This window comes from Cloeon dipterum, chromosome 1, assembly GCF_949628265.1.
Source record: "Cloeon dipterum chromosome 1, ieCloDipt1.1, whole genome shotgun sequence".
Classification (NCBI taxonomy): domain Eukaryota; kingdom Metazoa; phylum Arthropoda; class Insecta; order Ephemeroptera; family Baetidae; genus Cloeon; species Cloeon dipterum.
This window is the reverse complement of record NC_088786.1, coordinates 42,181,333-42,290,648: the sequence shown is the minus strand read 5'-3', so window position 1 is coordinate 42,290,648 and position 109,316 is coordinate 42,181,333. Positions and strand designations below refer to the sequence as shown.

The 109,316-nt window shown below is 39.9% G+C and overlaps 10 protein-coding genes and 6 long non-coding RNA genes across 20 annotated transcripts in view; 7 read left to right on the top strand and 9 right to left on the bottom strand.

Moving 5' to 3' along the window:
* Positions 1–22,189: 22,189 nt before the first annotated feature.
* On the bottom strand, positions 22,190–28,762 carry LOC135943562 (phospholipid-transporting ATPase ABCA1-like). The gene is made up of 24 exons (XM_065490160.1): positions 28,705–28,762; positions 28,345–28,645; positions 28,077–28,283; positions 27,741–28,006; positions 27,451–27,685; positions 27,231–27,395; positions 26,973–27,180; positions 26,518–26,941; positions 26,305–26,460; positions 26,181–26,252; positions 25,993–26,131; positions 25,665–25,938; positions 25,411–25,609; positions 25,139–25,357; positions 24,833–25,090; positions 24,645–24,773; positions 24,449–24,593; positions 24,274–24,399; positions 23,986–24,213; positions 23,632–23,931; positions 23,212–23,571; positions 22,837–23,074; positions 22,535–22,781; positions 22,190–22,481 (listed from the first exon to the last, which is right to left on the bottom strand). The coding sequence occupies exons 2-24, from the start codon at positions 28,643–28,645 to the stop codon at positions 22,308–22,310; spliced, it is 5,070 nt and encodes a 1,689-aa protein (XP_065346232.1). The 5' UTR covers positions 28,705–28,762; the 3' UTR covers positions 22,190–22,307.
* Positions 28,763–32,082: 3,320 nt separating this feature from the next.
* LOC135947819 (uncharacterized) lies at positions 32,083–32,633 on the bottom strand. Its single transcript, XR_010575724.1, has 4 exons — positions 32,560–32,633; positions 32,479–32,509; positions 32,203–32,424; positions 32,083–32,148 (listed from the first exon to the last, which is right to left on the bottom strand). It is a non-coding gene; the product is annotated as an uncharacterized LOC135947819 (long non-coding RNA).
* A 40-nt stretch (positions 32,634–32,673) lies between these two features.
* LOC135934213 (uncharacterized) lies at positions 32,674–33,141 on the bottom strand. The gene is made up of 3 exons (XR_010574085.1): positions 33,026–33,141; positions 32,826–32,967; positions 32,674–32,765 (listed from the first exon to the last, which is right to left on the bottom strand). It is a non-coding gene; the product is annotated as an uncharacterized LOC135934213 (long non-coding RNA).
* A 700-nt stretch (positions 33,142–33,841) lies between these two features.
* LOC135943555 (uncharacterized) lies at positions 33,842–34,239 on the bottom strand. The gene is made up of 2 exons (XM_065490147.1): positions 34,128–34,239; positions 33,842–34,077 (listed from the first exon to the last, which is right to left on the bottom strand). The coding sequence occupies exons 1-2, from the start codon at positions 34,237–34,239 to the stop codon at positions 33,842–33,844; spliced, it is 348 nt and encodes a 115-aa protein (XP_065346219.1).
* A 2,747-nt stretch (positions 34,240–36,986) lies between these two features.
* c12.2 (von Willebrand factor A domain-containing protein c12.2) lies at positions 36,987–53,952 on the top strand. 2 transcript variants are annotated; one of them, XM_065496591.1, is made up of 28 exons: positions 36,987–37,192; positions 37,256–37,336; positions 37,840–38,249; positions 38,542–38,706; positions 43,424–43,582; positions 43,771–43,966; positions 44,017–44,404; positions 44,864–45,039; positions 45,088–45,194; positions 45,254–45,444; positions 45,496–45,697; positions 46,149–46,297; positions 47,547–47,703; positions 47,768–47,942; positions 48,002–48,207; positions 48,264–48,415; positions 48,526–48,622; positions 48,670–48,808; positions 48,863–49,071; positions 49,123–49,284; positions 49,342–49,484; positions 50,150–50,459; positions 50,512–50,693; positions 51,939–52,323; positions 52,456–52,720; positions 52,775–53,085; positions 53,429–53,667; positions 53,772–53,952. In XM_065496591.1, the coding sequence occupies exons 1-28, from the start codon at positions 37,099–37,101 to the stop codon at positions 53,878–53,880; spliced, it is 5,559 nt and encodes a 1,852-aa protein (XP_065352663.1). In that variant the 5' UTR covers positions 36,987–37,098; the 3' UTR covers positions 53,881–53,952. The 2 variants fall into 2 exon arrangements, with proteins under 2 accessions (XP_065352663.1, XP_065352655.1); XM_065496583.1 differs by having other exon boundaries at positions 44,864–45,194.
* On the top strand, positions 38,722–40,394 carry LOC135947708 (diacylglycerol kinase kappa-like). Of its 2 annotated transcripts, none has more exons than XM_065496638.1 (3): positions 38,722–39,405; positions 39,461–39,782; positions 40,198–40,394. In XM_065496638.1, the coding sequence occupies exons 1-3, from the start codon at positions 39,118–39,120 to the stop codon at positions 40,329–40,331; spliced, it is 744 nt and encodes a 247-aa protein (XP_065352710.1). In that variant the 5' UTR covers positions 38,722–39,117; the 3' UTR covers positions 40,332–40,394. The 2 variants fall into 2 exon arrangements, with proteins under 2 accessions (XP_065352710.1, XP_065352701.1); XM_065496629.1 differs by having other exon boundaries at positions 40,195–40,394.
* On the bottom strand, positions 46,105–47,414 carry LOC135947730 (uncharacterized). Its single transcript, XM_065496661.1, has 5 exons — positions 47,290–47,414; positions 47,194–47,229; positions 47,059–47,135; positions 46,902–47,004; positions 46,105–46,532 (listed from the first exon to the last, which is right to left on the bottom strand). Exons 1-5 carry the CDS (start codon positions 47,330–47,332, stop codon positions 46,303–46,305), a joined length of 489 nt encoding a protein of 162 aa, XP_065352733.1. The 5' UTR covers positions 47,333–47,414; the 3' UTR covers positions 46,105–46,302.
* A 458-nt stretch (positions 53,953–54,410) lies between the features above and the next one.
* On the top strand, positions 54,411–55,243 carry LOC135947722 (C-type lectin domain family 4 member F-like). The gene is made up of 6 exons (XM_065496648.1): positions 54,411–54,418; positions 54,472–54,553; positions 54,615–54,645; positions 54,704–54,759; positions 54,817–54,931; positions 54,984–55,243. The coding sequence occupies exons 2-6, from the start codon at positions 54,479–54,481 to the stop codon at positions 55,229–55,231; spliced, it is 525 nt and encodes a 174-aa protein (XP_065352720.1). The 5' UTR covers positions 54,411–54,418; positions 54,472–54,478; the 3' UTR covers positions 55,232–55,243.
* Positions 55,244–55,647: 404 nt separating this feature from the next.
* On the bottom strand, positions 55,648–60,105 carry LOC135947700 (protein yellow-like). 2 transcript variants are annotated; one of them, XM_065496606.1, is made up of 5 exons: positions 59,573–60,105; positions 57,786–58,131; positions 57,016–57,594; positions 56,365–56,527; positions 55,648–55,974 (listed from the first exon to the last, which is right to left on the bottom strand). In XM_065496606.1, the coding sequence occupies exons 1-5, from the start codon at positions 59,869–59,871 to the stop codon at positions 55,964–55,966; spliced, it is 1,398 nt and encodes a 465-aa protein (XP_065352678.1). In that variant the 5' UTR covers positions 59,872–60,105; the 3' UTR covers positions 55,648–55,963. The 2 variants fall into 2 exon arrangements, with proteins under 2 accessions (XP_065352678.1, XP_065352688.1); XM_065496616.1 differs by lacking the exon at positions 59,573–60,105 and having other exon boundaries at positions 57,786–59,312.
* A 522-nt stretch (positions 60,106–60,627) lies between these two features.
* On the top strand, positions 60,628–64,395 carry LOC135943549 (uncharacterized). The gene is made up of 8 exons (XM_065490134.1): positions 60,628–60,693; positions 61,879–61,978; positions 62,022–62,125; positions 62,935–63,049; positions 63,099–63,343; positions 63,725–63,827; positions 63,877–64,037; positions 64,351–64,395. Exons 1-8 carry the CDS (start codon positions 60,628–60,630, stop codon positions 64,393–64,395), a joined length of 939 nt encoding a protein of 312 aa, XP_065346206.1.
* A 49-nt stretch (positions 64,396–64,444) lies between these two features.
* LOC135947739 (uncharacterized) lies at positions 64,445–64,926 on the top strand. The gene is made up of 4 exons (XR_010575708.1): positions 64,445–64,554; positions 64,606–64,712; positions 64,762–64,836; positions 64,887–64,926. It is a non-coding gene; the product is annotated as an uncharacterized LOC135947739 (long non-coding RNA).
* A 52-nt stretch (positions 64,927–64,978) lies between these two features.
* Positions 64,979–65,877, top strand: LOC135947746 (uncharacterized). Its single transcript, XR_010575709.1, has 3 exons — positions 64,979–65,046; positions 65,102–65,198; positions 65,597–65,877. It is a non-coding gene; the product is annotated as an uncharacterized LOC135947746 (long non-coding RNA).
* A 567-nt stretch (positions 65,878–66,444) lies between these two features.
* Positions 66,445–67,372, bottom strand: LOC135948033 (uncharacterized). The gene is made up of 2 exons (XR_010575750.1): positions 67,058–67,372; positions 66,445–66,614 (listed from the first exon to the last, which is right to left on the bottom strand). It is a non-coding gene; the product is annotated as an uncharacterized LOC135948033 (long non-coding RNA).
* Positions 67,373–70,996: 3,624 nt separating this feature from the next.
* On the bottom strand, positions 70,997–94,235 carry LOC135948375 (uncharacterized). 2 transcript variants are annotated; one of them, XM_065497605.1, is made up of 13 exons: positions 94,101–94,235; positions 79,836–80,314; positions 79,595–79,706; positions 79,445–79,537; positions 79,254–79,344; positions 78,996–79,201; positions 78,760–78,941; positions 78,540–78,675; positions 78,254–78,479; positions 77,887–78,143; positions 77,613–77,830; positions 77,477–77,555; positions 70,997–77,415 (listed from the first exon to the last, which is right to left on the bottom strand). In XM_065497605.1, exons 2-13 carry the CDS (start codon positions 80,250–80,252, stop codon positions 72,296–72,298), a joined length of 7,137 nt encoding a protein of 2,378 aa, XP_065353677.1. In that variant the 5' UTR covers positions 80,253–80,314; positions 94,101–94,235; the 3' UTR covers positions 70,997–72,295. The 2 variants fall into 2 exon arrangements, with proteins under 2 accessions (XP_065353677.1, XP_065353676.1); XM_065497604.1 differs by lacking the exon at positions 94,101–94,235 and adding an exon at positions 83,644–83,782.
* An 863-nt stretch (positions 94,236–95,098) lies between these two features.
* LOC135948582 (uncharacterized) lies at positions 95,099–97,000 on the top strand. Its single transcript, XR_010575835.1, has 5 exons — positions 95,099–95,331; positions 95,642–95,734; positions 95,790–95,888; positions 96,333–96,573; positions 96,784–97,000. It is a non-coding gene; the product is annotated as an uncharacterized LOC135948582 (long non-coding RNA).
* Positions 97,001–108,467: 11,467 nt separating this feature from the next.
* The window catches only part of LOC135943543 (uncharacterized), a 1,339-nt gene continuing 490 nt past the window's right edge, over positions 108,468–109,316 (bottom strand). The window contains exons 3-5 of the mRNA XM_065490119.1: positions 109,151–109,286; positions 108,868–109,090; positions 108,468–108,756 (exon numbers count right to left, since the gene is read on the bottom strand). Coding sequence (XP_065346191.1) covers positions 108,468–108,756; positions 108,868–109,090; positions 109,151–109,274 — 636 coding nt within the window. The 5' untranslated portion in view covers positions 109,275–109,286. The remainder of the gene's footprint in view (positions 108,757–108,867; positions 109,091–109,150; positions 109,287–109,316) is intronic.

The window sequence follows — 109,316 nt, the reverse complement described above, 5'->3', positions numbered from 1 at the left end:
TTCCTCCTCAGAAAGCATTTTATCACTCAAATAAAAACGTGAATCTATATTTTTATGAAATTAAATTCAAATAATTAGAAAATTTTGAAAATAAATCTGCGCTTTCGAAACATCTGCTTCGGCAAACTGCTTCTCGAAATATTCACTCAAGCTACAAAGGTGCACTTACGAAGCGGAATATTGTCTTAAATCAAATATTCCGGAAAAAATCGAAAATTCACGAAGATATGTTGAGAAGAATCGGATGCGACGGTGAGTTTGACGTCGGCAATGTCTTCTTTTACCAGGAGGTCTATAGCCTGCTCCTCTCAAAATCGCTCATTTTTCTATGATAAAATTTACGGAAGAGCCGGACACAAGTGAGTGATGAGCAACAGAGAGGATTCTTCGAAATGACAGGAAAGACGCGGTGTAAAAATTTGGAGGATGCGAGAAATGGAGAAGGATTTACGTCATTTCTCTAATTCTTGAGATTTCCAAGATAGAAGAAGTAAAGGCATTTCAGTGATCCCAAGACAAAATTCTTGTCAGCTGCTGTGAATGCTGAGAATGAGTCGCGGCGGGTGGCAATCGAGATTTATTTCGAACTGCCGTGCATCTTTCGAGAATAAGGCCACGCCGATGTTAAACGTAAAAGACCGACAGCGCCAAAGAATAAGGGTCTTTGATTTAAAAAATTTATTTAAGCCTTATGAATTTATTGCTGGATTTTTCAAGTATTTAATGGTAATTTGCTAATCCTAAAAAAGCACGCAGTTTTTTCTAAAGGGGAAATTTCCTATCAATAAATTTCTTAAACATAGATGTTTTTCCAGATAATATTTGGCTTGTGACGATCATGGCGATGAATAAATAATAAAATAAAAATAGAGGTTTGGCAGAGAGACATGAGCATTTTCTTGTTCTCTTTATCAGGAAAAAGGTTTTTATTTGAATTTGAAGCCCCTATAGAATTGAGTTCTGTGCAACATCACGAAAGGTTGAATATTAAAAAATATAACCATCAGTGGCCAAGGTTCGTGAGAACAAATTTTGAACTGAACTATCTAATTTCAATTCCAAAAACATTTTTGGCATTTTTCGCGACAATTCTTGTTCATTTTAAAAAAGGAAACGCCAAGAAAATGAATCAATTAGGTTTTTGTTCATTAAACTGGGGGTTCATTTATGATATATTATTTCATCACAACGAATTTTTTCAAATCAAAAAATTAGATTAAATATTCTTAAGCATTTATCCTGTAAGTGACGAAATAAACCCATGATGGTTCTTGTGCACTTTCTCGTCGTGCTGCCTCTTTTCCTCTGCTTTTCCGAAGTACATATTTTTAGGATGTAATTCACAAATCAAGACATCCTGACCCATGGGACGAGAACGACAGCTTCTGGTGTGTTTAAAGATTCCGATACCATCATTCCAAAGTTTTTTACAGAACGGGCAGAACGTCTTGCCTTTCGGAGGTGTCAGGTCATCAATTTCTTCTTGAGTGTGATCCTTGCGTTTGTGGTCTCTTAGCTGTTGATCAGTAATATAAATATATATATATATATATATATATATATATCGGCATTTACAAAATGTTCATTTGTTAAACTTTTGCATCCATTGGGCTTCTTAAACCTAAAGTTTGAGCTCGTTAAAAAGGAACCGCAGACTCTATGGACCCCTAATGGTTCTTGTGCACTGTCCCGTCGTGTTGTTCCTTCTCCTCCGCGTTTCTGAAGTACATATTTTTTGGATGTAATTGACACTTTATGACATCCCGCCCCTTAGGACGAGAATGACATCTGTAGACGTGGCCATATTGGTTTTTACCAACAGGCTGAAACGATTCACAGAATGGGCAGTAAATCTTATCAAACTGAGTTGTCAGTTTCTTGATTTCATCTAGAGTGTGATCCTTGCGTTTGTGGTCTCTCAGCTTTTCATCAGTATCGAATTCTCGTCCACAAGGGTACACATCACAAAACTTCAATTGAAAGTGTACAGATGATTTTAGATGATCATTACGCCAAATGTATATATTAGACAATACATGCGGACAGTAAGGACACTGTACCTCCGTGGAACGTTTTGGTTCACCTGGAAAAGTGAAATGACGAAACTTATTATGCCACTCGATTTTTGAAGACAGAATTAAAACTTCTGGGACGATTTGTACCTTGTTCATCAGCCCCGTGGGAAAGTCCGACATTTTCTGCGGAAGGTGTACCTCTTGGAATTGCTGCAAATAGATTGAAATTCGAACTTTTTAATTAACTTTAAATGATAATTTTGTTATTCTATCATCTTTGTTAAACTATAGACTTTAACAAATTTCAGAAAATATTAAATTTTAATTTTACCTTCGTCGACAGCGTTTCCAGCAAAATTATGCGAGGAAGTTGATGGAACTTGCTGGAGCGGCTTCTGCAGAAGCATTTGCTGGATGCTTCCTGCTCTTGGAATTGAATTTTGAGTCAGTTGAAGAAGACCTTCGATCGGGGATTGACTCGAACCGCTCGAAGGTCCAGGCAGGTAATAAGTCACTTTTAACAAAATTATTCAGTTAACAGAAATTATAAGAATGAATGTTCTTCTTACAAGGAGCAGTACTTGTTGATGGGTCAAGAATTTTGTCTTCTTGATCCTCATCCATCCATGGTCTTTTCGGCGGCTGCGTATCTCCAAAATTAGAAGAGGTGTCTCGAGCTGATCGTCCATCTTGACGACTTTTAGACTCTTTTGAAACATCGGGAACATTCGTCAAGGATTGGGTCTGGCCTCTTCGGACTGCAATATCAATTTTCGGCACGAAAAAATGATTTAACATGACTTTTAAATTATGAGTGCCAATTTTTGCAATTAATATTGACGTGGACAGCGTTTAAATGTAAAAATAGGCTGGTTGAATAAAAAAACATACCCGTCAGATCAAGTGGGGTTTCACTTAGCTGTGACGCTGGTGTTTCTTGAATTTGCCTCACTTCCCCAGCTTCTGACTCTGAACTGAAAGTTTGAGGATTAAATAAATGAAAATTTAAGGCTCGTTTAAGAATTTACCTTTGATGGTCAGTGTCGAAGGTTGTGGTTTTCCTCGGTATTCCATTTTTCCGACCCATTCTCTCAGACTAAAATCTTCCACGGACGAGAGTAATCGCAACGCTTGTGTTGCCCGGAGAATTTGCCTCACTGACAACGAGTACAGCAGAAAAAATTCGAACGATTCTCGGTCATCGACCTTTTCCAGCCCATCAAAGTGCATATTTCGAATTGCTTTCTGAGAGATATTCAGCTCTTCACGATATTGATTTATTTTATAAAGGGTATTAAAAGGGAGATGATTTTTAAATGAGGCGCGAGAGCCAGGTGGCACGTTTCATTTTACAACGATCAATGTCATCAATGATGGGTGAAAACTAATAAAATTGCATAACTATACACGCGCATATTTTGTTCCAATTAAAAATCTCATTGGTTGTTTTCACAAATGCTTTCAAACAAAATAAAAAAAAATATTTGGACAAACCTGCTGCAGATTGCAAAGAATAAATAAATTTTTTATTTAAAAAATAATCAGAGAAGCCAGTCAGAAGTAAAATATGGCGTCGAAATAATGCAGGCCAATCAGGAGCGTCAAAAAAGAGGCGTGCTGAACTTAATAATAAGGAAGTTTCCTTCGGTTGGGTTTTTTTTTAGTATTAAAAATTACTATTTTTTGGTATTCCTGAATCCAAAATGTTCGTCATCGAAACACCGAAATTGGCCACCGAAGAGGGGGCGTAACCCAGGGAATACAATCAAGGCAGGCAAGAGTGCACTTCTGAACTACATATTGCATGGGATATGCAATTCACACTTTTTGGTAAAGCTGATAGGGCAACACTTCCAGCACAAGGTTGGATTTGTGCGTTCATTGTTTTGAAGTTTTGCAAAACGGACAGACTGTAGAAGCAAATCGTCCGTCTTTTGGTTTCTTCTGGTTAAATAAATATTACCACCAGCAGATGCTGCCGTGAGATCGAAAAGCATTTTTGGCTTTTTTACATATCATGCCTATTTTAAAAGGGAATCCCTACTAAAAAAATCAATCAAGCTTTTTTCAAAGAACTGTAAGTTCATTCTGATTAATTTTTCTACACCAGTAATATTTTCTATTCAAAAAAGAAGTTTTGGGAATCGTCCTTAGCATTTATCCTGTAGGTGACGAAATAAACCCATGATGGCGGTTCTTGTGCACTTTCTTGTCGTGCTGCGTCTTTTCCGCTGCGCTTCCGAAGTACATATTTTTAGGATGGAATTCACAAATCAAGGCAACCTGCCACTTAGGACGAGAAAGACAGTTTTCGAGGTGACTTGCGATTCCCTGATTGTTCTTGAAATTTTTACAGAACGGGCAGAAGTTGTCGCCATCCCGAGTTGTCAGTTTCTTGATTTCATCTTGAGTGTGATCCTTGCGTTTGTGTTCTCTCAGCTTTTCATCAGTATCGAATTCTCGTCCACAAGGATACACATCACAAAACTTCAAATGAGAGTGTATAGAAGTTTTTAGATGTTTATAACGCCAAATATTTATACTAGACGATACATGCGAACAGTAAGGACACTGTACCTTCTTGGAACGTTTTGGTTCACCTGTAAAAGTAAAATAAAGAAAATTATTCTTTCTTTTCGATTTTCTAAAACTGAATATTCGCCTTGGAACGATTAAAGAAACGCTAGACAATTATTTTTTGTATAACCTTGGGAAAATCTGACATTATCTTACTTGAATTTGGGTTTTTAACAAACCTTTAAAATAAGTATTTTTTTCATTTTTGCCATCTTTCAGCAATTTTTGGCTAAAGAGTTTTCGGATGAAAATATTTGATCACATTAATTTAATTCACCTTCAACAATAGCTGCGTTTGCAGCCACATTTCGGGAGACCTGAGATGAAGAGGTTGACGGAAGCTGCGCTAGAGGGTAACTTAGGCCAAGCAGGGGCGACTGCTGAGCAGCCATTAGCTGCAAATAATTCATGCTTCCCACTGCTTCCTGATTTGGCAAGAAATATTGGGTCGGCGGGACTAGATCTCTGATCGGGTATCGATGCAATACGAGCGGAGATCGAGGCAGGGTTGCCTGATGTTGAGCAGCATCTCTAAAATAGCTCTGAAGAATCCGATTCTGCCGGAAACCTAAGCCCATCTCTTCACCTGGAATTAAACTTTTGATTTGAGCCAGAGAAAACCCTGTACCAAAAACTCTTTGCGAGATTTCCATTTTGGAAATCAAATGCTGAAAATAGAGAAAATCTGACATGCGATTTACCAGGATTTGGAATGAACGGCACGGCATCACATGAAGCGTGAAATCCAGGTTGGCCCCTATTTTCAGCTGGAGGACTTTGATGGGATTCCCTTTCTTCTCCCTGACCCTGGTTCAGGGCTTCCTGGTCAGGTTGCTCTGGTAGATTTGCTGGACACAAAAATCGGAATCCCTTCAAAATAAAATGGACACTCGCTTACCAGCAGCTTGGGAACCTTGAAAAGATGGTCCTGCTTCATCGGTTTCGTCTGCCCAGGGTCGGTAAAATTTTTGTGGAGATGCTTCTTCAGCGGGGGGATCGACCTGGACTGGGTTTTGCAACACTTGCTCTCTTTCTCTAAAAGTTGATGCAATTTTTGATGCAACTTAAAAAAAATCGGATCCTCACCTTTTCAAATTCCTGTTTTCACAAAATTCTTGGTCATCCTTGTGAGTTTCGTTGCATTTTGTGCATTTTTTTGGATCCATTTCAAGAGGAATTCCGATATTACACGGCGAGTGGAGAAAGAAATAATCGACCCAACTGTGAAAAATGTTTGAGATTGCTCAGTAAAATTGTGTGGGACCCAATCCTGAAGAAAAATGCCAGAACAAATTCCTATTCTCCCATTTTGCGAATAGGGATGAATATTCTGTATTTCAGAAATACGAATCATTTTATTCATAAACAAAGTATTTAGAATTCTCTTCGATATATTCACACTTGTGAGATTGGTTTGCTTTTCTTTCTTTCAACGGATTGCACTGAATATTCCTCGGAACCGATGACAAGAGAAAATTCTTAACTCACAAGGAAAACAGCTTAAATAATATGATCCTTTTCCAAATAATCGAACAATAATAATATGAAATTTCTAGCAAATTGTTGATTTCTTTAACGCTTTTTAACTGTGCATTCCGTTTCTCTTGTGAAAGGCCACCAGGGGTGATTTTCTCGAATTCTTTCACCGAACATTTTATCCTCGTCTCCAGAGGGTTTAATTAAAAAATATCTAGATGTTTGAAGGAAATTTCATCGTTAATATCAACTAAATTTTACATTAATAAGGCAAGGTTTCATTGTGAATATTGCACGGCAATGTGACAAATGGTAGAATTTTAGAACTACAGATTGAAATTCATAAAATAATCTTGTTAACAATAAATTTCACATATCACATTTTATGCGGCTGCATTTTTACTTGGAAATTGAGTTAATCCAGGTAGAAATAAAAGTTCTTTAATTATAGACTCATCCAGTCTTGGATTGTACAAAGCTGTAGCGGGGAATTACGATTGCAAAAAAGAGGAAACGGAAGCCAAATAAAATTATTCCTCGTTTCAACTCCATTTGTAGATTAAAAATAGAAAAAATAACTTACCAGCCACGCTGTCAAACACCTTTTGAAAAATTTTCCAGCTGACTTCTGGAGTGAATTCTTTTCTTTCTTGCTTCTGCGCAGTGTGATTCTCCCCCACTACTTTTCTCGAAATGCTTGACTGGCTAAGAATCCAGCAGAGAAAATCCTAAGAATGCAGAGCCAATGGCTTCTTTTCCTGCATTTCCAGCTCTTCAAAAATGTTCTTTGAAAAGCGCGTTCCTGCAATCGATGAAAACTTTTGCCATTTGAGAAAGAGCTAGCGTGCATCCGGCGCAATTCCAGCGGCCAGCAGGTTGCATACTTTTTCTTCAAAGGCAACAGTGCTGTATTTTTTAACAATTTATTTTTAGCAACGTCGTTGAATGTTGTGTCAAATTCTGATTGAATTAATTTCAGCGATAAAATGGTCGTGAGACAAAAAGGGAATTTTCAAATTAAATAGGAAGAGGATCACTGAATTATACTTTTGATCGGTTATTTTGTTCAATTCGAGAAACAAAACATTTTAATCAGACAATGGAACGTTGAAAGCCTGATTAAAAAGAAATAAACGTATTTTTAGCCTCACCTAGTTCCCCCTAAAAATCACCTGATTTTCGTAGCGCCAACAAGAATACTGAAGGTTCATTCGGTTAACTCAGGGAGTGTGAGCCAGGTGGCAAGTGAGTCGCTGACGCGGTTTCTTTTCGACGGTCTACGGCGGGTGAAAGTAATAACAATGCACTATGCACGCATATTGTTTCGCTCAAATTTATAAGACTTTCAGATTTTACAACTGTTTTTAGAATTGCTTGAGCATTAAATGAAACTTTATTGAATCCAAAAAGCTTATATAAATGAGATTCTCCAACCCACTATGATATTTGTGGAACGAAATCAATTTAAATCCCCACGCACTCAGGTTCCCAGGTAAAAATTATTACACGAATTTTCCTACGGAATACGCTTACAATAATTAATTCCGTCTCCATTTCTAGCAAAATTTTATTGTGATGATGGAAATGTGAGGTACTCTTGGCCACAGTTTTTCCTTTTGGAAAGTTAGTGTAACCCTAATTGACCAGTTGTATAAGCCCTAACTTTAGTGTTTGAAGCTGCCAGCAGATGGCAGCACCGTATTTTTTCGATTTTAATTAACTTTCCGGCGTTCACTTTATTATTTGATTTAAAAATTCCATGATAAATTGAAATTAAAATTTAATAAAAAGCTTATAGAAAAAGGATCGCAGATTTCCTTATTTGATGAGATGTTTTATTGAATTCCAAAAGTCACACAATTAAATATGATAATATTGCGTTAAGAGTGTGATTAAAATTAAATGCTTTTCCGCTCACTTTTTCTATCACTCGTTGAGTTCCCTTTAAAATCACCTTATTTTAGTTGCGCCAACCAGAAACTGAAGGCTGGTTTGGTAAATTCAGGTGTGAGGGCCAGGTGGCAGGTTTAGTCGATGATGCGATTTTTAACGTCAAATGGCGGAAAAAAAATTTAAATTGATCAATCATTATTCTCTGGTTCGCTAACTGAATTAATTTTTTTAATTTAGATTTTAACCACGATTACTTTTAAACATCTCCGTCCTGCACGAAACAGTGAAATAATTATATTTTATGTCTAATATATTAATTTCCACCGGCACCCACATTCTTCTAATCGAATTCTAAAACCTTTCCGGATTTGATTTTGAATTTCTTCCGGAATAAATTTTTAAAATGAAACTGCGTACTCATTTTATGTATCGTTGACGTAGCTAATGGAAATACATTAAGATTATTATTTGCTAAATTAGTACATGACCGGGACTCTTGTTAATCAAAGAATGTTTCCAGAGAGCTTTCAGCATTTTGTTTAAAAGTTTGCTAGGAGCTAGACTTTTCAAATCCCTTATGGTTCTTGTGCACTGTCTCATCGTGCTTCTTCTTATCATCCGCGTTTCTGAAGTACATATTGCAGGGGAGATGCAATTCACAAATTTGAATGTCCTCTAACTCTAATGCTGATTCACGGCGTGCTTTACAATATGGGAAGTGGTGCCGATCAATATTATTCACTGAAAATGAATATTTGCAGAACGGACAGATGGTAGAAGGCCGTCCTCTTTCAGTTCCTCCCTTCTTTAACACTTTCCCTCTGTCTTCTTCCTTGTGATCCTTCTCTAAGTGATCCTTCAGCTCTTCCAGTGTTCCGAATTCTCGTCCGCAATAGTAAACCATGCAAAAATGTAAATCTTTGTGCAGGTTAGAAATATGTGTACGCAAATATTGAGCAGAGGACAATTTAACTACACAGTGAGGGCACTGCAACTTATTCTCATCCTTCGATGCATCTGGAAAGGGAAAATAAAGAGAAACGTTATGATTTAGATTTCGATATACCGCCACTAAAATCGTTCATCGGAAATTGTTCATAATTTAATTACTAAAAAGTATGAAAATACCTAGTGTACGCGTCGTTTGGGACGCTCTGGGAGTTTCAGTTGCAGGGTTTTCTAAATATACTAGATAGAGAAAAATTGATATTTTTAGAATATTTCATAATTTCCTATTGTTTTCTATTTACCGCTCGGAGCTTGAGAGGGCATGAGATGATTTTGATTTGTTTCAGGTTTGTGCGGAGTCCACAGCGCAGGATTAAGATCATATCGTTTTACAGATTCTTGGTTTGCAAAATTGTCAGCCTTAAAGCCCGCCTGTCCTCCCGAAGCAGTTACTATAGGCTGGAATGGAGCAACCTTTTGGTCTTGGCGTCTCTGTTCGGGTCGATTTACACCAGGCGCATTTCCAGGCATGCCACTGACCCCTGTTTTTAGAAATAATCATATGTTTACGATAGATTGTTCTTAATTCTTCTTACATTGGGTTGCACTGGTTGAAGCATGTGCTTGACCGACCCCAAACCTCGTTGGAATCAACCCTCCAGAACGATTAGATGTTTCTCGTCGATTTTGAGTATCGTAGGAAAAATAAGATCTTTTGGGGTATTTATCAACTGCAATTGTTAATGACGTAAATATATCCTTCCTCGTATAAAATTTAGATACTTCTAATTTTTAAAATCGAAAAATTCAAGTGAATATCATATATTTTTAAGCGCAAAAACTGTTTTGGTCGTAAAATGAATCTTAAATTACTATATTAAATTATTACAAAAAAAACTTTAATAATTTTTTTAAAACAAAATTGAAATCTTTCTATACTATAGTCTTATGCACGGATCATTACTATAATTATACCGCATTTCAAACAGTTTGTTATTTTTTAAAAATAAATATTCCATAAACAGTTTAAAATATTCAGTTGGATGTTTTTTCAAAATTTTAACTTTATGATTGAAATTGAAAGAAATAAAAATTATTAGAGTGGAAAATCCCTCCAATCATCTCATAACTTGTTCTAGACATTTTAACAAAATAAAATTATGAATCGATCTACCATTTTGGGAAGCATTTGCCGCATTATATGGCAATTCTTGATGTGACCTTGCTTCAGGGTAAGGTGCATTCAGTGGTGGATGATGAAAGGAGCTTTGGCCGTAGTCCTGAGACAGCTGACTCTGTTGGAATGCAATGCTTTCTGCACCTGGAAATATATTTTTAAATGTTGCCAAAGAAAACAAAATGAAATGTCATCATTGCAGTTATTGAGTGGTTTAAAGAATTAAAAAGTTTTCAGCAAGAGCACCTTGAACTGCTGGTGTTGCTGAATATTCCGAAGTATATTGTTGAGTGTTCCACAACAACTGTCCATCTGAATAGGCAGATGGGGGTTGTTGGGTGCTTTTATAAAAGTTGGAATTGTCTAGAAAAAATTAAAGTTAAGTATTTTTAGAGGTATTCATTTCTTTTTTAATGACCTGTGTAATTCCAGGAGTTGCTTTGTTGTCCCTCAACTTGGAAACCAGAAGAATTTTCTGAAAATTTGTACACTTAATTTGAAACAAAAAATCTATGTCGCGAGAGATCTACCTGAATTGGAATAAACGAGATTTTCCGTACGCATTTCCTGATAATAAGGACGTTCAATAGAATCCTGACTTCCATGTGGAAGGCCTTGCTGCTGCTGCTGCTGCCACGCTGCTCCCTGACCCTGAGGCCAATAAGTCTGCTCGTGTTGATTCACTAAACACAATGAGGAATCCCAAAAAGCTTTTCAAGTAAATATCTCTTTAATTAATATGGAATTTAAATCAATGTATCTCAAACAAATTAAAAGTGCATATTTAAGGAGCTTTAAACCAATCCGTGTTTTTATCGCGACACGTGTTTTATTTTTAAGGTGCCGTGTAAATGGGAGAACTTTAGAGGAAGATTTCAAAAACTAAATAGATTTTAAAATATGTTCTCACTTGTTCCGTAATGAGGATACGGTTGTGAATCATTGCCGTATTGATCCACCTGTTGCATCTGGTTGCTTTGATCCGAAAACTGCTGCCGATTTGGTCCATCTGCGGTATAAAGATAATGAACCATAAATTGACCAAAAATTGGTTTTCAAATTTACCATTGTATTGATTTTGGATTCCATAGACAGGGTTCGCATGCACGTTTCCACTGTAATTTGAATTCGAAGGAACTGTGACGTCGTATTGACTGGAGGAAGCTGAAATCGTATTCATTAAACACATCAAATATTCACAGGAAAGAAGCCAGAAATAGCTACCTGCTGGATATAGCTGCGGTTGCGAGAAGTGAGGCTGTCGAATTGGTTCTATTGATTGTAACCCGATTTGAGGTGGAACTAATGAATCATCGAATGGCGTCTGACCTTGCCTTGGATTGAAAGGCATCGCATACTGCTCAGCTGAAAGAAAATAAGATAAATGATTTTTCTGCTTCCTCCACTAATTTTATTTGGCAATCTGTACCAGGATATGGTGGTAATAGTGGTGGGTTTTCGAAATTCCTGAAAATATTCTTTGTTTAAAATTCATCCCAAAACTAACAAAAGAAAAAATTCCATACCACGCGTGTGAGCAATCTGGACAGGAATATCTTCCCGCTAGTAAAGGGTTTTTATTACACGTTTTGCAAATGGCCGCCATCAAACATTCGCCTGGACGACAACTCAACTCTTAAAATACAGTTCTGAAATAATATTTTTGTTTAGTTTTGTGGTTGTACTAATCATGTCATAAAGCCGTTTAATTTCTTATTCTATGGTCATTAAAATATCATAAAAATCTTTGAAAATCTACAATAAATTTTGTTTCATCAATTGGAAAAATTAATACTTTAAAAAGAATTTAAAATTACACAGACAAAAGGATCACCGAATTATACTTTTGGTCGGGTATTTTGTTCAATTCGTGAAATAAAACATTTCAATCAGATCATAGAACGGTAATAGCCTGATTAAAGTTCAATTAATTACGTTTTTGGACTCACCAATTCGATCGCTCAGAGTTCCCTCTCAAAAACACCTGATTTTCGTAGCGTCACCAGGAATACTGAAGGTTCATTCGGTTAACTCAGGGCGTGTGAGCCAGGTGGCAGGTTAGGTGGTGACGCGTTTTTTTAACGGCCAATGGCGGGCAAATATTAATAACCATTGCATAACTATTGCACGAAATTAAACTTCTTCCGATATTTCCAGTAAAAACACAGAATTTCCAGGTGTCATAAAATGACAAATTCACTATGGTAGCTGTTGACTCGTTATTAAAATTCCAATGATTAAGAAAATAAATTTAAAAATGGCACAAAAGTTTTCGGCAGGTCGTGTTGCGAGCCCGCTTGGTCCAGCATTTTTACCCAAAGTTCTTACTTTTTGCATCACCTGAAAATTCTGAAAGATTTTAACCTGAACATTAAATGTCTTCGTGTATATTTTGGTGGCTAGCTGGAGGCTAACTGTCAGCAAAAAACTGAACAATCATATAATTTTCTGGTTTGCAAACTCAACTAAATTTTTTAATTTAGATTTTGGCTACGATTACCTTTAAACATTTTAGTTCTTCACGAAACAGTTTATATTTTATGTCTAATGAATATGTAACGTATTTTAACAATTTTTGAACAATTTTCCAGTTGACTTCTGGAGTCAAATCTTTTCTTTCTTGCTTCTGCGCAGTGTGATTCTCCCCCACTACTTTTCTCGAAATGCTTGACTGGCTAAGAATCCAGCAGAGAAAATCCTAAGAATGCAGAGCCAATGGCTTCTTTTGCTGCATTTCCAGCTCTTCAAAAATGTTCTTTGAAAAGCGCGTTCCTGCAATCGATGAAAACTTTTGCCATTTGAGAAAGAGCTAGCGTGCATCCGGCACAATTCCAGCGGCCAGCAGGTTGCATACTTTTTCTTCAAAGGCAAGAAACGGCTTATTGCTGAAATGTTTCAATTTTCAGAGTGGACGTGAGAAAAGAAAAAATTTTAGAGCAATTATTTAACAGTGCTGTATTTTTTAACAATTTATTTTTAGCAACGTCGTGAATGTTGTGTCAAATTCTGATTGAATTTATTTCAGCGATAAAATGGTCGTGAGACAAAAAGGGAATTTTCAAATTAAAAAGGAAGAGGATCACTGATTTATACTTTTGATCGGGTATTTTGTTCAAATCGAGAAATAAAACATTTTAGTCAGACAATGGAACGTTGAAAGCCTGATTAAAAGGAAATAAATTTATTTTTAGCCTCACCTAGTTCCCTCTCAAAATCACATGATTTTAGTAGCGCCAACAAGAAAACTGAAGGTTCATTCGGTTAACTCAGGGAGTGTGAGCCAGGTGGCAAGTGAGTCGCTGACGCGTTTTCTTTTCAACGGTCTACGGCGGGTAAAAGTAATAACAATGCACTATGCACGCATATTATTTCGCTCGAATTTAAGACTTTCAGATTTTTCAATTGTTGGAAGAATTGCTTGAGCATTAAATGAAACTTTATTGAATCCAAAAAGCTGATATAAATGTGATTCTCAAACCCACTATGATATTTGTGGACACGAAATCAATTTAAATCCCCACGCACTCAGGTTCCCAGGTAAAAATTATTACACGAATTTTCCTATGGAATACGCTTACAAGAATTAATTCCGTCTCCATTTCTAGCAAAATTTTATTGTTATTATGGAATTATATGAGGTACTCAGGGTCACAGTTATTCCCCTTGGAAAGTTAGTGTAGAGAGCCAGATGGCAGGTTAGTCGATGATGCGATTTTTTTAACGTCAAATTTAATGGAAGAAAAAAATAAATTTAAAATTGATCAATCGTTATTCTCTGGTTCGCTAACTGAATTATTTTTTTTAATTTAGATTTTGATTACGTTTACTTTTAAACATCTCCGTCCTACACGAAACAGTTAAATAATTAAATTTTATTTCTAATATATTAATTTCCACCGGCGCCCACATTCCTCTAATTGAATTCTAAAACGTTTCCGGATTTTATTTTGAATATCTTTCGGGATAAATTTTTAAAATGAAACTGCACTCATTTTATGTTAAATTCTGTCCATTACCTGTACATTCTGTTCTGTACCACAAGGAAATGTGAATTGTTCACGTGGCTCATTTCTTTGCTATAAGATTCTCTTTTGCTAAATTTGTACATGACCGGGACTTGTTAATGAAAGAATGTTTCCAGAGAGCTTTCAGCATTTTGCTTAAAAGTGGGCTAGGAGCTAGACTTTTTAAATCCACGATGGTTCTTGTGCACTTTCTCGTCGTGCTTCTTCTTATCATCCGCGTTTCTGAAGTATATATTGCAGGGGAGATGCAATTCGCACATTTGAATGTCATTTAATGGTGAACCACGTCGTGCTTCACAAGACGAGAAGTGGCTGTGAATGCCATTTACTTTTAGTGATTTTTCGCAGAACGGACAGACTGTAGAAGGATTTTCTTTTGTAGTTCCCTTCTTCAACACTTTCCCTCTGTCTCCTTCCTTGTGATCCTTCTCTATGTGATGCTCCAGCTCTTCCGCTGTTCCGAAATCTCGTCCGCAATAGTAAACCATGCAAAAGTGCAAATTGTTGTGCCGGGTAGAAATATGTGTTCGCAAATTTTTAGCAGAACATTTAACTACACAGTAAGGGCACTGCAACTTATAATCATCCTTCGATGCATCTGGAAAGGGAAAATAAAGAGAAACGTTAATGATTTAGCTGTCGATGTACCACTAAAATCATAAAACGGAAATTATTCATCCATTATTTACTTACTTTGGGAAGATCTTGCAGTTTGAGCAGCAGGATTTCCTAAAAATGTGTTGGAAATTCAATAATTTTAGAATTTACAAGAATTCCGATTTATACCGCTTTTGCAACTTGAGGAGAGAGCAGATAATTTTGATTTGTTGCAACTTGGTTCTGTGTTTGTTGTTGGTAATAATATGCTTGGTTCGGAAAATATGTATTAGCTGATAAGTACAGAAAAGATAGACAAACGTGTTTTGTGTCTCGCACATCAATCCCTTGGAAAAAATTGACTTTATCTGCTGAAACGGGGGCTTGAATTTGAGTTTTTAATAACTTTTAAAGGAATAGTTTGATAATTCTGCCATCTTTTCAGCCATTTTGACTCAAGAGATTTCGATTGAAAATATTTGTTCATTAATGCTATTAATTTAATCTACCATCGATGATTGGAGCGATTCCAGCCACATTTAGGAAGGCCTGAGAAAAGGAAGTGGATGGAGGCTGCGCTGGAAAGAAACCTCGTGGACCATGCAGGGGCGACTGCTGAGCAGCCATTTGCTGGAAATAATTCATGCTCCCTACTGCTCCCTGATTTGGCGAGAAATATTGGGTAGGTTGGGAGGGTCCTTTCCAAACGAGAGAAGTTCCACGCTTGTCAGAGGCCACTAGACAAAAACGTTTATTGGTCATTCAATAAACCAAACTGAAGAATATATTAGAAGAAAAATTCCTCCACATATAACTTATTTTGTATACAAATTATAATCATAGTTTTCAAAGCTTTCTAGTACATACCATTTACTAGACTGTGTCGAAAAACCTTTAACTTTATCTCAAGCATTCCATTATAATAAATTAATTTGTAATTAATTGATTGTTAGTTGTACACCGATGGAGTCTAATAAAATGAATAATAATATTTTTCAAAGCAAGTTTAAATAATAAAAATGTACCATTTTGGAATTCACAAGACGCGTAATGTTTGCGAACTTGAGATCCCCTTGCTTGAGCGACGTAAGGTGCTTGTTGTGGCAGAAGAAATGACCTTTGGTCGTACTGCTGAGAAATCTGACTTTGCTGGAAAGCAATGCTTGCGGCACATGGAATTTTATTTTTAAATGGTGCACGAGATACAAATTATTAAAATTGTTCACTCCATTTTTTGAGTAATTTGACGAAATCGATAATGTTTATTGAGATAAAAATGAACTATTCTACCTTCTTGGACAGCATTTGGGGGAACATTTTGCGAATGCGCTGGAGAATAAGGAAGCTGGATCGGCTGGTGGAAATTCCTTTGGTGAAATCTCTGAGGGACCTGGTGCATGCTTCTTGTGTCTGGAAAAATAATTTTAATGTTGATCTAGAGAGGTGCGATTCTTCACAAATAACATCAAACAAATTGTTAAACAAATTTAAAAAGCAATTTTAAATGCAATCCTTTGGAAAAAATTGACTTTATCTGCTGAAACGGGGGCTTGAATTTGAGTTTTTAATAACTTTTAAAGGAATATTTTGATAATTCTGCCATCTTTTCAGCCATTTTGACTCAAGAGATTTCGATTGAAAATATTTGTTCATTAATGCTATTAATTTAATCTACCATCAATGGTAGCAGCGTTTCCAACCACATTTTGCAAGGCCTGAAAAAAGGAAATGGATGGGAGCTGCGCTAGAGGGAAACCTCGTGGACCATGCAGGGGTGACTGCTGAGCAGCCATTTGCTGCAGATTCATGCTTCCTACTGCTCCCTGATTTGGAGAGAAATATTGGGTAGGTTGGGAGGGTCCTTTCCAAACGAGAGAAGTTCCACGCTTGTCAGAGGCCGCTAGACAAAACATTTATTATTCATTCAGGAATCAAAACTGAAGAAAATATAAAAAGAAAATTTCTCCAAATAACACTTGATTTTATTATCATATTTTTCAAAGCTTCCTAGTATGTACCATTTGCTAAAATGTGTCAAAAAACCTTTAACTTTATCTCAAGCATTCCATTATAATAAATAAATTTGTAATTAATTGACTGTTAGTTGTAAACCGATGGAGTCTAATAAAATGAATAATAATATTTTTCAAAGCAAGTTTAAATAATAAAAATGTACCATTTTGGAATTCACAAGACGCGTAATGTTGCGGAACTTGAGATCCCCTAGCTTGAGCGACGTAAGGTGCTTGTTGTGGCAGATGAAATGAACTTTGGTCGTAGTGCTTAGAAATCTGACTTTGCTGGAAAGCAATGCTTGCGGCACCTGGAATTTTATTTTGAAATGGTGCACGAGATACAAATTATTAAAATTGTTCACTCCATTTTTTGAGTTATTTGACGAAATCGATTATGTTTATTGAGATAAAAATGAACTATTCTACCTTCTTGGACAGCATTTGGGGGAACATTTTGCGAATGCGCTGGAGGATAAGGATGCTCGATCGGCTGGTGGATAATCCTTTGGCTAAAGCTCTGAGGGACCTGCATGCTTCTTGTGTCTGGAAAAGTAATTTTAATGCTGATCTAGAGAGGTGCGATTCTTCACAAATAACATCAAACAAATTGTTAAACAAATTTAAACAGCAATTTTCGTCGGCCTTTATCTCTCTGCCGCTGATGTCTTTTCAGAAATATAATTACTCAAAAAATACACACCTTGGTTTGCATGACTATGATGGACATTTGCATAATTTCGGATGGTAGGATTAGGCACAAATTCTGATGGATTTGAAGGGGAACATTGTCCAACTGAATATATTTGCTCGAAACCTTGACTCTGGCCACTCGAGTTATTCTGCAATTTCTTTGGTTCAGCTGTGCCTGGTAGTTGAACTTCGTCCATATAATGCAGGTCAAGCGATACTTCATGAATCGATTTTCCTAGAAAAGCAGAAAGAGAGTGAACGTGGTTCTATAGATTTTTGTAGACATTTTAATCCAGAAAGTTGCAGTATTCTAGAAGAAATCTCTATTATTCAATATTAATCATCTTTGTACAAATATAATGACAGACTAGGTTTGGCAACTAGATTAAGTTGAGTAAATTAAGATTATTTCTTAATTCCGTAGTCTTTCAAAACAAGTTTTTAAATATTTTCTTTTTAGTCTAGACCAATAAATATATATGGATGTTCAGCGGGGTCCAGATGTGCGATAAAATACGTTCGCACTGCGCAAATGCAAGATGGCGTCTGAATATGGGAAACGAAAAGCTCTATTTGGGTTGCCGTACGAGTGTCAAGAGTTAGTTTTTATAACTAATTTACCATAGTATTGATTTTGGTTTTCATAGATTGGATTCGCAATCAAACTTCCACTGTAATTCGCATTCGAAGAAGATGTGACGTCATAATGACTGGAGGAAGCTGAAATCGGATTCATATTATACACATTAAAAAATCAGAGGAAAAGAAGAAAAACATTTGCCTGTTTGATATTGCTGCGGTTGCAAGATGTGGGGCTGTCTAATTGGTTCCATTGATCGGGAAGCAGATTGAGGTGGAACGAATTGATTATTGAATGGCATCTGACCTTGCCTTGGATTGAATGGCACCTCATGCTGCTCAGCTGAAAGAAAATAAAATAAATGATTTTTCTGCTTCCTGCACTAATTTTATTTGGTAATCTGTACCAGGATATGGTGGTGGTGGGTTTTCGTTATTCCTGCAAACATATTTGTTTAAAATTCATTCCAAAACTAACAAAAGAAAAAATTCCATACCACGGGTATGAGCAATCCGCGCAGGAATTTCCACCCGCTTGCAAAGGGTTTCTATTACACGTTTTGCAAATGGCCGCCATCAAACATTCGCCTGGACGACAACTCGGCTCTTAAAATACAGTTCTGAAATAATATTTTTGTTTAGTTTTGTGGTTGCACTAATAATCGTGTATCATGCGCCGTTCAATTTCTTATTCGAATTATTAAAATATCATTAAAAGGAATTTATCAATAATAAATCTTTTTAAAAATTGGAAATCAATAGTTTTATAAAGCGTCTAAAATTACAGAGAAAAATGGATCCCTGAATTATACTTTTGATTGGGTATTTTGTTCAATTCGAGAAATCTAACATTTTAATCAGATAATGGAACGTTTAAAGCCTGATTAAAACGAAATAAATGTGGATTTATAGCCTCACCAATTCTATCGCTCAGAGTTCCCTCTCAAAATCACCTGACTTTCGTAGCGTCAGCCACAATACTCAAGGTTCTTTCGGTTAACTCAGGGCGCGTGAGCCAGGTGGCAGGATAGTCGGTGACGCCTTTTCTTCTTTAACGGTCTTTGGCGCGTAAAAATAAAAAATGCTCAACTACTGCACGTGTAGGTTATGTTTTTCCAAGTCAAAATATTTCGCTTAAAATAATTAATTCGGTCCTCACTCTTAGCTAAAATAAACTTACGATGCTGGTAACTCAATGATTGTAGACACGAGTTACTATCAGGGTCGCAGATATTCCCATTTGAAAATTCGTGTAACCTATATTTTTGCTGATTTTTTCGATTTTTTTCCCATAGGGTCCGAATACTTGGAGAATTGAATTCTTTTTATTTCCGCGTATGAATATAATTTCCAGGCATAGGTTGATAAAATTAATTTTTATAAACAGATTCCTGCAGAGAAGGTAATGTAACCTTTTTCAGTGAATCTTTACTGTATCTGAGTGCCCGAAGTTCCAAATTAATTTTTTTACTCACAAATGGGACTTAAAAAATTCTCTTAAAATGGATTATCACCATTTTCAACTAAATATTTGTTTTAACAACAAAATTATTTTAATTTAATCAGATAATGGAACGGTGAAAGCCTAATTAAAATCAAATAAAAATGCTTTTTAGCCTCACCAATTTGATCGCTCAGAGTTCCCTCTCAAAATCACCTGATTTTCGTAGCGACACCCAGAATACTGAAGGTTCTTTCGATTAACTCAGGGCGTGGAGCCAGGTGGCAGGTAAGTCGGTGACGCGTTGATTTCTTTAACGGTCTTTGGCGCGTAAAAATAAAAAACGAACACTGCTGGTAGGTTATGTTTCCCCGATTAAAATATTGCAGAATTTTCAGATGATGTAAAAGAAAATGAAACTTTCTTCAAATCACAGCTTGAAAGTGATTCTCAAACTCACTAAATATAATAGCTACTCTATGGACTCGAAAAACTTTTATGATTAAATCTAAACACCAGATCCTCCAGGGTCCTCCAAATGTTAAAATTTGCTTATTAATATGCATTTTTGCTTTAAATTTGTGTTTTCATTAATCAAAAGGAAGATTTTAGTTGGGATTAATTTATATCAAATTTTATATTTTATTGTATATGAGTGTACCGCACAAGTTAATAAATCGATCATAAATATATATCGGCATTTACAAAAGATTCATTTTTCAAACTTTTGCATCTACATTGGGATTCTTAAACCTAAAGTTTGAGCTCGTTAAAAAGGAACCGCAGACTCTTTGAACCCCTAATGGTTCTTGTGCACTGTCTCGTCGTGCTGCTCCTTCTCCTCCGCGTTTCTGAAGTACATATTTTTTGAATGTAATTGACACATTATGACATCTCGCCCCTTAGGACGAGAATGATAGCTGTAGACGTGGCCATATTGGTTTATATCAACAGGCTGAAACGTTTGACAGAACGGGCAGTAAATCATATCAACCGGAATTGTCAGATTCTTGATTTCTGCATCAGTGTGATCTTCACTTTTGTGTTTTTCCAACTCTTGATCAGTATCGAACTCTCGTCCACAAGGATACACATCACAAAACTTCAAATGATCATGATCATAAGATTTTAGATGCTTACGCCAACCATATATATTAGACGATACATGCGAACAGTATGGACACTGTACCTCCTTGGAACGCTTTGGTTCACCTGGAAAAGTGAAATGACGAAACTTATTGTGCCATTCGATTTTTGAGGACAAAATTAAAACCTCAGGAACGATTTGTACCTTGTTCATAAGCCCCGTGGGAAAGTCCGACATTCTCTGCTGAAGGTTTACCTCTTGGAATCGCTGCAAATAAATGGAAATTCGCATCTTTTATTTAACTTTAAATGATAATTTTGTTATTCTATCATCTTTGTTAAACTATTGACTTTAAAAAATGCTAGAAAATAATAAATTTTAATTTTACCTTCATCGCCAGCGTTTCCAGCAAAATTATGCGAGGAAGTTGATGGAACCTGCTGGAGCGGCTTCTGCAGAAGCATTTGCTGGATGCTTCCTGCTCTTGGAATTGAATTTTGAGTCAGTTGAAAAACACCCTCAATCCGGGATTGATTCGAACCGCTCGAAGGTCCAGGCAGGTTATAAGACACTTTTAACCAAATTATTTAGTTAACCGAAATTATAAGAATGAATGTTCTTCTTACAATGAGCAGTACTTGTTGATGGGTCAAGAATTTTGTCTTCTTGATCCTCCATCCTTGGTCTTTTCGGCAGCTGCATTTCTCCAAAATTAGAAGAGGTGTCTCGGGCTGATCGTCTATCTTGACGACTTTTAGACTCTTTTGAAACATCGGGAACATTCCTCAAGAATTGGGTCTGGCCTGTTCGGACTGCAATAATAATTTTCGGTTCGACAAAGTGATTTAATACGACTTTTAAAATAGTAGTGCAAATATTTGCAATTAATATTGACGTGGACAGCGTTTAAATGTAAAAATAGGCTGGTTGAATAAAAAAACATACCCGTCAGATCAAGTGGGGTTTCACCAAGCTGTGACGCTGGTGTTTCTTGAATTTGCCTCACTTCCCCAGCTTCTGACTCTGAACTGAAAGTTTGAGGATTAAATAAATAAAAATTTAAAGCTCGTTTAAGAATTTACCTTTGATGGTCAGTGTCGAAGGTTGTGGTTTTCCTCGGTATTCCTTTCTTCCGACCCATTCTCTCAGACTAAAATCTTCCACGGACGAGAGAAGTCGCAACGCTTGTGTTGCCCGGAGAAGAGAATTTGCCTCACTGACAACGAGTACAGCAGAAAAAATTCGAACGATTCTTTGTCATCGACGTTTTCCAGCCCATCAAAGCGCATATTTCGAATTGCTTTCTGAGAGACATTCAGCTCTTCACGATATTGATTTATTTTATAAAGAGTAGCAAAAGGGAGATGCTTTTTAAATGAGGCGCGAGAGCCAGGTGGCACACGTTTCATTTTACAACGGTCAATGACGGGTGAAATCTATTAAATTTGCATAACTATGCACGCGCATATTTTGTTCAGATTTAAATCTGTTGATTAGTTGAAAGACAGGAAATAAATAGGGAATCATTTTTTAAATGAAAGATTTATTAATTTAAAATTAAAAATCGCATATGTTCTTTTGACAAATGTCTGGGAACAAAATAAAAACAAAAGATTTGGACAAACCTGCTGCAGATTGCACAGAATAAAGAAATTTTTCTCAATGATCAGAGAAGCCGAGAAAATCAGACCTTGAAGAAAGACAGGCTTTTGAAGATATTATGACGACGCTATCAATCACTTTTAACCATTACAGAAAATACCACAAATTTTAATCAAATGAAAGCCCTAATTAATAATTGGGTCTCTCTGCTGTGCAAACGACAGGAACAACTGCTCCAAAGTTGTCTCACTCAAAGTGTAGTCCTCCAAGATGGTGTGCATGTTCTTCAAACTCTGCATTTCCTTGAACATTTCAGCCCACTTCCTTCCGGTTCCCTTGAGTTGGTAGTGCAGAAAACCCTAGAAAATCAAGAGTTTGAAGCATATCATTCGATTAAAAAAATGTGACTCACGATATGCTCGTCGATCAATTCGCACGGTGCGAATTTCATCTGGATGTCGTTCTTCAGATTGGACAGCTGCGTGACTGCAAGGGACGTTGCCTCGTCGTCGTTATTTGAGACCACCATCTGGACCTTCACCATCAGGGTGTAGCCCTGTCCGAATTTGTTCTTCAGGTGGCCGATCGGCCCGAGACAAACCAGCTTTCCGGCGACCATGATGGCAAGTCTCGAGCAAAGAGCTTCACACTCGTCCATGCTGAATTCGATATTCGATTTTATTTAATAGCTAAGATTTGGTTATTATTTTTTACTTGTGGGACGTGAGGACAATCGACTGTCCGGCCTTTTGGCACGAGGCCAGCACCTGCCAAAGCTGTCTCCTGGCAGCCGGATCGACGCCGCTTGTCGGCTCGTCGAGGAGCACGACTGGAGACTCGCCAATCAGGGCAATTCCGGCGCTCAATTTGCGCTGGTTGCCTCCGCTGTAGGTCCCAGCCGGTCTGTTCGCGTACTCCATCAAACCGAGAGCCACCAACCACTTGTTCACCACTGAAATTTTATTTTTTAATTCTTAGTGTTCGGATCTGTCAACAGGAGGCGCCTCTTTCTGGTTTCTTGCTGCTACTTGAGCACACTTGGTGGGTAAATTATTTTAATCCTGCGGTGCCATCCTCTAAATTCATTACCTTCTTTAATTTGGTCTCTGGGCATTCCGCGGAGTCGAGCGAACAAGTGCAGAGTTTCCCTGCCAGTCAGGACTCCAAGCTGTGCGTTGGTTTGAGGACAGTAGCCGATTCCTGTCAAAAATTTGCGTAGTTCACTCTTGAGTGTGAATTGTCTGAGCGAAGCATCGCCATTGGTGGGACGAACAGCCCCTGTGAGCATTTTGAACGTGGTCGACTTTCCAGCGCCGTTGACGCCGAGCAGGCCGAAACACTCGCCACGCTCCACCCTGAAACTCACGCCTTTCACTGCAAAGAAGCGATCTTTCTGCCCGAACCGTTTTTGTAGCGATTTTACAGCAAGGACTGAATCTGCAATTGGACCTACCAGAAAGACAGAAACAATGTTGTTAATGTACTTTGATACATTAATTTGTGACTCACTTTCGAAATTTTTGTCCACTCGTTTCCTCTCCTCGCGCACGTCTTCGTCTTCTTGATTGCCGTCAGCCTCGACTGTTGGCCTTATTTGTTCAGTATTGTTGTGAACCGTTTCAAAAATACGATTGGAGTAGCCGGAGTCGAGCATGAGGACTATAGTGCCCCAAAAGACAATTGCAATTGTGAAACAGATAAGTTCTTGGCCGATTCCTCCAGCTTTAACAGGCCAATAGGGTCCTTCATAATTTTTGTCGCGCCAGATGTACGAAGCAGGTTGGTAGCACATATTTTCACATAGCCTCTCTGGAATTATTTAATTTAAATTAGGAATTAACATATTTTTATTTCGGCACTAACCACAGCACATGAAAAAAGGCGACCCAAAATCACAAATTGATTTTTTTTCCGATTCAGGTATAATTTTGCAAATCGAGTTGTAAGCGGCCGTTCCAGAGAAGTGAAAGAGGCTTGAAATCAGGGTAGAATGTGGCAGAATCAGGCCGGAAATCGTTTTGACAGCTACTGTGTATTTTATTGGTGTTATCGCAGATTCCAAATCCAAAATGACAAAGTTGATGATTATACCTATACAATTAATCGATGTATAATATTGCAAGCAAGATAGAACTAATAAATAAAACTTGCCAATAAAAATGGATAGAATAGTAATGAGGCTGAATGCAGAGGGGACACTATCCGACACCATGCTGATGAAGTAAGCGAACATCGTTCCACACAGTCCATTCAACAACCAAATGCTTAACAAAACTCCTGCAAAATTTAGGTTAGTTGAGAGCAAAACTTGAGAAAACCGAAATACCCAGTGCAGGTCCGGAGGTAAAAATGTGCAACGTGTCAACCAGGTATACCACAACAAGGACGAGAATGGCCACGACCGAGCTGATCAACGCGTCAATCACAAAATAACTCAGCCAAATCAGATACGCAGGACAGCCGGTCATCATCTATATAGAAACAGTTTTGAATCTAGTTCACCTAAGATTTTAATTCATTACCTGTAACTGCTTTGATTCGAGAACCCTTTCCTGAAGAGGCAGAATCAGATTGATAGAGGTGGCGAAAATCCAGCCAAGATGTGCAAGCCCCAGCCATGTTGCGGCGACTAAACTATAATAACTGATTTTCTTCCCCTTTTGAAACACAAAAATTCAAGATGAATTTTAAAGTAAATTTAAAGTTGTACCTCAAATTCTTTTTTGAGTGGGATTGGCTGGTTTCCGGTTGAGATTTGGTACTCTGATGGAAGGTGGTAGTTCAGTAATGCGTTTGACATCAAATTCAAAGAAATTGGTGCGGAATGTGAAGTGGAAAAACTATAGAAGCCGGTGACTTTCAGGGCCTCATTTTCAGAAGTGATTTTCGCTGCAACGATGTAGTTTAATAGGTAATCCGTAAGGCTTTTGGTTCCAATATCAATTAATTTTTCTTGAAGCTCATCAACCTGACAGAAAATTAATTATCTAATAGAAATTATAAATGAAGGAAATACTTTAATTGCATTGGCTTTCCCTCGCAAGTTCTCTTCGAAGGTTTTCGCGAATAGTTCTGTCTGATTAGAAGAATCACTTTCGTATAGCACCTTCAAAGTGCCATCTGAGCTATAATATCCCAGATTTAAGGGCATCGTAGAGTTGGAGTCATGGACCACCTCCTCGCCAGGATATGACAACAAAACCGCAGTCACAGATAACAAAATAGGTAGAAGAACCTGCAAGCAACTATCAGTAGTTTTGTAGACGAATACTTAAACTCAGGACGTACCTGAAGAAGCAGGAGGAACCAGTGTTTCTTGGAGAAGGTAACTTTTTTCACTAAGAGCGCACGGAACTGCTCGAAAAAGAGGGCAATTCCGGTTAATTTGATCGTCTGGGTAATTAACGGGTTGTCCATCCCTCTGTTCGTAATGTCAAAATCACTCAAACTCTTGTTATCATATTTTCTTGCTGACAAATCTCCAACCCTATATATTAAAAAGAATTAACCCACGTAAATAAGATATTTTTAAATATGTTTACTTCAAAAACACTTCTTCCATGGTTGTGATAGAGACTCCAATACTAGAAATTCCAAGATCGTCTTTTAAAGTTTCAAGTACTTCAAATAGCCTAGGGAATTGGTCCACCTTTTCCGTTGGCAGGGTGAATGTGATAGGACCTCTATTTGCCGAGTCTGTCGTATCTTGCGAAGACTTTTCAACTATTGCTTCCGGAAGAACATTTTTGACTGCGTTCTGCAGCGAGTTTTGGTCGCAGTTATTCGTTGTCAATAGGTTCAGGCGATATCCAGCACCTTTTAAACATTTTTTTATTTAGACCGAATGTAAGGTTTTTTAAGGTGGGTTACCAAAGAGTCTCTTCAAGTACATGGTCGAGCCGCAACAGTCCATCCTTCCATGCGACATAATCGCTATTGTGTCACCCAACACGTCTGCTTCCTCCATAAAATGCGTGCTCAACAGTATGGTTTTGTTTTCCCTGAAACTCTGTTAATATTTTTTTAGGAGGGATTGTATTAAAAGGTAAAGTTAATACCAGCAGAATGTCCCAGATCTCTCGCCTTGCTTCAGGATCAAGGCCGGAAGTGGGCTCGTCCAATATCGCAACCTGCAGTTTATGGATTGAAATATATCTTCATGCCAAAATAATAAAGTTGTACCTTTGATCCTCCGACGAGGGCTATAGCCAACTGCAGTTTCCTCTTCATGCCCCCAGACAGCTCGGACACCAACGCGTCCATCTTAGAATCCAAACGAAAAGTGCGCAAAAGTTCTTTGGCTTCTATCTCTGCGTCCTTCATTGATTTTCCTTTCAACTTTTTTAAAAATTAAATTCCTATCCAAAATGCACATAGTGGTCCTGTATTTATTACCACGGCGAAGAAGACGAGGTGTTGTTTAACTGTGAGCTCTCCAAAGAGCAAGTTGTGCTGCGGACACAGCCCAATGGACTTTCTCAAAAGCGGGAGGTTGTTATTCAGATCGAGTCCCAAAACCTTCACCAAGCCATCGGAAGGAGAAATCATTCCAGTTAGAATGGACATCGTGGTCGTTTTTCCAGCGCCGTTGTGACCGAGAAGGGCCGTGATTTCGCCCTTGTAGATGTCCAGCGAGACGCCACGCACCGCCTTGACAGGTGGACCGCCCAGTTTGCCAGGATATGATTTTGTCAGGTTCCTGACGGAGATTCCAATCCTGTCATCAGCCATGTTATTCGTCAGGGGCCGTTCGTAGTTCTCTTTACTCAGGATGTCAGGGTCTTCGACTAAACGTAAAACCTTCGTTAAATTTATTTTTGTTAATTTTGTGTTACTTACTGAATTCTGATTTATTTGTTCCTCCAAACCAGTACGACTTTGTGGCAAAGAACAGATACGGCTGTTTGTAGCCGTACTCGCCAGGATTCACTTCGCTGACGTACCAGGTAATGATGGAGTAGAGGACGATGTCAATTAGATACATGATAAACACTTGTAAAATAGACACGTCTTGTGCTGATTGAGACGTGTAAAAGTTGCTCCACTGGGCACCAACGCCTATGTGGACAAGTTTACAATCGTTGGATTATTAATACAGGAAAATATACCCCTTTCCTCGAGTTTAATAACCGAATCAAAGCTGAAGAAAAGGCCCATATTAGGAAACAGCATGTAGAGACACTTGGTGAAGAATCCAGAGTTTAAGTATTTTTCAGAAGAGATGGCAAACGGCAGCATCCAGACCAACAGACTCACAATCATTGCGAAGACGGCTGAAAATATTAATTTTTAATTCATATCTCGTTCTAAATGGAAGAAAATACTTACGGCCAGAGAAGAATGTGCTGAGGGCGAAGAGGAAGACAATGGCGCTGGCACAATAAATGAAAAACATGACGAACAAAAGAGATGGACTCGTCTCGGTCAAAATGACATGTTCGTTAATTGTAGTTTTCAGAATATAAACGATGAAGGCGATGGTCAAGGCTTTGACGAGCAGAGCGTCGATGAACCAGCCAACCCAGAAAGTCCACTTTTCCATGCCCATCAGCATCATGAGTTCCTTAAGACAATTAGGATTTATTTCCCATATTTTGTAATTAATGAATTGTGAAAACCTTAGCGCCAGTTTGTTTCTCCTCGACAATTCGTTTGGTTACAGTGACACATAGGATCAAGAAACTAAACATGCAAAGATAGGGAAATATGTTGATAGGATTTTGGTCGTATGAATATGGCGGGCAAGGCATATTTTGAAGAAGAATCTGGTCGTGGATGTTTTCAGGTGGTTTCTGCTCTTCTTGGGATTGGGCGAGCTCAATGAATGCTTTGTTAGTGACCATTTGGACTCCAAGGAAGCCAGTCGATACGTATGGATTTTGAACTAAAATTATGAGTCCACTCAGAAAGCATGTTTTTTCATATAACAATAATAAATTTAAAAATACGCTTACCTAGTTCAAAATATCCTGGACATTTCGATCGGATATTAATTTGTGTATCTGTTTCAAAATTTTGCCTAATTCTGATCTTATAGTCGAGTTTCTTCGGCACCTGGCCGTTCACAGACGAGGCAGCATCTCCCTCAAAGATCAAGCCAACGATCTGTTCTGTCTTGTTGAACATCAGTAATTCTTCCTCAGTGTCAAACCCTTTAATGCCTAAAAGTTTGTATCAATCATTATAAACTGAATGAGCGATATTTAGTGCGCAAAATCCTACCATGGAATTTTCCATAATTGCTTGCTCTGGAGACCAAAGTGTCTGTGAAATTGTTTCTCGGTGCGTAGAAGACATCCCTGTCAAATAGAAGTTTGACCAAAGCTGATGGGACAAGAGGCTTGAAATAAAAGGGCTTGTTCGTTTCGCCGTCGTTATTAGACGGAAGATCATCTTTTGCAAAGAAAACAGCGTAGACTGTGAAAAGGAGGAGAGGCAGGGCGAATTCCAGCAGAGTGACGAACCACTTCCGACGCCGCACCAGGATGCTGTTCTTCCAAAACAAGACGCCCAACTGACGCATCTATAAATTCAAATTGTAAATTCAACATCTCAGGGTTTTTACGAACAAATGCAGCTCACCTTTGTCTGGAAAACGGCCCGCTAGTGTTGAAGAATTCAAATGGACTGATACACTAATCGGAAAACCAGAACTACAAATAGTGACGATTGACGTCTTTTAAAATGATTCGCCGCAACTAATTTAGTGTTTGTTTACGGCTTTTACGCATTTGGTGTTTTATTAAAAAAACAATGACGCATTTAGTCGTGTAATATTATTAAAAAATACTTTTAAAATAATCATAAGGTAATCGTGCGGTCATTTCCTTTACGTCATAAGTATGTACTAACGGCTATTTTCGAAACTTTAAATTAAAAAGTCATAAACATAACAGTCCGCAAGCCGTTTTAATAATCTCGTTTGCTGATTAATAGAATAATTCAATTTTATATAATAGGACGAGGCACAAATTTTCCATATTAGATTAACCAACACATACCTTCCAGGATCTTTAACGCATGCTCAAAAAAAAACGAAAACTTCATCCACGAAATTCATGTCAGCTGCTGATTAATACGTGCTTTCAAAGTTTTTCCATTCTTTGGCAAGGCGTAAATATTTCTAATTTATCAACTGAACTGCTTATGTTTTATTTATTTATAGAGGCCATGAAACTTTTTCTTGCAATTATTCTTTCCGTCTCCAGTCAAACTTGATGTTACGAATTTAAAACCTGCCGAATCTATTCAACTCACAATCATTCCAGACTCGAAACAAATTCCTTCCATTTAAGAATTAATTAAAAGCAAGGGAAGTTCCAGACTTTTAAGAACACTCTCTGGATTTCATAAAACATCATCTCGTCCCTTCAGAACCTTTTCTTTTTGCGGTTTTTGTGTTCGGATGGACATTTTTGGCCAAAAACATCGGATTTTAAATAAAACCAACCCCTTTAAAATTATTTAAAAATTGCTTCGCTTGTTTTTGATTTAGGGAATGCGAAAAATATTTATAAAATAAGAATAATAATTTTTGTTATTAATCATGAACGCCTTAAAAAGTTTGTTGCATGCAACCTGCGCTGCACAAATGCTTCTACAGCCGCATACTTCTTGCATTCTCCCAATAAAAGCTTTTGATTAAAACTTCATTAGCTGAAAATGTATCGTTTATTTGTAAAATTAGTAGCAGTCTGAATGCGCAGGCACTTCGCACACGAAGTACAATCGATCGACGCACATTTGCTCGCCCAGCAGAGTAATTCCAGTGTGAACGCAGAATTCTTCTCCGAAATGGGCGCCGTAACTGTAAGGTCCGTCGCCCCACAGCGGACTCTCTGCCGGCAATTCTTCTCCGTCGTGCCCCTGCAAGAAAAATGATGTCAGTGACGTGAAAATGACGAAAAATTTTGTATTTTCAATAGGCTTTAAATTTTGATTTTGAACAACTAAAAACAAGTTTTGTTGGTTTTCCATTGAATTTTGAGCAAATTTGGAAAATTTTCACATTCCTTCAATGACGTCACTGAGACATCACTGTGATATCACTCACGTCACGGTTGCACTCCCGAAGAGACGAGGAATGAAAATGATGTCAAAATGATATCATATTGACATACCCACGGTGACCAAACGTTTTAATATTTTTCCGTTGATATACCAAAGAAATCAATATAATATCTCTAAAATTTTCCAATTTTGGAAAAAATTTAAAAAATTTAAAAAAAAATGTCATTTTTTCATACTTTTTTAAATTATATTATTGCAAATGGGGCCTACAATTCAGGTGTGCCGGGTCACGATTCGATGTGATGTCAAAGTGATGTCAAAGTGACGTCAAAGTGACGTCAAAGTGACGTCAAAGTGATATCAATATGACATGCTCAGCGTGATGATTTTTTGAAATTCTGGGGATGCGCGTGATATCAATGTGACATCAATGTGATGTCCCAAAAGAATTTGAAACAAAAAAATTTGAAATCTTTGCTGATCATTAACATTTAAATTAATTAATTAATTTCATAATTTTTTTGTTTCAAATTCTTTTGGGACATCACATTGATGTCACATTGATATCACGCGCATCCTCAGAATTTCAAAAAATCATCACGCTGAGCATGTCATATTGATATCATATTGATGTCATATTGATATCACTTTGACGTCACTTTGACATCACATCGAATCGTGACCCGGCACACCTGAATTGTAGGCCCCATTTGCAATAATAATTTAAAAAAGTATGAAAAAATGACAAAATTTTTTTTTTAATTTTTAAATTTTTTGAATTTTTCCAAAATTGGAAAATTTTAGAGATATTATATTGATTTCTTTGGTATATCAACGAAAAAATATTAAAACGTTTGGTCACCGTGGGTATGTCAATAGGATATCATTTTGACATCATTTTCATTCCTCGTCTCTTCGGAAGTGCAATCGTGACGTGAGTGATATCACAGTGATGTCTCAGTGACGTCATTGAAGGAATGGGAAATTTTCCAAATTTGCTCAAAATTCAATGGAAAACCAACAAAACTTGTTTTTAGTGGTTCAAAATAAAAATTTAAAGCCTTTTGGAAATACAAAATTTTTCGTCATTTTCACGTCACTGACATCATTTTTCTTGCACTTAAGTGCAATTGTGACGCGAGTGATATCAAAGTGATGTCACAGTGACGTCATTGCAGGGATGGAAAATTTAATGCTTGAATAAGGAAATCAGTAAATATTTTTATTTTATAAAATGGAAAAAACTCCATGTTTTCGATTGGTTGGAAACGCAAATAATTTGCGATGGCTGGGAGATTAAGATTATTAAAATAAAAGTGATAAGCGTGACGGGGCTACTTTTTCCGCTGATGCTCTTAACGGTGGAGATTCCTTACACTCAGAATTATATTGTATGCGATGTATGTGACAATAAAATATAATTCATATGTGTGTTCTTCGTTCCTAATCAAAAAATTAATTGAATTTTCCAGGAAAAAATATAACTGTGATGTCATATTGATATCACCAGGGTGACGTCAAATTGACGTCACTTAATGTCCGTCACAATGGGATCATAATGACATCATTATGATATCACGACCAAAAAATTTTTCCCAGAAAATTATTTTTATTGCATTTTTAAAACTTGAGGTTGAAAATGCTATTAAAATGATTTAAAGAGAATTTTCTGGGGAAAATTTTTTGGTCAAGATATCACCTCAAGTGACGTCAATATGACGTCATATTGACGTCACTCCAGGTTGGAGCTCGGAATACGGATCCAAAAACTGTCAGTTTTGAAAATGCTATTAAAATAATAGAATTTGGGGAAAATTTTTTGGTCGTGATATCATAATGATATCAATATGATCCAATTATGACGGACATTAAGTGACGTCAATATGACGTCACCCGGGTGATATCATGTGACATCAATATGACGTCACAGTGATATTTTTTTTCTTGCAGGGCGCCACACGAAACCCTTTCCCATCCGGCCCACGTCCGACCCTGAGAGCCACTTCGAATCAAAGACTGAAATTTTATTTGTTTTAGGTTGGGTCTGGAAATTGATCATTTTAATTTTACTTTCTTTGTCCATCAAATGGTCCCGAAGAGTTTTAAATTCTTCCATGGTTTTCGGGGAGGCCAAATGCATTGTGTTATTTTCGCAGATTTCTTTTGCTGTGTACCAGTCGACCTAGAGATCATTTTTTTTTTAGTCTTTAAAGATTTAAAAATATAAAGAACTCGCCTGTCGTCTGGAGAAATGATACTTCTTTCCATTTTTCAGGGTTGTCACGTTTAGTTCTGAAATTTACGCCATAACTAAATTATTTTATTTATTAATAAAAGAGAAATTACGGTTTTGTCCGCACAGATTTCCCTCAGGTACCTGAAATATTAAATATGAGAATACTTTTTCACATTTTCTGGTTGTTTGACCTGTGGAGGAGTGATCAGGGTATCGTTTCTTTCTTCTGAACGGGTAGATTTTCCAATTTCTGGAATCCTAGTATTTTTTATCAATTTAGAAATTTTAAACAAACAAAAAAATACCTTGAATTGTTCTCCTTAATTTCGTGAAGGTCCTTTCTCAGATCAGCAACGTCGTTTTCGAGATCTCTAATTTCGGCTATCAAAGTGGTTAACTATACATCAAACTGAATGAATATAAAATATGTGTTAAAATCGAAATCAGATGTAATAACCATTTCTTTCGTTTCCATTCGCCCGTCATCAACCGGGCATTTCACTTCCTCCTCAACCTTTTCCGTCTCTTTGACCGAACTTCTGGCCTGCTCAAAGAATCTCTCATCTCCTCCTATTGTATTGAAAATGTTGCTCTTTGCTCTGAATAAAAAATATGAAATTATTTGTTTATGAATTTTTCTGATTGATCTATACTCACGTTTGCACTAGCAAAATCAGGGAGAGACAAAATAGCGGCAGAGCCAATTCCATCTTTCAACCCCGAGTCGAGAAATGTTAATTTTCAGAAGTTCGATGAAAGTGATTCCAATCTGGTAGGAGCACAAATGAGAAAGACAGTGGAGAGAAAGTGGTTTATAAAGAAAACGACGGAAGAATTAAATAAATGGGCAGTCGTCATGATAATTGTTTTGAAACTGGAGTAAATATTATCATTTTATAGAACCTTGAACCTTCAACTCTGTCTTTGATTATCAAAACGACCTACTATATTTATCAGCAAACATATTAATCAATTCATTGACCTCAATGACGGGTTCAAGTTGATGTATAGAAAAGATAAAAATCTTTTTAGCGTGTTCGAGGAATTTGTGAAAATAAAAATTGCATGTATTTTTGTTTCAGAATAAGATATTTAATTGATAAAATCGCTACATAAATCACTATAATTTTGGTGGTGCTAATCAATTCCCAAATTAATGGTTATTACGATATTCTCAAAATGTTGACAGAATTCTGCTGCTTCACTCGATCGATTATAAAAGTGTCATAAATACTTTATCCGGCTGCAGTCGCAAAGCAAATAATATTTGAGCCGTGTTTTTAGATAAAATCAAGACCAGAGAGTTGATTAAAAAATTCTAGGAAGTGACCGCTGAGCGCATTCATCTAATCAAACCCTTTCCATTTCTCTTTTTGATAAGTTTTAATCAATATTTTGCAGTACGAAATAATAAAAAGCAACGAATAATATTTCCAAGTGAATATTTATTGTCCAACTAACAATTAGAGTCGATCAATAGCATTCGGCGGGCAATTCGCAGACAAAGAACTTTTCGTCGACGCACATCTGCTCCCTGAGTTTTCTTCCGGTGGTCACGCAGAATTCCTCTCCAAAATCTGCGCCCATGCTGTAGGGGCTGTCAGTGTCCCACAACGGACTGTCCTTGGCCAATTCTTCTCCGTCGTGCCAGACGAAACCCTGTCCCATGCGTCCCACGTCCGACGCCGACAACCACAGCGAATCGAAAACTATTTAAGAGGAATAAATAATTTTAAAGGGTTGGTGAATTATGTCTGACTTTTTAGGCTCTTCAAATGTTCATAAATAGCAGAGTTTTCTGCTTCAGTTTTCGGAGATGCTAGGTGCATTTTGTTGCTTTCACAGAGCACTTTTGCTTTGTACCAGTCCATCTGGAAAAATTTTAATACGAGAAAAATATAAATTAAATTATATTCACTTTTCCTTCGGAGAAGAAGTACTTTTTTCCGTTCTCCAAGGTAGACGTGGACAGACCTAAAGTGAATAATTTTTAATAATGAGGGAAAATCGTAAATAATTAAAACCCTTACGATTTGGTTCACAGCGGGTTTCTCGGGGCAGCTGTCAAAAAAATTTTAATTGAAGTTCGTGAGTAAAATTATTTGTTTTACCGTAGGAGAGGTCAAGAGAGAGTTTTCATCTTCCACGGCAGAAGAGTTGGAGTTCTCCCAATTCCTGATTTTTAATTTTCAACTTAATAAATTTTTTCTATAGAAAAAACTCACGAGGAATTATCCAGTCTTGAACCTTGGAGGTCGTTTCGCAGGTCAGCAACCTCTTTTTTCAGGTCTCCTATTTCAGTCAGCAAGGTGTTAAACTGAAAATAAAATAAAAATCACAGGAAGGTAATTTTAAACACTGACTTCTCACCATTTCTTTAATTTCTTTACGCTCATTATCATCCACTGGGCATTTCAATTCACTCTCGGCATCCTATTAAAAATATTTTAAATTTTAAAAATTGCAAATTAAGTTAAAACAATTAATATACCACCGTTTCTGTTTGGTTAGTCAGTTCATTATTTTTTTCATCCCATTTTTGGTTCCCTCCAAGGTCTTTGGAAATTCTATCGGAATTTTGAATTTTATTAATTGAGAGTCTCCATATATTTCCACTTACGCGGGGGTGAAGAGCTTCGGCAAAAACGCATTCGCAGTTGCGGAAAATAAAGCGATTGAAATTATCAAAAGCAGCGTCCGTGCCATTTTGCTAAAAAAAAAATACATCAGTTAAATAGTTTGTTTCGAAAAATATATATTACTGACCTGAGAACCGGAATAGACGTCGGATTATGATGCGACTGCAGCTAAAAGCAGTTGAGGTTTGTTTATATAGAGAGAGGTGAGCCGAGAAGAAAACGTTGAACTTTCGGACTCGCGATGTTTACCCGCACGTAACTCGGATCGCTGAGTTATCGGAATTCATGACCTACTTGCATTTCGTCACAGTTAAATAATGCGTTAATTATGATAATATTTGTAGCAAAAAATACAAATATGCAAAATTATATACTTTTAGGGCTTTTAAAATTAAAACTTGTTACGCAATAATTAAATTAAGATAAAAAAGACGAGAAAAGAAATCGATAAAGTTATTATTTCTCCCCGCTGTGCAAAATGTTTTCTTTCGATTCAAATTTTCGAGTAAAAAATATTGAGGAAAGAATTCGCTTGGTCGACATGTACAAAGTTGTATTTTACGTAATTTATAATCAGCATGTATGACGTTCTCAAATTCAAACAACTCGGCCTTGGCGTGTGTCACTGCCTTTTTGCTCCCCAAGCATCGACATCAACTGCTCGAACTCTGACATTTCAAGCGATTAAACATTTAATTCAGTAGTAAAAGCAGCTGATTGCATTACAAACGGGAAAATGAGAGCATTTCTTCACGGTCTAATTAATCCATGCCTTTCTAATCTGGAACAAAATGATTTGCTTTTATTTTAAAATCCCCGGGGAGCGGTTTAAGATTTGTGCTGTTTCCCACCGGTCAGAATGGCGTCAAAATTTAAAGTTGTTTAAATATTCACCGATTTTGAAGCTGCGCAGTAATCTTGTGCGCATATTACTGTTCAAATCACTTTTAAATCTCACAGGGAAGCTAAAACTTATCACTGCGCATGCGTGACCCAAATTAAAACCTTCTGCGCAGTCGTAATTCTCACCGGGGTCCAGGTTGCGATCTGTGTTTGGTTCCCGCCTGTCAGAATTCAAAATGGCGTCGAAATAATGGCGGCAAATCAGGAGACAGTCCAGCGGCCAATCAGAAGCGTCAAAAAAGGGGCGTGCCGACCTAATAATTTCATTCCCACGCATTTTGTTACTTTTCTATCAGCCTGATGTGCCATTTAACGGTCGTTTCGCCAATTACCGGGCTAATTAGCTGTTAGTAAAGAAATAACAACAAAAATATAAATCCTGCTGAAGCTATTTCCATCTCATTTTTTATGTTTGCAACTTTCCTGCCGTACTCTACCAAATGCCATGTCTGCACGTCGCGTGAATCCGGCCCCTGATGATAACAATTTGTCACAAATTAAAGATTAAAGGATTTTCAACGCAAGATTCGGTCTTTAAAAAACAATATCCGTGGTTTTAGACACATAAAATGCGTATTTAAATTTTTGGCGGTGAGTCTATCACGTGACTGCGAACCAAAGCTCGAAATAGTACAGCTCGCGAACAAGAGAGGCTGCTGCAAGCATGGTCTGGGTGATTAACGCGGCTCCTTAAAAAACCGGTATAATTTAAAAAATTAAAAGATGAATTTACTGAATAAAATTAATCAATTCTCAAAAGCTTTCTCTAAAATTAAATACGAGCTTAAATAAAATCACTTGCAATTATAATTACGCTTTTCTGAAATAAATTTCCATTCAATTATACCGGTTTGCTAAAACGAACAAAACCGAGCTTTCTCTTTATCAAACCGGTAATTTTAAAATTAAAATCCCAACATGTTCAAATGTAAAATGTCCCATAGTCAGAAAAAGCCCAATTTTTCTCCTTCTTCAAACCTTCAAAGAAACCAAAATCTCTCCAAACACAAATTTTTTGAAATAAAAAACAACCGGTTTAATAATTTGACAACCGGTTCTCCCAAATTAATCTTATCACCATATGATTCGGCTGAAAACATGTTGTTGCTCTCTTGAACCTTTTTATTTTGCCGATGTTTGGACGATGTGATTCGGGACGAGGGACGAGAAAAGACTGAAATTGCCGAAATGTCGACGGCGCGCAGGATTTCGGTGCTGCGGCGCATCCTGAGCGGCCACAAACTGCTGCTGCACAAAACCGTCGGCCTCCGCCACTACAGCAGTAAATATTTTTAATTGTCAGCTGGGCCGAATAATGCACCTAATGCCACTTTGTTCGGCACAGGCGCCGGAAAAATCACCATCGGGGACGTGTCCAAGGAGCTCAAGGTGCCCAAACAGCCGGCCTACGTCCCTGCCAACTACGGTAAGGTCGCAAAAATCGCAACCTTCGGCTTGAAAATGAGATTGACTGCGAAAATTGTGGTTAATATTACATAACGAAAACTCGTCATAATATCTGTTTAAAAAATTGGAGGACGGAAAATAGTGTTTTTAACACAGTTGACCTGAGCTCAGGGTACTCGATGAGTAACCTGTTATATTTTTTAATATTTCATCCAGAATAGAGGCAAATTCTAGCCTAATTTTGTATCCTCAGGGCAAACCCTGAGGTCAGGGTATGTTGCACCTGCCAGTTAAATTTCAATTTAATTCATCAACTCAAACACTAATAGTTATTAAAGGTTATAATTTGAGAAATCAGTTATCTACCCTGAATTCAGGGTGAATTATTCCTGATTCAACCTTCAATTAAATTTAAACAATCGAAAGCTCCTAAGCATTAGCAATATCTTCCTACTCCCAATCTTAACCTGAAATCAGGGTGTACCCTAGTATGCCACCCTGAGTAAATTTATTTGCAAACAGTGGGTGAAAACCTGAGCGAGGAGACGCTGAGCCACCTGCGATGGATGCTGCAGAAAGACTTGCTGCAGCAGGACATGTTCCTGATCGGCAGGCCAGGGCCCCTGAGACGCACCCTGGCCATGCAGTTCCTGGAATTGACCCGGCGAGAACTCGAGTACGTGTCCCTGTCGCGAGACACGACCGAGTCAGACCTGAAGCAGCGACGAGAGATCGCCGGTGGCACAGCCTCCTACCTCGACCAGAGCGCCGTCAGGGCAGCCACTCAGGGTCGCGTCCTGCTGCTTGAAGGAATAGAGAAGGTGGAGCGGAATGTCCTGCCGGTGCTGAATAATTTGCTGGAGAATCGCGAGATGCAGTTGGAGGATGGCCGCTTCCTCATGGCTGCACCGAGATATGATCAGCTGCTCAGGGTGAGTACCTTTCTCAGGGTCACGTTGGGAAATGGTGGAATGGAGGTGCGGGGACTAATAGAGATTAATTTTGATAACTGCGCAGGCGTGAGGGACGTGGAATTCTACTGCGCATGCGCTTTTTGAAATTTCAGTTTAAGGCTGCGCAGTAGATTTCCACGCATTCTGCGCATGCGCAATGGATGTGAGGACAAAAAATTGGGGTTTATACATAGTATTTGACCATGAATTTTACCCTGAGGGCATTTAGGTCATGAAATTCATGTACAAATTTCTTATTTCGTGTCCTCAGGAGCATTCTCAGGAAGAAATGGACGCGTGGAAGCTAGTCCGAGTGGACGAGGACTTCAGGGTCATCGCTCTAGGACTGCCGGTGCCCAGGTACACAGGCAACCCTCTCGATCCGCCGCTCAGGTCCAGGTTCCAGGCAAGGGACGTGACCGGCCTCACCTATCAGGTAGGATAGAGACTTTATTTTTCTCCATTTTTCTTCGGGAAGAGCGCGAGAGGCAATTACGCCGTCCAAGCGTCACTCAAAGTCGCTTTGTTTACCCTGCAATTTGAGGGTTGAAACGCTGAACTCTCACGACCCCTCGCGTGGACGTCCGCAGCCTTCAGCATGCGAATTTTTTGACGAGACATCAATTTAAATGAAGCTGAGCAAACAAAAACATTGGGGGTTGAAATTATCATCCCTTAAAATGTTAAGGGATGATGAGAAAAAAATTTAAACAAAGAGGAGGCGACGAATGATGCGTGTGCTGTCACGTGAAGGCGAGTGCGTCGGTCCGGCTGGAGCGAGGGGGAGGGGGTAGCAGTGGCACAGTCGGGGGTTGTTTTGAGAGAGAGTGATTCAGTGTGCGGCGAGATGCTGGCGCAGCGGCCGCGGTGGGAGGCGTCGCAGCGGCCGCTGTTCGTGCGGACGGTGGTGCGGAACGGCGTGCGCCACGCCATCCTCTGGGCCGACGACCCCCTGGCCGCCCCCAGGCCCCGACCGCCTCCGCTGCCCCCGGGGGACGAGCCGCCGGCGCCGCCTCCGCGTCCTTCGGAGCTCGAGCGCTGCCTCATGAAGCTGCAACTCGTGCTGGCCGCCGCCGAGCCCAAACCCAAGCAGCAAACCCAGGAAACCACCCCTGAGGCCACCCCTTGTGCTCAGGTATTGTGACCTTTTTCGTCATTTCGAAGTAAAAGACCTGAGTTTCGGTGCAAAGGTGTCGGAGGTGGAGGCCGCAGAGGCTGTGGCGGCACCGGAACCAAGTTGCTCCTCAGGGTCATCCTCGGAAGACGAACAGGAGGACAAAGAGAACCTGAGCGACGAGCCGGCGGGCGACCTGTGGCTGCCCGACCTGAATCCGCTCTCGGAACGGGTGCTGCAGTGGCTGGAGCGCGAGGCGAGCAGAAACCGGCCCCGTCTCGTCGACCTTCGCACCCTGAGGAGAGCCCAGCGGTCGCCAGCGCGGCAGGTTGCACCTGTCAAAGCTCCGAGACTCAGGGTGCGACGCAAGGTTGCTGCCAGGTGGTGTCCCAAGCTCAGTGAGTGTCAGTAAATAGCTTATTCAAGGGTTGAAGGTGGAATCAGGGTCAGGGTTTCAGGATTTTAACCTTCAGGGTTGATTTTCAGGGGCTCTAAAATAGAGTGAGGCATATTTTATTGGTAACATGGAAAAATGGTGTAAGAATCCTGTAAAAGGGTTTACCCTGGAATCAGGTTCAGGAAGAAAAATATTGAAACTCATTTTAAATTAATATCTGTACTAAATTTCTACTTCTGATGTTTCCCTTTACCCTGACCTGATTTTTCAAAGGTTGGTGCCCTGTCAGGTAGTTATTTAAAAAATTTGAAAAATGGGGTTTTCACCCTTCTTAGTGTCCCTGTTTGATAGAATCCCACTTTCAGCCCTTAAAAATTCGTCAGGGGTAGTTTTAACCCCAAATTTCGATCCAGCAGACGAGGCGCTGTCTGTACACCCAGCACCTCGGAAACCTTCGGGCGGGCTGAAGGTGACGGCGGTCAGGTGCGACCAGGGTCGACCGCAGCTGCACGTCTTCATCCCCAGGGTTGAGGAGCCGACCCTTGACTGATTGTGAGAGGCTGTGACTTTGTTTTGTTACGTGAGAATAAAAATAAAATGAATTATTACGCGATGACCTTTTGTTTTTTCTTTGTGCCGCTCGCGCTTCCCGAGAAAAATGCGCGCTTTCGTCGCGTGTGATCGCACAATTATGCGGCGCTCGCTTTCTCAACCCTAATTAATTGTGAAATTGAATTAAAATTAAAACGAGTAAGTGGTGTGCAGTTTTATAATTCCCACGCAAGACTCGAAGTAAAATAAAAAGTTAAATGGGAACATCTCTATTTATTTGGAGCAAAGACGGCGCGGCAGTCGATAGCTGGCGGCTGTCTGGAGAAAGCAGGGAGGAGAGATCGCCTTTGCTCACTCAGTCAGCAGTCGTGACTGCTTATTCCGTGCTCGCACTTTCCGGATCGATGGGGATGAGCCTGCTGCACCCCCGACAAACTGCTCAAACTCGCAGACTGCGGGAATTGTGTCACAAAATCCTTTCCTCGCCATCTCCGCGACCTCAAAACCTTTCTTCGACTCGAGAAATCACAATTTCAAACGGAGGAGCTAATTTAAATTGTAAAATAAAAAATATTTCTATCATTTAAGATGGACATTTTGAGTGATTTATTTTCTAAGACTCGAACAAATCGAGGAAATTACGCGGCAAACGACGCATTCTCATGCCACTATTTGTAGAAATTCCCATTTTCCGATCGGCAAGCAATTTGCATTTCCAAATCGGAGCATTTATGTTCGCAGATAGAAAATAGGATTTTATGAGCGCGCACGTAAAAGGTGCACGTGCCTCGTAAAACGTCGGAGACGCGGACATAAATCGCGCGCGGCACCGAATTCGCCGATGATCCGAATTTAATTGCGGCCTAATTATCGCTTTGATTTACGGCCCGGAATTCCAAGATGGCCGCGTGTGCATTCACGTGTGTGCGTGTCGGAAAGCAGTAAATCACGAGCCACGCTCGCAAGGTCATTCGATATCACGCCCGTTTTTTACTCAAATTGTCTGTGTTTTGCATCTGAATGTCCGCGTTTTATGTTCTTTCGCACACAGACTTTTCTTTTCCAGATATAAACCTGATTTATTGCTTTTCCATCGATCCGAATTTTTTTATTTTGACCCACGGTGAAAATTTCTTTAATAAATTAAGTTCTAAACAAACTTACAAAGGAGGAAATTACGAAATTCAAAGGTCTGTGGCGAAAAAGTTGCTTCTCAATTAAGTTCGAGCTGGATGATGGAGTCGCGGCACGCGACACGAGTGCCGCTCGTCCAAAACTCGGTCGTCTTTCGTTTAATTAGCCTTTTTGTCGAAGCGTCGCGTTCGTGCCTCAAACGACACACTCCAAAATGAAGCGATATTCCACAAAAATCCCGATTTTTTCGCGGCTCGCTGGAGATTTTCCGGTCGGTGCGGGGCTTGAGAAAAAGCTGCGCGATTTTTCGCCCGATTTCGGTGTCCAGCGCGCAGGCCGCATGGAAAAGCCGACGTTTTTGGGAGTTATCGCAGTTTTTTGTTTCCAGTTTTTTTGCTGCAGCGGCTGCGGACGCGGCGCGCAGCGGCGCCTAGGAGGTAGGCAACCCGCCGTTGCCATGGCGACGCCGATCTCCTGCCGCCGCCGACTCGCCTGGCACCGCACAAATAATTCGGTGCGCTTTTCCGATGAACGGGAAATGCTCTCTCTCACTTTCTCTCTCGCTCTCCCTCCCCCACCAGCCGCCACGCTCGCACCGGAAAATCCGAGCGGCACGACCAGAGCTCGAGAGCCGATCGCGATTGATCGGGAGGTTTTTTTTTTATTAAAAAAAAAGGAAATTCCTTGGAGAGCAGCTTCAACGTGGATTAAATAACTTTTTAAAACCAAACATTAACCATTAGTGTAGAGATTTAAGGAGCACAGATTTTTTTAAGGGGCAAAAAGGTTTAAAAAATTGATTTTAATTTTTTTTTAAATTTCAAAATTTCAAATAATATGATTTTTAATTCCGGCTCGTTCCATAAAACTTGGATTCTATTTCATTCGTGCGGGAAATTTTAGAGAATCGCTCTCTGCAATTTTGCCGCGCTGGAAAATCGTGCTGGGAATTCTCCAACTTTGCAAAGTTTTCCGCCACAACGTGCTCGTGTTCCCAGCGCGTTTGTCAAGCATTGCTAAATAGCTCACTGCGCAAAACGCTCGCATTTTGACGCAAAACAAACGGTATCCAAATGTTAAAAAAATAAATTTAATTAATTTAAAATTTAAAAAAAAACAAAATCTGCAAAATTAAGTCTCCGTTGGAACGAAAAAATCAAGAGCACTTAAAATATATGCAATTAAACCCTTTGGAAGCTTCCAATGTGCTCAAAATCTCGTTCCTGAGATCCCTGATGGCTTCCAAAGGGTCAAATTGGACAAATCGAATAAATACAGAGACCGAAAAAGCGGCAAAATATTGGAATTTAATGATATCGATCTTTTTAGGGCTACCCTGACGCCAAGGTTCGACGATTTATCCCTTCCGAAAGTCTTATTAGACCTCCAAAGAGATTCTCAGTAAAAATCGCCAGATTTTTTAATTTTAAAAATGATTCGAATTTTTTTATTTAATCTCCCTTTCTTTTGGAAATCCCTGCCGTCCCGCACTTGAGTTTATAATTTAATTTGAGAGGCTGTGTGGAGGGCTGCTAGTTTTCGAATGGCGCGTTCGCCTGCTCGACTGCCATTAAGCCGCGTGCGGGGCGTCGGACACGCTGGAAATTGAAATAATTCTCACTGCAAATTGTTTCTCATTGACGCGCGCGCGAGATCGCCACACGCGCGTGTCGACTGATAAGAGAGCCGGCGAATTACCCTTCGAATTCAATTCGCCGTAATGGCTTCATTTCGATCAAATCCCCCGCCGCGTGAATGTGCAGCCCGCCTGTCACTCGCCGATAAGTAAATTACCTTTTTTTTCCTCTAATGTAATTGCTTTTCGCGCTAAACACTTTTCAAAAGAGTCAAGACACCGAGATAAGACATTTTCCCAGCTCGGAAAAAGGCCGAATTGATTTAAATAACAGGATTTAATGGTATAAAACGCTGATAATCTCTTTATTATGATTTCAGGCGCAGGTGTCAGACCTGACAGGTCGTTTTCCGGGGGCGGACCCTTCCAAATTGGCCCAGCTGGTGTCGTGTGCGCACGCACTGCTCTCGGCCGAGTCAGAGGCGCAATCGCTGCCAGATTTTCCGGCCGATAACCTTTCAGCCGCTGCCCAACTCCTGGTGAGTCCTGAAAAAAAAAGAAAAATTTCAAACCCACACACTTGACCCCCCTCATCAGACTGGAGTCGGTTAATGAGACCCCTCGCCCCGCCCACTTTTATATCCATCCGCGGATCGGAGTGAAGTTAGCTCTAGCCAGCTTCACTCCGATCAGAAAAACCACCTGAAACAACCTTCCCCTCTCGCAGGAACTCTTTCCAGGCCTGTCAGTACACGAGGTTTTCCACCGCCTCTACCCCTTCCCGCTGTTTCTCGCGAAGGAAGGCGGCGCCAGCGTCCGCGAGATCTTAGGATCGCTCAGGGTCCGAGCGGACGACGCCCCTAACTCCATTTTAGAGATTCGACCTGACGGTCCCAACTCGGCCAAAGTCTCCATCTCCGCAGGTATGTTAAAAAGTCAACTTCCCCTACTCCGATTTATACCTTCAAATTAGGCGGAGTGTTGAGCGAGGTTGCAGTGCCGCGAGGGGAGGGCGGGGAAGGCCCTGGCTCCTCCTACGTCGAGACCGAGTACCAGGGCGAGCTGTTGGGCCGGCTGGTCCAATCGCACAGCGCGCAGGACGTGTGCCTGGTGGGGCCGAAGGGGTGTGGCAAGAGCGCCACGGTGCGGCGTTTGGCCGAACTGCTCGCTTACCAAACGGAGCCGATCGTGCTCTACCAAGATATGACGTCACGCGACCTGCTGCAGCAGCGAACCACCCTGGCCAATGGCGACACGGTGTGGCGCGATTCGCCGCTCGTGGCCGCCGCCCTCAGCGGCAAGATGGCGCTGCTCGACGGCCTCCACCGCATCCACGCCAGCACCCTTGCCGTCGTCCACAGGTCAGAAAACAAAATGGCGGATCTTATATGACGAAGATTCTGAGCTCACCAATCGATTCCTGAGGGTCCAATTAGGTAGAGTGGATGTTTTTTCCGTTAAAAAGTGTGCCATGACGTGCGAACTTTTTTCCCGCCAAAACAATATGAACGAATTTGCGAGGACTGCGCATGCGTGAGAGCTGGTTTGAGCAATTGCAGAGAAACAGCCTGTACGAATGACTTCTTTGTCACATCCGGCCAGCTCTGACGCATGCGCAGTAGTCATATATACGTTCATATTATTTTGGCGGGAAAAAAGTTCGCACATCGCGCTGCACAATTTTCACGGAAAAAAAATCAATTTTAACTAATTTGACCCTCAGGAATCGATTGGTGGGCTCAAAAACTTCGTTAAAGACGGTCTTAAACGTGTTTTGGGTCTTTATTCGACTGTTTGGTAAGACAATAAGTGCTTTCCAGGTTGGTTCACGACCGAGAACTGCAGCTGTACGACGGGAAACGGCTTTTGAGGCACGACAGGTACGACGCGGTCAAGCAGCAGTCCGGTTTGAACGACGCAGAGCTGCAGGAGGCGGGAGTCCTGCGGATTCACCCTTCTTTCAGGATCGTTGCCCTAGCCGAACCCCCTACAATTGGTGCGTCTCGTCTTCAGCCAATCATCTGTTGTTACAACCTACTTTCAGGTGGCTCTCAGGGTCAGTGGTTGAGTCCAGAGATGCTTAGTCTCTTCCTGTACCATCAGATGCGGCCGCTCAGCATGCCTGAAGAGCTGCACCTGATCCACAACCTGGTAATGAGCTCGGAAGACACGGATTAAATTAAATCAGGGTTAATTTGTGGTTATTGTAGTACGGGGGCGTGCCTGACGCATTGCGAAAGGTGGTTGAAGCTGCCCACTTCCTGCGTGGATCAGCTGACCAGACGGTGCAGTCGCTGGCCGGCTCGCTGTCCACGAGGCAGCTGCTGCGGGTTGCACGCCGCATGAAGGAATTCCCTCAGGAGAACGTCTACGATGCCATGCAAAGGGCATGCCTGGCAAGGTGAATACCTGAACCTCCTTTAAAGAGTTTCTTGGACTGATAGAATTTCAGATTCCTGCCGAGCATGGCGCGGCAAGCGCTGGACAGCGCCCTGGCCGAGGTGGGCGTGGTTCCGGCTGGCGAATCAGAGGCTGCGGACCTTACCTGTCAGGTTGATGAGCGCCAGGTGACCATCGGCAGCACCACGATCCAACGCCATTACACGGAAGCCAAGTCCAAGGTCCCGGACGTCCTCTTCTTTGACGTTCCTCAGGTAAGAAAACTATCACATTCCTCAAGTCATGTTTTGTTGTAAAGCAGCGCCGCGACCAATCAGATGCTCCGGCTCTCTAGGCCCCCCTAGAATAGAGGAGTGTAAGGAAAGGAGTAGAAGAGTATCAGCTCTGATGTCATTGTCGCCTGTTAGTATCTACTCTCCTTTCCTTACACTCCAGTGTGGGAGTGGTCGTCACGGGCAAAGAGCTCCTCTCTGTACCGTGAGGCGTGATGCTCGCTAGGGGGCCTACAGAGCGCATCTGATTGGTCGCCGCGCTGTTTTACCACAAAACACGAATTGACGCATGCGCAGTTTTAATTTAGCCTCAATTACTTGTAACTTTTAAAAATAGGGGATTTTTACCCCGCCAAAATAGGTTCTGATTAAAAAAAGGCGCCGTAAACTCCAATCTGTGAGTGATTTTTATTAAATGTTATTGTTACAACAGCACTTGGCAGTTTTGGAGTGGCTAATGCAGGACTTTGCGCTGGGCGAGCACCTGTTGCTGGTGGGTAACCAGGGCGTGGGCAAGAACAAGCTGGCCGACCGGCTGCTCTTCCTGCTCAACCGGCCGCGTGACTACATCCAGCTGCACAGGTCAGTTAGCACTTCTCCAGCTCGCACACGAAGTAGCGCAGATTGGAGCAGGGCCACGCGTACAGGCCGTCCTTGCTGGCGCCGACGCACTCGCCCGCGTAGTACGATTTGCGGATTTCCAGCTCCACCTTCTTGCCGGTGCCCGCCCACGTGAACGTGTCCGTGATCAGGTCCCGGAATGCGGCGCTCCTCAACGTGTCGCCCTGGGTGTGGTAGCCGCTTGTCCAATAATAGGCTGGAAATCGACAATTTGATAAGTGCGCATGTCCAACTTGCGCACAAAACTACTGCGCAGCCTGTATTGTTTATGACTTGTGTTCATGCGCAGTAGGTTCTTGTGAGAGTAAGACATGCGCAGTGGATTTAATGGGTACACGGAATGCATAAATTGTCAGTAATTAATTTTCCCTGCGCATGCGCACTCTAGTATTCCTGCGCAGTAGGTTCTTATGAAAGTAAGGCATGCGCAGTTGATTTGTAAGCGTACTAGACATGCGTAACTATATTACTATGCATTTTGCCGCGCATGCGTACACTAATAAGCCTGCGCAGTAGCTCTCTGTTCATTGGAAACGTGCGCAAAAGGAAAAATAATGGCACCAACCTCCCATTTGTTCCCTGAGGTACCGCATTTCGTCCTTAGTCTCGAGGGAAGAGAGCTCCATGCCGTGCTCTTTGCACCACGCTTGCGCCGAACTCCAATCCAGCTGCGAAACCCCTCGTAAACTCACCCTTGCAATAAATGAAACTCTTTAAACTACCTGCATGTCCCTTTCGTCCTCGATTCTGCTCAGGTAGTAGGTCTTGCCGTCCCTTTTTATCAAGTCGGCTTGGGCCGCTGCGTAGCACAGAGCTCGATTGAAATAAAGCGCAGCTAATTAGACTCGATTACTTACGTAATTTATTGTTGGTACACGCATCGCCGAGGGAGACTGCAAGGTTTTAATCAAATGAAAATGCAGATGTGCGAGAAATGGTGTTGAAATACGGACCTAAGTGGAAAAGGGCGAAAACGCAAAGGGCGAGCAGGTTCATGGCTGTGGCTGTCGAGAACTGACAAAGAGCCGCGCGCACTGCTGGCTGCTGGCTGCTCGCTGGCTCGCTCGGCGCGCCCAAGGGCAAATCAATCGGTGCTCGTCAACGCACAAATTCGAAAATTAGCCGAGCAGTGCGTCACACACACACACACACACACTCGCACGTCTTTCTAGGTCACCATTTTAATTAATTCGAGTGGCGTGTGTTTTAGGGACACGACCGTGCAGACGCTCACCCTGCAGCCGACCGTCCGCGACGGGGTCGTCGTCTACGAGGACTCGCCCCTCGTGCAGGCGTGCAAATTCGGACACGTTCTGGTCGTGGACGAGGCCGACAAGGCGCCCACCCACGTCACCTGCATTTTGAAGGTATATTTTTCCTGCGCAAATATGGCCGCCAGTAGCGTCTTGACCGGAAAACCCTTTTTTGCAGACTCTGGTGGAGTCGGGAGAGATGATTTTGTGCGACGGCCGGCGGATTGTGCCTCATTCCGACCTCAGGGTAGGCCAACCTGGCGTGATAGGCATGCACCCTGACTTCAGGATGATCGTCCTGGCGAACAGACCCGGTTTCCCGTTCCTCGGCAACGACTTTTTCGGCGCCCTTGGTAAATTTACAATCTCGGGGTCACTCCCGACCTGAGTTAACCTTTGGTTTGGGCTCCAGGTGACCTCTTCAGCTGCCACGCAGTCGACAATCCGAGCCAGGCGTCTGAAATTGCCCTGCTCAAGAACTACGGACCTGACGTACCTGAGCAGGTTGTGCTCAAGCTCGTCAGGGCCTTCTCCGAGCTCAGGGCCATGGCCGATCAGGGCCTTGTTCAGTACCCTTACTCCACCAGGGAGGTCGTCAATGTCGTCAAGCATTTACAGGTGAGAGAAATTTGTTTATTAATTTTTCAAAATTAAAATTAAATTGAAATTTTTAGAAATTCCCTGAGGAGGGCATTGCCAGTGTGGTGCGGAACGTGTTCGACTTCGACTCGTACAGCCAGGAAGCGAAGGAGGTGTTGGTCAACACCCTGCACAAACACGGAATCCCGATCGGAACCAAACCGAGCAACGTCGCCCTCGGAAAAGAGTAAAACTCGCTGCTTTCCTTTAATTGTTGTTTGTTATTTTAAAATTAAAAAATACAGACATTTTTGCGAAATAAACAGAGTTTTATTTACCATTCCCTGTCCTTTGCAGATACCCTTTACCCGCGCTCAAGATGGCCGGACACTGGAAGACGAAATTCGGAGAACCTGACGTGCTCGAGGTCTCGGAACGCAGCGTCAAGCTAAAAGTGAGATTAATTATTGCATAAAATTTGGTTATCAGTGAGTCTTGCAGGGTGGCGTCAGGGTGGAGACGCACTCGCACCTGCTGGACAGGGTGGAGGCCCGCTCGAGCAGCTTCACCGAGCAGCAGTTTTACTTTTCGCTGCCGCTCGTCGAGCCGAACGTCGTTGCCGGCGCCGCCGTCACCATGGGTTGGTCCAAATATTTTAAATTAAATTAAATAAAAATAATTAAATTTTAAATAGACCCTGAGAGCGAGGACCCGAGCAAAGACACTCTGCACGTGCTGGTGGCCAATCCGGCCAGTTTGTTCTCGGTGAACAGCTCCGAGGAGCGGGTGCAGCAGCTAGAATTGAGGAAACTGCTCGAATCGACCAGGGGAATTTTCCCGAATTACAGCATGGCCAGCCTCGGCGGAAAACTGCACGGCTGCCTCCTCATCCATGACGAAAACGTAACATTTTATTCAACAAAAATTATTATTTTATAATTAGTTCAACCCTAGAACAACAAAGTAGTGATCGTGTGTCCGGAGACGAAAGAAGCGAGCCAAATCATGCTCAGGACGAACGTGACCGAGACGGCCGGGAAAATCTCGCAGTCCTTTCTGGGCCGCTCGGCGGTGCGGTGGCGCATGAAGAACGACTTCGCCAACAAAAACTGGACCGTTAGTCCCAATTACTTACCAAAAATAATCGATTCTAAGAAATTGGTGGCTCTGCAGGTTCTTTTTGAGGCCGGCGGCAACAAAATGGAGGTGCTGGACGTCGAAGGACTTGCTGTCCAATCGATGCAGCTGCCCTTTGACCTTCAGGACCTGCACCTTGTCGCTGAGGACAGGTGGCTCCTCGAGGACACCAGGAGAAAGTAAATTAATAATTACTCTACACATAGTTAAATATATATAAATTTTTTTTAAAAAATTAAAAAAATTAAAATTTATGGGGCAGCGGCGGGGGTGGAAAAAGGGCTTAAAGAACGTAGAATTTTACGGGGAGTCAGATAAAGTTTGGTTTTCCACTTTACGACCCATAGCAGTAGAGTTATTAATTTTTAAATTCCAAAAACGCGAATTTTGTGACATTTCAAATTTTTATTTTCGGGGCCCAGGCGGGACCCTATGGGCCGGACGTTTCATATTCGGGCACTAATCGATGCCCCTTGTTAAACCACGTCTGCCCATGTTTGGTTTTCCACAATCGGACCATTTTTAGATTTTTAACGAATTTTTTTCAATCAATTTTTAAAAAAAATGAAATTTTCAAAAAAATCGATTTATTTTTATTAAAATTCAGCCGTATGTCCGATCGTCGACCACGACCCCTCATCAGACAGGTTATAAATTGGGCTTTTACCTGGGATACCCTGACGACCTTTTTTCAGGGTAATCTGACCTGAGATTCACTCCCAGGCCGGTTTTTAATGATCATTTCAGTATTTTCGAGCACATTTGGCGATTTTTCATCCTTGCGTGTCACCGACCTTTCTCAGGTGATTAAATTTCGCCGTCTCATTAAAAAAAATGTTCACAGCAAATACATAATGGAGAAAACTCGCCCTGAAGACGCGTGTCCGAGCCAGTTGCGTCGTCTGGTGGAGGAGGGCGGTGTCGCAGCTCTCGGCCCAATCAGCGGCGTCGCGAGCGTGGAGTTGACGCCTTTTACCCTAGGAAAGGTGCTCGGCAAACAGGTGACGGCGCCCAATCGCCTGCTCGCCTCTCGCGACGCCCACGCCGCTTTGGCCGTCGGTCTTCCGGACCTTGCCGAGACGGAGATTTTCCTTTGGCCCAAAACCAAGTCGAATTACGTGCCACCAGGGGCATCTCGACGCTCCTCTTCAAGGGTAACACATTTTATTTTAATTAATTAATAAAAAATTATTTTGTGGTATTTAGGAGGGTCCGGAGAAGCCAATTTTCTTGCCAAAAAGCGGTCAGGTGGTGCGGCCGGTGGCCAGGTGGCAGGTGCCTGCGGACATCCGCCCTTCTGCCGGCGTCAAGGGTGCTGGAAGCCCTGCTGCCTTCATTGAAGTCGCAGATTTGCTCTTCAAAAAGCTCAGATACATCCCTGTTCCAGAGTAAGTCAGGATGTTCAAGTCATAAATTTAAATCAGCCCGAGGGTGAATTTAAAAAATTAATAGTGCATATTTATAAGGTGGCATTTGGATTCATTCAACGCGAAATTTAACGGCGAGTCTCATTAACTTTGGATTTTTACTCTACGACCCATGGGAGCCGAGTAATTAATTTTTAAAGTCGAAAAATGCAATGTGTGACACTAGCCAATTTTGGTTTTTGGGGCCCAGACGGGGCCCTATGGGCCGCACGGTAAAGATTCAGGTACCAATCGATACCCCTCGGTGGGGCACATTTGCCCATGAACGGTTTTCCAAAATAGGACCATTTTTAGAATTTTAAAATAATTTTTATCTGCCAATATTTTGGAAAAATCAATAATTTTAAAAGTTATATCTGGGAAATGGATTTTCACGGATATGCCGCTTATAGCCGTCTGAGCAAGGCATTAGATAATCCAAGTTGTGTGAAAGTTTTATCCAAATCGTTTAATTAATAGGTTTTAAACAGTCAAAGTATCGGTTCTTACAAAGCCTTCCGCCTTCCGGATACCATATATCTCGCGCTTGGGGAAAAATCCAACAAACCGCTCGGTAAATCGACGCGGAATTTATCTGGAAACATTTTGAGACAAAATTCGAGCCGATCCGATAAAAATTCTAAGAGGAGATCGATTTTGAAGTTTGAAAAACGTGTTTTTTTTTTTAATTCTCCATTAGGATTACGTTGGAAATCTGAAATTAAATATTTTTTTTCCGAACGGAGGAAACTTGAAGGGTCTTACCAACTCCAACGCACGCGCAGGTCCAACGCCAGTCTGGATACCGATTTTCAGATTATTCTCGCCCATAGAAAAATTAAAATTAATTTTTTTTTGCCCTCCTTCTGCCTCGGAAAGTGCACAGCCGAAAATGGTTTTATTTTTATCTAAATTCGACCGTTCGTCCTATTCACGACTACGACCCCTCATCAGATAGGTATTTGGTTCGGCTTGAACGTGCGGTACCCTTGTGACCTTTTTCAGGGTACCTCGCGACCTGAGATCCGCTCCGAGGCCGGTTATTAATTCTTTTTCACTAATTTTAAGCATATTTCGGGTTACTCGCTATCAATTTTTTACCCTCGCGCTTCACCGACCTTCCTCAGGTCACGTGACCTGGCATTCGTCCCCGGACTGATTTATTTATGCGGTCTGCACCGTTCTGCAGGCCTCAAGAAAATATTTTAATAAATCGTTCTTGTGCAGGCCTCGAACGGTGTCGCCGTACACGGCGTGGCTGTTGGACACTCTGGAGGTGCCGGTGCAGGTGTGCGGCACGAGCGGCGAGGGCCTGGCGTCCGTGGACGCCGGCGGCACGGTGCGCTTCTGGGAGACGGGCGTCGCCGGGCTGGAAAGGGCGCTCGGAGAGTGGCGCCGCGCGCTCGGCGGCGATCCGAGCAACCTGCAGCTGACCATCGAGCAGCCGAGCGGCAGGTCCGTCTCAGGGCCCAAATATGGCAAGGTCGACCCCACCAACGACCCGCACGTTGGCGGAAACACCTGGGCCGGCGGCACCGGCGGCAGGGACACCGCCGGGCTCGGCGGAAAGGGCGGACCCTACAGGCTCGACGCAGGGCACAACGTCTACCAGGTAAATTACCCTGAGTTTTATTTAAAAATGTGTAGAATTAAAAATAAAAAAAAAATTATTAGAATTTTGAGCGTATTTGACCCTTTTTACGCTCTCCCCTCTAAATTTTGAACTTTTTAATCGGATTTTCAGGTGAGTCAGGAGGAGAAGGACGCGGTACCTGAGCACGTGAAGCGCGCAGCCCGGGAAATGGGGCGGAAGGCATTCGAGGAGCGTCTCCGGCAAATCCGGATGAGCGAGTACGACGCCCAGCTGTACGCCCAGTACTCGGAGGCGGTGCACCGGGAGGTCAGGGCCCTCAGGGTCATCCTGAGCAGCCTTCAGGCCAAGGCTAAGGAGAGACAGTGGCTCCGCCACCAGACCACAGGCGAACTAGACGACGCCAAGCTCATCGAAGGTCGGTTTTTATTCCTTTGCGTCGTTCGAAGTGAATTATCGAACCTTTTCTCAGGGTTGACTGGTGAGAAGGGCATCTACCGGCGGCGCGCGGAGCGAGAGCCGGAGCTGGGGGCGCCGCAGCTGAAGCCAAAGCGTCTGAAGCTGGTGGTGGACGTGTCCGGAAGCATGTACCGCTTCAACAGCTACGACGGACGCCTCGACAGGGTCATGGAGGCCGCCACGCTCATGATGGAGGCCTTCGAGGGCCACGAGGACAAGTTCCAGTACGACATCGTCGGACACTCGGGCGAGAGCTGCGACCTGCGCTTCGTGGACAAAAGCTCGCCGCCCACCGACAACAAGCAACGCCTCGACCTCATCAAGGTACGTGAATTTCGTTATTTGGTGCTCGGATTCTTTTTTGCGCATGCGTAGGATGTTCGGACGGTACTAGGGCGCATGATTATTACCACTGCGCAGGCGAAGAGTCGGTTTATCCTCACTGCGCATTTAATTTGCTTTTGGAGCCCTTCTGCGCTTGCCTATCTTTTAAAAAACCGTTCTGCGCATGCGTAATGACGATTATCTTCGTTCTGCGCATTTAATTGGCTTTTAAAATTCTTCTGCGTTTGCCTAGTTAAGTCCCATCCCTACTGCGCATGCGCAGTTACAAAGAACCGTTTGATAATACGATTTTAACTCTAAAATTTTCTCTTTTTCCTGTCAGACGATGCACGCGCATGCGCAATTCTGCATGTCGGGCGACCACACGCTGGAGGCGACGAGCGTGGCCGTGGAGGCGCTGGCCAAGGAGGACTGCGACGAGGCGTTCGTCGTCGTGCTGTCGGACGCCAATCTGGAGCGCTACGGCATTCCGCCGGAGCGATTCGCGCGCGTGCTCACCTCCCACCCCAACGTCAACGCCTACGCCATCTTCATCGGGTCGCTCGGCAACCAGGCCGACAGGTAATTATTATTCTAACCGTGCTCATGCGCAGTAATCTTTTTTTAAGCTCTTCGCGCATGCGCACAAAGTTTTTTCCGTCTTTTTTATTGATTTTTGCTCGTAGGTTGACTGAGAAACTGCCGTCAGGTCGAGCCTTCGTGTGCCTGGACCTGAAGAAGATTCCGCAGATCATGCAGCAAATCTTCGCGTCGTCTATTCTCAGCTCGAAATAAATTATAAATTTTCAGGGATATTATATAGTTGAAAGAAATGCTTTATATTGTTAATAAAATGTTGAAATTATTTTTTTATTGATTTTATTTTCGGTGACCTATATTTTCTTATTTACTAAACAACAAAAACAGCGCTGAATTATTTAGGTCGAATGTTATCGTGGATATTCTTTCCAGTTCAAGGTCTGTTGTGTTGTCGAAATAAAATGAAATCGTTCTTTTACCAAAATAGCAAAATTAAAATTGTGGGAAAATTCCTTGGACCGTCTAAATAAAATGCCACGCCCCCTTTTCAAGAGTTGGAACTTCCTAAATTTGTTTTAAGCGAATTGCCAAAGAAAAGCTCGTGAAATTTATTTATTAGGGCTTGTTGGTTAAAGATTGAGATAAATAAACAAGCTCAAAGCGACGAGGATCGCATGGGGAAAAGGTCAAGTTTATTTATAGGCCTTTTATCTTTATTATTTATTCCGACTCAAGCGATAAAAAGGCAGAGACGCCGATACAAATAATCATTTTGTCATCTGCTGCTTTCTTGGTAAGTTCTCCATTGTATTTTTTCTCAGAATATTTAATTTAAAATTTCCACAGTTTAACAATGCGGATTCTCTTCTCTGTTCTGTTTTTGGGAATTGTGTCTGCGTCTGCAGACACGAATCTGAATGTTTCACTGGTAAATTAAATTAAATCACACATTTATTTTTAAATAAAAATAATCGTAATCAATCTTGCAGCTGGTTAAAAGACTGCAATGCGAACCAAATCGTGAGTAAATATTAATTTAAATTGCAATCCTCGCTTAAAATCTATTTTAAAAATTTAGCACTGAATTTGACCTCTTTGGCGAACGGCAAGAAATACTATTTCTCCGCTTTTGAAGTGGGTTTTTATTTTATTAACCTTAAACACGCCTAATATAAATTTTAAATTCCTCAGGTGGATTGGTACGAAGCGAGAAGGTTCTGCGAAACCAACAAAATGCACCTGGCAGCGCCGAAGACCGTGGAAGAACTCGCGCTTTTCTTCGAGGAAACCAGGAAGGTCACGAGCCGTGAGTAAAAAATTCTCAAATTAATTTTTATTTATTAATTTTTTAATTTTAGACGCGAACTGGTGGGTGTGGGCGATGGCGGCGTCGGACGGCGGCCGCTCGTCGGGCAAGTTCTGGTGGGGCGACGGCGAGTTGCTGGCCAAAAACAGCGTCCTCTGGTCCGGCGGAGACCCCAACTTCGTCAACAAGGCGAAAAACGTGTGCGTCCACGTCAACAACCAGGCCAACGAGAAGCTGAGGGACTACAGCTGCTCCGACACCCACCGCTTCATCTGCCAACTGCCTCAATACTGTTATTAAAATAAATGTTTTAATTCAATTGTTTCAATAATCTACAAGATATGCGTATTATTTTTTCTATCAACTTTATTATTTATTTCTCGAGTAAGCATGATTATTCGCTGATTAGATAAGAAATAAAAAAGCTTTGCGCGTGTCTTGCCGGTTGCATAGTTGCAACTTTAGCAGGCGCACCGCTTCTTAACGTGAAAAAATGATTTTTTGGGATTTTTGGAACGAGATTTTCCATTTAAGATTGCGTCAGATTCGTCCTGAATTTTCTGGACTTGATGCCAGGCTAGAGTTCAACATTCCTGAAAATCTTCATCCCTTTAGATGACCTAGGGGCTGTTTTATCAGGGGTTGAAAATGACAGTTTGGTCGATTTGTTGCAAAAAAAAAATGAATTTGTAAATTTGAAAAAATACAAACCAGGAAACTTTGAAGCCTGAACATTTATTAACCATTACAAAAACTCTTGATCGCAATGAATCGAGGAGGTAAGCAATTTTGTAGACGATGTCCTTGACGTCTGACATGACCTTACGGAAGATTTCTTTTCTTTCGTGAATATTAATCGAGAAACTACACATTTCTTAGAAAATCCAAAAATTAACCTCGTCATTTGAACCGAAAATGGTTTTTAACACGCTAGTAAAACTACGAAATAGCCACAGCCATGAGGTAAACGTAGAATATACGCTCGAGTCGATCAGTATTCCGCAACATTTTCCTTTCCGCCGATCGCACCGTCTATTCTGAAACTGACGTGCAAATCGTGAATTAAAATAGGTTTGCGTACGTCTCAATAAAGATGAAAATAAAAAAGAATGAGCGCAGAGAGACGATTATTGGACAATTTTATTGATGTAATTAATAAAAATATGTATACTAGACTGTTAGCAAAAGAGTACAATTGAAAATGGTAACTTTTTATAATAATTAAAATATTTATTTGCTAATTAATACTATAACATTTTGACGTCACTATTGCGCTGTACTCTTTGCTTTTTTAGGACTACAAACGTGAATGAACAGATAAAAATTATATTAAAATTTAAAAAAATATATGCTTACGAGGTGTACTTTATTATGAAGAAAATTGACATTTTTCATTATTTTTAAAATGATTTCAAGGGACAGAGGAAACTTACCTTGTGAGGCCTCGAAGATGTACGATTTTGCGCCGACCGCAGCCTTCAAAAGCCTGTATTTCGGCTGTCTGTTCCAATCTAACACCGTCATCCAAAGAGTTTCACTTTGGTCCAAGGCAAAAGTAAACGCGAATTGATCAAAATCTAATTCCAGTCCGGCGTCCTAAAACCAAGCAAAATGCACCGACTCAATAACTAATAAATTAACCAGATAACCATAGATATACAGCCGAAATTTGGTACTTCATTGGAAAATGCAGGAAAAGTGTTTGAGACCGTGTTAAATTCAAATGAAACAAGCGCGTTTTTTCCTTTCGCAATTAACTGCAACATTAATTGCCCGTTTTTTTTAATTCCTGGCTCCAACTAAGAAATTTCCCTGTTTTTAAAATAAAACAATCCAACAAATTTTATTCAATTGAACGAAAATATGTGATATTTTAAAATTTGAAACAAGAAACTACCATTTCCCATTTTCCCAAATCCATCCCCTCAAACTAGCTCTTTTTGGCTCTCAAATTATTGAAAATATTTATCATTGAACGGTCAGATCGTGAAACATTGCACTGGACAAAATATTAACTTTTGGTCACAATATACCCGAAAAAAGAGATCAATTTTATTTATTCTGCGTCCTCAAATGTTATATACCTCATAAAAACGCTGCACCTCAAACGGTTGGGAAGTATTCCAAGAGTTTATGAAGTTTCTTCCCCAAAAGGTGGCGTATATGGTCCCGCGGTTGTCCATCAGCATTCTGTAAGTCTCTGCACTCCAGTTTCCGATTGCTTTCGGATTTGCAGTTCGAGTTCCTTTGCGGACTTCAGCAACGGAAATCGAATTCAGTTCTTTTGAGAAGGGTTCGTAGAGGTAGAGCGTTCTCGCTTCCTGATTCTTAGGGGACAGGGCAATGGAATTAACCCTTTTTCCTGGCGTGTCCACAATCCAAGACTGGTTTCTCTCCAGACTAAACACGACAATGTTGAAGTCATACCTCCGCGCGATGTAGGCAAAGGTTCCGTTGGGCGTTTCGTCAAGAACCAAGTCATGCAAGGAATGGAGAAAAGAAAACCGGTGAATAAGTTTGGTGTGATGGTCGTTCTTGATCAAGTCGATGGTCCAAATTTTGCAATTGCAATTGTAGCTACCCTCATCGAGCACCCACAGCCTTCCAACAGAATCCACTTCCAGCCCTTTTGCTTCTTCAATTTTGTTGCAGTCTCCTGTTTTCTGCAAATGGAGGAATTGTTTAAAACAGGGTCAACCTCAAAATTTTTTATTTTTACGATTTTTACGCAACCAACCATTGGCATAAATCTGCAACTTATATATTTAAATATATATGTGTCCTTTGTAGTTTCAGGAAAACGTTCCTCATTAAAAGGTACAACAAATAGCATAATATATTTTCTACCACTCACATGCATGTCCCACGAAGGGAACGGAGTGAGCTTCGGGGGTGCAGAGGACGCGTTGCTGGTCGGCAAGGACACCAGAGTCACCGGAGTGCCTGGGCGAATTTTGTACAGGCTGAAGAAGATCCTTGTTCCGTAGACAGCCATGAAAATAGGATACATATGTTCTGGCTTGAAAGTTCCATCTTCCAAGACCTGTGACTTGATTTCCTCCGACGGCCACTCGAAGTCTATTATTTCATTCGACTCAAAGACTTGAGTGAAGTTGGCGGCCGTGGTCAGGGACGAAAGGCCGAGCAAGAAAATGCTGGCGACGAGGAACGGAGTCGTCATGCTTCCAGCCTGTTCCAAACTGTTCACAAAAAGAATTGTAAAATTTAGAGAAAATTCGGAACATAGTGAGAAGAGTGGGAGAGGGCTTTTATATCTACACGCATTTCGATGCACGAGAATGAAGCAGTGAAATATCTTTGTGGTGGGGACAAAATGGCGGGGAATGAGATTTTGGTGCAAGGAGCGAAATTCTGCCGAAGTTGTTGCGAAACAAAATACGCGGTCAAAATTAGGTCGGCACGCCCCATTTTTTGACGCTCCTGATTGGCCTCCATTATTTCGACGTCATATTGACTCCTGACCTGCGAGAATCAACACAGATCGGAACCCGACCCCCGGTGAGAATTACGACTGCGCAGAAGGTTTTAATTTGGGTCACGCATGCGCAGTGATGCGTTTCAGACTCCCTGTGAGATAAACAAGTGATTGGAACAAACTGCGCGTACTTCAGATGCGCACAAGTTTACTGCGCAGCCTCAAAATGGTCGATTATTCAATAAACTATAAATTTCGACACCATTTATTGACTTCTGACCGGCGGAAAGCAACACAGATCGTAACCCGGACCCCGGTGCACAGATAAAATTTGTCGAGCAAGTTTTGCATGAGTCGCGAATAATATTCATAATTTTCCTTGTGCGCAATGCACCACACCACAAAAATTAAATAGAAAAATTTCGCTCTTTCCCTTTCGTGCCTCCACTTAAACCCCGAATTTTCCTAACACTTGCACCACACCGCCACGTCTATAAACCGAATAACGTACAGTTTCAAATTAAAAACTATAAAAAAATTAAACCCACCGATGACCAATTTTCTGTTTTAAATGTGTGAAAAAAGCCTTCCCCCTCTTCTAGTGAGTCGAATAACTTATTTGTTTGTCAAACCACACAACCGGAATCGTTCGAATAAAAAACTCAGACGATTGCGATTGAAAAAAGAAAAGTAAAGAGGTCAAAGGTTTGCACAAAAAAGATAAAATTGTACATACACTCTGTTAAATTGGAGTTTTCATGCATTTTTGTTATTTTTTTAAATTTAATTTCGAGAACCGAGGATTGAAACAAATCAAAGAAATATTCTTCAATTTTTATTTTACTGTTTTTTCTGGTTTTTACGAAATTGGGAAAAGCAGGAAATTAAAACATTTTGAAAAATAAATGCTTCACATTGCAAAGAGTTAGAAAACAAAATTATTTCCCTTTCGAAATTCTGCAATCTTTGAAAAAGAAAAAAATTTCATAACTTCAGAAGTACTATTTTTTATCTTGTTACAATTAAACTTTCATAATTTTTCTCACCGCCCCGGAAGAAATTAATTTCCTTTGCTAAAAAAGAGGGCCTAACCAGCAAAATTCAGGAAAATGGATTTTGGGGCACTGCTTTTTGTCCGAAAATATAGATCGGTTAGTCTGAATATCCGCCGACAAATAGAAATGAGTGGAGGAGAGCTAACTCACCGCGGGCGTGTGTCTGGCGCGGCTCCTTTTCCCGTTGTGTGCTGCTCTGCTGTTGCTGTGCTGAGCGCACGAATCGAGTTACGTGTCGGGCCGCAAGATAACCTTTCGTGCGATGACTCATTTTGGCCCCGCAAGGGGTTGCCAGTTGCAAGCGTCACAGCAGGAAAAATGGTCCAATATTGAGTTAACACAAAATCATTAAAAATAAAAAAATCTAAATCTATTTTTAAAATGATTTTGAACATTAGAAAATGTATTCTAATGCTGTCCCATGCGTGAACTTTTCCAAAATATTCCATGCTCCAAAAAAAGTGGAATTTTTCAAATTTCTACATTTTTCAACTCGAAGCCTCGGGTTTCAATCATTAGAATTACAAAAACCACCCACCGTTGAACTCGTATCGACCTCCCCTAACCGGCTGAAGGGTTTAGGGGTGCATGCTCACCCTCCACCCTTAAGTTTTTATACTTCAACCCCTCGAAAAATTACAAAATTTCATTCCTCTAGATTTTAATACTAATTTCCATTTAATTTTCAAATATATATTTCTGTTTTTGGGACGGGATGTTAATTTAGAAGAGTTTTTAGGATAAAATGTTTTTTAGCCCACAGAGGAAGTATGTTAAAGTTTTTATAATCAATGGGGTTGAAAGGGGATGGGGGCAAGAAATACTTTAGATGGTTCGTGGAGCTCCATGTTTTACCTCTGTGAATCGGCTCTAATGTCCTACAATTGAATAGGAATGGGTGGGAAAATATGGCAGGAAAACAGAGAAGCGTTGAGCTTTGAAAACAGCACGTGAAACGCGACGCAATTTGCATGAAATTTCCTCTCTCTTTCATATTTTGTACCTTTTAACAACACACAGCGAACGCGTGACACACTGCTCGTGCTGACGCAAAATGTTTCGTGCTCTCGTTTTGAAAGCCCGGTGTGTTGCAACTGCGGTAAACAGGAAACAACAACGCCGTTTGAGCCGACGATGAGAGCGAGTCGTGTCGGAGCAGTGGAATCAAAACTGCCCAAAAATCACGCATTTCAGTTGAGAGCGAAATGAATTTGAGCAAGGTGTGCCTCGTTTCGATGCTTCTCGTCAGCATCGGACAGGCTCTACCCCAAGTAATTCTACCAAACGTTAATTAATCTGAAGATTTAAATAATTTCAATCAACTTTAAATAGGGCAGAAAAAAGAATTCCAAGAAAAGTAAAGGAAATTCTTTAAACCGTCCAATGCGGAGGAAATACATCATCAAGTGCTGCGGAGTAAAAACCTGCAGTCCAACAGAAAGAAGAACTTCTTCCACAAAGCTGCTCGGAGTTAGTGGGGCAAGTATTTTTGTTAAAATATTTCTAAAACAAATAATAAAATTAATTCCACGATCAGAAGAACAGCAGTAGTTCAACACCACTTTCGAAAATTACGAAAATTACTGCAAAAACGGGTAAATAAAATATCAAATGGATAAATAAAAATTAGAGGACAAACCAACAGCACAAGATTTAAATAAAAACCATCCTGGAGAGACTACTGCCGTGGCTGATGGCACAGAAAATGGACAAGTTAGTGCTGATTCGACGACCGTTTCGACTTTTTTGTCCTCAGAAGAAGGTGTTACCGACATTTCTCCAATTTCGACGACGGATTTTGCTCCAAAACCAACGACGATTATTTTTCCTATCATGACGACAAATATTTCTACAATCATGACAACGGATATTTCTCCAAAAACGACAACAAATGATTCTCCAATTTCGTCGACGAATATTTATTCAATCACGACTACGACGGATATTTCTCCACTAACGACGACGATTCCGCAAAATTCAAAAACTCAATCTAATATAATCGAAGAAACGACAACAAAAACCACTACTTCCACCACAGTGAGTCATTAAAATTTATTCAAAATTAAATATTGAAATCAAATTTTTGTAAACGAAGCCTGCGCCGTGTCATTTAACGTGTTCAAACTACCAATTGGTAATTATTATGCGTTTACTGTTCCCTCAGTTTTTATTTTAACCATTCGAAACTGTTTTTTAAAGAAATCTCCAACAATAAGCCCTTCCCCATGTAAGTAAAATGTTAAATAGAAATAATTTTTAAAAATATTAAATGTGATGAAATTATTCTTGGACAAATTTTCTTCAAATTTAAACCTTTTTAAAACGAAACAAAATTTGTTCTTTAACAGCGGACGGTTCCACGCAGACGGCAGCACTGTGTGGCAAACAATATTTCCTCTCAAAAATTGCTGTAATTAAATTTATACATGAATTAAAATTAATAAAAAAATCACAAGGTGACGAGAAACGAAGCAGCTTTGCGATGCGAGTCGATTGGAATGGCGCTTTTGGCCGTCACTTCTCTCGACGAGCTGAACTGTCTGGCCTCTTTGACAGGTTTGATCAAATTTTCGGACAGAAATTCATAACCTCGAATCAGCTGTTGGAACTTTTTGGACGAGCGGCTCGAACGAAGACCTCAACTGCGATTTGGAGCACAAATTCGCTTGGTGCTCCATCGGCTTCAATATTTCCCCAGAATTGGTTTCCGCGACGCAATTTTGGATGCCGACCACTGCTACTCCGTCCACCCTCAACCGCTGTCTTGCCCTTGACCTCTCAACCGCCCCCCAAAAGGGGATGGTGCTCAGGAATTGTGAAGAGAACTTGCCCTACATTTGCCACTTTTCCGTCGATTGTCCCAAACAGTGCAACAAAAACGTGCGATCTCAGGATTATTTGGAAAAAATATGGAAATTATTTTCAATTTCGCAGGATTCCTTATTCGACTCTGCAGGAAATTTAATTGGTACGTTTTAAAGACCATCTTTGACAAAGTTTCTGAGCCCACCAATCGATTCCTGAGGGTCGAATTAGGTAAAGTGGATGTTTTTTCCGTTAAAAAAGTGCAGCGCGACGTGCGAACTTTTTTCCCGCCAAAACAACATGAACGTATTTTCGAGAAGTGCGCATGCGTGAGAGCTGGTTTGAGCACTTGCAGAGAGACCGCCTGTACGAATGACTTGTTTCTCAGATCCAGCCAGCTCTGACGCATGCGCATTTCTCGCAAATACGTTCAAATTGTTTTGGCGGGAAAAAAGATCGCACGTCGCGATGCACTTTTTTAACGGAAAAAACATCCATTTTACCTAATTCGACCTTCAGGAATCGATTGGTGAGCTCAGAAACTTCGTCAAAGACTGTCTTTATATAAAAATTGGTCATTTTTAGACCAAAATTCTTACGGAGTGTGGATCAACATTGGCAGCTTCTCGTATCTTTTGGGAAACAAGCCAGTTATTAATTATTTAATCAATGAAACTCGAGGAATTAATTTATTCTTGACATAATAGATGTCCTGGTCGTCCAGCTGGCAGCAATGCTGTGCTTTGGGAATGGAGTCGCTCAATCTCGAGGACGCAGCCGAGCAACAGGGCCTGTCCAGCTTGACAATTGGAAAAAACGCCAGTTTGTGCTTAAGATTATCAAGAAAGCCATAAATAAAAACCTATTCCAGCCGACTGGAAGATGAATTTCAATTACTGGACTTCTGGAACGAGGAAGGGTGCTCCTTTGGGTCATTGGTCGTGGTGCAAAGCCGACGGACCCACGGTTTTCAGCCCGAGTCTGACTTGGGAGCGCGGCCAGCCCGACAACAAAAACGGAAACGAGAGCTGCGTGCATTTTCGCTTCGTTTTGAACGCAACAGCGGCCATCATGACCGACAGGAACTGCACCAACAGATACATCTACGCTTGCAAGGCAGGATATTATTTAAAAATTACGTCGTAAAATATGAGAAAAGGTTTTTTTCAGACAAAACTCCCTCAAATGCCGGCGTGTGCTGCTTCTTGCCCTTTGAATAAATGCCAGCGAGACGTGCGTTGAATTTAATTTTATTTCGGTGTACACAATTTAAAAAATATAAATATAGGTCAACCTTTTCAACACGAGCAATAAAAACTATCTAATAGGTAAAAGGATTTCTGTTTTTAATGGGAAATAAATTTTTATAAATAAATATAAGATTTCACCTCTTACGGCGAGTGGTACGATAGTTGCGGCCGAAGTATTTTGACCTACACCAAAACTAAGGTTAACAAATTTTTAAAAATCCATACCCACCTATAATTGATCAAATAGTCTTCCTGGAAAAATGCAAGGGATCAGTGCTGCGTTATTGGAATGAAATTAATGTCTATCGAGTCGACCGAGAAATTGAATTGCATTTCCAAACTGATGACAAGTAGAACGGAAACCTTTTATTAAATTTTTAAATTAAATTTAATTCGAAGAATTCGCGTCTTTGACCGTTGGCGATTACTGGCTCTCCGGAACGAACCTGGGTTGCCCCTCAAATTTCAGGTGGTGCTCCCTAGACCGCGATTTCGTCAACCCTGAGCTCGGGTGGAAGGAGGGACACACGAAAAAAGGCCTAAATTGCGTTTATCTCGAGGTGAGAAACGAATCCTCGCTTCTGGCCACCGCCGATTGCGCCGAGGAAAAGAATTTTTTATGCGATTTTCGGAAGAAAGCAGACTCCTCTCAACATCAGACCCAATCTGAATGCGCTGAAATTTGGAATATTAGCACCTGTATAATGATTTGATTTATTTTTTGAACTAAGAAACTGAATAATATTAAATTTTATAGATGAAATTGATTTTCTTTTGAACGTCAGCATTTTTAGTTCAGCAAGAAGTGTTTCGTTAAATCTGAAGGTGCGCAAAACAATTTTTTTTAATATAAAATTTATTTTTTAATTGCAGTGCTTCTTGAAATGCGTTGGCACCGAGGTTGGAATGGTATTTTAGGGGAAATCCATGTTGGACCTTTTTCAATATTATTTTTACAGTTTAAATTAGGCGGAGTGAGCGGCATTGACACGCTGCGCAAAGTAGAAATCGCCTCTGAAGAAGATCCCGTCAAGATGGAACGGGGATTCATTGCTTATGACGAATGCAGCGGAAAAAGTCTCATCTAAAATTTATTTAAAAATATATTTTACCTATAAATTAAATTAGAATCTGCCGACGAGTGCGTGACTGCCTACGACACATACAAATGCGGTTTGGAAAAGGAGCCGGACTTGGTCGTGAAAATGGTCAAAGTTGACAGCGCAGTGCCAGTGGTCTGTATTTAAATGATTCAAATGTTTTCTTCGATTAAAATTCTTTAAGACGCCTCAACCCATTGCCTGTGCTCCAAAGCGGCGAGGTTGCTGGTTGTCTGAGCGCTTTCCGTGCACTCCGAATGTATGCATTTATTCGTGAAATTCCGAGAATAATTTAATTTTAAATCCAAGGCCACGGCCATCAATATCCTCGACAGCCAGAATGGAACAGGCAATTAAAATCAAAACGGTTTTAAGAAAAAAATTAGAACTAATTTTGCACGCAGACCAATTCGGCAGCAGGGTGATTATTAATGGAAAGACCTACTTTTTCGGTACCTACGTTAACACGGTTGAAGATTTCACAAATATTTTTACCTTTTGATCGAGCTAAATAATCTTTTCAGGATGCGGTTGCAGCGTTCAATCATTGCTGCGCCCTTGGAATGAAACTCTTTGAACCAATGACTCCGGCAGATCTGCAAGTGGCCCTCAATATATCGAGTAAAATCGTTTTATTTATGCTTTTTAATTATTCCTTGCTGCAAATTTGTATTGAAAACCATCTTTGACGAAGTATCTGAGCACACCAATCGATTCCTGACGGTCGAATTAGGTAAAAAGGAGGTTTTTCGGTTTTCCCGCCAAAAAATATGAACGTAAATGCGAGGACTGCGCATGCGTCAGAGCTGGTTTGAGCACTTGCAGAGAGATCACCTGTACGAATGACTTCTTTGTCAAGCTCTCACGCATGCGCGCTTCTCGCATTCATATTGTTTTGGCGGGAAAAAAGTTCGCACGTCGCGATGAACTTTTTTAACATCCATTTTACCAAATTCGATTCTCAGGAATCGATTGCTGGGCTCAGAAATTTCCTCAAAGACAGCATTTGGGTGTTTCAGAAATTTCAGCTGAAAACAGCGTGCTTGTGGGCGAAACGGAATCGATCGACCAGACGCGCGAGGTTTGGTGTCGCAGCCGCAAGTTGTTGCCTGAGAATCTCTACGGTTTCTCAAGTGGAGCATACAGATATCCGTGCACCGAATCCGTCGTCGCGGTCAAGATAAGCGACGTCAAACTGGTCTTGATCAGCCTGATGAAAGGGAGCATCCACGATTTTTACCTCAATTTTAAGAATCCGCCAAGTGTTTTTGCAACATCGTTTATATGCGAGCAACCGTAATCGCTAATTTTGTTTGATTTTAAAACATATGCACGTGTTTTCTTTAAATAAATTTTCTGCGTGGTTTGCCGAGTTATTAAATATCTCACTTCCCGCATAAAAAAATATCGCCTGAGAATGTTCTAAGAATAAACCGACTTCGCCCAGGATTAATCTAAAAAATTAATTATATATGAACTTATGATACGGTTTTTCGTGATACTGGATTAATCTGTAGATTAATTTAAGAGAATAACCTTAGAATGTTCCAGGATTATTCTGCCGGGCTTTGTTTCAAAAAGCTTTAAAGAATGATCTTAGAACATTCTCAGAATATACTTATGGATTAATCTTGGGATTGATCTAAGATTAATATTTAGCGTATCAAATCTTTACATAGGATTATTCTTTTCGGTTAATCTTGGAACATTCTTTGGTTATTCTAATATCATTTTAAGATCAACATAAAGTGCGACAAAAATTATTTCTAATATGTTCTTAATATTAACCTCGGATTGTTCCTAGAATATACCAAAATCGTTTATTATTGCGATTCATCTGGAATTATTTAAAAAATTACAAACTTCATTAAATGTAAAAAATATGCAAACTTTATTAGTTTTTAACCATATCACATATTACAGCTACAAAATTTTTTATTATACGATGCCAGCATCGCCGATCTTGAAGCCCAAACTGCAGAACTTTAACGGTTACATCTTTTTCAGTCGTGCAAAATATCTGCGGATGGCTTGAAGCTAAAAAAAGGGGAAGCGACTCATAGAAAAATATAAATAAAAGCTTATTTCAATTAGTTTTGCTTGGAAAATGGAAGGTTCAAGTATTAAAAGTGCATGCATAATATTTTTCCATTTTCCTTGCAAAGCCAATTGAATCAGAATGTGTAATAAAGCATGCCATTCTAAATTCTCGTAAGCGTAAAAGAAAAAATGTCACCGGTGATTTACATGGAAAAATTACATTTTTCCTCACCGATTTACAGTTTCCGCCACCCAAACTTATTTATGGGGTTCTAATTAATAACTTAAGGACTGGCGAGAATCCCATATATCAAAATATTGGTGGCGAAAACTGCATAAGTAGCGGCGAAAAGTGTAATTTTACCATAAAACCGTTGGATTTCAAAGTTGCGCGATCTGTTCTAATTTCTTTGGACGCTAATCTATAAAATGGGACTTACCCTGTTAACCGCAAGATCCAGGCCATCCGTCCGAGTCCGCGGGACGTCCGTGTTGTCCCATACTGGCGGCGTCCGGCGTCCTGCGTCCGTTAATAACTTTGATTTGAACGGCGGTTGACCGTTGACGCGTTAGACAAAGAGAGCGAAGCAGGATTTTGTAAGTCTCTTGCTGCTGCTGCTCGCTAGTCCTGCTGCCACCGCCCGTCGCCCCTCCCCCGCTCCACAACAGAGGCAGGCAGCAGGCATTCCATGCAAGTGCGTGCATGCATGTGCAGCCGCCGCAACCACGCGCACACTAAAATCGCCCTTTTAACCCTTTTTGTCCTTCTGACCTTTCTTTCAAATTTGCCCGGTTGTCGGTAGCATTAATTAAGACTCTTTGTGTTAAGAAATTAATTTATTCAATCGCATTTATGATTTTTACCCTTTTTAATCTGGGCAGATTCTTTGAAAAATAAAGGCATCATAATTTTTTGTTAAGATAATGAAAAATTTGTTAGGTTTTAATATAAAAATTGAATCCATCGCATTAATTAAAAAAATATTTGCGAGAAAAAATATTTTTTGTGATAACGATTTCAAAATATTTAACAATATGACAGTTCATTTTCTTGATTAAATTATGTTTCGTACTTATTTTTGTGTTTTTAATTGTAAGAAAAATATATAAGTTCTTCTCTTTTCGGATTTTTAAAGAATATTCTAGGAATATTAAAAAAATATTTAGAATTAATCTCAGAATAATCCATAGAATAATCTGGGGATATTCTATTAACTATATTCAAATTTCCCCTTTGGGATTATTTTAGGGATATTCTTGTAAATTAATCTCTAGATTGACTTTAAAACATTTTAAGATTAATCTGGATTCATTCTAAGAAAATTCCAAAAATTATTTTTTTGGATTAATCTCAGAATGATCTAAAGAATAATCTTAGGATATATTTTTTAGATTAATCTCTAGATTGATCTTAAACATTCTTAGGTTAATCTCAATTAATACAGGATTAATCCTGGATCAATTTTTTGGATTAATTTTTTCTGGTAAATTTTGATTAATCTAAGATTATTCCGGATATTCCTGGGTTATATTTTTTTATGCGGGTTATTTCAAAAATCCAATAAAATCCTGAGTTTTTTGATAAGCGCGTTTTTATTTTAGAAAACCAAGTAATTAATAATTAAAATAAAGGAATCGTTTATTTACTGGGCTACCAGATGCCAATAGTAACATTGAATCCACCGGGACTCCACCTAGATCCATGGTTTTTTCTATCTGAATGATGAAAATGGACACACGAGCTGCGAATTCGGAGTCGGAGAGTTGAAGCTTCTGCCACCTAGCGGCTTGCCTGGCAACTTACTAAACTGGACACGATTTTGAAAATTTTGTATGATTTTGGCGATTGCATCTTTCCATCCAGCGGCTGTTGGGATGAAATTCTGGCGTTCCAATAAAAGACAAAGATGGCCACGATTGGGCACAAAAGCTCCTCTGTGGCCATTTCATCCTTGGATCTCATAAATTTTTTGCTGGCCCATTGAAATAAACAAGCATTTATAAGGTTTAATTTTCTGCTTTCAAAATTTCTCCGAACTAGATTATTGTAAAATAATTGCAGCAATAATTTATACGATGCCAATAATTTACATTTTGTGCCGGATGTGTCGCTGAAGTGCTTTTACTCAATATTAATGATTTCGCTCACATTTTATCACAGCGCGAGCGAGAACCAAAAAGTGAAACAAACTGCTGTGAAAACAGGATACATTAAAACATGGGGAAATGACGTCAATTTAGCTGAGTCATAAAAATTGAACGAAAACCATCCAGCGCAATCAAGTCGGGCTCATTTTAAAAGTCGAAATCGTGCAAAATGAAACTCAGCTACATAATTGCGTGTCTAATTTTGATAATAATTATCAGTATTGGTCATTATCATTTATAAAAACTCTTTCTGATATAATTTATTTTAAATATGTATTAGAGAAGTCTCTATATATTTGTTGACATTTTATTTTTTAAATAAAATTCCGGTTGGACTGGAGGACCGTGGAAAGTACGTGTTTGTGCTGCGAGAATATTTTTTATTTAAATAGTACTTTTTGCATTTTTAAAATTAATATTTTAATTAAATCAAAGTACAGAGTCGGCTTAAACTCTTTTTAACATGATATCAGAGTAAAGCTTTACCTTCTTACGACATTTCAGACTTCTTAAATCTCTCAGGGCCACTCTTATAAAGGTTTAAAAATGCTGATTTTGTTTACGTGAAACAGAAAAAACTAATTTGTCACCATTTTCAACTGTGAATTAAATTTTTCAAAGTAACCTGACCGGTCTGAAACCTTAAAGAGTTTAATCTCAGAGTGTTTTTCTCTGTCCATGTTACCAATTTTCAGCCTTTCAATCAACCGAAAACCGGATTGAAAAGGTCCTACATTTGCCAAAATAAAGCAAATTGAAACAAAATTAAAAAAACTCGACGCCATCCACAATTAAGAGCTCATCGTCTTCTGGTTCTCCGAGCAGACCCTTGAAGCTTGAAGCCAGGGCCCGCAGTCTCGATGAAACGCGCCACCTGGCCACGATCTAAACCAGGCAGAAATCAACCTTTTAATTTGATAGCCAGTTTTTTGCGCACATTCTTATTTTGTCTTTCAGCTCTCGTATTGAGATCTTTTTCGGTTTGATTTAGATGTTTTTTATTTTGGCATGCATGTGCGCGAAATAGTGATGTTACAACGAAATTTTTTGCTTTATTTTCGTCATAATGAGAAGAGACGTAGGTCATTTTCATTAATAGTGAATTTGAAGCTGGCCAAAATAAAGTACTGTGCAGTGTTTCTGGTGTTTCTGCAGCTGAAATTTGCCAAATTTCAATATTTCAAGCGCTAATGGTAATTTAATCTTAATTTTTAATAATTGATTGCACTCTAACAATGTAAATATTAGCAGGGAACGGCTGTAAATCTGTTGCAGCCGGCGGTTTTCTGTGATTTCGCCCTGGATATTGCGAGTTTGATCAGGATTAAAAGCGAGAATTACGTACCTGTCACGTGTTCTGGGTCCTAGGATCCATCTCTTTTCCCTCCTCAGCACTGGAGACGGACTTTGGAGGCTGTCTGGAGCTTTGCATCTCATCAACGCTGGACCAGTAAGTTGACTACCCTTTTATTTTGTTTATTTTAATATTCTTTGGGCCAAAAAATGAGAAAAATAAGCACACCATTTTTGCTCTCTTGCCCTTATCGGCAGAAAAATTTTCAAAATCCGTCGAAATAAAATAATAACTAATTAATTAAAGCAAAAATTATGATTTTCAATGTTCTTCTAATCAGGATGTAGGGAAAAAACACGTACAATTCTATCTCCTGCTAGATTTATGATCGGACCGAGTCTTAATTGGTCTCAGAATAATTTATGTTAAATTTCAAACAAAAAATGCATATTTCCTTCGAAGCTAAATTGCCCTGGACCTGAGTGCAACGTAGAAACCCTGACTTTTGAAACATTCCCTTAACTATATGGTAAAAATCTCTGTTAAAAAATGTGATTTTTATTCCAAATTTAGACATTTAATTTAAAATTCAAAGACGCATTATCTGAAGTTACAAAATTAATGCGAAATATATCGAAAAATAAAATGCAGTAGTTGTGATACAACCAAACGACACGCTATTTGTATAAAAATACAAATAAATATGGAAAATTGGTGTAAATTTTAGTTCCCACTTGGACGCGAGCAAGTTTTCTTGCTAGAATTTATTTTGCTAGATCTTCTCGGTGACGATGAAAATTTATTGCAATTATTTTATAGTTTTGTAATGCTGATATTGTAAAAGATACGACTTTTCATGCCAGTCCAACTGCTTCCGTGGCTTTCGTGCTCTTTAAATACTTTTTCAAGGTGAGAAAAACAAAATAAAAAATATAAATAAGAAAATAATCTTTTTTTATTCTTAATAAGTTGAGCCAAAACAAAAATGATAAAATCTACCAAGCGAAAGGGTCAGATTTGAGTACTCACAGCAATTTTTCACACTAATACACTTTATAAGCGGATAAGCAAAAAGTTCAAAACATTATTTACAGAAAACAATGTTTTATTTTTAATTATGATAGTACATGTTTATATCCCATTCATTCCATACTATTTACATTCGTAATTAATCTAATTCCACAAAAAAGTAACAAAATGATAAAAGCAAAAACTCCTTAATTATATTAAATATGCTACATCTAGGTCTAACAGTAGGTCACTCTGATTTTTCATTTAATATACATATATTGCTATAAACATATTTGAATTATACTACAGATAAGTTTGCACCCTTTTTTATATGTCCAACAATACTTCAATCTTACATAAATAGATTAACTAATTTTAACAATTGAAAAGTTATTTTGTTTGTTATATAGTATACATTTTTTTCGTTTCAATCCCTGGCCGAGGAGCGGGAAGGGCGCGCACTGCACTAGCACGAATGCTGAAACCTGGGTCCCAATAACACCGCAAACGGATTGAATGGGCGCACCAGGCCGCACAGGGACCGAGCGCACTGAAGGGCCACTTGCCTCCGCACCGAGGACTTGCAGCATAAAGTTTGCAAATAATGTGCGATTCTCATGTAAAATTTTGTGGCATAATTTACAGATACAGCTCATATAATATAGTCTACGAGTATAACTTTTAAGAAAACAAAATATATTATAATAAATAACAGAAAGCCTTTCCAATAACTTCACGATACATCAGAATAATTTTCATTAAGATTTCGTAGCGGCCTACGGCTAGTCTAGGGAAATTAGGGTTTGAAATGCTCAAATAAAGGCTAAACGTGACGGGCACTCCAACGACGACTTGGAAAAGTCGACCGGTCGCGCGGACTAAAGTAAGGGACTCTTGCAATCGGCGTCAACCGGATGAACAGTTTGACGGACAGCCGCGCTGTACAGAGGAAACCGCAGGTCGGTTTCCCCTTGCCGATAACAAGTTATGATTCAGGGTTAGGAATGAAGCTAACGTGCTGAGCTGTATTGCTCCTGCCCTGACAGACTTACTAGAGTCGTCAGGTAGCAAACTCAGAATCAGAATGATGCTTCCCTGAGCAGGAGCGCTTAATTTATAGTCTTGACCCGTACTCCTCATTTACATACATCTGTATATTGACATATGTTATTACTTGTGTGACATCGGTCGGTTCAATTTATCAGAATTCAAGAGTTTTGAGTTTCTAAAACAATATATATTCTTTGTCATTGATTTCTTTGGCCCCATGCTCGCGCAATTTTGTAATCACTCTTTTCACTGGATTATGCTTTACGGCGAGAAATAAAGCAGTTCTTCCGCAGTCGTTTTCTACATTTATTTCCGCGCCTTGATCAAGCAGCTCTTGAACCACTTCTGGATTTGAGTTAAATGTAGCGGCTTTATGCAGTGCGGTCCATTTGTCATTGTTTTTTGCATTTATTTTGGCACCGCTTCCAAGCAAAAGTCTCACAATTTCTGGATTTCTATTATTCCGAGCAGCTAGGTGAAGGGCTGTACTTCCTTCCCCAATTTGTGAATGAACGTCGGCGCCGTTTTCGAGCAGCTTTTGGATCACTTCTACATTTGGGTTATTTGAAGCGGCACATTGAAGGGCGGAATATCCTTCTTTAGTATGTGAATGAACGTCGGCGCCGTTTTCGAGCAGCTTTTGGATCACTTCTACATTTGGGTTATTTGAAGCGGCACATTGAAGGGCGGAATATCCTTCTTTAGTATGTGAATCAACGTCGGCGCCGTTTTCGAGCAGCTTTTGGATCACTTCTACATTTGGGTTACATGAAGCGGCGTAATGTAGTGCGGTGCAGTTATCATTGTCTTTTGCATTTATTTTGGCACCGCTTCCAAGCAAAAGTTTGACAATTTCTGGGTTTTTATTATTCCGAGCAGCTAGGTGAAGGGCTGTAGCTCCTAGTTTAGTTTGTGAATCAACGTCGGCGCCGTTTTCGAGCAGCTTTTGGATCACTTCTACATTTGGGTTATTTGAAGCGGCACATTGAAGGGCGGAATATCCTTCTTTAGTATGTGAATGAACGTCGGCGCCGTTTTCGAGCAGCTTTTGGATCACTTCTACATTTGGGTTATTTGAAGCGGCACATTGAAGGGCGGAATATCCTTCTTTAGTATGTGAATCAACGTCGGCGCCGTTTTCGAGCAGCTTTTGGATCACTTCTACATTTGGGTTACATGAAGCGGCGTAATGTAGTGCGGTGCAGTTATCATTGTCTTTTGCATTTATTTTGGCACCGCTTCCAAGCAAAAGTTTGACAATTTCTGGGTTTTTATTATTCCGAGCAGCTAGGTGAAGGGCTGTAGCTCCTAGTTTAGTTTGTGAATCAACGTCGGCGCCGTTTTCGAGCAGCTTTTGGATCACTTCTACATTTGGGTTATTTGAAGCGGCACATTGAAGGGCGGAATATCCTTCTTTAGTATGTGAATGAACGTCGGCGCCGTTTTCGAGCAGCTTTTGGATCACTTCTACATTTGGGTTATTTGAAGCGGCACATTGAAGGGCGGAATATCCTTCTTTAGTATGTGAATCAACGTCGGCGCCGTTTTCGAGCAGCTTTTGGATCACTTCTACATTTGGGTTACATGAAGCGGCGTAATGTAGTGCGGTGCAGTTATCATTGTCTTTTGCATTTATTTTGGCACCGCTTCCAAGCAAAAGTTTGACAATTTCTGGGTTTTTATTATTCCGAGCAGCTAGGTGAAGGGCTGTAGCTCCTAGTTTAGTTTGTGAATCAACGTCGGCGCCGTTTTCGAGCAGCTTTTGGATCACTTCTACATTTGGGTTATTTGAAGCGGCACATTGAAGGGCGGAATATCCTTCTTTAGTATGTGAATCAACGTCGGCGCCGTTTTCGAGCAGCTTTTGGATCACTTCTACATTTGGGTTACATGAAGCGGCGTAATGTAGTGCGGTGCAGTTATCATTGTCTTTTGCATTTATTTTGGCACCGCTTCCAAGCAAAAGTTTGACAATTTCTGGGTTTTTATTATTCCAAGCAGCTAGGTGAAGGGCTGTAGCTCCTAGTTTAGATTGTGAATCAACGTTGGCGCCGTTTTCGAGCAGCTTTTGGATCACTTCTACATTTGGGTTATTTGAAGCGGCTTTATGTAGTGCGGTCCAGTTATCATTGTCTTTTGCATTTATTTTTGCCCCTTTTTGCAGTAAAATTCTCACGATTTCTGGGTTTTCATTATATCGAGCAGCTAGGTGAAGGGCTGTATTTCCTAGTTTAGTTTGTGAATCAACGTCGGCGCCGTTTTCGAGCAGCTTTTGGATCACTTCTACATTTGGGTTATTTGAAGCGGCACATTGAAGGGCGGAATATCCTTCTTTAGTATGTGAATCAACGTCGGCGCCGTTTTCGAGCAGCTTTTGGATCACTTCTACATTTGGGTTACATGAAGCGGCGTAATGTAGTGCGGTGCAGTTATCATTGTCTTTTGCATTTATTTTGGCACCGCTTCCAAGCAAAAGTTTGACAATTTCTGGGTTTTTATTATTCCGAGCAGCTAGGTGAAGGGCTGTAGCTCCTAGTTTAGATTGTGAATCAACGTTGGCGCCGTTTTCGAGCAGCTTTTGGATCACTTCTACATTTGGGTTATTTGAAGCGGCTTTATGTAGTGCGGTCCAGTTATCATTGTCTTTTGCATTTATTTTTGCCCCTTTTTGCAGTAAAATTCTCACGATTTCTGGGTTTTCATTATATCGAGCAGCTAGGTGAAGGGCTGTATTTCCTAGTTTAGTTTGTGAATCAACGTCGGCGCCGTTTTCGAGCAGCTTTTGGATCACTTCTACATTTGGGTTATTTGAAGCGGCTTTATGTAGTGCGGTCCAGTTATCATTGTCTTTTGCATTTATTTTGGCACCGCTTCCAAGCAAAAGTCTCACAATTTCTGGGTTTCTATTATTCCGAGCAGCTAGGTGAAGGGCTGTAGTTCCTTCTTCATTTTGTGAATCAACGTTGGCGCCGTTTTCGAGCAGCTTTTGGATCACTTCTACATTTGGGTTATTTGAAGCGGCACAATGTAGTGCGGTGCAGTTATCATTTTCTTTTGCATTTATTTTGGCACCGCTTCCAAGCAAAAGTTTGACAATTTCTGGGTTTTTATTATTCCGAGCAGCTAGGTGAAGGGCTGTAGCTCCTAGTTTAGTTTGTGAATCAACGTCGGCGCCGTTTTCGAGCAGCTTTTGGATCACTTCTACATTTGGATTATTTGAAGCGGCACAATGTATTGCGGTCCAGTTATCATTGTTTTTTGCATTGACTTTGGCACCTTTTTGTAGCAAAATTTTTACGATTTGTGGGTTTTTATTCAACCCAGCAGCAAGGTAGAGGGCTGAGTTTCCCTGTTTATTTTTGAAATTGACATCTGAGCCCCTTTGAAGAAGTACTCGCACTAAATCTATGTTATTTGACTGGACAGCATAGTGCAAAAATGTGTTTCCCGTTGAATCAATTTTGTTATCTTCAACATTGTATTTCAATACAAGCTGCTGCGCTACTTCCCATTTTTTTCTTTTTCCAGCCAGCAAAAGTGGTGTGTCCCCAGATTTGGTTTCAGCGTTTTTGTCCACTTCAATGTTTTGCATGATCCAAAGAGCCACTTTCTCGCTGCATTCTTCGTCATCAATCGCCAGGTGGAGACAGTTTTCTCCATTGTTTGTTATTTCGGTTGCTAACATGCTGTTCTTTTCGTGCACCATCTTGGCCATTTCAAGATGCCTCAATGCGAAGTGAAAAGCGTTTTTTCCGTCTTCATCTTTTAATGAGAGATCGGGGTTGAGAAAATTGAACATTTGCCTCAAATTCTCTCGACATATTTGTTTGACTAATTGCAATTTGTCGGTTGATTTTGCAAAAACCGTAAAAGCTTCTTTGAACGACGTGTCCTTCCCCATTTCTGTGGAAAAGAAAAGGTCGACAAACTTCCTGCACTGCATCAGTTCATCATTGAACAATGGCACTCTTTCAGATACTGGATTTTTTAAATCGTATATACATTTTTGCGCGGTAAGAAATTCTGCAAACACTTGGTGAGTGAAATTTACAGTGTCATTGTAATATGTCACAACTCCAAAAGCATTCATCTCCTCCAAAAGTTCCTTTGTTACACTACCTTGGTCAATCTTCACTCCTGTCACAAAACGAGAGGCCACCAATTGAATGAACTTCAATGAATTTTCAATCTTCTCTTCTCCGACATCTTTGCCACCGTTTTCTCTCTTCAAGCAAATTTCTACTTTTCGCCTCACTATTGTGTCAAAGATTTCGTACAAGTTTCCATCACCGTTGTAATCGGCCAACAAATTGAGATAGAGTGGGTTTCCCAGAATATCTTTGTCTTTGAAGTTTTCCCTCAATTGATTGATATCTTTTTCATTCTTTCGGCCAACAATCCGCAGAAACTCTATTTGCTTTGCTTCATCAAGTGGTTCGATCTCAATTATCGTCGTGTTTTGTATCCTCTCTTGAATGTGGTGCACTTCGTGAGGCCTGGTTCCGATAAAGACTGGAACTCTTGCTTTATTTATTGCAATCAAAATGTGTATGATTTTATCTCTGAAATCTGGACACACTTCGTCGAATCCGTCGAGGAAAACAATGAGTTCTCTCTTCTCAATCCAGTTGTTGATGTCGTCAAGAGAATTGCAAGATGTCTTGGCGAGAAATTCGATTTCATTCACGTTCATTGCAGGCATGTCAAATAAGTACCGATAATGTTTTTTGAGAGGAATTAGCAGAACTTTAAAACCTCCATCTTGTTTGGTTAGTTGGTGCGCCATTTCTTTGAGAACGGTCGATTTGCCAGCTCTAGCAACTGAATTAAACAACCAAACAATGCTCGCTTCAGCAGAATTTTCAGCCTCAGAGATAGATTCTAGTTCTCTGACTTGATTAAACTTTATCGAAGTTTCAATATCACTTAATATTTCTGAATTTTCAACATGGCTCATTTCCTGAAGTGGACTCTCAATTGATTTTTTGTTTTCCTCAAACAATCTTTTTGCCATTTTGATTAATGTATCTAAATCGATCTTTTCCCCAATAGGATATTCCTTAGAATTTCCGAAAGCAACCATTTGGTCACGGGGGATTTTTGTCGTTTTCAGCTTGAAATCGGGATTTACAAATGCTCTCGGCCAAATCGGAAATTTTAAGATATACTGCAAAGTAGAATTGAGAAGAACCGCATCTTCTCTATTGGACTCACGAGTTAGCAGAGGCTCCAGAAGTTCTTGCAGGCTTTTGTCACCGATGTTTCCAAGTTGTTGAATTAACTTCTCTGATGAATCTGAGAAAGAAGTAATTAAGTATGCGCATCTTTTGATGAATCACGTTCTGTCTGAACTTACCCTCATATTTTAAGATCAAAACGAGCCAGCCACTGTGGTTTGTTGCAGACACTTGTAAATCTTTCACGTCCAAAGAAATCTAAATTGAAAGATATGAATTAATCTCATCTTTTGGAACAGTTGGAATAGAGCTTACACTGTCAGTCTTTGGTGCTTCCACGTTAACAACGAACAGAATTTTCGGCTTTCCTATCAATTTGTCGTTTCTAGGGCCGACCAAGCTGTAGAGGATGTCCTTGATTGGAATATTTTTACCCTTTTGCACGCGCACGCAAACCTCTTTCTCTTCATTTTCACACACAGGACCAAATATGCAGGTCAAAATGCAGCCCACGTCTGGTTCCAACTCAGATACTGTAAAAACAGAATTAGATCAAACTAATTTATCTCCTTCGTTGGCTTCTGCTCACCTGTCTTTAAATAAAATCCCAGGGGTTTACCACTCAGTGTCCAGTCTGTGATTTCGAAGTCCAGGTTCTGAAGAGCTCTTGTCATTTCTTGCACTTGTTTGTTTCGGACCACGGATAAAATGAAACATCTACGACCCCTGATATCTTGTCCCTCATCTGATTTCCAGGAGAAGTTGACGGATTGTATTTCATTTGAGACTTTGCTCACGTTTCCAGACCCATCAGTGTTTGAAGAAGGTTTTGCTGGGATTTTCGCCCTGAAATTTTTTTTGTTAGTAACTGATACACTTTTTGTTGGATTGTGTGGAAAATCAACTAGGTTTGCACTTATCGACATTTTTCCGATTAATAAATTTATGACACTCACTTTGAGATAATGAATTTTTTGTCTTGTTGAAACATTTTGAGCTCTGGTGTCTGCCCAATATGAGTGTTTTTTGCTAGGTTCATTAAAGAGCGCGACTCTTGATGCATGCGATTCTGAACAATAGTGAAGAATTTCAACAAGGACTCATCATCAGTAGCGCTGTCGAGACACGTGCACATATTTCGGACCATCCATGAACCATTTTCATCAGTGTTAGCCAATGTCGCTGTAGGATTTTCAAATTTATTGACGTTACGAATGAAGAATCGTTGCTGTAAAAAATTACTTTCAACTGTCGAATAGAACACGACGTAGTTGTGCATTCCTGGGCGATTGGTGATTCTGCATGAATTGTCGTTTTTATAGTTTGGGTATGAATTCTTCTTGACGAACTTTGAATCCACCAACATCCCCCGACATGGCTGAAACATGAAAGAATATTTTGACATGACTATTTTGCAATATTCCTGGTTTCTTTTGTTAAAAATTATGAATTTTGAGCTTACCCCAAAATTTACAACTTTCAGACATTTTTCGAATTTCTTAAGGTTCTGCAATGAGTCCAAAACCTCATCTGTTGTGAAATATTCGTATTTGTTTGTTTCACTATCTAAAAGGTCTGTCAATATTGTTCCGTTTTCAGTCCCATGAGAGAGAATGAAAAGCACGAAAACAGAGGGCACGTCATCTGAATCAGAAATGTGATCATAATCTCATATAACTTTTAATTTGAATGTGAAACCTTTTGAGTTAAAGTACTGTAAAAGCTTTTCTTGGTCACCCAGAAGTTGAAGCAAAGTCTTTTTGTTCGGTGATCGGAAATTACGGAAATTGCAATTCCGGTTTCCCCCGAAGATTCTCTCGATATGTTTTACGTCACGGGCGTCTCCATTTCGGATCAATTCAGGATCGTTTTTGAAATCGTAGTGAATGACCAGGACACAAACACTTGAAATGGCGATGTTAGTTTCTAAATATGTCTAAACTCAGAAAAAATTACTTGTCTGCGTTTTTTCTGTTGACCATTCCATCTTTTTCAGATTCAAAAAATCCTAAATTCGCAACCCCTTTAGGTCGAATGTGTGAATTGCCTGGAATAAATGAAGTGCAATTATTTACCAACTATTCTAATTACATGTGATGACGGAGATTGGAAATTTTAGTAGTAATCACGCCTCGCTATAGCACTACCTCTATAGTCATTCTCCGAGACATCATGCGACTCGATCGGTTTTTCCAAATCAATTTCTTTGCGCTCTTGTGGCAGAACGAAAGGAGTTGCTCCTGTAAAAACATTATTATTCGATGGGATTTTCAAAGGGTGATAAAATTTTTGCACACCTCCCGGAAATATTGTGGCAGAGTTTGACTCCTCCGATCCTTTTGAGGCCGTTGAAATGTCTTTATTACTCGTTTGCTGATTGGATTCGGCACTCTCTAATTGCTTGTTTTGCTGAGAAATATTAGTAAAGAGTTGGTTATTTATTATTATCTGATGTTTCTGGTTCTATATGACGTCAAGATGAAATGAGATATACATATAGTTGTAAAGGATTTTCATAAAAACAAACTCTTTACGAACCTGCTGCGTCTCGTTGAGTTGTTGACTTCCTGAAGCGTCAGAATAGTCCAAACGTTTGTATTTCTTTGGAATTTTGATGTTGCACGTTTGAACGAACACTTGCAATTCTTGGACTGAGGATGCAGTGGCAAGAACGAGACAATCTTTGTACTCTGCCTCGGTCAGCAAGTGCTCGAAATCCTTGTCGGGTTTTTTGTCCAGGAAGAACCCATCGTCAGGGTCCATCTCCAAAGACTTTAGCCATGCTGATTGGAACACACCTCCCCAGAAGTCTTGACCAAGAGTGACCCAGGCAACTCCTGGTTTCGAATTTATTGCTTTTGGTCTTGGTTTCAAAAACTTTGACGGTACGACAAAGTAATTTATGTTGGTGTTCGTATCCAAACAGTAAGCGAAATAATTTTCTTCCGTTTGCATCTTACTGGGATGTCTACAATGTCGTTTTCACTAGCCGTTATATTTCCATTTCATCATACAAACTGAAATCAAAGAAAGCAAAACAACGAGCGAATTAAAAAAACCCTAATTACTTTAAAAAAGCACTAATGTCAATTTATGGAATATGTAAAAAGCTGTTGCAAGTCTATTTTATGAGTATTACTAAAAACATTTTCTTAATTTGCTTACCAGACAAAAAGAAGACTCATGTTAGTAAGTCTATAGCAGAGCTCTGCACGGGTGGATTTTTCACCCACACCCACGCACGGAATTCTAAATTTTAACCCTTACCCGCAGTGAGGCTTGTTCCGAAAACCCTTACCCGCATTACCAAAAACCCGCACCCGCGGGTTTTTAAACCGCAAACTTCATACTTTAAATTTTTCATTCGACCAATTGCATTTAGCCCTTGTGTTCGAAGCCTCCATCAGATGGCGCCACTGTACACTTTGGTACAAAATTTAATTTTAATTTACCTCCTCTGCAATTTCAGATTTGATCCTGCTACTGTCTTAATTTAATTCACTTAATTTGCTTTCTTTTGACATGCTTGAAACCAAATTCAGTCCAGCCGCATTCTCCGTAGAAAGTATTTAATATTAAAAAGTTGTTCACGAACCTACGCCGAATGGCTTACATAACCTATATAGGTTTTCAGCACGTCAAACGAATCGATTTGAAGTGAAGAATGCACAGTAGTCCCATTTAAAATCCTTCAAATCGAAAGTATATTATGATGGTGCCATCTGTTGGTGGCTTCACAAAATATTTCGCGTTTTTTAGTGCATAAAACCGCACTCGCATACATTAAACCCGCAACCGCACCGCACCCACCTGAAATGACAAAACACTAAACCAACTCCCGCTCCGCGGTGTGGTTACTTTTACTTCCGTGCAGGGCTCTAGTTTATAGATATGTATGTGCCTGCTGGATTTAACCAACTACTTCCAAAATTACATTGTGTTTTCATGCATAACGATTTTCACCATCGCAGATTATTCAATTTAATTTTTATAACTTTTCACTTCGGATGCGGACGGTTTTTATTGGATTGCGCCAGTTGAGCTCAAGTTTCTATTAATTTCGCAGTGGCAAGCGCAATAACTGCACGCCCACCATGGCTCTGCTTCTGCTCGTGTGAAATCTGCTGAAGGCGCTGCAGAAAAGTGAGAAGTGAGACAAAATTTTGAATTCTAAATAATAGGATATGAAACAACCTTCCTTACGTCGGCCCACCTCTTGCCCTGCTGAACCCCAAAAACGCGCGCGTATACAGGGCCACGGGGGGGAGCGGGGGAGGGGGGCCAAATTCAGGAGCAAGAGAAATTTTGTCGACGCCAAATGAGTTGACGGTAAACTTTGAATCGCCAGTGCGGCCCCGAGGGCACTGTTCGGGGTACTCTAGAGTGTAGGGGCAATCCACAAAAAAATCTCAGACGGGCAAATATAAACATTCGCTCAGGGGTTCCCAGAAAATGATATATAATTAATTAATTAAAATTAAATCAGTTGTCAATCTTCTATTTTTCTCGCCTATCAACAGAAACGAATTATGCAATTAATATTTCGTAATGGACATTTCGATTTTAAAATGAAGCATTTTTTAGCTCTAAACTTTTAAAACCATCGAACTGACATATTTTTAAAACAGTTTAAATCGCAGCAAGTTTTCGGAGACTATTAAATTTTGTTTTAGTCATTGGTAAAATAAAATGCAGATCAGCGTGTGCTTTGAAAAAGATTAAAAATAAAAATTTTGTTAGAAGCGTTGAAAAGGCCGTTTTCCCTCCCCCCTCTGCGGGGAAGGGAAAACCTCTGCGGGGGCCCGGTGGCGCCGTTTGCGCCCTGAAAAATCACCAAAGAATGAGCGTCGGCGATGCTAAAATCTTGCAAAAGCAGTAGCTAGGTTGCGCGACCTGAGGAAGGCTGCTGGCAGGCGGGGTTGAACAATCAACGCCGCCAAAAAAAATGAAAAAATCTTTAAAATGCATTAAAATTCGGCCTGGGAAAGGGTTTCAGGTCGCCGTACCCTGAAAAAGGTCGGTTGGATATGTCAATTAAAAGCCTTTTGCGATATGCTTCTGATGAGGGTTCGTGGTCCAGGATACAATGAATGGTCGAATTTAAGCAAAAAAAAAAAAAAAAAAAAAAAAAATCGACAAAAAGTGTGTGCGAGGCGGCCAAAAGCAATTACGTGCCCCTGCTGTGCATGCTGCACCGCTTCGCGATTTCAAAATCCACTTCAACGAACTCTTATAACCACACACATAATATCTCAGTTATTATGTACGTGGGTGAAAATAAAATTCAATTATAATTTGAAGCAGAGGATAAGAAATAATTAATTTTTAAAATCTCAAAATTAAAAAAAAAGAATTATTTTTGTCATCAGGTTACAAAACTACTTGCGGGAGGATCGGCTTACATTTGGTTCTGAAAGTTGCTTCTCTGCTCGCGAGAGGCAGCATAGGAAATAAATAAACTCCCACTTTTGCGTCGCATCAACAAAATTTATACGATGCCCAAAAAAAGGCAAGCTTTTTAGCACTTTTCACCGATTTTAGTTAATAGTTAAGAATTAGCTATAAATTATTTTCTAACTTTCGACTTTCAAGTGATTCGTGTGTGCTGAAAATTCTGTTTCTTTCCCGATTCATTTATAAAAAACACGGTCAGAAATTGATAGAAGCACTGATGAGTATTATAAAAATTGAAATAAAACTTAATTATTTCGGATTAAAGCGTACAGAACAGAATTTACTCTCTCAATGCTGCACTGTTCAATTTGCAGTTCGAAAAAATACGCAACCAATTGGCATTTCAACCACAAAAACTTGAATAAATGATTTATTAATTTACTATTAGATGACAAATTCTTTTTTTTTATTCCGGAATTAATTTTTTTGGGAGTTGTCTAAAATCGACAAAAAAAGCATTCATCAAATCAAGAGAGAACCTTTGTTGGCACATCTCCTCTTCGCCGGTTGTTGCAAACAGATTGGAATAGTTGGACTTTTTTTATCGAGAAAAGTGTGCTTGGCTGAGTGAGAGAACGAGCTGCGCGTGCTGGCCTCGGAAATTATTATCCACTCGTGACATCACCGCATACGCAGAAAAGTCTAACATTTGGATGCTATTGCGTCGCGTTTAAAAAAGCAAATTTATAGTAACTGGCCAAAATAATTCCTGCAGTTAATTTCCTTTTGAACAATAAAACGCTATTAACGACTTCGGAAAATAAATTCAGGCTAATTTTCTATCAATCGCAGGAATGCTATTTAAATATAAATCCTTTCGGTGCTCGCTGGCTGTGCGTAATTAAAAATAATTTAGTTCCAAGCAGGCAGATACGAACGCTGGAAAACTTACCGAAAAGTGCGCGGCGAGTGCGAAGGGTGTAGCTCATCCGTTTTCGCTCTCGCTTGCGAGTTATGTGCGCCAGAGCATCCGTTTCTCTCACGCGCTCAGGGAAGAGTGTGAGACTTTTCGTCGCTGCGTGTGTTTATCCGCCTAGTGGCGCGAGTGTGCGATAGTCGACCAGCTAGCCTCTCCCGGCGTCCTACAAACCCAAGCCTGAATGCTCGCAGCCGCACGCGCGGCTTCTCATTTTTTAAATCCAAATCATTCCCGCTTAACCTAAAGTTTCACTTTTACTTTTATGGCTCCAAGTAGAGCATTTCTATCCGTTTTATTTTTTTAATCCTGTCATCTTTGAATAAGAGCTTTTCTTGTGCCTGTTTAACCCTTGGTTTACAAGGGGGTGCACGTCTCAGTGGAGCAAATAAATATTTTTGTGCTGCCTTGTGCAGAAGAACAAGCACCAGCCGTTCATTCTCCGGACTTGGCTGGACTTCTGTAGTTTTCAAAATAAATCTTTTCTTAAAAAAATGCAGTAAGATAAAATCACCAATGAAATATTAATTAATGAAATAATAATAATTCTTCTTGAAAAGCAGGTGAACGTCTGCCAAAGGCTCGAGAGGAAATTTGCTTTGCAACAGCACAGAGCAACTCCAATTTAACTTTAACCATTCTTAACTTACATTTTGTTAATTCTATCGAGAAAATTCACAAAACGAGGAGAACAATTATCACAGCAGCTCGGTATTACTTTGATTGATAAATTATTTTAATATTCCTTTGGCCTGCGAGTATAACCCACACTTTTTTATGAACGGATCACAAATTCCATTTAAATGTACAAAATTTAATAAAATGTAATCAGGATTTTGTATTTTCTGCAGCGCTTATAGGGGACAAATGAATGCTTATTTCTCTCCACTTTTCTGACAGAGTGAGCATATAAAATTAGCCAATTTAGGCTAGCCGCCGCAAAAGAAGCTTTCGTTGCTGCTAGGCGGAAAGTGATGTTTCATGAATCGACCTTTCGGCGCCTTCTGTCGAGTCCCACTTGACTTTTATTTAGATATAATTTTCGTTTTCGTTTGACTTTCCTCTTGCAAGGGACAAATAAACAAAAATCACAGCCGAAAAACCTTGGTGTTTATTGTCGAGGCGAAGGGCGAGGCAAAAATTGAAATAAATTAACTTGAACTGCTGCCCGGACGTTGCTTCCGTTAAATGAATTTATCGCACGTCGCTCGGCTATGCGCGGCCTGTTTTCGTCTCTCCTAATCGACAAATCGAGGCTGCTTTTTATTCCAGCTGCCGCTTCACAGTCACACATTTTTTTCCTGCCAAGTGCCAACCTCCAGAGAAGTGGCCTTGACGCTCAACCATACGAAAACAAACAAGGTTAACTGGCTTATTTTTTAAAAATCAAATCGCGTTTTTCCAAATAGTCACGCGTTACATTTAATTAAAAAATTATCACTATCCCAGCAGAAAAATTTCAAGAGTTATCTTCCAGTTCCCGTTGCAGAGAAATAAAATCCTATCTGAGCTCGATGAGGTCACAAAGGTCAACGCCAACCGTGCTGTTTGGACGTTGATTAACTCACCAGCCCGTTTCCACGCAAATAAAAATGAATAAAAGAGTTTAGAAACACTCCAGCAGATTTTCTGCCGATGAAACCAGGAAAAAACTGCCATCGCAGATTTCAATTACTTACATTATATAATAATATACACTGTACGTGTCCTCTGGAAATAGCTGCGAGAAGCGGGATCAGCCCTATTTTCCCTCAACTGAGCCTCTTTATTAGCGGCGCCTCTCTTTTAAACGCGCGCGATTGCATCCAAATGTTAGACTTTTTGTTGCGGTGACGGCCCGATTATGTTTCCAAGGCCATCACGCGCCGCTCTTTCTAACAGCCGAGCTATTTTGTGAGTTGGACTTTTCTCGATATGAAAAGTCTAACGAATTCCGTTACAATGGTGTATTACCGGAAATTGATATGTAGACAATTCTGCGGTGAAAATGAGAGAATACTTAATATTTAATATAGGTTAAAAGGCAATGAAAATCATGGGAAAGCCATTGCAAATTAAAATTTCTGAAACAATTTTGCTTTTCAAGTCTCTCCTTCTATGTTTTGGCTCTTTTGCGCCTGCCTCCGCTTTATTCTCACTGTAAGCGAAAAGCGAGACCTTTCGTCTCTGCCTCTCGCTGCCTCGTCCAAATAAAAAACCCAGGTCGGATTAGCACTGCGCAACCTGTCACTCTTCAATTCGCTCTTTGTTTATCCATCAGTTCCCTTTTGTAACTATTCCGCTGTGATAATTCTGCCAGACTCCTTTAAAAGAGCATCCCTTTTAAATTTTAAACAACCTCTAAATAATGTTAGCACGAAAACATTTCCAAGGCCAACACGCGCCGCTTTTTTTTTGTAACTTGGACTTTTCTCGCTACGAAAAGTCCAATGGTGATAAATCAATAATTTTTGCCGAGTGAAGCAACTCTTCCCTTGCTCGGCCACCCGAAACTCACCCCTCCACTTCGTTGCAAAAGAAATAGAAATCTGGGACTTTCATCGTAACAAAAAGTCTAGCTATTTATTTATTTTCTGTGCCGCGCAGTTTTGAAAAAGCAGTGGGGCCAGGTAACAGGTTCTAAAACCTTCAAACTCTGCGTGGCCCGCTAAAAATAAATAGTCAAGTGTTAGACTTTCAACTCTCGCAGTGTGTTTTCAGGCCGATTAATTCGATGGCCAATTCCGCTTTAAAAAAGCAAATTTGTAGGCTCCCGAGCATATTCATTCGATTTGCGGATTAATTTGTTTTTATTCCAATGACCAGCCCGTGGCTCGCATTATTAAGGCATTCTAAGGAGTGTGCCCAAGCCGTGGGAGATATTTGAGCAGTTCGATCGGGCTGCCCGATGTCAGAGCTTATTTTTGGTATTAATAATAAATGCTCAAATAGCTCGCGACGGGCTGGTTTTCGCACCTTTCCAGCGGCTTTTGCGACGAATGTCTGGTCGGCGTTTTAATCAAAGAGAACTTAACTGGTGCGGGCAGGCGAAAAGACCTTATAGTTTATTAAGTATTTGACTAGAGTATATAAGAATAAACAAGAATAAAAAAGATTGGGCCCAAGCTCCCCTGCGGCCACCCGCGAGGCCACATCCGTTCAGCAGTGTTATTGGCTGCTGAGCTCGCATCTCACGGAAAGTGCTGCTCAGCAGAGGTTAAAATATTCCAACAAATATTGAGAACGCCTTTTATTATCTACACGCCACAAGTGAAGCAAAAACTCGCCTTTTTTCATCTCTGGTCATAACGTCGTGAGAACGAAAAGTAATTCCTCCTTTTCCAAAAGGTCTGTTTTTTTTAATAAAATTCATACTTAAATTTAATATACCGAATCTGTGGATTAATGAGAACTCAAGTGCGACTTATCAAAAGGTATACTCCTTTTTTACATAATTTACTGATATTGATTGACTATTCTCTCCATGTTAGCAACAAAATTATGTTTTTAATTATTTTATTTGTTTACGGTTAGTATGGGGCATGGCATAGTTGCCCCACTGATCCACAATATAATTACTTTTTTGAATTTAAACAAGATTTCAATCGTGATTCTTAGTTTTAACATGTTTTCGTGGTACCAAAATGGTTATTCTGGACCGCGCCTGTTTCTAATTCAACACCAAGAAATAAAATAATGCGAATGTTTTAAATTCTGGTTAAAGATTAATAAGAAAGTCTTAACTTGAGAGATAGCTGATTGATGGAAAACCAGGCAACTGAACAGTTTTTAAATCTTAAAAATGTGTTCTAGGTTTTGAATTCGGGTTAATTTTAAATCAACATTTTATTACCTCAAATTAATTATAAAAAATGTGTGATGAATATTTTCGCCATGTCACGCATATTTAAAATAGTTTGATTGTTCTACTACCCCTCTCGAAACGGTTGAAATAAATTTATTTGCTGTGCCCTTTTTTAACGCGACGGGATAACATTAAAATATTTGACGTTCCAACGGTGATCAGCACGAGCCGAAAATAATTTCCAAGGCCAGCACGTGCAGCTCGTTCTCTCAGCCGAGCACTTTTGTGAGTCGTTAATGCCTAGATAGATAAATTATTGGCCGCTCATTTCATTGTACTATTGTACTGCGCCCCTCTCGAAATGGTTGAGAAGTAAAATCAGTCCATTTTAGCTCCTCAAGTAGAGCCGCGAACAAAATTAATTTATTTGCTACGCCCCTCTTTTAAATGCGACGCGACAAATGTTAGACTTTTCTGCGCGGTGACGCCATAATGGCCTACAATGTTTCCAAGGCCAGCTTACGCCGGACGCTACGGCTACACCCTTCCTGCCGCCCTTCTTATCAGCCCAGCATTTTTTTTACAAGTTTCTTTCAGGCAATGTTTTCCCTTTATTTTTCAATAATTTCTCATAACTATTAGCTTATAACGTCGGCTTGAAAAATTATGCAAAATGGAAATTTAAAAGATGTAATCTGCAAAATGGAGGTACTTTTGACTACTCAAATTTTGACTGGAGAAAAAAGGAAAAATCATTTGTTGCACAGGAAATTAGTAAAAACTGAGTGGTAAAAAACCGGGTGGGGAGAAAATGCAACCCTGAATCTAACAAATGCTTGGATTCGCTTCGCCTTTAGACTATTCTTGCTATGAAAATTCGAACAAATTCCGATGGTAATCATTAAATAATTTACATTTCCAGAAGGGAATTAAAAATGTAGACAATTGTGCAGTTGTATAAACGCTCAGCGTTCAAAGACGCCAACAGATGCGGCGCCACCGTATACTTTTCGTGTACTGGAAAACGCTGGAAAACTTACCGAAAAGTGCGCGGCGAGTGCGAAGGGTGTAGCTCATCCGTTTTCGCTCTCGCTTGCGAGTTATGTGCGCCAGAGCATCCGTTTCTCTCACGCGCTCAGGAAAGAGTGTGAGACTTTTCGTCGCTGCGTGTGTTTATCCGCCTAGTGGCGCGAGTGTGCGACAGCCGACCAGCTAGCCTCTCCCGGCGTCCTACAAACCCAAGCCTGAATGCTCGCAGCCGCACGCGCGGCTTCTCATTTTTTTAAATCCAAATCATTCCCGCTTAACCTAAAGTTTCACTTACTTTTATGGCTCCAAGTAGAGCATTTCTATCCGTTTTATTTTTTTAATCCTGTCATCTTTGAATAAGAGCTTTTCTTGTGCCTGTTTAACCCTTGGTTTACAAGGGGGTGCACGTCTCAGTGGAGCAAATAAATATTTTTGTGCTGCCTTGTGCAGAAGAACAAGCACCAGCCGTTCATTCTCCGGACTTGGCTGGACTTCTGTAGTTTTCAAAATAAATCTTTTCTTAAAAAAATGCAGTAAGATAAAATGACCAATGAAATATTAATTAATGAAATAATAATAATTCTTCTTGAAAAGCAGGTGAACGTTTGCCAAAGGCTCGAGAGGAAATTTGCTTTGCAACAGAACAGAGCAACTCCATTTTAACTTTAACCATTCTTAACTTTCATTTTGTTAATTCTATCGAGAAAATTAACAAAACGAGGAGAACAATTGTCACAGCAGCTCGGTAATACTTTGATTGATAAATTATTTTTATTTTCACCTTTGGCCTGCGATTGCATGACACGCTGTTCTATGAACGGGTCGCCAATTCCAAAATAATGAACCATACTTGACAAAATTTCCACATTTTTGTTGTTGTTATTTTCTGCGTCGCTATTATGGTGAACAAATGAAGGATTTGTGAGAGAGTTGCCGCTGAACGCAGGTGCGAATAAACCTCTTTGTTGCCAGGCGGAAAGTGATGAGCGGCAGCCGCAGAGTTAAACCTTGTATTTTATTCACAAAATCCCGGTTGAATTTTATTGAGATTCCAGTTCATTTCTCTTCCAAGGGACAAAAGACAATCCTTGGTGTTTAGTGTCAATGTCAATTCGAAGGGCGAGGCGAAAATAAAAATAAATTAACTTTTGACCTGCTGCCCGGCCGTTGCTTCCATTAAATTTATTTATCGCACGACACTTGGCTACGCGCGGCCTTTTTTCGTCTCTCCTTTTCTATCGACGCTGCTTTTTATTCCGGCCGCCGCTTCACTATCCGTGCTCCTTTTTTATGTCCTGCCAAGTGCCAACCTCCACTTAGAGTAGTGCTTTGCGCGGGTCGCGGGTTTGAGGGTTGAACCCGCAAACCCGCACCAAACCCGCGGGTGCGGGTCCAGATTTTGCAAATCCAATATGGCGGATTGCGGGTGCGGGTTGGCGTTGTGCGGTTTGGTGCGGGTGCGGGTTGACTCGGCAAACCCGCAACTTTTATGTAATTTACCAGTTGCATAAACCTTTAGTTATTGAAGCCACCAACAGATAGCGCAACCACAGACTTTTTTTTTTAAATTTTGTTTTAAGCAGTTTTAAGACATGTTTGCTGCGATTTCAGACACAATCTAGCTATTTTGCTTTTATAAATTATTTGCTTTTTTTGACGTGCTGAAAACCAAAATCGGTTCAGCCATTCGCCGTAGAAACGTTGAAACATATTTTTTTATTTCAAAAAATAGTTTTTCACGATTCTACGGCGATTGGCTGAACCGATTTTGGTTTTCAGCACGTCAAAAAATAGCAAATTAATTGAAGAATGCACGGTAGCTAGATTGAGTCTGAAATCGCAGCGGAAGTGCCTTAAAATCGAAAGTCTACGGTGGCGCCATCTGTTAATTGGCGGCTTCAAACACTTAGGGTTTATGTAACTGGTGAATTGAGCCAAATCTCTGAACTCAACAAATTGTTGTCCATAGGTCGATGGATTTTGATGAATTTTTTTGCTTTAAATTTGCCCTAATTGAACTAAAAATCAGTTGAGAAAACCCCGACTTTCCAATTTTTGCGGGTTTTGCGAGCGTTCAAAGATCAAAATCTGGGAATTTTGAGTACTTCATAACTTTGCTCAGGGTGGTCCTAGAACAAAAATTAAAAACCCCGTAAACTCGTCTTAACAAGACAAAAAACTGTTATCTTAACCTCAAAGTGGTAGGTCAATGGTCAAGGTCACAAAAATTAATTTTTAGATTTAAAACTCAAATTTGAAAATGAATATATTGAAATTTTTTATGGTACGTATTTTTTTGTAAATAGGACCACCACAATCCGAGATTCGGGTCGGGTGTACAAAGTTTTTTTTATCGAGACGGGTGCAATAAAATGCTTGATGAGCACCAAATCTCGAATTCTGCACTAAAAATCTTGTCGCAATTATAAAACAAAATATAAAATCGAATTATACCCCTTTAGTGCACTTAGGGATGTCGAGAGGAGTCTAACGGTATGTGGTTTTTGAAATTCGGATGATTTGAAGTCGACATTTTTTGGTCAATCACCGTTTTTACCTACCTCGACAAACAAGGGTTTTCGAATTTTTCATTTTTAATTAAAAAAATGAGGAAAAACGCCATTCCAAATTTTGACGTTTTTAACTTAATTTATGTTCTACAAAACGGTTTTGAAAAAAATAAAACATTTCAATATATTTATTTTCAAATTTAAGTTTTAATTCCAAAAATTAATTTTTGTGACCTTGGGCTTTGACCTACCACCTTGAGATCAGTATAAAAGTTGTTTGCCTCGTTGAGACGAGTTTGCGGGTTTTTAATTTTTGTTCTAGGACCACCCTGAGCAAAGTTATAAAGTACTCAAAATTCCCAGATTTTGACCTTTAACGCCCGCAAAACCCGCAAAAATTGGAAAGTCGGGGTTTTCTCAACTGTTTTGCGCGGGTCGCGGGTTTGAGGGTTGAACCCGCAAAACCCGCACCAAACCCGCGGGTGCGGGTCCAGATTTTGCAAATCCAATATGGCGGATTGCGGGTGCGGGTTGGCGTAGTGCGGGTTGGTGCGGGTGCGGGTTCAAATTTTGAAAAAGATATGGGTGCGGTTTGGGTGCGGTACGAAATAAGCGGGTTCGGTGCGGGTTTGGGTTGAAAATTTGTACCCGCGCAAAGCACTAACTTAGAGCACACAAAAGCGGCCTTGACACTCAACTATCCGAAAACAAACAAGATTAACCGGCTAATTTTTCCGAAAATCTAATTTTAGTTTATTCAAAAATTATCCTTGTCTCAGTAGCAGAAAAATTTCCAGATTTTTTATCTTCCAGTTCCCGTTGCAGAAAAATAAAATCCTATCTGAGCTCAATGAGATCGGAAGTTCAACACGAACCGGGCTGTTTGGCCATCGATCAACTAATCAGCCCGATTTCATGCAAAAAAAATAATAAAGTGTAAAAACACTTCCGCCAATGAAAGCAGAAAAAAAGCGATTTCCAAACAGTGTTGTTGCGCTTTTCTGGCTCTGATCTGAAAATCAACTCAAAATCGTCTAAAACCGCCAACTTTGAAAACTATCAATAAAAAAACTCGACTTTTAATATTGAGAAAAGTGATTCCGAGAAATGTTGCGTGCTGCAACTCTCAACATTTTCTTCTATTTAATTTTGATGATTGCTCCTCGCTTTTTGTCCTTCTCTTTTTTGAAATTGTAAGGGGGATGTATGTATACGCATTTCATGCACCGTTTGGGGATGGAGAGATAGAGACTAACGTAAATCACATGATAAAAGCAGCAGTGCTATTAAAATAATAAATAACTTCTGAAAATTCAAATTGAAAGTTTTTCCTCGGCTGCTGTCAAAAATTTGGATTATTTTATTCCTATAGAGCACAATTCGTTGCATTAGAAAAAATAAATCATTTCTTGTCAATTGACAATTGTTGCAGGATTTTGGCGAATTGCGCGTGTGTCGGTTGATAGCAAGGCAAAAACTTGACGCGACGCGAATTGCAAAGAAAAAACTCCCCGTGGAAGCGACTTTGTGGAGGAGCTGCAGGAGAGCCGACGGGCCGGAAACGGAGACCAATTCGGCGCGAGCCAAAAAATTGACAAATGTCGAGTTGCTTAGTTAATTTCTAAACTTGCCAGCCCTCCCAGTGACCCCCAGATTGAAACTAATAATTTGTGAATAATGCGTCTTCCATGCAGCAAAGCGCGTGAAAAACAGTTGTGTTCGTTCAACTCCGCCGGCCCCCGCCTTGATTACTCTTTCAGCAATTGGTAATTTGGGCGAAAATTGTATTTCTTTTAGGTATAGATCACCGCAATCGGCCTTTTTAGAAGCTGATGTTGAAAAGTTGTTTTCATCATTACAAACAGAAATCAATTGCAAGAATCGTGTAAAAAATAATTATACCACTGATTTAGAGTAATTTAATTTTCATTGTATGCTACCCCTCTCGAAACAGTTGAAAACAAGAATCAATGCATTATTTTTAATTGACCCGAAAATCAAATTTCTGCTTGTAGCCTATTCGCTTTGCCTCTTTTTCAAACGCGCGCAGTAAGTAAATCGAAAAGTAAGACTTTCCTGCGGTGACGACACGGCCCTTGGGAAACCGCGACGGGTTTTTGGTGCAGGATTCACAAAACCCGCATTTATATAAAGACCTGCATTGCAAAAATTCTCATGTTTCGTGTTGGATGGCCAAAACTAAGATTCAGGGTTTACCGATTTTGCAATGCGCAAAAATGCACCAAGTGAAAAAACCCAACAGTTTTAGTTTTGAATTTAACCCTGAAAAGGTCATATTTCGTGCTAAAAAAGTCGGAAATTTTGGAAAATTGCGGTTTGTGTTACAATTTTCTGTCTCGGTGACACCAGTGGCATTTTTTACTAGTTTTTCAAAACCCCTATTTTTCGTCATGCACCGCATTTTTTCCAAAAAATGCAGATTTTTGTGAATTTCACACTGGTTTTACCAAGAGACCGAAAATTGCAGCTCTCATCGAAATATTCCAAAATTTCTGCCTCTTTTGGCACGAAATATATTTGACTTTTTTGGGGTTTCATCCGGAAAAATGCAGATAAACCAAAACTAGTAGTTTTCCCGGCTGTTTTTTCGCGCAAAAAACAAGCGATGCATTTTTGCGCATTGCAAAAAATTTATTTCCGCCTCGAACAGACAACCTGAGAATCTTTAGGCTTTTAATGCTGCCGATTGTCCCTGTCCCGTTCCTTTTCCGAGACCAGCTCTTTCTCTCAGCCGAGCAATTTTGAAAAGTGTAATTTATTCCATTGGCAATTACACATTACAATTCTTGTGGGCAATTAAAAATTGGGGACGATTCTGGGGAAAACGAGAAAATGTGAGACTTTTCGCATGCAAAAATTAATTAATTGTGATTAATTAATCGGACTTAAGAACTTTTCAAATTATAATTTAATTCTTATTCAATTATTAAAAATCACACGCCTTCGGAAAATAAAGCGGAGCAAAAATTTTGTCGGAATAATTGCTGGAATACAATTAAAAATTAAATCTTTATGGCAGTACTGTGTAGCCGAGCGAAATTAAAAGTATTTGAGACCCGACAAGGAGATGGAAATGCCGGAAAACTTACCAAAAGGGGTGATTGTGAGTGAGGAAGGTCCGCTCTCGCTTTTCTGCTTTCACTCTCGCTGTCGGCTGGTGCGCGCCTGCCTCCTTCGCTCTCTTCCTCTCATTGTCAGCGAAGTCAGACTTGATGCTGCGTCAGTTCATCTCTTAATTAGGCCGCGCGTTCCCTCTCGCGGCGCCTCGTCAAAACAAAAACACGAGCCGCATCGCAACAACTAACACGCAACCTGCTCTCATTTTGGCAAAACAACACATCCGCGGAATATTCGGAAAAAGGACCGTGAGACATAGATGTTGATGGGCACAATTTCCGGCTCTTGCGTTTTGTCGACCTTCGATAAAAAGCAGTGCCCTTTTCTGCTCTCTTTCCATTTTTCATTTTCTCGCGCGTCCGTTTGCACGTCTCGCCGTAGATCGCTGCTAATTTGCACGGCGGGAAACGCAAATCAATTAAATAAATTTAAAAATCGACTTGAACAAAATATTGCCTGGAAAAATGATCGTTTTGTGTAGCGTCCAAAACTATTTATGGTTCGATCCTCGACGTTATTTAATTTGTACGGCTGCTCGTCGCTTCTGGATTTTTTATTTATTTTTTTTCTTCAAATAATGACGCACTCGAAACGCAACAACTGCCATACCATGCACAGAAAACAAACGTGGCTTTCGCGCCAAATGAGTTTGAATTGAGAGACGCCATAGTTCTTGCAGGCGGCAGATAACTCTCAAAGCTGCTACGAGGGGCAGCACCTCCATGACCGCTTTGCTAAAAAACCTTTGCTTTTTGATACCGGTAAACAAATTAATATAATTTTCACGAAACAAACATTTTTTTCCCTAAAATTTAAATTTCAAGCAATAAAAACTAGTTTTGTTTTTTAATTTGTGTCGTTTTTTGGTTTTGGTTTTTGATTAAACTGAAATTTTATTATTAAACATTATTTAAACCGGTTTTTTAACCGACTAACTGGAACCTGATGATAAAAAAACACAAACAAACAAGCTGATGGAGCCGGCGGCTGTGTTTTCTCGCGAATTTCGCAGATTTGGCACGTTTTTCGCGTTTTGCAGAGGATCGGCGGGTATGCACTCGTCGGCGCCACTGTCTCCACCACTGTGTCGGCGCCGCCAGACAAGGCCACGCTCGGCAAGCGGCGGAAAAAGAGCGGCGACTCGTTGAGCAAGTGCGAGAAGGCGCTCGCGAACGAGAACTGCGACGATGACATCGCCAAAAGGTAAAATAAAACTTTAAACACGCTCCAGCAGAGGCGTCAAGGGCCCTTTGACCCTGCAGGGTGCACCTTCCAACTGATTCAGGGCCGTGCGATGGTTCAATAGCTGCAAAATGCGTTTAGAAGTGATGAAAAATTAAATTCTATTTTTTATTTCCTTAATTTTAAAAACGTAAGCATATTGAAGACATTTTTTCTTAATGTTATAAAATTTGGGAAACATTAAAGTTGACCCTGATTTTAACAGGTTCCAATCTTTAATTTCTCAGGGCATTACAATATTTTCTTAAAATAACCGTTTTTTACCTTTCAGGTGGTACCTTGAGACCGGCGAGCAATTGCTGCCGATTTCCGGTGATCAGCGGCACTTCCTGGCCTGGCGGCAGGTCTCTTAAGCATCTCAAAGGTGCGTTTCACCATGTCCCTGAATTTCCTCAATTTATTTTTTAAATAAAATTCAGGTTCGAGTTGAGGACCAGGGAAAGAATTTGTGCTGGCTGAATTATTCTGCCGGCGAGCAGACGGTGACGGCCCAGAATCAGATCGTCGACGTCGTTCAGGTGGGAATTATTTTAATATAAATTTTAGACGAACAAATGTCCATTTGGCAGTTTTGAAATTAACATTTTAATTAAACCAAAGTACCCAGTCGGCTTAAAATCATTTAAACCTGATATCAGGATGCAGCTTAACCTTCTTCCTACATTTCAGACCTCTTAAATCTCTCAGGGCCGCTCTTATAAGGGTTTAAAATGCTGATTTGGTTCACGTGGAGGCAAAAAACTCATTTTTCACTATTTTCAACTGTGAATTAAATTTTTCACAACAACCTGACAGTGTTGATACCTTCTGAGTGTAATCTCAGGGTGTGTTTCTCAGGCCAAACCGATTTTCATCTTTCTAATTAACCCAAAACTGGATTTATTAGGTGTTAAATTTGCCAAAAAAAGCAATTTGAAACGAAAATGAAAAATGAACCCTGAAAAAATATTTTTTATTTGCAGAAGGGTGAGTGAAGCCGTTGCGTGAGGAGCTCGCGGACCTGCCGAGGGTTGACCCTGATTGGCAGAAGCAGCAAGTGCGGAGGAAAGACACCCTGGGCAGCACCTGGCAGGTGGAGCAGCACCAGCACCGCGACTCCAACTCGTCGTCGTCCGAGACGTCGGTGTCGATCTGCCGAGAGTCGGACCCTTCGCCGAAGGGCCGGGTGCGCACCAGCAGCCACACTGACGAGACCACCTTCAGGTATGCTCATCCAAAGTCACTTCAAGCTAAAAGGTTTCCAACCAAGTTTGTAAACTGATAAGAATTTTTTCTATTTTTTTTTAAAAAAGAAATATTGCTTCAAAAACACCAACCTTTGAATAACCTGTGCCAAGATTGGATTTTAACGTCATTTTTGTCCCCGCCTGATTTCTGGGTGGTTTCGCTCTGAATTTTGGACTCGTGTTGCAGTTTTGAGGCGTCGAAGTGAGCATCGGGCCGCTTCTCCGACTCGCGCCGCAACGTGAGCGCCGAGCGAGGCCGAGTGCCGCGTCGCCTCACCAGAGGGACACCACCTTCCTAACCAACGTCTAGCATTTTCTGTGATTCATCCCTTCCCACCCCTAATCCACCACTCAAAAATAAATTCACTGCGTTGATGGACCAAAATGTCGACTTTTCTTTCTTTTCAACCCACTATTCATTTAAATTATATGAAAAAATTAAAAACATCTCGCCTGCGCTGCTTCAACACTGCCTCTCGCTGCAACCGCTTTTGCAAATTAACTACAGTTAAGACATTTTTGCCAAGAATTCGTAGTATTTGGTATTAAAATTTGGAGAATCCCTGCACGAATGAGTCTTTTATCTTTTTGCAAAGTTTATACCAGGAGAAATCGAACCAGCACTCGAGTGGAGGAAGTGCAAGTCTTCTTTCTGCCACAAAAGGTGGAGCCACAACCTAAAAATCACCTGAAAATCGACACACTGGTCTCAGACTGAATTAGTTGAAACTTCTGCATAAATTAATGATGAAGATTAAACTTATTTTAAAGCTAAAATTTCATTTATTTTATTTAAAATGGCTTTAAATCTTTAAAGTAATTAATTAAAAATAACAATAGGTAAGTTTTGTTAACATCAGCACGAAGAAGCATTTTTAAGATAAAAATTTAACCTGCAATTAAATTTAATAAATTTAGGCACTTGTCCGAAATCGATCGTGATAAATTCCATAAATTTATTATTTTGCTGGCAAGACCTAAAGAACCGTGTTTGAAGTTTTTGTAAAATTTGTGGTGATTTGAATATATTTTAAAATTGAGTGGCCTGCCAACACCAAATCCGTCGAATAACATAAAAGGCACATTAATCAGCAAAATAGAAATGAATTTACTGCATTATTCTGTGCTTGGTTTCTCTGCGATGCTTAAATTTTATCGTTTATTTTATTTCTGAAGATGCAAAAAATGCTCTGATTTATTGAACAGTAAAATTCCAAAGTGATTGGAAAATGTACGGCAAATCAATGTGTGATCGAGCTCAAAATTGGATGTCTCCCCAGCCACAGGGTAAAATTACGCGCTTTTTATTCTTGCGCTAAAAACAGGTTTTGCAGGCGTTGAAATGATTTATTCGATTTTTTATTCATACGCTTCACTCAAGTTAATGCAACCGGCATTGCGCAAACACGTGTTGATAATCTGCCAGCGAGTGAAGAACTCGAGGAGTCGGAAAACCTGGTCAGCGACTCGGAGGTGGAGCAGGAGTTGGAGTCGTTGCGGCAGCGCCGCGTCCACCGCGACTCCACCTCGTCGTCCGAGACGTCGGTGTCGAGCGTTGAGCGGCCGGAAGTCGTACCTTTGGCGCAAGGGCCAGGTGAGCACCTCCAGCTGCACTGACGACACCACCTTTAGGAACACTCATCCAATTATTAAATAAAATTATTTTTTATTTATAGAATGCAAGTTTCACATTGCAAGAGTGAAAAAAATGGTAAAATCCCCTAATCCTAGTCTAGATTTCCTAATGGGTAAGCGAGGCGCACAATCCATGAATTTATAAAAATTAAACGCATATTGTTTTGATCACGTATCAAAAGAGGGATGCCAAACCTGAAGGGGTGAAATATTGAATTTATGAAATGCTCAATTGCAATTTCAAATATTCGACTAATTGGACTGAATTTCTCCTCGCAATTCAGGTCCAGGGTTCGGGTTTCTTGAATAATTTCTCTCTCTAAATTAATTTAACCTTTTAAGCTGAGAATTGTTTTTTCTGCCATAAAATACGGAAATTTTTCGCCAAACTAGAAAAATTTATCAATGATTTAATGGTAAACGGAGCAATAACATAAATTAGCGGTGTTTTGTGATTGCATTCGCTTGGTTCTACTTATGTTTTTACTGTGCAATCATTTTTTCGCGTATGCGTACTTGTATACTGTTGCGACACTCTTTTTGGCCTGTTACTGACCTTAGAGGCGCCGTGACCAGGCGCCAATGTCGACAGTCAAGAACACCGTATATTTTATAGAATTGGCATTTATTCTTTTGAGCGTGAGACGAGCACTGTTTAACTCAGTGCACGATTTGTCTGAACCAACCACTGGATGACGCGTACAACTGGCAGCCAAATGCACCCTCTCCACCGACATATCGGATTTGGGCTTCCTCTGAGATGGTTTTCCGATCTCTGCCGAGCAACACCTAGCGTACAGCCACAGTAATAAGTAAGCATTTTTGACAAAGTCTCGTCTGCGTTTTAATAGTTAACGTAACGGTAAATATGGCAAATATCGCGATTGAAAGCCTTTTTATAATTGTTAGAGTCACTTACGTTCCAATAAAACCACATCATAAATAATTGTGTATAATTATTTCTACTTTTCCATTTGATAAAATACAGAGAATTCAAAGATAATAACGCAATTAATAAAGAGGAGATTAATTTGTCAATCAGTTTGCAAATTTTTGGAGAAACTGGTCTATTTATTTGAGATTAGAAGTTGCTGAGAATATTGAGTCGCGCGCTCTTGCCAGGCCAGCAAGACGCAGATATTTTATTCTAAGGATTTCGGACTGCTCACAAGGAGTGAGGCAATTAATATTTCTAAAGTCTCATAATTATTCCAACTCGCTGCCGCGCATGACCAGCCGAGTTGGTAATAATTATATGACCAACTGTTGGCGTTATTAATCGGCCTAGTCGAATAATATAGTTCAGTGGATCACAGTTTAAGGAGAGTGAGTTTATTGTTAGAAGCATAATTAAAGAGAGCAAATAATATAATAAGCGAGGCAGAATTAGTAATATTGAGGAGAGGCTTTTGAGAATGGCTTGGTCCAGCAGCAGATGGAGTTTTAAATAGAGAAGGATCGGCGCGGCGGACGGCCCTCCCGGCTCTGCGTGCACCGTAAGTTACAGGAAACAGCCAGGCATAACATTTTTCGTGGTGTTACAGAGAGAAAGGTTACCACAGTTTGGGCTGATTAAAAGTCGAAATCGTGCAAAATGAAACTCAGCTTCATAGCTGTGTCTAATTTTGATAATAATTATCTGCATTGGTCATTATCACTATAAAAACTCTTTCTGATATAATTTATTTTAAATATTAGAGAAGTCTCTTTTTATTTTTCAACATTATTCATTTTTTAAATTAAATTCCGGTTGGACTGGAGGACCGTGGAAAGTACGTGTTTGTGCTGCGAGAATATTTTTTATTTAAATAGTACTTTTTGCATTTTTCAAATTAATATTTTGATTAAATCAAAGTACCGAGTTGGCTTAAACTCTTTTTAACATGATATCAGAGTAAAGCTTTACCTTCTTACGACATTTCAGACCTCTATTTTTTCAGGGCCACTCTTATGAGGGTTTAAAAATGCTGATTTTGTTCGCGTGAAACAGAAAAAACTAATTTGTCACCATTTTCAACTGTGAATTAAATTTTTCAAAGTAACCTGACAGGTCTGAAACCTTAAGAGTTTAATCTCAGAGTGTTTTTCTCTGTCCATACCAATTTTCAGCCTTTCAATAAACCGAAAACTGGAAATAAAAGGTCCTACATTTGCCAAAATAAAGCAAATTGAAACCAAATTAAAAAAACTCACCGCAGAATAGCGACGCCATCCACAATTAAGAGCTCATCGTCTTCTGGTTCTCCGAGCAGACCCTGAAGCCAGGGCCCGCAGTCTCGCTAAAAGGCGCCACCTGGCCACGATCTAAACCAGGCAGAAATCATCCTTTAAATTTGATAGCCAGTTATTTTGCGCATATTCTTTCGTATATTTCAGCTCTCGTATTGCGATCTTTTTCGGTTTGATTTAGATGTTTTTTTTATTTTAGCATGCATGTGCGCGAAATAGTGATGTTAAAACGAAATTTTTTGCTTTATTCTCGTCATAATGAGAAGAGAGGTTTGTTATTTTCATTAATAGTGAATTTGAAGCTGGCCAAAATACTGTGAAGTGTTTCTGCAGCTGAAATTTGCAAAATTTCAAGCGCTAATGGTAATTTAATCTTAATTTTTAATAATTGATTGCACTCTAACAATGTAACAAGGGAATGGCGGTAAATCTGTTGCAGCCGCGCGGTTTTCTGTGATTTCGCCCTGGATATTGCGAGTTAGATCAGGATTAAAAGCGAGAATTACGTACCTGTCACGTGTCCTGGGTCCTGGGATCCATCTCTTTTCCCTTCTCAGCACTGGAGTCGGACTTTGGAGGCTGTCTGGAGCTTGCATCTCATCAACGCTGGACCAGTAAGTTGACTACCCTTTTATTTTGTTCATTTTAATATTCTTTGGTCCAAAAAAGGAGAAAAATAAGCAAACCATTTTTGCTCTCTTGCCCTTATCGGCAGAAAAATTTTCAAACTCCGTAATTTTGGGCAGTTATCATGGTTGAAATAAAATAATAACTAATTAATTCAAGCAAAAATTATGATTTTCAATGTAATTCTAATCAGGATAGGGAAAAAACACGTACAATTCTATCTCCTGCCACATTTATGATCGGGCCGAGTCTTAATTGGTCTAAAAATAATTTAAGTTAAATTTAAAACTAAAAATGCATATTTCCTTCGAAGCTAAATTGCCCTGGACCTGAGTGCAACGTAGAAACCCTGACTTTTGAAACATTCCCTGAACTATATGGTAAAAATCTCTGTTAAAAAATGTGATTTTTATTCCAAATTTAGACACTTAATATAATATTCAAGACACGCATCTGAAGTAACAAAATTTATGCGAAATATATTGAAAAATAAAATGCAGCAGTTGTGATACAACCAAACGACACGCTATTTTTATAAAAACTCACGTTAACATGGAAAATTGGTGTAAAATTTAGTTCCCACTTGGACGCGAGAAAGTTTTCTTGCTAGAATTTATTTTGCTAGATCTTCTCGGTGACGATGAAAATTTATTCCAATTATTTTATAGTTTTGTAATGCTGAATTGTAAAAGATATGACTTTTCATGCCTGTCCAACTGCTTCCGTGGCTTTCGTGCTTTTTATGTAATTTTTCAAGGTGAGAAAAACAAAATAAAAAATATAAATAAGAAAATAATATTTTTTTATTCTTAATAAGTTGAGCCAAAACAAAAATGATAAAATCTCCCACGCGAAAGGGTCAAATTTGAGTACTCACAACAATTTTGAACACTAATACACTTTATAAGCGGATAAGCAAAAAGGTCAAAACGTTCTTTACAGAAAACAATGTTTTATTTTTAATTATGCCTGTACATTTCTATATCCCATTCATTCCATAATATTTACATTCGTAATTAATCTAATTAAAAAAAATAACAAAATGATAACATCAAATGCTCATTAATTATATTAAATATGCTACATCTAGGTCTAACAGTAGATCACTCTGATTTTTCATTTGAAATACATATATTGCTATAAACATATTTGAATTATACTACAGATAAGTTTGCACCCTTTTTTACATGTCCAACAATGCTTCAATCTTACATAAATAGATTAACTAATTTTAACAATTAAAATGTTATTGTGTTTGTTATATTATAGTACACATTTTTTTCGTTTCTATCCCTGGCCGAGGAGCGGGAAGGGCGCGCACTGCACGAATGCTGAAACCCAGGTCCCAATAAAACACCACGAACGGATAATATGGCCGCAACAGGGACCAAACCACTCAAGGGCCACTTGCCTCCGCACCGAGGACTTGCAGCATAAAGTTTGCAAATAATGTGCGATTCTCACGTAAAATTTTGTGGCGTAATTTACAGATACAGCTCATATAATATAGTCTACGAGTATAACTTTTAAGAAAACAAAATATATTATAATAAATAACAGAAAGCCTTTCCAATAACTTCACGATACATCAGAATAATTTTCATCAAGATTTCGTAGCGGCCTACGGCTAGTCTAGGGAAATTAGGGTTTGAAATATTCAAATAAAGGCAAAACGTGCGGGCACTCCAACGACGACTTGGAAAAGTCGACCGGTCGCGTGGACTAAAGTTAGGGACTCTTGCAATCGGCCTCAACCGGATAAACAGTTTGACGAACAGCCGGGCTGTACAGAGGAAACCGCAGGTCGGTTTCCCCTTGCCGATAGCGAGTTAGGATTCAGGGTTAGGAATGAAAAAAAACGAGCTGAGCTGTATAGCTCCTGAGTCGTCAGGTAACAAACTCAGAATCAGAATGATGCTTCCCTGAGCAGGATCCCCTACTCCTCATTTACATACATCTGTATATTGACATGTTATTACTTGTGTGATATCGGTCGGTTCAATTTATCAGAATTCAAGAGTTTTGAGGTTATGAAACGATACATTTTTTGTCATTGATTTCCTTGGCCCCATGCTCGCGCAATTTCGTAATCACTTCTTTCACTGGATTATGCTTTATGGCGAGAAATAAAGCAGTTTCTCCGCAGTCGTTTTCTACATTTACATCCGCGCCTTGATCAAGCAGCTTTTGAACCACTTCGGGATTTGAGTTTAATTTAGCAGCCAAATGCAGTGCGGTCCATTTGTCATTGTCTTTTGTATTTATTTTGGCGCCTTTTTGAATCAAAATTTTAACTATTTCTGGGGTTTCATTATTCCGAGCAGCTAGGTGAAGGGCTGTAGTTCCTAATTTAGTTTGTGAATCAACGTCGGCGCGGTTTTCGAGCAGCTTTTGGATCACTTCTACATTTGGGTTGAATGAAGCGGCGAAATGTAGTGCGGTCCAGTTATCATTGTCTTTTGCATTTATTTTGGCCCCATTTTGAATCAAAATTGTAACTATTTCTGGGTTTTTATTATTCCAAGCAGCTAGGTGAAGGGCTCTAGTTCCTAATTTAGTTTGTGAATCAACGTCGGCGCCGTTTTCGAGTAGCTTTTGGATCACTTGTACATTTGGGTTATTTGAAGCTGCTTTATGTAGTGCGGTCCAGTTATCATTGTCTTTTGCATTTATTTTGGCCCCATTTTGAATCAAAATTGTAACTATTTCTGGGGTTTCATTATTCCGAGCAGCTAGGTGAAGGGCTGTAGTTCCTAATTTAGTTTGTGAATCAACGTCGGCGCGGTTTTCGAGCAGCTTTTGGATCACTTCTACATTTGGGTTGAATGAAGCAGCGAAATGTAGTGCGGTCCAGTTATCATTGTCTTTTGCATTTATTTTGGCCCCATTTTGAATCAAAATTGTAACTATTTCTGGGTTTTTATTATTCCAAGCAGCTAGGTGAAGGGCTGTAGTTCCTAATTTAGTTTGTGAATCAACGTCGGCGCCGTTTTCGAGCAGCTTTTGGATCACTTGTACATTTGGGTTATTTGAAGCTGCTTTATGTAGTGCGGTCCAGTTATCATTGTCTTTTGCATTTATTTTGGCCCCATTTTGAATCAAAATTGTAACTATTTCTGGGGTTTCATTATTCCGAGCAGCTAGGTGAAGGGCTGTAGTTCCTAATTTAGTTTGTGAATCAACGTCGGCGCGGTTTTCGAGCAGCTTTTGGATCACTTCTACATTTGGGTTGAATGAAGCGGCGAAATGTAGTGCGGTCCAGTTATCATTGTCTTTTGCATTTATTTTGGCCCCATTTTGAATCAAAATTGTAACTATTTCTGGGTTTTTATTATTCCAAGCAGCTAGGTGAAGGGCTCTAGTTCTTAATTTAGTTTGTGAATCAACGTCGGCGCCGTTTTCGAGTAGCTTTTGGATCACTTGTACATTTGGGTTATTTGAAGCTGCTTTATGTAGTGCGGTCCAGTTATCATTGTCTTTTGCATTTATTTTGGCCCCATTTTGAATCAAAATTGTAACTATTTCTGGGGTTTCATTTTTCCGAGCAGCTAGGTGAAGGGCTGTAGTTCCTAATTTAGTTTGTGAATCAACGTCGGCGCGGTTTTCGAGCAGCTTTTGGATCACTTCTACATTTGGGTTGAATGAAGCGGCGAAATGTAGTGCGGTCCAGTTATCATTGTCTTTTGCATTTATTTTGGCCCCATTTTGAATCAAAATTGTAACTATTTCTGGGTTTTTATTATCCGGAGCAGCTAGGTGAAGGGCTGTAGTTCCTAATTTAGTTTGTGAATCAACGTCGGCGCCGTTTTCGAGCAGCTTTTGGATCACTTGTACATTTGGGTTATTTGAAGCTGCTTTATGTAGTGCGGTCCAGTTATCATTGTCTTTTGCATTTATTTTGGCCCCATTTTGAATCAAAATTGTAACTATTTCTGGGGTTTCATTATTCCGAGCAGCTAGGTGAAGGGCTGTAGTTCCTAATTTAGTTTGTGAATCAACGTCGGCGCGGTTTTCGAGCAGCTTTTGGATCACTTCTACATTTGGGTTGAATGAAGCGGCGAAATGTAGTGCGGTCCAGTTATCATTGTCTTTTGCATTTATTTTGGCCCCATTTTGAATCAAAATTGTAACTATTTCTGGGTTTTTATTATTCCAAGCAGCTAGGTGAAGGGCTCTAGTTCCTAATTTAGTTTGTGAATCAACGTCGGCGCCGTTTTCGAGTAGCTTTTGGATCACTTGTACATTTGGGTTATTTGAAGCTGCTTTATGTAGTGCGGTCCAGTTATCATTGTCTTTTGCATTTATTTTGGCCCCATTTTGAATCAAAATTGTAACTATTTCTGGGGTTTCATTTTTCCGAGCAGCTAGGTGAAGGGCTGTAGTTCCTAATTTAGTTTGTGAATCAACGTCGGCGCGGTTTTCGAGCAGCTTTTGGATCACTTCTACATTTGGGTTGAATGAAGCGGCGAAATGTAGTGCGGTCCAGTTATCATTGTCTTTTGCATTTATTTTGGCCCCATTTTGAATCAAAATTGTAACTATTTCTGGGTTTTTATTATCCGGAGCAGCTAGGTGAAGGGCTGTAGTTCCTAATTTAGTTTGTGAATCAACGTCGGCGCCGTTTTCGAGCAGCTTTTGGATCACTTGTACATTTGGGTTATTTGAAGCTGCTTTATGTAGTGCGGTCCAGTTATCATTGTCTTTTGCATTTATTTTGGCCCCATTTTGAATCAAAATTGTAACTATTTCTGGGGTTTCATTATTCCGAGCAGCTAGGTGAAGGGCTGTAGTTCCTAATTTAGTTTGTGAATCAACGTCGGCGCGGTTTTCGAGCAGCTTTTGGATCACTTCTACATTTGGGTTATTTGAAGCGGCATAATGTAGTGCGGTCCAGTTATCATTGTTTTTTGCATTAACTTCGGCCCCTTTTTGAAGTAATATTTTCACGATTTCTGGGTTTTTATTCCACCCAGCAGCAAGGTGAAGGGCTGAGTTTCCTTTTTTATTTTTTAAATTGACATTTGAGCTCTTATCAAGAAGTGCGCGCACTAAATCCAATTTATTTGACTGGACAGCATAGTGCAAAAATGTGTTTCCCGTTGAATCAATTTTGTTAACTTCAACTTTGTATTTCAATACAAGCTGCTGCGCTACTTCCCATTTTTTTCTTTTTCCAGCCAGCAAAAGTGGTGTGTCCCCAATTTTGGTTTCAGCGTTTTTGTCCACTTCAATGTTTTGCATAATCCAAAGAGCCACTTTCTCGCTGCATTCTTCGTCATCAATCGCCAAGTGGAGACAGTTTTCTCCATTGTTGGTTATTTCGGTCGATAGCTTGCTGTTCTTTTTGTGCACCATCTTGGCCATTTCAAGATGCCTCAATGCGAAGTGCAAAGCGTTTTTTCCGTCTTCATTTTTTAATGAGAGATCGGGGTTGAGTAAATTGAACATTTGCCTCAAATTCTCTCGACATGTTTGTTTAACTAATTGCAAAGGATCGGTTGATATTGCAAAAACCTTAAAAGCTTCTTTGTACGACGTGTCCTTCCCCATTTCTGTGGAAAAGAAAAGGTCGACAAACTTCCTGCACTGCATCAGTTCATCATTGAACAAGGGCACTCTTTCATCTACTGGATTTTTCAAATCGTATATACATTTTTGCGCGGTAAGAAATTCTGCAAACACTTGGTGAGTGAAATTTACTGTGTCATTGTAATATGTCACAACTCCAAAAGCATTCATCTTCTCCAATTCATCCTTTGTAACACTACCTTGGTCGATCTTCACCCCTGTCATAAAACGAGAGGCCACCAATTGAATGAACTTCAATGAATTTTCAATCTTCTCTTCTCCAACATCTTTGCCTCCATTTTCTCTCTTCAAAGAAATCTCTACTTTGTGCCGCACCATTGTGTCAAAGATTTCATACAGGTTTCCATCACCTTTGTGCTCGGCCAACAAAGTGAGATAGAGTGGGTTTCCCAGAATGTCTTGGTCTTTGAAGACTTTCATCAAATGGTCGATTTGTTGCTGATTCTTTCTGGTCACGTTCCGCAGAAACTCGATTTGCTTTGCTTCATCAAGGGGTTCGATCTCAATTATCGTCGAGTTTTTTATCTTCTCTTGAATGTGGTGCACTTCGTGAGGCCTCGTTCCGATAAAGAGTGGGACTCTTGCTTTATTTAATGCAATCAAAATATCTATGATTTTTTCTCTGAAATCTGGACACAATTCGTCGAATCCGTCGAGGAAAACAATGAGTTCTCTCTTCTTAATCCAGTTGTTGATGTCGTCAAGAGAATTGCAAGTTGTCTTAACGAGAAATTCGATTTCATTCACGTTCATTGCAGGCATGTCAAATAAGTAGCGATAATGTTTTTTGAGAGGAATCAGCAGTACTTTAAAACCTCCATCATGTTTGGTTAGTTGGTGCGCCATTTCTTTGAGAACGGTCGATTTGCCTGCTCCAGCAACTGAATTAAACAACCAGACAATGCTCGCTTCAGCAGAATTTTCAGCTGCAGATAAAGATTCTAATTCTCTGACGGGATTCAACGTAATCGAAGTTTCAATATCACTTAATATTTCTGAATTTTCAACATGGCTCATTTCCTGAAGTGGACTCTCAATTGATTTTTTGTTTTCCTCAAACAATCTTTTTGCTATTTTGAATAATGTATCAAAATCGATCTTTTCCCCAATAGGATATTCCTTAGAATTTTCGAAAGTAACCATTTGGTCACAGGGGATTTTTGTCGTTTTCAGCTTGAAATCGGGTTTTACAAATGCTCTTGGCCAAACCGGAAATTTTAAGATATACTGCAAAGTTGAATTGAGAAGAACAGCACTTTCTCTATTTGACTCACGAGTTAGCAGAGGCTCCAGAAGTTCTTGCAGGCTTTTCTCACCGATCTTTCCAAGTAGTTCAATCAACTTCTCTGATGAATCTGAGAAAGAAGTAATTAAGTATGCGCATCTTTTGATGAATCACGTTCTGTCTGAACTTACCTTCATATTTTAAAATCAAAACTAGCCAGCCACTGTGGTTTGTTGCAGAGACTTGTAAATCTTTCACGTCCAAAGAAATCTAATTTAAAAGATATGAATTAATCTCATCTTTTGCATTAGTTGGAATAGAGCTTACACTGTCAGTCTTCGGTGCTTCCACGTTAACAACGAACAGAATTTTCGGCTTTCCTATCAATTTGTCGTTTCTAGGGCCGACCAAGCTGTAGAGGATGTCTGCGATTGGACGAGCATCTTGGCCAACACGTACACAAACCTCTTTCTGTTCGTTTTCAAACACAGGACCAAATATGCAGGTCAAAATGCAGCCCACGTCGGGTTCCAACTCAGATACTGTAATACCAGAATTAAATCAAACTAATTTATCGCCTTCGTTGGCTTCTGCTCACCTGTCTTTAAATAAAACTCCAGGGATTTACTACTCAGTATCCAGTCTGTAACTTCGAAGTCCAGGTTCTGAAGAGCTCTTGTCATTTCTTGCACTTGTTTGTTTCGGACCACTGATAAAATAAAACCTCTACGACCCCTGATATCTTGTCTTTCATCTGATTTCCAGGAGAAGTTGACGGATTGTATTTCATTTGAGACTTTGCTCACGTTACCAGACCCATCAGTGCTTGAAGAAGGTTTTGCTGGGATTTTAGCCCTAAAAAATTTAACTATTAGAAACTGATATACTTTTTGTTGGATTGTGTGGAGAGTAAACTAGGTTTGCTCTTATCTACATTTTTCCGATTAATTTCTTTGTGACACTCACTTTGAGATAATGAATTTTATGTCTTGTTGAAACATTTTGAGCTCTGGTGTCTGCCCAATATGAGTGTTTTGTGCCAAGTTCACTGAATAGCGTGACTCTTGATGCATGCGATTCTGAACAATAGTGAAAAATTGCAACAAGGACTCATCATCAGCTGTGTTCAGACACGCGCAGATGTTTCGGACTAGCCATGAACCATTTTCATCAGTGTTAGCCAATGTCGCTGTAGGATTTTTAAATTTATTAACGTTACGAATGAGGAATTGTTGCGGTAAAAAAATACTTTCAACTGTCGAATAGAACACGACATAGTTGTGCATTCCTGGGCGATTGGTGATTCTGCATGAATTCTCGTTTTCATAATTTACGCCTGAATTCTTCTTGACGAACTTTGAATCCACCAACATCCCCCGACATGGCTGAAACATGAAAGAATATTTTGTTATGAC

Coding starts and splice junctions, on each gene's coding strand:
- LOC135943562 (XM_065490160.1), bottom strand. CDS start 28,645: ATGCGTCAGTTGGGCGTCTTGTTTTGGAAGAACAGCATCCTGGTGCGG. Junction 26,132..26,180: donor AGATCTGGGACATTCTGCTG/GTATTAACTTTA, acceptor AAATATTAACAG/AGTTTCAGGGAAAACAAAAC. Junction 23,572..23,631: donor AGTGGACAAAAATTTCGAAA/GTGAGTCACAAA, acceptor TCTTTCTGGTAG/GTCCAATTGCAGATTCAGTC.
- LOC135948375 (XM_065497605.1), bottom strand. CDS start 80,252: ATGCAAACGGAAGAAAATTATTTCGCTTACTGTTTGGATACGAACACC. Junction 79,345..79,444: donor CTCGGAGAATGACTATAGAG/GTAGTGCTATAG, acceptor CATTTATTCCAG/GCAATTCACACATTCGACCT. Junction 78,144..78,253: donor AAAAAATTCATTATCTCAAA/GTGAGTGTCATA, acceptor AAAAAATTTCAG/GGCGAAAATCCCAGCAAAAC.
- c12.2 (XM_065496583.1), top strand. CDS start 37,099: ATGTCGACGGCGCGCAGGATTTCGGTGCTGCGGCGCATCCTGAGCGGC. Junction 43,967..44,016: donor CAAAGTCTCCATCTCCGCAG/GTATGTTAAAAA, acceptor CCTTCAAATTAG/GCGGAGTGTTGAGCGAGGTT. Junction 48,623..48,669: donor AACGCAGCGTCAAGCTAAAA/GTGAGATTAATT, acceptor TGAGTCTTGCAG/GGTGGCGTCAGGGTGGAGAC.
- LOC135947700 (XM_065496606.1), bottom strand. CDS start 59,871: ATGGAATATTTTGGAAAAGTTCACGCATGGGACAGCATTAGAATACAT. Junction 58,132..59,572: donor GCGCCAGACACACGCCCGCG/GTGAGTTAGCTC, acceptor TTTTGTGAACAG/TTTGGAACAGGCTGGAAGCA. Junction 56,528..57,015: donor AGGTGCAGCGTTTTTATGAG/GTATATAACATT, acceptor GCTTGGTTTTAG/GACGCCGGACTGGAATTAGA.
- LOC135943549 (XM_065490134.1), top strand. CDS start 60,628: ATGAATTTGAGCAAGGTGTGCCTCGTTTCGATGCTTCTCGTCAGCATC. Junction 62,126..62,934: donor TCAATATTTCCCCAGAATTG/GTTTCCGCGACG, acceptor TTGACATAATAG/ATGTCCTGGTCGTCCAGCTG. Junction 63,050..63,098: donor GACAATTGGAAAAAACGCCA/GTTTGTGCTTAA, acceptor AACCTATTCCAG/CCGACTGGAAGATGAATTTC.
- LOC135943555 (XM_065490147.1), bottom strand. CDS start 34,239: ATGGACTGGTACAAAGCAAAAGTGCTCTGTGAAAGCAACAAAATGCAC. Junction 34,078..34,127: donor ACATTTGAAGAGCCTAAAAA/GTCAGACATAAT, acceptor CCTCTTAAATAG/TTTTCGATTCGCTGTGGTTG.
- LOC135947722 (XM_065496648.1), top strand. CDS start 54,479: ATGCGGATTCTCTTCTCTGTTCTGTTTTTGGGAATTGTGTCTGCGTCT. Junction 54,646..54,703: donor ACTGCAATGCGAACCAAATC/GTGAGTAAATAT, acceptor TTAAAAATTTAG/CACTGAATTTGACCTCTTTG. Junction 54,760..54,816: donor ACTATTTCTCCGCTTTTGAA/GTGGGTTTTTAT, acceptor TAAATTCCTCAG/GTGGATTGGTACGAAGCGAG.
- LOC135947708 (XM_065496629.1), top strand. CDS start 39,118: ATGCTGGCGCAGCGGCCGCGGTGGGAGGCGTCGCAGCGGCCGCTGTTC. Junction 39,406..39,460: donor AGGCCACCCCTTGTGCTCAG/GTATTGTGACCT, acceptor TTCGGTGCAAAG/GTGTCGGAGGTGGAGGCCGC. Junction 39,783..40,194: donor CAGGTGGTGTCCCAAGCTCA/GTGAGTGTCAGT, acceptor ATTTCGATCCAG/CAGACGAGGCGCTGTCTGTA.
- LOC135947730 (XM_065496661.1), bottom strand. CDS start 47,332: ATGAACCTGCTCGCCCTTTGCGTTTTCGCCCTTTTCCACTTAG. Junction 47,230..47,289: donor TTTCGCCCTTTTCCACTTAG/GTCCGTATTTCA, acceptor AAAACCTTGCAG/TCTCCCTCGGCGATGCGTGT. Junction 47,005..47,058: donor AGGACGAAAGGGACATGCAG/GTAGTTTAAAGA, acceptor GGGGTTTCGCAG/CTGGATTGGAGTTCGGCGCA.